The 144,179-nt window shown below is 43.6% G+C and overlaps 1 protein-coding gene across 2 annotated transcripts; it reads left to right on the top strand.

Annotated features, from left to right (window-relative positions):
- Positions 1-50,412: 50,412 nt before the first annotated feature.
- PPP4R1 (protein phosphatase 4 regulatory subunit 1) lies at positions 50,413-128,663 on the top strand. 2 transcript variants are annotated; one of them, XM_075826429.1, is made up of 20 exons: positions 50,413-50,739; positions 54,184-54,228; positions 88,996-89,080; positions 91,031-91,137; positions 91,287-91,429; positions 92,983-93,129; positions 112,356-112,463; positions 113,648-113,713; positions 113,832-113,990; positions 114,684-114,820; positions 115,408-115,937; positions 119,391-119,569; positions 122,635-122,730; positions 122,808-122,993; positions 123,126-123,287; positions 123,997-124,097; positions 125,391-125,511; positions 125,770-125,904; positions 126,439-126,580; positions 127,607-128,663. In XM_075826429.1, the coding sequence occupies exons 1-20, from the start codon at positions 50,733-50,735 to the stop codon at positions 127,768-127,770; spliced, it is 2,820 nt and encodes a 939-aa protein (XP_075682544.1). In that variant the 5' UTR covers positions 50,413-50,732; the 3' UTR covers positions 127,771-128,663. The 2 variants fall into 2 exon arrangements, with proteins under 2 accessions (XP_075682544.1, XP_075682543.1); XM_075826428.1 differs by having other exon boundaries at positions 50,414-50,739; positions 88,945-89,080.
- The last annotated feature ends 15,516 nt before the right edge of the window (positions 128,664-144,179 follow it).

Here is a 144,179-nt window from a genome sequence, read left to right as displayed (position 1 = left end):
TAAAAATTACATGGTATTAAAAGGTGGACATTTACTTTAAGGCACAATGATGTCCATGCACAAGCGGAAATAGCAACTATGATTGACAGCCGCACTCCCGCTGTAACAAGCAAGATTGGGAAAAACAGACAACCCCTGTCATAAAGGAGCTGGTATGGCGGTCTGCCCTCTATGACGTCCATATGCCCTAATTGGTTATATGGGCAGGGGTTGTCTTCATGAGACAACCCATTGAATCCCTTAGATGCTGCATTCTTTTTTATTTTTTTTATTCTGTTTTTATTTATTTATCAAAGCGGAATGACAGAGAAATAGAACATTTCATGACTCTGTGATACATAGTTATGACATAGGAGCACCAATGAAAATTATACAGACATAGAGAGTACAAAAGAAGGAGAGTGAACCGGAAAGGAGAAGGGAAGAGGGGAGGGGAAGAAGGGTATAGAGGGGGAACTTATCCTCAACATCCACCCCATAAGCAGACGTCTCATAGGAGGAATACGTAAATACAGTTACACACTATTGGGACAGCAGACCAATATACTCCGAAGAATTCTCAAAGCTTACCCACGTAGACCATACTCGCATAAACTTATCATGAGTGTCCCGCAAGGAAGCCGTAAACTCCTCCATTCGTTTCACTTCCTGGATCTTCTAAAACCAAAGGCGCACCGAGGGGACCTCTACCTGTTTCCACATAGCCGGAATGCAAGCACGTGCCGTGTTGATCAGATGTCGTACTATTGACTTCTTGTATGTGGAAATCGGGATGTCACACAGATGAAGCAGGAAGAAGCCCGGAGATCTGGGCAACGTGTAGTCAGTGAACCTAGACGCTACATTCCAGACCGTCTCCCAGAAAGTTGTTAAGCGCTGACAATCCCAAAAGGTATGTAAGAGATCACCGACCCCCACCCCACATCTCCAACACAAAGGAAACACCTCTGGATAAAATTTATAAAGTCTGGAAGGGACCCTGTACCATCTCGTCAGAATCTTATAGCCCGCCTCATGAATTCTACTTGATATAGAAGACTGATGAGTAATGGTATATCAGTCGAGTACGCTCATCAGCGTTAATACTTATGTCAAGATCCGTCGCCCACTTAGCCAAGTATGATGGATGTGAATCTGCCGTTGGAGAATTTATGACACTATAGTTTACCGAAAGGGCGTGACTGACCGTGCCCGACATTGTGCATAGCGTTTCAAATGCTGTAAGATCACGTGAAAATTCAGATGCAGGGGCAAGAGATAACAGAAAGTGACGGATTTTGGAGGCCTGCCAAAGCGGAAGGTGGCCCGGATCCGCACTGTCCGTTAATTGAGATGTCGTCCTCCAACTGTCATTACTGATATAATGGTGGGCCTGCGTCTCCCCAGCTAGGCGTTTGCGGGAGAATGTCTAGGTTCACAACCCGGCTGAAAAGAGGGATTGCTTAATACTTGATATAGCAGTGACGGTGACGAGGAGATCCGGAAATGTTTGAACGCAAGCGTCGCTACTCGCAGGGTGGGACCTATAAGAGAGTGCGATCTTGCCGAAGCTGGGATCTGATCCAATAGGCACGGGGTCGCCGAAAGAGGGAGGGATAGGAAGGATTGTGCCAACTTGACCCATGGTTTGAAACCGCCATGCCTACACCAATCCATAATCCAAATGTGCCACCCGGTAATATCGATGAATATCAGGCAAGCCCAAACCACCGTCAAATCTCGGGCGAGTCAGAGTAGTTTGTGCAATGTGTGCAGCTTTGTTCGACCATATAAACTTGAGCATTAGAGAAGAGAGGGAGGTAAAGAAAAGACGCAGTATGTAGATTGGAATTGCCTGAAAGAAGTACAACAGCCGTGGCAACACATTCATCTTGAATATGGCGCAATGACCAAACCAAGTGAAGGTCCGTTTTGACCATCTTTCAAGATCTCCCTGAAGTATTCGTAATATATGGGGATAGTTACATGCATAAAGGTGTGAGGGCCGACTTGGGAGCCGAATGCCTAGATATTTAATGGAACTAGCCACCCACTTAAAGGGGAAGGAATCCGCCAAGGCTGCCACCACCTGGGGTGAGAGGGAGACATTAAGAGCTTCAGATTTTTGGAAGTTGATTTTAAAGTTGGACAGCGCTGCAAATGACCGGAATTCAGCCATCAGGTTCGGAACCGAAATACGGGGCCATGTAAGGAAAAATAGTAAGTCGTCCGCGTATGCTGCGACTTTGTGAGTTGTATTCCCCACCTGGGCACCCGCAACATCTGGGTTAGCTCGGACATGACTTAAGAAGGGTTCCAAACATAGCGTGAAAATCAAAGGAGATAGCGGGCAGCCCTGGCGGGTTCCGTTAGAGATGGGGAAGGAGGAAGAATGGTGAACATTGACCTTCACCGATGCCGAGGGGGAGGAGTACAGACTCAAAATCCAACTGAGCATACCCTGGCCCAGACCTATATAAGATAAAGTCTCCTGGAGAAACGACCAATCAATCCGGTCAAATGCTTTCTCGGCATAAGTGGAGAGCAAAAACGCTGGAACCGAGTAGGCGGTAATGTGCTCAATGAGATTGACAGCTCGAATGGTATTATCCCTGGACTCTCTCGTAGGAAGAAAGCCTGTCTGATCCCCATTAATTATTTTCAATAAAAATAGTGTGATTCGGGTAGCCAAAATCCTTGAGAAAAGTTTTAAGTCTAAATTTAGAAGGGAAATGGGGCGGTAACTACTGCATTGGGAGGGATCTTTATCCTCCTTAGGGATTACTGTGATGTGAGCTCTCAACATGTCTATAGGCAGCGATCTACCTTCTGGAATGGAATTAAAGGCCGCCAAAAAAGGACTAGTGAGGAGGGGAGTACATTTTTTGTAGTAGGCCAGCGATAGACCATCAAGGCCTGGGGCCTTACCGGAGGGGGAGGCTTTGAGAGCTTCAAGAAACTCATCTGCCGTAATCAGGGCGTCTAGTATTGTCACCGCCTCCTGCGGAATCTTACTTAATCCTGAGGATTGGAGATTTGATCTGATGATCTGATGACGTCACGTCTAGAATTGGGGAGAGGAACGCCCTCAGAGTCCCTTAGGTTGTATAACTTTAAATAACAGGAACGAAAGGTTTCTGCAATTTGTCCCGGCGAGTGTACCTTTGTGCCCTCTGGTGTGGTAATGCAAGGGACATACGTGCGCGTCCTCTGCGCTCGCAAAGCCCGTGCTAACGTGCGACTCGGCTTGTTGCCAAATTCATAATATTGTCTACGGCATTTAGTGAGAGAGGCTTTGGCTGCTGAGAGTGTCAAAGTACGTGATTTATCCCATAACTTTATTAGTTCTGCTCCTGAGCCCGGGTCCAATAGCCTTTTGTGAGTGAGTTCCAGGGCGTGTATTTTCCCTAGATGCCGCATTCTAAGGAATGTTAAAAAAAAAGGTGCGGTTAGAAATTTTTTTAGTATCTATCAATGAGATTCAAGGAGTCATTGGAACAAATTGAAGTATTGCGGCCTTTTATTCTCGTTAATGAGGAGACAAAGCAACATTAGATTAAGTCATCTTTCAGCCTCTGTCTGCTGATATCTTGCGTATCATGGTTTTTATACATGGGATAAACTTATTTCTTATTCAGCCAATTACAGACACACGATATATTCCAGATACATCATTATAATTCTTCACACATCAGGTTTGCAGGTGGCCTTATCTCTCTTGGCAAGAATATTCCTGTAAGATGGGGAGGCACTCCCACATGCATCTTTTCCCTCCTCCCATCTCACTCCCGCTGCCTTTTCTGCAAGCTTCGTATGGGAACCAAGGTCAAAGATAACTAACTTTAATAACATGAAAACCTGTCTTAAAGGAACAATGTCTTTCTTATTCATTACAAAAGAAACAATACGGGAACTCCAGACAAGATGGCCACTGCACAAAATTACACACATCATATAAAGAATAGAAAATGGAGACTGCCCATCACCCTCACACTTGATAGCATATTCAACACTTTGGTCTCCATCACATAAGCATAAATTTAAAATAAAACTTTTCTAACAGGTACTGACGATTTTATACTGACAGAACTGTCCTGTCAAAATGCTTGTTAGGGCATTCCTTTGGTACTTGAAACTAAGAAGAAACACAAGTGTACATTCTGTAAACTGTAGTATTTTTTTCTTTACATTAGAGGGCTCTAAATACCACAGTATTAACAACATAGTTTAACTCCTAGACCCACTATTTCCTATGAAAGGACAATTCTTTCAAACATCTGATTGTGGTTAGTGGTAGAGCAATATACTTTTTCAGCAACAAATTTTCAGAAATCCTCTGTAGGTGCAGGCAATATCATTTGTAAAGTAAGTAAAGGACAAAAAAATACAGACTTTTGTATATCTATGTTTTCTGAAGTTGGAAGGAATTGCTAAAGTAACATTTCTTACTAATTCATTTGATGCACAAAGCATTTTCATTGAGTAACAGCAAAATTACGCTAAAGGCTATGTACACCTTTGAAAAAGTTTTTTGTTCTTTTTTTAATAAAAATGTCTATCAGTGTGATTGGTGCAACTTTCAAAATACTTTTTATTAAAAATAATTTTTACTTTTTGAGATACAGCTGCTTTGTATTCTATAAACAGAGCAGTTGTATTGTGCGCTAAGACATGAATCGGTCAGGTCGGCTGGACTAACGGGTTAAGTGTCAGTGGGTCCTGCGTGTTTCTGACATGCAGGATCCACTTGTAAGCGATCATATCTAAGATATGAACTTAGATGTGATTGTAAACATCTCGATCCTGCGTGTCAGAGACACACAGAACCCACTGTCACTGAATCCGTTAGTCCAGCGGACCTGATGGATACAGGATTCAGCGTTAGATACAGCATACAAAGCAGCTGTGAAGCCTGTCAGAAAGCCATTAGTATTGCAGTATATAGTGCAAGTGATCGCGGGTTCAATTGCCCTAGGGGGACTAATGAAAAAAGTAAAAATCTGTTAAATAAAGTGTTTTTCTATGTCCCAAAAAAATATTAAAAGTAAAAAAAAAAACTTTCCCATTTTTCCCCTAAAGTATTGTAAAAAAATAAATTAATTAACAGAATTGGTATCACCGCATCTGTAAAAGTCTGAACTATTACAATATATCATTATTTAACCCGCACGGTGAACCCCGTAAAAATAAACAGTAAAATGCCAGATTCGCTGTTTTTTGGTCACCTCATCTCACAAAAAAATGAAAAAAAAAAGCTATAAAAAATCTCCATGTACCCCAAACCTGTATGATTAAAGACTTTGTCCGGCAAAAAATATGCCCTCTAACCGCTCAATTGGCGGAAAAATAGAAAGAAAGCTGCATTTCATACATTTTATACGAAATGGTATCCATGGCTATAATCTATCTGCGCAGATTAACTAGGATGAAATTATATGATTTCATCCTAACTTTCTGGGCCAAAAACTTTTGCTCTTTTAGGCCTCATTTAGGCCTCATTTACACGAGCGTGTGCGTTTTGCGCGCGCAAAAAAACGCTGCGTTTTGCGTGCGCAAAAGGCAATTGACAGCTCCGTGTGTCATCCGTGTATGATGCGCGGCTGCGTGATTTTCGCGCAGCCGCCATCATAGAGATGAGGCTAGTCGACGCCCGTCACTGTCCAAGGTGCTGAAAGAGCTAACTGATCGGCAGTAACTCTTTCAGCACCCTCGACAGTGAATGCCGATCACAATATACACCAACCTGTGAATAAAAAAAGACGTTCACACTTACCATGAACTGCCTGCTTCCTCCAGTCCGGTCTCCCGGCCGTTGCCTTGGTGACGCGTCCCTCTCTTGTCATCCGGCCCCACCTCCCAGGATGACGCGGCAGGCCATGAGACCGCTGCAGCCTGTGATTGGCTGCAGCCTGTGCTTGGCCTGTGATTGGCTGCAGCTGTCACTTGGCCTGAATTGTCATCCCGGGAGGTCGGACTGGAGGAAGGAGCCTGGACTTATCGGTAAGTCAGAACTTCTGTTTTTTTTTACACGTATATGTATATTGTGATCGAAAGTCACTGTCCATGGTGCTGAAACAGTTTAAGTCTTTCAGCACCGTGGGCAGTGACTGTCTCCTGACGTCGCGTACCCGAACATTTTTTGCCGGGTTCGGTTAAAACGAGTTCGGCCGAACCCGGTGAAGTTCGGTGCGCTCATCTCTAATTTGACACTCCGTTTGGATGTTTGTAACCAGAAAAGCACGTGGTGCTTTTCTGTTTACATTCATCCTTTTGACAGCTCTTGCGTGATTTTCGCGCATGCAACGCAGGACCGTCAGTGTGGCATGCGTTGTTTTCACGCACCCATTGAAGTCAATGGGTGCGTGTTGCGTGAAAAACGCAATAATATAGAACATGTCGTGAGTTTTACGCAACGCACTCACGCAGCGCAAAATTCACGCATCGTCTAAACAGCCCCATAGACTATTATAGGTGCGTACGACACGCGTGAAAAGCACGCGCGTCGCACGCGCGTATAATACGCTCGTGTAAATGAGGCCTTACACGAACGTAATATACGCGCGTGCGACGCGCGTGGTTTGCACGCATGTCGTACGCACCTATATTAGTCAATGGGGCAGTTTAGACGATGCGTGAATTGCGCTCAGCGCGTGTGCGCAGAAAAAAACTCACGACATGTTCTATAATCGTGCGTTTTTCGCGCACTCACGCACCCATTGAAGTCAATGGGTGCGTGAAAACCACGCATGCCGCACGGAAGCACTTCCGTGCGAACTGCGTGATTCGCGCAAGAGCTGTCAAACTCCTGAATGTAAACAGAAAAGCACCACGTGCTTTTCTGGTTACAAACATCCAAACGGAGTGTCAAATTCGAGATGAGCGCACCGAACTTCACCGGGTTCGGCCAAACTCGTTTTGACCGAAACCGGTAAAAAATGTTCGGGTACGCGACGTCAGGAGACAGTCACTGTCCACGGTGCTGAAAGCGTTAAACTGGTTCAGCACCATGGACAGTGACTTCCGCTCCGAAAATCCATGAACCTGTAAAAAAAAAAAGACGTTCTGACTTACCGATAACTCCGGTCCGACCTCCCGGGATGACAGTTTAGTCCAAGTGACAGCTGCAGCCAATCACAGGCCAAGCACAGGCTGCAGCCAATCACAGGCTGCAGCGGTCTCATGGACTGCGGCGTCATCCTGGGAGGTGGGGCCGGATGACAAGAGAGGGACGCGTCACCAAGGCAACGGCCAGGAGCCCGGACTGGGGGAAGCAGGAAGTTCTTGGTAAGTATGAAAGTCTTTTTTTATTCACAGGTTGGTGTATATTGTGATCGGCATTCACTGTCGAGGGTGCTGAAAGAGTTACTGCCGATCAGTTAGCTCTTTCAGCACCTTGGACAGTGACGGGCGTCGACTAGCCTCATCTCTATGATGGCGGCTGCGTGAAAATCACGCAGCCGCGCATCATACACGGATGACACACGGAGCTGCCAAGTGCCTTTTGCGCGCGCAAAACGCAGCGTTTTTTGCGCGCGCAAAACGCACACGCTCGTGTAAATGAGGCCTTAGGCACACAATTAAGAGGTCTGTTTTTTTTCTCTCCCTCTGCTTGGGGGAGGGTGGTTTATATTTATTGACCAAGTGGGATTCCGGTGATGCGATCAAACGCCAGGGAATGCCTCTGCAGTCAGCCCTGGGGACCTACAAAGGACCCCAGGGCTGTCTGTTCCGTTTGCCTGCTGTTCGGGCACACTATGTGCTGCCGGATCAGCAGCCTGTGTCATAGTGACACAGTGTAATGTATGAGCATACAGGAGTATGCTAATACATTACAAGTAAAAAATAAAGTTATAAATAAAGTTATCCCTTGATGGGATTAAAAAAAAAAAGTAACAAAAAAAAAAAAAAAAAGTCCCAAAAAAAGGCATTATTTTGCATAAAATACATTTTATTGCCCCTACACTAAATAAAAACGAAAAACCTACACATATTAGGTATCTACATGACCGAAATAACCTGAAGAATTAATCGAATGGGTTATTTAGCGTGAAACATGAACGGGATAAAAAATAAACAAGAAAAAATATGTCGAGAAACGCTTTCTCCTATATTCACACCGTAAATTGTATTTTTTTTTACCCCCCAATCTGTGGGGAAAAAGTACTATTTCTCTGGCATAAAACAAGGCCTCATACAGCCACGTCAATGAAAAAATAAAAAAGTTATGGCTGCTGAAATACAGAGAGGCAAAAACTGAAATATTTAGCTGGTCATTAAGGTGTTTTCAGGCCCGGTCATTAAGGGGTTAAGGGAGGTGGGTGCTTTGGGTTTACTAATGTTTATATTATGTATTTTATAAATTTGATACTTGGGATTGTTATCATATTTATTGTTATATTGCATTAGAGTAATAAAAATTCTAAAGTAATAAATAAAAAATACCTCTAGGGCATTGACCTGATGCTGGACAGGGTCCAAGAACTGCGAACTATCTAGTTCGATCAGGTGTCCATCAGTAGATTTTAGTAACAGAGAAAATATTTATTGAAGAGTAGAGTTTAACTCTTTCATAAGTACAGTCTCAGAGGATCAGGGAGGCAGGCAGCTCACAGCAGGGCCCTAAGGAGCATGCTCTAGCCTGCCATCTGCAAGCCCCAAATTCCCCTGGCCAGGAAATTGTAAGGGCGGTCTAAGAAGCCTAATAGGCTGCAATGTGTCGGTGTGACCGTCTACATTCAGTCCTGTCTAGAGCCGTATCCAGCCAGATGTGGGGCCTGTAACGAGTGGCAGATATTTAATCTGCAGCGTGTCCATTTATGCTGTGGAATCGTTGCACTTGTGTTGTGGTTTCCCTCATTGAGTTCATTAGGAAGGTAAAAGCTGCAAGAAATAGCAAACGTTGTGATCCCGCTACAAAATTTGCAAACCTAAAAAATAAAAATAAATACTTTTTCCTGCTTAAATTTAATTTAAAAAAAAGTCTATACTTCCCTGGCGTTGCCATAGTGGCAGGTCCTTATCCCCCTGGCTGTTCTCCATGATGCTGGCCTCCTGGGATGATGTTTCATCCCATGTGATTGTTGAATCCAATGACAGGCAGTAGCAGTCACATGGGTTACAGCAACATCAGGCTGGGGTGCACGGAGACTAGAGGTGGGAACAAGAACGCCAGTGAGTTATTGATTTGTTTTGGTCTTTTCCTGCTCTGCTTTCCGCAGCTGCGATTTTGGCTGAAAATCTGCACCAAATCTTGGGGCTGTCTTTCGGCCTGAATTGCTTACCGGATCTAGGTTGGATACGCTGCATACTTTTCTGCAGCACATCCGACCTGTGTGAACATACTACTAGGGTTAGATTGTGTCAGATGACTGACGGATTCGGTTTACAGCGGCGTTATGCAGCTTCTCTGTATAGCGGATACAGATTGGAGAGTGGAATCTATGTGTAGTGGATATTAGAATCTAATTTACATGTTATCTTTAGCCCGCTTCCTCCCTGTTTACATCGCCATTTTTCTTTTTTTTCTGATCCCCCTTCTTCAGAAGTTATTCTCCTCAGTTCTTTTTGCGCTTCATATGTAAATTCACTGTTGTTTTTTTTGTATTAAATTCTTTTATTCTTGAAAATTCACAATTTACAAAAGAAGAAAACCATTAAAAAAAAATAAATTACAAAATCACACAGATAGTACGGTCAAAAAAAGACATATGTCCATCACCCATTCCTTAAAGAGGCTCTGTCACCACATTATAAGTGGCCTATATTGTACATGATGTGATCGGCGCTGTAATGTAGATTACAGCAGTGTTTTTTATCTAGAAAAACGATAATTTTTGACAGAATTATGACCTACGTTAGCTTTATGCTAATGAGTTTCTTAATGAACAAATGGGCGTGTTTTACTTTTTGGCCAAGTGGGCGTTGTGGAGAGAAGTGTATTAGACTGAAATTTAGAAGAGTCCAACAGACTCTCAGGCCAGGCACTTTATCTAGCATCCTAATCAGGATATTTCATACCGATATATATCGAGAGAGGAGAAGAAAACACACAGACGCTGCTGATATGCTCAAAATACTCCTCTGGAGGTTTATTTCCAAACTCAAACTATAATACTATCATTCAGAAGGGGTGTAGGCTTGAGATTAACCAATCAGAGACAATTTGACAATATTTGTTATTCAGCCAATAGCAGACCATACAATACATCCCAGATACATCATTATAATTCTTCACACATCAGGTTTGCGGGTGGCCTTATCTCTCTTGGGCAGAATGTTCCCATAAGATGGGGGAGGCATTCCCACACGCATATTTGCCGCCCTCCCATCTCACTCCCTGTGCCTTCACTGCAAGCTTCGTATGGGAGCCAAGGTCAAAGATAAAACATATGAAATCAACATTACTGGCGTTAAAGGAACAATGTCTTTCTTATTCACTACAGAAGAACCAAGATGGGAACTCCAGACAAGATGGCTGCTGCACGAAACAAAATCATTTAAACATTATTATAATCACTTTCCCATAATACATATCTTAGTAATTTGGCATCCTGCTTGATGATTCATAATGTAATTTCATACAGAGAATATAAGCAAATAAACCATCCTTCACAAACCCCCCTTTTTCTCATATTAAATTACAGAAATTATATATTATGATTATAAAACTCAAACAATATATCAATAGGGCCACAACTAATGTGATGCCATCACCAATGTCCAGTTTGTGTATGGGGTCCCACCAGTGTATTGACAAGTCCTGTGCATCATCATCATCATCCTCTTCTATCTTCTGCTCTTCACTGACTGTCACCCTCAGGGTAACCCACACAATTATGGTGTCAGACTGGTGGTGTCTAGTGGGGGATTTATTATTACCCCCTCCTGGTCACTTACTTATTAAAACACTTGGATGCTGCTAACGGATTCACTCAGTTTTTTTTTTCCTTGCTTTACTTTGAACTTTGCTGATGTCATCAGGACTTGGTTTGGTCCTTCTCATCTGTCAGACACACCGTCTCTTTTAGTATACATCACCGGGCTGTACATAGCACCTCATGCTGTGAGTGTGATGGCAGGAAGGAGGTGAAGGGAAAGTGAGCCCTAATCTACCCACCGCCCCGTCCCTGCCCACCTGCAACGACCCGCCCCAGGCGACGAGGCACAACCGGGCGGCGGTCCCCACGCTGACTAAGTGCACAGGAAAACAAACAGGGAACACGCAAGGGAAGGGGCAGTAGCCACGGAACGCCACGAGGAAACGGAGCGGCGAACGAACAGTCAGGACCAGGACGAAGTGAGTAACCCGAGCGGGCACGGAGACAGAAGCAAGCCAGGGGCAAAGCAAAGCAAAGCAAGTCAAGTCAAGGAGAACTGCAGCAAGGCAGAAGCACGGCAGAAGCAGGCTGGAGCAAGCAGCAGTGGGGCCAGGAATCCAAAAGAATAACAAGCAATGAGGAAGAGAAAACTGCAGGTATAAATGGACAGGGGGCGGAGCTAACTCTGACTGACCAGGCCGCGATAGGCTCTCCCACTCCTGAGCCTGCCACCCTGATTGGTGGGAGCCGGTGTCAGTCTAAGAGGTCTGGCCTCAGGTGTCGACTGATTAACCCTGGGAGTCTCCACAGACGTAGTGCCTGGCAGATCCTTTACAGTACTCCCCCTTTTATGAGGGGCCACCGGACCCTTACTAAGAGGACCCGGTTTAGTGGGGAAGAGAAGGTGGAACCTCCTGACCAATACCCCAGCGTGAACATCTCGAGCAGGTACCCAAGTCCTCTCCTCCGGCCCGTATCCTCTCCAATGGACCAGGTACTGGAGGGAGCCCTGGATCATCCTACTGTCCACAATCTTGGCCACCTCGAATTCCACCCCCTCAGGGGTGAGAACGGGAACAGGAGGTTTCCTAGAGGGGGACCAGGACGGGGAGCAGCGTTTAAGGAGGGAAGCATGAAAGACGTCGTGTATGCGGAAGGATGGGGGCAGCTCCAGACGGAAGGATACAGGGTTGAGGACTTCAATGACCTTATAAGGCCCAATAAATCGGGGAGCAAACTTCCTGGACGGGACCTTAAGGCGCAAGTTCCTGGACGACAACCAGACCAAATCCCCGACGACAAACCGGGGGTTAGCAGAACGTCTACTATCCGCCTGAATCTTTTGTGCGCTCTGGGACGCCTCTAGGTTCTTCTGAACCTGGGCCCAGACAGTGCACAGTTCCCGATGAACCTCCTCTGCCTCAGGATTATTGGAACAACCAGGGGAGACGGAGGAGAACCTTGGGTTAAACCCGAAATTACAGAAAAACGGGGAGACCCCTGACGAGTTACTGACCCGGTTATTCAGGGAAAATTCAGCAAGGGGAAGGAATGAGACCCAATCGAATTGACAGTCAGAGATGAAACACCTTAAATATTGTTCCAGGGATTGGTTGGTCCTTTCCGTTTGGCCGTTAGTTTCGGGATGGAAGGCGGAGGAGAAGGACAGATCAATCTCCAACTTTTTACAAAAGGCTCTCCAAAATAAGGAAACAAATTGTACCCCTCTGTCCGAAACGATATTGACTGGGGCCCCATGGAGACGCAGGATGTGTTTCACAAACAAAGAAGCTAACGTCTTGGCGTTAGGTAGCTTCTTAAGGGGCACAAAGTGGCACATCTTGCTGAAGCGGTCGACTACCACCCACACCACCGACTTGCCCTGAGATGGAGGCAAATCGGTGATAAAATCCATGGAGATATGGGTCCAAGGTCTCTGGGGAATGGGCAAGGGACGTAGTAGGCCCGCAGGTCGGGACCTAGGGGTTTTGGACCTAGCGCAAACCTCACAAGCGGCGACGTAAGCCCTAACATCTTTAGGCAACCCAGGCCACCAATAGTTTCTGGTAATGAGGTGTTTGGTGCCCAAGATGCCAGGATGACCAGATAGAGCGGAGTCATGGTTTTCCCTGAGTACCCTCAGCCGGTATTGCAGGGGAACAAACAGTTTGTCCCCAGGGACGTTCCCGGGAGCTGCACCCTGATCAGCCGCGATATCAGAAGCTAAATCAGAATCCGTGGCAGAGACGATTATACCAGGGGGTAAAATACAAGCGGGATCCTTCTCGGAAGGAGGATTGGCCATGAAACTACGTGACAGAGCATCAGCCTTAATATTCTTGGACCCAGCCCTATAGGTAACCAAGAAATTAAATCTGGTAAAGAATAGTGCCCACCGAGCTTGTCTAGGATTAAGCCTCCGGGCCGATTCTAGGAAAACCAGATTCTTGTGATCCGTAAGGACCGTTACCTGGTGTCTGGCCCCCTCCAGGAAGTGCCGCCACTCCTCAAAAGCCCATTTAATGGCTAGAAGTTCGCGGTTGCCAATATCATAGTTACTCTCCGTGGGCGAAAACTTCCTAGAGAAGTAAGCACAGGGGCGGAGATGGGTGAGGGAGCTGGTACCCTGGGACAAGACGGCCCCCACTCCCACCTCGGAAGCGTCAACCTCCACAATAAATGGCTCCTCTTGGTTGGGCTGAATCAGCACGGGGGCCGAGATAAAGCACTTCTTGAGAGTCTCAAAGGCCTGGACGGCCTCAGGGGGCCAATGGAGGACATCAGCACCCTTGCGGGTAAGGTCCGTAAGAGGCTTAGCGACGACCGAGAAGTTGGCAATAAATCTCCTGTAATAGTTGGCGAACCCTAAAAAACACTGTAACGCCTTAAGGGAGGCAGGTTGGACCCATTCCGCCACAGCTTGAACCTTGGCAGGGTCCATGCGGAATTCATGAGGAGTGAGGATTTGCCCTAAAAATGGTATCTCCTGTACCCCAAAGACACATTTTTCAGTCTTAGCAAACAGATTATTCTCCCGAAGGACCTGGAGCACCTTCCTGACATGCTCCACGTGAGAGGACCAGTCCTTGGAAAACACCAGTATGTCATCAAGGTACACAACAAGAAAATTACCCAGGTACTCTCTCAGGATTTCATTAATAAAATTCTGGAAGACAGCAGGGGCGTTACACAACCCAAAGGGCATGACCAGGTATTCGAAATGACCCTCGGGTGTGTTGAACGCAGTTTTCCACTCATCCCCCTCTTTGATGCGGATAAGGTTATATGCCCCCCGTAGATCGAACTTAGAAAACCATTGGGCTCCCTGAACCTGATTAAAAAGATCCGGAATCAAAGGAAGTGGGTACTGGTTCCTTACAGTGACCTTATTCAGGTTACGATAATCAATGCACGGCCTAAGACCACCATCCTTCTTCCCCACGAAGAAGAAGCCAGCACCTACAGGAGAAGTCGAGGGGCGAATGAAACCCTTGGCCAGGCCTTCCTGGATATACACCCTCATGGCTTCACGTTCAGGACATGAAAGATTAAATATCCTACCTTTAGGAAGCTTGGCACCAGGCACCAAATCGATAGCGCAATCGTAATCTCTATGGGGGGGCAACACCTCGGAGGCCTCCTTAGAAAACACATCGGCGAAGTCCTGAACGAACTCAGGAAGTGTGTTTACCTCCTCCCGGGGAGAAATAGAGTTAACAGAAAGACATGACATAAGACATTCATTACCCCATTTGGTGAGATCCCCAGTATTCCAATCAAACGTGGGATTATGCAACTGCAACCAGGGAAGGCCTAAAACCAGATCAGACGATAATCCCTGCATTACCAGTACAGAGCACTGCTCCAAATGCATGGAGCCAACCAGGAGTTCAAAAACAGGAGTATGCTGAGTAAAATAACCATTAGCAAGGGGAGTAGAGTCGATTCCTACTACAGGGATAGGATAAGGTAAATCAATACAAGGCATCTTTAGAGACATAGCAAATTCCACAGACATGATATTAGCAGATGAGCCAGAATCCACGAAAGCACTGCCCGTGGCAGACCGGCCAGCAAACGAGACCTGAAAGGGAAGCAAAATTTTATTGCGTTTCACATTAACGGGAAATACCTGTGCGCCCAAGTGACCTCCCCGATGATCACTTAGGCGCGGAAGTTTTCCGGCTTCTTATTCTTGCGCCTGGGACAGGTGTTCAGTAGATGCTTGTCGTCCCCACAGTAGAAGCAGAGACCGTTCATTCTGCGAAACTCCCTACGTTGTCGAGGGGACATGGAGGCCCCGAGTTGCATAGGTACCTCCGAGTCCTCCGTGGAGGGGCGAGGAGGCGGGACCTCGGGGGGGATCGCAGAAAAGTCAGAGGGGAGCACACTGAAGCGTTCTAGCTGACGTTCCCTGAGACGTCGGTCAAGTCGTACTGCTAGGGCCATAACCTGGTCAAGAGAGTCAGACGAGGGGTAGCTAACCAGCAGATCCTTCAGGGCGTCAGATAATCCTAACCTAAACTGGCACCTTAGGGCCGGATCGTTCCACTGAGAGGCTACGCACCACTTCCTAAAATCAGAACAGTATTCCTCAACCGGTCTCCTACCCTGACGTAAGGTCACCAACTGACTCTCGGCTAAAGCAGTCCTGTCAGTCTCGTCGTAAATGAGTCCGAGGGCAGAGAAAAAACGATCAACAGAGGAAAGTTCAGGGGCGTCAGGAGCCAAGGAGAAGGCCCACTCTTGGGGCCCTTCCTGGAGTCGGGATATGATGATACCCACCCGCTGGTTCTCGGAACCTGAGGAGTGGGGCTTAAGGCGGAAATATAGTCTGCAACTCTCCCGGAAGGAGAGAAACGTCTTACGGTCCCCTGAAAACCGGTCAGGTAACTTGAGGTCGGGTTCTAGAGGTGAGGTGGTGCGCCCAACCCTTTGGGCCAGGGCCTGGACCTGTAGGGAGAGGCCCTGCATCAGCTGGGTCAGGGTCTCAAGGGGGTCCATGATAGCGACAGCGTAGGAGAAATGGTAGACTAGGTAAGGGCTTGTTATTCTGTGATGGCAGGAAGGAGGTGAAGGGAAAGTGAGCCCTAATCTACCCACCGCCCCGTCCCTGCCCACCTGCAACGACCCGCCCCAGGCGACGAGGCACAACCGGGCGGCGGTCCCCACGCTGACTAAGTGCACAGGAAAACAAACAGGGAACACGCAAGGGAAGGGGCAGTAGCCACGGAACGCCACGAGGAAACGGAGCGGCGAACGAACAGTCAGGACCAGGACGAAGTGAGTAACCCGAGCGGGCACGGAGACAGAAGCAAGCCAGGGGCAAAGCAAAGCAAAGCAAGTCAAGTCAAGGAGAACTGCAGCAAGGCAGAAGCACGGCAGAAGCAGGCTGGAGCAAGCAGCAGTGGGGCCAGGAATCCAAAAGAATAACAAGCAATGAGGAAGAGAAAACTGCAGGTATAAATGGACAGGGGGCGGAGCTAACTCTGACTGACCAGGCCGCGATAGGCTCTCCCACTCCTGAGCCTGCCACCCTGATTGGTGGGAGCCGGTGTCAGTCTAAGAGGTCTGGCCTCAGGTGTCGACTGATTAACCCTGGGAGTCTCCACAGACGTAGTGCCTGGCAGATCCTTTACAGTGAGCCTGGGGTGAGATCCCACGTAGACGGATTAGTGGAGTTTTATTGTGACTACCACAAACCCTCCGTATCTGTCCTTGTCTGGGCGGCTGCTTAGAATTGTGATTCTGCCGTCAGTTCATGACAAACGCGTTGTACTGGCTCCGGCTGCGCCTGCCACATCTGAGTGATGGAGTTCATCATATTAAAAGGCTTTTAGTTTATATTTACTGGCACTTGCTGGGGACCCCCAACCCTTATCAATTGTTAAAATAAATACTAATCTGGTGATATCATCTACGTAATATAAAAGTTGTTCTAAGTACATACAATAACAATGTCAGGCCCTTAAACTAAATCAAACACACCTTTATATAAGAAAAACTTTTCTGTTACAATGGACATGGCACCTAGAAGATGTGTAGTTACTGGGTACATTTTATTTGCACTTGGGGTTACTCTTTTCAGCAGGATTTGTACCTTGATCTGAGCTGATTGCCTGGAACAGCTCCAACCCACAAAAATATACACAGATTCCACATGTTTATCTGACAAATGTCGCAAACCAATTTTTCTTACTCTGATTTGTATTGCCTGGGAAGGCCTCTCAAGGTCTGTTCTCTTCGTGGGAGGCGGGTATGATAAGGTTGGCACGGGTCTGCCAGGACTGTTCTGTAGGCAAATCAAACAGCTCTAACAGAATTTAGCAGCAACAGCTGTAAAGCCTGGGACATACCAATTAGATCTTACCAAATCGATCCTTGCAGTCTTGGGGCATATGTGAGGTCATACACCATCAATGCAAGTGCCATCAAGAGTGCCTTGGGTGCCACCGGTTTACCTTCCTTTATCCGTCCACATTCTGTTAGAATCTGGTTCTCACGCCTTCCGCTCCCAGTTGGAGACTTCCTGTGGAGAACAAGCTTTTTCATTGTATAATCATTAATTGATCTTAATCAAATAATTAATTTGAAGAAAAACATCAACAAATAACATCTTTACATTAAACGTTCACATTGAGGAATAACTAGAAGTGATACATGCAAACTCATTTTTCTTCTTTATATATATATATACATATATATACTGCACAGAATTTTCTGCTCTAAAATTTTCCTTTCACAACAACAACAAAAAATAAATAAATATGTTTTCAAATGGGAATATTTAGCTTCTGTACCTTTTATCTGACGCCTCCAATAGTCCAATGCTGAGGCTGGTCTAGAACTTTACATACAACTTAACCTCAGTATTTAATATTCCCACAACACTTTTTGAACACAGTTATTAAACAAACTAACTTTGGGATAACATCTGGAGAACTGCTGACATCTTATCATTGTACAAACACCAGTTCAATACTTGGGATAAAAACGATTCCCCTGTCCCTACACACAACGTCTGCAGTGGGGAAGATACCGGCTGGGCTTCAGACCACCCTGAGAACAGGTCTACACATACGAGCACCTGTGCATACACTTCTACCTCGGGTAGTTGTATGTTCTGCAGTCGCTGGGACGGGTAATCTGGCCGGGCTGCACTTTTCACAGGTACCTTTGCTGTTTTACCTATATCACGCCGTGCGCATATCATGCAGGCTGCTACAAACCTAGTGGTGGCATTATTGAATCCAGGGACAAGCCAATTTACTGATACCCGGCTGCACATACCCTTGTTGTCAGGTCTGTCTTCTCTTGCTCTCTCAATTGGCTTACCCGATGATCCAATAAAGTTCCTACTACCAATGGGCCCATAATTGTGGGCGATGCCAAAAGCATACCTAGAGTCAGTGTAAATGTCGGCCGTCTTACCTTTTTGCCGGGTTACAAGCCTCAGCGAGCACCTCCAGCCCTGCTCCTTGAGATGAACAAGAAGGTGAGAGTGGTTTCTGGATGATTTACCTTGTGCCTCGTATCCTGCCTTGTACATACTGTATATGATCAAGTATCTCTACATTACAAATTTACATTGGAAACCCATGTCACATATAGATAGAACATTTCAAAAGGATGGAGTTTTATTTTTCCCCATTCATCTGATGGTCCAGGACACTTGTAAATCCCACCCACAAGGTCCTGTAAATACCTGATTAATACAAAAACAAACAAATTATGTTACTGAAATTTGGCATAAAATGAACAATGTTCAGACAATTTTTTTTTGTTGTTGTTTTGCCTTCTCCCCCATCTAAATCTGTAAAGACTCATCTGTGGGTGACGTCACCTCGGCCTCCTGTGTAAATTTGCTGGAGGGGGATGGTCTCTTACACAATATCTCATATTGGGTGGAGACTACAGCACAGCATACCCAGTGCCATATTTACAGTTCTGGAAGGATCTGGAACCATCTATACAGAAATACCTCAAAATGTAGGTTACTGTCATACACATTTAATTTGGATTACTCATTGGGGTCTCATACACATTTTGTAGACCTCCTAGAACCAAATTCATTCATTCAAAACAAAATAAAACACAAAACAAAACTACCTGATCAGTCCCTTCACCATTCCCTCCTATTTTGACTCTGCGAAAGTAATGTAGCAGAGTTCAAACCTACATATCTCTACATAATAAAATCGCGCACTCTATCTGGGGGGCACTAGTTTAACCCCCTGTAATACACAACAGCCTGGAACAAAAATGACTTTCTTCTGACAAAAATACATTTTATCTTTAAAATGACTTGCAACCATTTACCTGTAAAACATCTCACATTGTCCAAAATAACATTTAGCCCGCACTATAGCACGTGCCTCATGTGTGAAAACAAAAACAAAACAAATGTAATTAGTTATTCAATAAAACAGAAAACAATATATCTGGTAATATTAATTACTGCAAACCAATAAACTATATATAAGAATAGGGAACAGTGGGGGCACATACATTTTCAAGACCCCGTGTCTCACAATATCTGTATTTTAATTCATTTGAATTAACATCAAAACATTCCAACATTAAATCTTATCACATCATAACATATAAATCTGCAGCGTAACTTTTATCTTTTTGCAGACAAATCCAGCCGGCTGTAATATTTTCCTCGCTTGGTGTAGTTACGGACAACAGCGCATGAGCAAAGATAAGAAACATTCCTTTATGGAGTGGAACTGATTTTAACCCCATACACAAAACACTAAGAATTGTATTTTTTTAGACATTACTCCTGTTAAAAATAAGAACATACAATATAGATCTGCTTTATTGTGGCCACTAGTTTCAAACTTCACACATGTTACATTACACACATCACACAGATGTCACATCACACCCGTTCACATGACACTCCCCCCATTCTGACCCACGTTAGTCACTGCAATGTACAAGGCTGCTCCGTTTTCTTCACTCTTTCTATGAAAATTTACACCTGTATTCAAATTGTTCTTTCCCACATCAACTTACTTGTAACCACCTGTAATCACTTACCTTGTCCTTTTATCTTTCTCAACTTTCCACAAACCATTCTATTTATCACATGCAAACATCCATCTTACGGCTGCCAGCCTCTTCAACAATTTTTTTTACAGTGTGCTATTTTGCCTTCACATACTTTACAATTAAAGCCCCAGCTCCTTTTGCTCATTCTACTATAATGATGGCCGGGACCCATGCCCCAAAGCATTTTTGTCTCACTTCCTCCTGACCCCATGGTCGGAGAGCAGTAGGGTGATTTCTGGTAAATCCCCCACCTCCAGGCAAACTGGCCACGTTTGCCGGCAGATATCTCAGACCAGTCTATCTCCTATACCTTCTTACCAATACGATATCAAAAGTTGTTCCTCCAGACATTCTAGCAGTAGGATCCCCTTTCCTCTGATACCTCAGTGTATTGAACATCAAGAACAGACAAAATGCTGCCAATCAACAATTGCAAGAGCAAATTCTTCAACACAATCGACATTCATCAACCTCTATTGAATCAAACAGAAGTTGGTCACATTAATTTCAAACATCTACAAACCCCTCACTGCCGGGGTATAGCTTTTGGTTCATACAGGAGGACCCTTACACACAGTATTACAAGCTGGCAGTGTGTGCTAAAAGTGTATCAATGATTATTCAAAACTACATTCAAAGTTTTCCCTGTTGCACTGGATTCTCCATTATCAGGACTTAAAGGGGTTGTCCGAGATCCCAATTTTTTTTCAAAAACTCTGTCATACATTACCCCTTATACAGACAACCTAAATAAAGCATTATTTTAAAAAAAAATTCTACTTAACACATTTCTTCTTTGAATTCAGCACAGTTTGTTTACATGCAGTTCAGCTCTGGTTTGTTGATCTTTCCTTGTGATGAAACTTTTTTCACGTGCACGCTCATTGCAGGCTGCAATGAGCGTGCACGTAGCTTCCAAGAGTTCATGTGAGCTGTCCTTGCTCCTCCCCGCTGACATCCTTCACTGGACTTGTCTCCTTGCTGACATTCTTGAAGGCTGGTGAGCAAATGTTCTCCCCCCATTATGTTTTTCACATTTATGTTTTATTTCTCTTTTCAGGTCTATAAACCTCTTCGTGTCTACCCTAAGGGTATGTTCACACGCACTAATTACGGACATAATTCGGGCGTTTTTGCCCCGAATTACGTCCGAAAATAGCGCCTCAATAGCGTTGACAAACATCTGCCCATTGAAAGCAATGGGCAGACGTTTGTCTGTTCACACGAGGCGTATATTCACGCGCCACTGTCAAATGACGGCACGTAAATAGACGCCCGCGTCAAAGAAGTGACCTGTCACTTCTTTGGGCATAATTGGAGCCGTTACTCATTGACTCCAATGAATAGCAGCGCCAATTACGCCCGTAATGGACGCGGCGTTCAAGCGCCTGCACATGCCGTTACGGCTGAAATTACGGTGATGTATTCAGGCTGAAACATCCCCGTAATTTCAGCCGTTACGGACGCCCTCGTGTGAACATACCCTAACCCTTGTCCGCCCTCCTCTATCTCATGTCTCTCTCCACTAATGCTATGTTCACACAGAGTTTTTTGGCAGGAACAATATCTGCCTCAAAATTCCGTCTTGAAGTTTGCGGCAGATTTACCTCTCCCTGCACGTTGTTTTTTGCGTCGTTTTTCCCGGCATTTTTTGTGCGCTGTTTGCGTTTTTCTTTGCCGATTTTTTCGGGGCGTTTTTCGCTTACTTTATCTTGGCGTTTTTTGCTTGTATGTTTGCGTCTTTTTTTGCGATGTTTTTCGCTGTGTTTTCCGTTTCGTTTATCGTATCCTTTTTTTCGCGTCGTTTATCGTTTCTTTTTTTGCGTCGTTGTTTTCGGAAATTTTTTATGCGTTTTTCGTTGCGTCTTTCGTGTGGTTTTCCCCGTTTTTTTTCGCAGTCTTCTTTGCCTCTTTGTTTGCGGCTTTTTTCGCGTCATTTTCCGCAATGTTTTCCGTGGCGTTTATTATATCCTTTTTTGCTTCGCTTTTCGCGTCTTTTTTTGGGGTTTATTTTTTTTGCTTTTTTTGTTGCGTCTTTCGTTGCGTTTTCCCAGTTATTTTTCGCAGCGTTCTTTGCCTCTGTTTGCGGCTTTTTTCGCGTCATTTTCCGCAATGTTTTCCGTGGTGTTTATCATAGCCTTTTTTTCTTCGCTTTTCGCGTCATTTTTTGGGGTTTTTTTTTCTGCGTTTTTCGTTGCGTCTTTCGTGGCGTTTTCCCAGTTGTTTTTCGCAGCGTTCTTAGCCTCTGTTTGCGGCTTTTTTCGCGTCATTTTCCGCAATGTTTTCCGTGGCGTTTATCATAGCCTTTTTTGCTTCGCTTTTCGCGTCTTTTTTTGTGGGGGTTTTTTTTTTCTGCGTTTTTCGTTGCGTCTTTCGTGGCGTTTTCCCTGTCGTTCCCGGACGATATCTACAAAGGGGGCTGTATGGCGTTATCAAAAGGGGGGGGTTTGTAAAAAAGGCACTATCTGCACCCGGGGGAGGGGGGGCCCCAGTCAAAAGTTTGCTATGGGGCCCAGTCTTTCCTAGTTACACCCCTGCCAGTACCCCTGGTGGCGGAGGGTACCAGGGTCATAGTGATGGTTAGCGTTCGTCCAGCCCCGTCTTATGCCTCATGCACACTTGCGTGTAAGATTGACGCCCGTGAGAAACGCATATGAATCGGGTCAGTTTGTGTGCGTTATGCATCAGTGTGCTTAGCAAGTGGCATGCGTTATTCACGCACTCAGAAAGGCCATTTTTTTGTTACACCAAATTGCAGCATAAATCACGCACCAAACACGCTTGTTTGGTGCATGGTTTTCACGCACCCACTGACTTCAATGTGAGTGTAGGTGCATGATAACGCAACAATAGAGGACATGCAGTATGTTTCACGCAGCGGACTCTCGCTGCGTGAAAACAGGCCAATTTAAAATAATGGGTCGCGTGTGCTGTGCGTGGTTTTCACGATCAGCACACGGGCGAGATTCACCCTGTTGAGAATGGGGCCTTAGGCACGATTTACACAAGCGTGAATCACGTCCGTGTGCTGTGCTTTGAAAAAACGCACAACACACGCGACCCATTTATTTCAATGGGGCCGTTGACACATGCGTGACTTTTCACGCAGCGAGAGTCCGCTGCGTGAAACATACTGCATGTCCTCTATTGGTGCGTTATCATGCACCTACACTCACATTGAAGTCAATGCATGCGTGAAAACCACGCACCGCACACACGTGTTTGGTGCGTGATTTACACAATTTGTTAGAAGAAAAAAATGGGCTGGCTTTGTGAGTGCATGAATAACACATGACAATCGAAAAGCACACTGATTCATAAGGGCGGATTTACACGAGCGTGTGCATTTTGCGCACGCAAATACAGTGGCGTTTTGCGTGCACAAAATGCACTTGACAGCTCCGTGTCATGTTCACATGGATGCGCGGCTGCGTGCTTTTCGCGCAGCCGCCATCATTATGACACTACGTTTGGATGTTTGTAAACAGAAAAGAACGTGGTGCTTTTCTGTTTACATTCATACTTTTTACTGCTGTTGCGCGAATCACGCACGTCCCACGGACATTGACTTCAATGGGTGCGTGATGCTCGAAAAACGCAGAAATATAGAACATGTCGTGAGTTTTACGCAGCGTACTTACGCTGGGCAAAACTCACGGACAGTCTGCATATCCCCATAGACTTGCATAGGTCCTTGCGACCGGCGTGAAAACCACGCGGGTTGCACGGACGTATAGCACGTTCGTGTAAATCCGCCGTAACGCACACACACAGACATGATTGACGCAAGTTTTTCACGCGTGTAAAATACACACGCTCGTGTGCATGAAGCCTTACAAATGGACGCTGTTAGACAGTAATGAACTAGTAATAAATTTTAAAATAAATGAGGACATAGAAAAAAATATTGTAATGAAATAACACACACAACACTGGTTAACGATTTTATTAAAAATAAAAAAGGGTGTCATTGAAGTAGTCCTTGAACTTGATGTAGTACCAAGGACTCAACCTGTAAAAAACACCTAATAACTAAGAAAAAAAAAAGTGATGCTTAGATACACTGCTCATGTGTGATACTGTCTGTTTGACCATGTATCTAAGCCTACCACAAGGTAGCCTTAGATACATTACCCAAGCAGACAGTGTCACACATGGGCCATGTATCTAAGAATACATGTTAGGCTTAGATACAGGGCCCCAAAACACAAATCTTATACAGGAATAAAAAGAATGTCATCTGGGGTCCTGTATCTAAGCATACATTGTGTTAGGCTTAGATACAGGCTCCATGTGTGACAATTTTTTTTAGCCCCTGTATCTAAGCCTAACAATGTAGGCTTAGATACAGGACCCCAGAAGATCTTATACAGTTTAATATTATACGCTCTGCTCCGGTACTCGCCTGACATCGTAGCAGAGCCTATAATAGAGTAGTGCGGCTCCTCCTTGGGCCTGCTCGGTGCTACGGCGCAACGGTGTCCCGCGGGCCGCAGATAACAGCCTCAAGGGCTGCATGCGCCCCGTGTGCTGCATCGTGTTGTCTGATCCCCTATCAAAGCCTATTATGTGTAGGCTTTGATAGGGGAAGAACTAAAAGTACAGAGGTCACTGTACCTCTCTAGTCCGCAGGTGCCGTCCCTCTTCACTTTTTTCACTGTGAACACGCATAGGCGCGCTCACAGTGAAAAAAAGCTGCATAGGCTGGGCGGGCACCCGCAGAAACGACACGTCTCCAGTGACGTGTCGTGTCCCATCCGAGGTCTCGCTGGGGCGAGACCATGTGATCGGGATACGACACGACAGTGGAGGAGGAAAAAAACGTGACGTCAGAAGACAGGTGATCGGAAGAAAAGAGCTGCCAGAACGGAGAACAGAAGCAAGATTGCACAGGTAAGTATATTAGGGAATATTTAATGTGTGTATTGTGTGTTTAACTTTTAAATAAAAATATATCTCGGACAACCCCTTTAACCATTGAAGCCCCTGTGGTACTACAGGATATTACTCACAACTGTCCAACTTTTCTCTCACCTACAGACAGTCAGTACCTCCCAACTATAATCCCAGACAAACGGGTAACAGAACAACTATTAATCCTCAACCATTTGACACAACTAAATAACAAATGACACACTACAACAGAGCAGCAAGCACAAGCTTTTTTTCCTCACTGTCTAGACTACAATCTTTTCATTTTAAAAACTTCACATGTGAGTTACAACTTCTCTGCGCCATGCGCTACGTCACTGCATTCCAAAGGGGGAGGTCTTACACTTCTCACAATTTTTTCTGGTTAACAATGTAATTGCTGGCAAAAATTCTCTCATGTCTTTCATATCAACAGTTTAAGATCACGTACGCACATGCAATCTTTCATCACACTAAAAGTTTCAACATACCTTTTTGGATCCATCTTTCATACTACTGCTGGATAAAGTGCCACGTCCAGAAGATGTGACGTCATGACAGCTAAATTCCAAGGCTAACGCAATATATGTGTGAATGGTGTAAGAATAAGCTCCTTACCTACCGCGTTTTTTTTGTAATTCACAGATGCAAAGCGGCACACCTCTCTAGCGACGAGCAATCTCCCGGGTTTTTCGGCATCATTACTGTCGTGGAAGTCAATGGCTCAAAATATATTAGACTGAAATTTAGAAGAGTCCAACAGACTCTCAGGCCAGGCACTTTATCTAGCATCCTAATCAGGATATTTCATACCGCTATATATCGAGAGAGGAGAAGAAAACACACAGACGCTGCTGATATGCTCAAAATACTCCTCTGGAGGTTTATTTCCAAACTCAAACTATAATACTATCATTCAGGGGTGTAGGCTTGAGATTAACCAATCAGAGACCATGTGACAATATTTGTTATTCAGCCAATAGCAGACCATATGATACATCCGAGATACATCATTATAATTCTTCACACATCAGGTTTGCAGGTGGCATTATCTCTCTTGGGCAGAATGTTCCCGTAAGATGGGGGAGGCATTCCCACACGCATATTTGCCGCCCTCCCATCTCACTCCCTGTGCCTTCACTGCAAGCTTCGTATGGGAGCCAAGGTGAAAGATAAAACATACGAAATCAACATTACTGGCGTTAAAGGAACAATGTCTTTCTTATTCACTACAAAAGAACCAAGATGGGAACTCCAGACAAGATAGCTGCTGCACGAAACTAAATCATTTAAACATTATTATAATCACTTTCACATAATACATAACTTAGTAATTTGGCATCCTGCTTGATAATTCATAATGTAATTTCATACAGAGAATATAAGCAAATAAACCATCCTTCACACCACCACAGATCAGGTGGCATCGGAAACGTTTATTAAAGGCCTTGTAATGGCGCTTAGAGGGTCTCTGCAACAAGATCTTGCAAAAATCACTGCCAAGCTCAATAACTCCATAGAGGATCTGGGTTCCAGAGTGGACCATGTGGAAAACAAGATAGGGGATTTCACTCAGGCGCACAACGATCTTGTTGACGCACATTATGCTTTGGAAGAGGAGATGGAGGCTATGAAGTGCAAAATGGTGGATATGGAGGACAGTAATAGACGAAATAATGTTAAATTTCGGGGTATACCCGAATCAGTCTCACAAGCTGACCTCCAAGGCTATCGCCAAACTCTGATTAAAACACTACTGCCTGGGGGGCGTGGCTTAGGCATGGCAGTGTGAGGACGTGTGTCTCTGCAGCTCTGGACTCACCCAGCCGAAAATCGTACGCCAGGGCTCACTCACCAGTCCCCGACTCAGGATGACCAGGGGGAAACATCGCAGGAACCTTCCAGACACCTCGGGCACCTCGTCAATCGGCCGGTTCCTCCGGTCCACGCTGGACGGCGTTTCTCAGCGGTCCTCTTCTTCTCCTCCTGCTGGCCGCACAGAGACCCCGCCGCCTCGTGGGCACACTCCGCCTTCTTCCTCTGCAGATCGGATGCCAACCGGCAGCTGCTCCCGCGCCCCTGGAGGGGAGATGGCACCTGTGGAGAGAGGTCAGTGTGGGTCAGAATTCCCAGGACCGTCCCCACCGGCCCCAGGGGAGGCTGTTCCCCTTATCCAGCCCCAGACAACACCCGGACATGGGGTGACGACCATGGCACCACCAAGCCGGGTGCATGAGGCGCCATTTTTACTTCCCGCCCAGCGGCAGGCGACAACGCAGGATAGCCAGCAGAGTCAGGGAATGCCGGACATTTTCAGGGGGACCCCCACCCTCACCCCACCGGTACACCTGGGGGAATATCACACCGGCCCGTCCCCGGGTCTCCCACTCTCCATGGAACGGACCCTGGCGGAACTTTGGGAGATGGTCAAAGTACTCCCCACCAAAACCGACTTGGATCTCCGCCTCAACCAGTTGGAGGAGAAACATGACAGGGCCATTGGCGCGGTCACACAAGACGTGCGTGCTCTGGCCACGAGGGTGGAAACCCTGGAGCGCCAGCATTCCATATCCTCCCTCGACATCTCGGTCCTCTCACAGTCCTTGGCTACTCAGGCTACGCAACTACGAGACCTCTCCCTGCATTTGGATGATGTCGAGAATAGGGGGAGGCGTAACAACTTAAAACTACGGGGTTTGCCGGAGTCTGTACCCCCTGATGGACTTTATGATGCGGTGACACACATTTTCAACAAACTCCCTAATCGCCCGCGGGATATGCCCATAGAAATGGACAGAGTTCACAGACTGGCGGGCCCCCGGAACAGAGAAGGTAACCGACCCAGAGATGTTATTTGTAGAGTGCATTTCTACAAACAGAAAGAGGAGATTGCCCGGAGAGCTTGGGAAAAGGGGGCGTTTCCTTTCAGCGGTACCGAGATTACAGTCCTGCCAGACGTCTCAAGGCTGACACTCTCCATGCGCAGGACTGTTCGCCCATTATTGGAAGCGACAAAGGCGGCAGGAGCAACCTACAGGTGGAGACACCCCTTCCACATCATCCTTCGCAGACAGGGAATGTCATTTGCGGTCCGTTCTCCAGATGACCTAGAGGAGGCCTTCCGGTTCCTAGAGATCCCACCGTTTGCTCTCAGAGGAGGACCGTACCCAGACTCAGTGTCTCATCTTCCGTCTCGCCCAAGAGCTGAGCCGACTGAACCCCGACCTCCAGAACGGCGATCCCCGCACAGAGACCGTGGAAGCGGGCCCGTTGACTCTCGCCCTCCAGGACGGCGTTCTCCGCGGAGGGACTGACTGATCTTTGGCGTTCTTATGTGGACACTTATTTGTCACTCACTCCACCTTTTTCTTCCACAGGGCTCTTGGAGGGCAGCGAAGACAGAGTCGTTGTTGGTGTTGCTTTTAGGCCATTTGTATTGCTGTGGACCTGTGGGGAGGGGTGGTCTTTTCCGGTTGGGGATGTTTTAATTGTTTCACCTGTTTCACCAAGGAGGGGATGGTGGGCTCCGGTAATAGTTGATTTGGTGAGTTCGGGGCTGGGATGCAATTTATTTGAGATATCTGTAGCGTCCATGGCCGCGGGTCGTCGGGTTCACTCACCTCCCGACGCCCGCAGCCATGGATCCGTGAGCGCTGGTCCCCGTCTCCCTCCTAGGAGACACCAGCGCTCACTTCCGCTTCGTTCGGCTGTGTCCCTTAGGGTTGCGCGCGCACGCTCGTGCCCGGCCTTAAAGGGCCAGCGCACGCAAATGGGAAATCGTCATCATCATCAACTTTCCTGGTCTATAAGAAGGCCCCTGGCCTTCTAATCCTTGTCTGAGCGTTGTTAGTTTTCCAAGTCTGTCTTGCAAATGGTCCCTTAGTATTTCCCGTTCCAATTGTTACCCGTGCCTTGTTATCCGTTCCTGTTTCCCGTGTTGTGCCTTAGTATCGAATCCGCCACGTCCTGTGTCATCTGCCACATCCGGAGGAATCCGCCACGTCCTGTGTCATCTGCCACGTCCGGAGGAATCCGCCACGACTTGTGTCATCTCCCACGTCCGGAGGAATCCGCCACGTCCTGTGTCATCTGCCACGTCCGGAGGAATCCGCCACGTCTGCCGCCACGTCTGCTCCTGTGTCATCCGCCACGTTTGGCGCCATCTGCTGCACCCATCTCATCTGTGCCAGAGCTGCGGCCACCATCTGGACTATTCAGGTACCCTTGTGCGGGACATTGCATTTCTGGGGTGTCCTGTTGTTTGGCCAGCTGCCTCCCCGCTGCGGCGGTACGGCCTAGTGGGTCCACTAACCCGCTTCGTGACAGTACGCTCAGGCCATGGACCCCGCTGGTCAACCTGAGTCTTTGACGACACAAGCCATGCTGGCCAAGATGGAGGATCTCCAGTCACGACAAGACCAGCTCCTCCTGTCAGTGAACGCCATAGCCCATCGGCTGCTTGCTCCGTCCACAGTCATCACCGCACCCGTTCCTGCGGTTCCGCCTGCTACACCTCCTGTCTGCACCGGTACCAACCCCCTGTGTCTCTTTCCGCTACCTCCACGCTATGACGGAGATCCGAGGTCCTGCAGGGGATTTTTGAATCAGTGCCTGATCTATTTCAGACTACATGCCAGGTCCTTCTGCTCGGATGACGTCCGGATCGCCTTTATCATCTCTCTCCTTACCGGCAAAGCCCTGGCATGGGCCAATCCTCTGTGGGAACATCAGGGACCTGAGACCCGGGACTTGCAGTGCTTATTACGGACCTTCCGCTCGATCTTTGAGGAACCCGGAAGAGTTTCTTCGGCTGCTGCATCCCTGCTAACCCTACACCAGGGAGACCTGGCTGCTGAATTGACCTGGAACAACGAGGCTTTGGTGGCTACATTCTGGCAGGGACTGTCTTCAGGGATCAAGGACGAGCTGGCTGCTAGGGATCTGCCATCTACCCTGGACGATCTTATCTTACTCGCCTCCCGAGTTGACATGAGGATCCAGGAACGTTCCCAAGAGGTTCTCCGGGAGAGAGAACTTCCCAGGCTGGATTCTGCTGTTCCGCAATCCCCCTCAGTCATTCCACCAGAGGATTCGATGCAGAGGAATTATGTCAATTTATCTACCCAGGAGAGTCAACGCAGACGCACTTCTGGACTTTGTCTGTATTGCGGCCATGGAGGCCATATTGTGCATCTGTGTCCCCAGAGGCCAGAGAGACCACCTTGCCTAGGATTGGTTGGAGAGACAACCCTAGGTGGAACGGAACCTAACAGAGCATTCGGTTCCAAATTGACTATTCCTGTGACCCTAGTATCCAGCGACAGGACGCATCAAGTCTCTGCCTATCTTGACTCTGGCTCTGCTGCAAATTTCATCCAGAAAGAGCTTGTGGATCATCTTCAGCTGCCCACAGTTCCCCTGGAGACATCTTTGGCTGTTGCCTCAGTTAATGGACTGCCTCTGCCTGATCCCATCATTTCTAAGACCAAGCCGTTGAAGCTCCAGGTTGGAGTCCTTCATTCTGAACTGATTTCTTTCCTTGTTTTGCCCAAGGCCATCAACCCTGTTCTGCTGGGCCTGCCTTGGCTTCGACTACATGCCCCAGTCCTGGACTGGAATTCTGGAGAGGTTCTCCAATGGGGCTCCAAGTGCCATGGTCGTTGTCTGTTGCAGATCCATCCTGTCAAGCCTTCTCTGCCTCAATCGTTGGCGGGACTGCCTCCCCAATTTGCTCAGTATGCAGATGTTTTCAGCAAAAGGGAGGCTGAGACGCTGCCTCCACATCGGACTTATGACTGCCCCATTGAACTGGTTCCTAATGCCTCTCTCCCCCGTGGACGGGTATATCCTCTCTCCTTTCCAGAGTCTCTATCCATGTCGGCCTATATCAAGGAGAATCTGGAGAGGGGTTTCATACGAAAGTCTTCTTCCCCGGCCGGGGCTGGATTCTTCTTCGTTAAAAAGAAGGATGGATCCCTCCGTCCCTGCATTGACTACCGGGGCTTCAACTTGATCACAGTCAAGAACAAATACCCGTTGCCACTCATTTCTGAGCTGTTTGATCGCATACGAGGAGCCAAAAAATTTTCTAAGCTAGACCTGCGGGGGGCTTACAATCTAGTCCGGATTCGCCGGGGTGATGAATGGAAGACGGCTTTTAACACCCGGGACGGGCACTACGAATACCTGGTGATGCCCTTCGGACTGTGTAACGCTCCCGCAGTGTTTCAGGAGTTCGTTAACGATATCTTCCGAGATCTACTCTATGTCTGTGTTGTTGTTTATCTTGATGATATTTTGATTTTCTCCCCAGATCAGACGACTCATCGGAGGCATGTCCGTCAGGTTCCACTACGATTAAGGGAGAATCATTTATACGCCAAGCTGGAGAAGTGCGTCTTTGAGAAGAATTCTCTGCCCTTCCTGGGCTACATCATCTCGGATCAAGGCCTCAAGATGGATCCTGAGAAAGTGAAAGCTGTCCTGGAGTGGCCACGTCCTCAAGGCTTAAGGGCCATACAGCGGTTCCTGGGATCCGCCAATTTCTACCGGCAGTTTATTCCTAACTTCTCTTCTCTGACGACCCCTATCTCGTCCCTTACCAAGAAGGGTGTGAACGCCAAAGTGTGGAATCCAGAAGCAGAGTCCGCATTTATTAGCCTCAAGAGAGCCTTCACTTCAGCCTCGATCCTCCATCATCCTGACGTATCTCGGCAGTTCTCTCTGGAAGTGGACGCTTCCTCTGTTGGTGCAGGTGCACTTCTGTTCCAGAGGAGCTCCAAAGGAAAGGCAGTGGTATGTGGCTACTACTCAAGACTGTTTTCTTCTGCTGAGCGCAATTACTCCATTGGAGATCGGGAGCTACTGGCCATCAAATTGGCCCTGGAGGAGTGGAGACATCTTCTAGAAGGCGCTGCTCACCCCATCCTGATCTTCACCGACCACAAGAACCTCACCTACCTTCAGTCTGCACAACGACTTAATCCCCGTCAAGCCAGGTGGTCGCTGTTCTTCACCCGTTTCCAATTTCTGCTCCACTACCGTCCCGCGGACAAGAATGTGAGGGCCGATGCCCTGTCCAGATCGTTTGAGACGGAAGACACGGTGGAGTCACTTCAGACTATCATAGACCCGTCCTGCGTTGTCACCGCTTATCCTCTGCAGATTAGAGACATCCCTCCTGGGAGGACGTTTGTTCGGTTGGCAGACAGGAGAAGAATTCTCCGCTGGGGACACAGTTCTAGACTGGCTGGGCACGCTGGTGTCCGTAAAACCCGAGACCTGATTGCTCGTCACTTCTGGTGGCCCACGCTACCTAAAAATGTTCTGGACTTTGTCTCTGCTTGCACGGTGTGTGCCTCTAACAAAGTGACTCACTCCAAGCCTGCCGGCCTGCTTCAACCTCTGCCTGTACCCAGTGCCCCCTGGCAGCACATCGCAATGGACTTCGTCTCCTCGTCTGGTGAGTCTCTTCATTCAACACATCTTTCGCTTGTATGGCCTGCCTCTTCACATCGTGTCAGATAGGGGTGTTCAGTTTACGTCAAAGTTCTGGAGAGCCCTCTGTAAACTCCTGGATGTGAGTTTGGACTTTTCCTCAGCCTATCACCCCCAGTCCAATGGGCAAGTTGAAAGAATCAACCAGATCGTGGAGAATTATCTCTGCCACTTCATCTCTTCACAGCACGATAACTGGGTACAGCTTCTTCCATGGGCCGAGTTTTCATACAACAACCACACAAGTGAGTCCACCACCTCCACTCCGTTTCACATCGTGTACAGTCAACATCCCAGAGTCCCTCTTCCTGTGTCGACTTCATCTCAGGTACCCGCTGCTGACTCTGCATATGGGGACTTCCTGCAAATCTGGCAACAGACCCGGTACTCTATTTTGCTGGCGGTAGATCGTATGAAGCGAAAGGCGGATACTAGGAGAAGAGAGCCGCCTCAGTATCTTCCGGGAACTAAAGTGTTAGGGATCTGCCAGGTACTTCATCTAGCTATACTCCTGGGATTAATCAATCCACACCTGAGGCCAGACCTGTTCGACTGACACCATCTCCCACCAACCAGGGTGGCAGGCTCAGGAGTGGGAGAGCCTATCGCGGCCTGGTCTCTCGGAGTTAGCTCCGCCCCCTGCCCTTTATTACCTGCCCTGTGCTCTCCCTCAGTGCTTGTAATTCTTTTGGATTCCTGGCCACTGCTGCTTGCTCCAGCCTGCTTCTGCCGTGCTTCTGCCTTGCTGCAGTTCTGCTTGACCTGCTTTGCTTGCCCTGGCTTGCTTCTGTCTCCGTGCCCGCTCGGTTGTACTCCTTCGTCCTGGTCCTGACTGTTCGTTCGCCGCCCCGTTTCCTCGTGGCGTTCCGTGGCTACTGCCCCTTCCCTTGCGTGTTCCCTGTTTGTCTTCCTGTGCACTTAGCCAGCGTAGGGACCGCCGCCCAGTTGTACCTCGTCGCCTAGGACGGGTCGTTGCAAGTAGGCAGGGACAGGGCGGTGGGTAGATTAGGGCTCACTTTCCCTTCACCTCCTTCCTGCCATTACATAATTACAAGCCTTTACCTAGTCTACCATTTCTCCTACGCTGACGCTATCATGGACCCCCTTGAGACCCTGACCCAGCAGATGCAGGGCCTCTCCCTACAGGTCCAGGCCCTGGCCCAAAGGGTCAATCAGGGTGACGCTGCTTTAGTAGTACCCCTCACCTCACCTCTAGAACCCGACCTCAAGTTACCTGACCGGTTTTCAGGGGACCGTAAGACGTTTCTCTCCTTCCGGGAGAGTTGCAGACTGTATTTCCGCCTAAAGCCCCACTCCTCAGGTTCCGAGAACCAGCGGGTGGGTATCATCATATCCCGACTCCAGGAAGGGCCCCAAGAGTGGGCCTTCTCCTTGGCTCCTGACGCCCCTGAACTTTCCTCTGTTGATCGTTTTTTCTCTGCCCTCGGACTCATTTACGACGAGACTGACAGGACTGCTTTAGCCGAGAGTCAGCTGGTGACCTTACGTCAGGGTAGGAGACCGGTTGAGGAATACTGTTCTGATTTTAGGAAGTGGTGCGTAGCTTCCCAGTGGAACGATCCGGCCCTAAGGTGCCAGTTTAGGTTAGGATTATCTGACGCCCTGAAGGATCTGCTGGTTAGCTACCCCTCGCCTGACTCCCTTGACCAGGTTATGGCCCTAGCAGTACGACTTGACCGACGTCTCAGGGAACGTCAGCTAGAACGCTTCAGTGTGCTCCCCTCTGACTTTTCTGCGATTCCCCCCGAGGTCCCGTCTCCTCGCCCCTCCACGGAGGACTCGGAGGTACCTATGCAACTCGGGGCCTCCATGTCCCTTCGACAACGTAGGGAGTTTCGCAGAATGAATGGTCTCTGCTTCTACTGTGGGGACGACAAGCATCTACTGAACACCTGTCCCAGGCGCAAGAATAAGAAGCCGGAAAACTTCCGCGCCTAAGTGATCATCGGGGAGGTCACTTGGGCGCACAGGTATTTCCCGTTAATGTGAAACGCAATAAAATTTTGCTTCCCTTTCAGGTCTCGTTTGCTGGCCGGTCTGCCACGGGCAGTGCTTTCGTGGATTCTGGCTCATCTGCTAATATCATGTCTGTGGAATTTGCTATGTCTCTAAAGATGCCTTGTATTGATTTACCTTATCCTATCCCTGTAGTAGGAATCGACTCAACCCCCCTTGCTAATGGTTATTTTACTCAGCATACTCCTGTTTTTGAACTCCTGGTTGGCTCCATGCATTTGGAGCAGTGCTCTGTACTGGTGATGCAGGGATTATCGTCTGATCTGGTTTTAGGCCTTCCCTGGTTGCAGTTGCATAATCCCACGTTTGATTGGAATACTGGGGATCTCACCAAATGGGGTAATGAATGTCTTATGTCATGTCTTTCTGTTAACTCTATTTCTCCCCGGGAGGAGGTAAACACGCTTCCGGAGTTTGTTCAGGACTTCGCCGATGTGTTTTCCAAGGAGGCCTCCGAGGTGTTGCCCCCCCATAGAGATTACGATTGCGCTATCGATTTGGTGCCTGGTGCCAAGCTTCCTAAGGGTAGGATATTTAATCTTTCATGTCCTGAACGTGAAGCTATGAGGGTGTATATCCAAGAATGCCTGGCCAAGGGTTTCATTCGCCCCTCGACTTCTCCTGTAGGTGCTGGCTTCTTCTTCGTGGGGAAGAAGGATGGTGGTCTTAGGCCGTGCATTGATTATCGTAACCTGAATAAGGTCACCGTAAGGAACCAGTACCCACTTCCTTTGATTCCGGATCTTTTTAATCAGGTTCAGGGAGCCCAATGGTTTTCTAAGTTCGATCTACGGGGGGCATATAACCTTATCCGCATCAAAGAGGGGGATGAGTGGAAAACTGCGTTCAACACACCCGAGGGTCATTTCGAATACCTGGTCATGCCCTTTGGGTTGTGTAATGCCCCTGCTGTCTTCCAGAATTTTATTAATGAAATCCTGAGAGAGTACCTGGGTAATTTTCTTGTTGTGTACCTTGATGACATACTGGTGTTTTCCAAGGACTGGTCCTCCCACGTGGAGCATGTCAGGAAGGTGCTCCAGGTCCTTCGGGAGAATAATCTGTTTGCTAAGACTGAAAAATGTGTCTTTGGGGTACAGGAGATACCATTTTTAGGGCAAATCCTCACTCCTCATGAATTCCGCATGGACCCTGCCAAGGTTCAAGCTGTGGCGGAATGGGTCCAACCTGCCTCCCTTAAGGCGTTACAGTGTTTTTTAGGGTTCGCCAACTATTACAGGAGATTTATTGCCAACTTCTCGGTCGTCGCTAAGCCTCTTACGGACCTTACCCGCAAGGGTGCCGATGTCCTCCATTGGCCCCCTGAGGCCGTCCAGGCCTTTGAGACTCTCAAGAAGTGCTTTATCTCGGCCCCCGTGCTGATTCAGCCCAACCAAGAGGAGCCATTTATTGTGGAGGTTGACGCTTCCGAGGTGGGAGTGGGGGCCGTCTTGTCCCAGGGTACCAGCTCCCTCACCCATCTCCGCCCCTGTGCTTACTTCTCTAGGAAGTTTTCGCCCACGGAGAGTAACTATGATATTGGCAACCGCGAACTTCTAGCCATTAAATGGGCTTTTGAGGAGTGGCGGCACTTCCTGGAGGGGGCCAGACACCAGGTAACGGTCCTTACGGATCACAAGAATCTGGTTTTCCTAGAATCGGCCCGGAGGCTTAATCCTAGACAAGCTCGGTGGGCACTATTCTTTACCAGATTTAATTTCTTGGTTACCTATAGGGCTGGGTCCAAGAATATTAAGGCTGACGCTCTGTCACGTAGTTTCATGGCCAATCCTCCTTCCGAGAAGGATCCCGCTTGTATTTTACCCCCTGGTATAATCGTCTCTGCCACGGATTCTGATTTAGCTTCTGATATCGCGGCTGATCAGGGTGCAGCTCCCGGGAACGTCCCTGGGGACAAACTGTTTGTTCCCCTGCAATACCGGCTGAGGGTACTCAGGGAAAACCATGACTCCGCTCTATCTGGTCATCCTGGCATCTTGGGCACCAAACACCTCATTACCAGAAACTATTGGTGGCCTGGGTTGCCTAAAGATGTTAGGGCTTACGTCGCCGCTTGTGAGGTTTGCGCTAGGTCCAAAACCCCTAGGTCCCGACCTGCGGGCCTACTACGTTCCTTGCCCATTCCCCAGAGACCTTGGACCCATATCTCCATGGATTTTATCACCGATTTGCCTCCATCTCAGGGCAAGTCGGTGGTGTGGGTGGTAGTCGACCGCTTCAGCAAGATGTGCCACTTTGTGCCCCTTAAGAAGCTACCTAACGCCAAGACGTTAGCTTCTTTGTTTGTGAAACACATCCTGCGTCTCCATGGGGCCCCAGTCAATATCGTTTCTGACAGAGGGGTACAATTTGTTTCCTTATTTTGGAGAGCTTTTTGTAAAAAGTTGGAGATTGATCTGTCCTTCTCCTCCGCCTTCCATCCCGAAACTAATGGCCAAACGGAAAGGACCAACCAATCCCTGGAACAATATTTAAGGTGTTTCATCTCTGACTGTCAATTCGATTGGGTCTCATTCCTTCCCCTTGCTGAATTTTCCCTGAATAACCGGGTCAGTAACTCGTCAGGGGTCTCCCCGTTTTTCTGTAATTTCGGGTTTAACCCAAGGTTCTCCTCCGTCTCCACTGGTTGTTCCAATAATCCTGAGGTAGAGGAGGTTCATCGGGAACTGTGCACTGTCTGGGCCCAGGTTCAGAAGAACCTAGAGGCGTCCCAGAGCGCACAAAAGATTCAGGCGGATAGTAGACGTTCTGCTAACCCCCGGTTTGTCGTCGGGGATTTGGTCTGGTTGTCGTCCAGGAACTTGCGCCTTAAGGTCCCGTCCAGGAAGTTTGCTCCCCGATTTATTGGACCTTATAAGATCATTGAAGTCCTCAACCCTGTATCCTTCCGTCTGGAGCTCCCCCCATCCTTTCGCATACATGACGTCTTCCATGCCTCCCTCCTTAAACGCTGCTCCCCGTCCTGGTCCCCCTCGAGGATACCTCCTGTTCCCGTTCTCACCCCTGAGGGGGTGGAATTCGAGGTGGCCAAGATTATGGACAGTAGGATGGTCCAGGGCTCCCTCCAGTACCTGGTCCATTGGAGAGGATACGGGCCGGAGGAGAGGACTTGGGTACCTGCCCGTGATGTTCACGCTGGGGTATTGATCAGGAGGTTCCACCTCCTCTTCCCCACTAAACCGGGTCCCCTTAGTAAGGGTCCGGTGGCCCCTCATAAAAGGGGGAGTACTGTTAGGGATCTGCCAGGTACTTCATCTAGCTATACTCCTGGGATTAATCAATCCACACCTGAGGCCAGACCTGTTCGACTGACACCATCTCCCACCAACCAGGGTGGCAGGCTCAGGAGTGGGAGAGCCTATCGCGGCCTGGTCTCTCGGAGTTAGCTCCGCCCCCTGCCCTTTATTACCTGCCCTGTGCTCTCCCTCAGTGCTTGTAATTCTTTTGGATTCCTGGCCACTGCTGCTTGCTCCAGCCTGCTTCTGCCGTGCTTCTGCCTTGCTGCAGTTCTGCTTGACCTGCTTTGCTTGCCCTGGCTTGCTTCTGTCTCCGTGCCCGCTCGGTTGTACTCCTTCGTCCTGGTCCTGACTGTTCGTTCGCCGCCCCGTTTCCTCGTGGCGTTCCGTGGCTACTGCCCCTTCCCTTGCGTGTTCCCTGTTTGTCTTCCTGCGCACTTAGCCAGCGTAGGGACCGCCGCCCAGTTGTACCTCGTCGCCTAGGACGGGTCGTTGCAAGTAGGCAGGGACAGGGCGGTGGGTAGATTAGGGCTCACTTTCCCTTCACCTCCTTCCTGCCATTACATAAAGTTTGGCTGTCCTCTCGGAACATTCGCTTGAGGGTGCCTTCATACAAGTTTGCTCCCAGGTTCCTTGGTCCTTTCGAGATCCTGCAACAGATCAACCCTGTCTCCTATAAGCTGCAGCTGCCTCCTACCCTCAGAATCCCTAACTCCTTCCATGTGTTCCTCCTGAAACCAGTGGTCCTAGGGATCCGTGTAGCTGTGTCATGCTCAGAGGTCTTCTGTGTACTGCTTCTCCCGTACAGGAGCTTTCCTTTTTCTTCTTCTCATTCTTTTTCTCTCTCCCCTTCCCCTCTGTCCATTCCTAAGTCCGCTATCATGTCTGACATTATGGTTGTCTCCCTGAATACGCAGGGTCTGAATATTCCTGAAAAGAGGTCCTCCATTCTCCGACTTCTGTGGAAAAGAAAAGCACACGTGGCCTTTCTGCAGGAAACCCACTTTCGGGCGGACTGCATACCGAAGCTCACGGACTCCAACTATCCTGATGGATATCATAGTGTGTCCCCTGACTCCAAGTCCAAGGGGGTCTCCATCCTGATCTCACGTTCTCTCCATTGGGAACATGTGGAGACCTGCACGGATGGAGCGGGCCGGTACCTTTTCGTGAAGGGTAAGTTGGATAACACATTGTACACACTGGCCTCATACTATCTCCCTAACACTGGTCAAGTGGCCTTCTTGGATAGAGTTTTAGGGGCACTGGATGGCTTTCTGGAAGGCACCTTAATACTGGGGGGATTTAAATGTCACATTGGATCCCGTATTAGACACCTCGCGAGGGCACTCCTCTCTACCCAGGGCAGCTCACCGTCGTATACAACGATTGCTGCATGAGCACCAGCTGGTAGATGCGTGGCGGGTCCTGCATCCCTCAACCAAAGACTACACGTTTTATTCGGCACCTCACAACTACTACTCCAGATTAGATTACTTTTTCTTGCGTCACGCACACCTCTCTAGCCTCACATCGTCCTCAATCGATGACATAACGCTATTGGACCATGCCCTTATTACCCTCACTTTAGCTCGCCCGACGGCCCACCCTCGCTCCTGGCAGTGGCGACTGAATGAATCGCTCCTACAGGATCCGACGGTAGTCTCGGATGTTCGCAAGGAGCTGGTGGAGTACTTCCACACAAATAACACGCCGGAGATGGACTCTTTTTATATTTGGGAGGCGCATAAATGTGTGGTACGTGGTTCCTTTATACGAATTGGGGCCAAACTTAAGAGAGAACGGACGGCCCACCTCCGGGACCTACTGGCCCAAATACATAGACTGGAGCAGTCTCATAAGGTGTCTCAGGATAGGGTGATAGGGGCAGAATTGAGGCAGTTGAGGGAGAAAGTACGCTCACTTTGTCTTGCAAAGGCAAGGGCCTCATTAGTTATAGACGGCACTTTTAGGAATATAGTAACAAGCCCAGTAGGACATTGGCCCGAGCTCTTCGGAAAACCCGCTCACGCACCTAGGCTCACATAATAAACGTCTGCAGCTCCCGCACGACATCTCGGAGGCCTTCTGTGCCTACTACCACTCTCTAAACAACCTCCCGAGGGCGCACTCTTCTCCGGAGGGCAGTAGTCATCTGGAGAAGATTGAGCAATATCTTCGGTCCTCGGGGATGAAATGTATCCCACTAGAGACTATAGCGGCCTTGGAGGCTCCCATTTCTCCAGAGGAGTTGTTGTGGGCATTGGAGGACTCACCCACGGGGAAGGCACCGGGCCCGGATGGCTTGTCCCTACCATACTATAAGACCTACTCAGACTTGCTTTCGCCCCACTTCCTCCGGGCCTTCAATTCACTCACTAAGGGGCTCCATCCCTAGAGACACTTTGAGAGCCCACATCACGGTCATACCCAAGGAGGGGAAAGATCCATCCCTGTGTCAGAATTATTGTCCTATTTCCCTACTGGATGTAGATCTGAAACTATTTGCGAAGATTCTGGCACATAGGATGACCCCGCTCCTACATAACGTGATACATACCGACCAGGTAGGTTTTATGCCCTTGCGGGAAGTGTGAGATAACACTACACGGGCGATTAATTTGATGTACCAGGCGGCAGTTTCGTCCCTTCCCACTTGCTTTTTGTCGACGGACGCAGAGAAGGCCTTTGATAGGGTCAGCTGGGATTTTATGCTAGCTACTTTGAGGCTTGGAGGCATGGGGACTCATATGATGTCATGGATGACGGGTCTCTACTCCTCCCCATCAGCTCAGGTTAAGGTCAACGGGCACTTTTCATCTTCATTTACAATCACTAATGGTACGAGGCAAGGTTGTCCCTTGTCCCCATTGATCTTCATTTTATGCTTGGAGCCCTTTTTGTGCCATATCCGCTCCAACCCGGACATTACGGGTGTGGACCTGGGAGGCAGGCCTCATAAGGTCGCCGCCTACGCGGATGACTTGCTCTACTTCCTCACGGCCCCGAGGATTTCCTTGCCCAACCTGATGGCGGAGTTGAGTAGATACTCGAGCTTATCCAACTTCAAATTCAACTATCAGAAGTCAGAGGCCCTCAACATCTCGTTGCCGTAGACTCTGGTTGCTGACCTGTCTTAGTCCTTCTCCTTTAAGTGGGCTAGGGACTCACTTAAATACCTGGGGGTCCACCTTCCTAGTGATCTGTCTCGCCTTTATGCGGCGAACTTTCCCTCACTTCTTCAATGGGTAAAGGCTGACCTGGATTCTTGGTCGTCGGGCACCTTTACATGGTTTGGTAGGTGCGCGATATTTAAAATGAATATTTTACAGCGGATTCTATATCTTTTTCAGGCCCTACCGATACATATCCCACGCCCGTTCTTTCAATCCCTGCTGTCTCTTCTGCACAAATTTATCTGGGCAAGGAAACCTGCGCATATTGCCCGATCCATGCTTTTTCGTGTAAAGTGTGAGGGGGGCATTGGTCTCCCGGACTTTGTCTCATATCATCAAGCCTCTCACTTGACACGAATTTTGGATTGGTTCCGACATAGCGGGATTAAAGAATGGGTGTCCATGGAACAGGCCTTCATGACTGTCCCTATACAGGCCCTACCTTAGTTGTGTAGACATGTTCCCCTGGTAGTAAGAACGCACCCGACAATTGGACCCACCTTGGCAGTTGCGGCACTAATTTTTCCGCGGGCAGAGATTTTCGCTGTCCCCCTCTCCGCTGCTCCCGATCTTGGGCAATCCAGCCTTTCCACCGGGACTGGATTGTGGCCCTTTCCAGCATTGGTTGAGGGTGGGTAAGGGGCAGGCCATACACTTTCTGCAGGATGAGATGTGGATGAATAACGCCCAGCTACAGTCTTTGTCGGACCCAGTCTCTTTCACGGCGTGGCAGGTTACCCAGTTGCGCCATTTTCTGATGTCATTAGAACATCCAGCGGCACACTCACGGGGTAGTTCCCCGTTTGAACTCCTATGTACAGGCACGGGCACGATTCGGCATTCGTTGTCCAGACTTTATACTCTCTTGATCTCACCCTCCAATCTACCGCCACCACCTTACCTGCTTAGTTGGGAAAGAGACTTGGGCTTGACTTTAACACCTGAACAAAAGGATCGCCTGTTCACCATGACGCATAAGTCTTCTATGGCCAGTAGGTTCCAGGAGGCTGGGTTCAAGATTCTGTCTCGTTGGTATAGGGTGCCTTCCAGATTGCACGCAATGATCCCGGCGGCCTCGCCATTATGCTGGAGATGTGGGGACCATGTAGGTACAATCATGCATGTTTTTTGGGATTGTCCTCTCCTGACTGATTTCTGGTCAGAGGTGTGGCGCATTTCCTCGAAATGTACAGATTTTCCCCTCCCATGATCACCGTGCCTTTTCCTGCTCCATCTGTGTGAGGTACCCCTGTCTACGTATAGACGCTCGGTGGTTCGCCATTTGGTGAACGCGGCTAGGGCGTGTGTCCCTGCACTTTGGAGACAAACCTGTCCCCCGTCGGTGGGCATGTGGTTCGGTAAGATTCAGGTTATGAGAATGGAGGACCTCACGGCATCAATGAAAGGGTCCCATGCTTCCTTCATCAGAACATGGCGTGAATGGATCAGATTTCAAACCACTGCGGAATATAAGGCCATCAAGGCCTCTTGACTTATCTCCTAGACCTAGTGTGTCAGGTTAGTTTCTTTCCTTCCCTCTCTTCCCTTAATGTCTCTGCTTTTCTTCCCTTCTTTTACTGTTTTTCTGTTCGCCCACGGAATATTATGCACGGCTGCGGGTTCAGGGTGCATATCGGAGAATCTTTCATTCCTGAACTGTGCGATGTACTATTGTTCTTGTGATTCTATGTACTTATGTAATATAGGTAGTTGACCTGTTGACTGTATTGCACTGGCTTACCCCAATTTTGTTGTGTATACCTTGTGTTACAAAAATGAAAATAAAAGAATTTATAAAAAAAAAACACTACTGCCTGATTCTCAACCTCAAGACTGGATTATTGACCGGGCTCATTGTCTACCTAAACCAAAGGTTTTGCCGGCAGACGTTCCACGCGATGTAATATCCCGCATTCATTTCTTCCATGTGAAAGAATCATTGATGTTTGCTGCTACGAAAGCTCAGAAATTGCCTCATCCATATGGAGGAATCCATCTTTACGTGGATCTTTCACAAGCTACGCTGCAGGCTAGAAGAAACTTCCTCCCTGTTACCTTATCGCTTCGCAATAACAAGGTCCCATATAAGTGGGGTTTCCCTACAAAGCTTCTGATTTGTAAGGATGACCATACGCATGTTCTTCTCAAGCCTACTGATGAAATCAAGTTACAGACGGAGTGAGGCTTCCACTTGTCTGATCCATTGCTAAAACCCTTTCCCAAAGGACTAACTAGACTTTCTCCAGACTGGTCGAAGAAGGCTGATTCTCGTTGAGGTACTCTGTTTCTTTTGTGGTACATTAGGTCGAGTCTCATTTGGTAGAACTTTCGTCCCCAGAGAATTTTACAGGATCGCTGAGTTCTATTGGATCCTGCTGGAACTATCCCTGCCTTCGGCCGGATTCACACAAGCGTGTGCATTTTTCGCGCGCAAAAAGTACTTAACAGCTCCGTGTGTCAGCCGCGTATGATGCGTGGCTGCGTGATTTTCGCGCAGCCGCCATCATTATGACACTCTGTTTGTATGTTTGTAAACAGAAAAGCACATGGTGCTTTTCTGTTTTCATTCATACTTTTTACTGCTGTTGCGCAAATCACGCGCGTCCCACGGATTGGTCAGCGTCATACACTCCTCTGTACAACGCTCACTTGGTCTAAAGTAAAAACACGCCCACTTGGGCATTAAGAAACGAGTAGCTAAAATCGCTCATAAAAATAGATTGTTTTTCTAAATAAAAAGAACTGCTGTCACCTACATTACAGCGCCCATCTCCTTATGTAGAAAATAGGGCACTTATAATCTGGTGAGAGTCTCGTTAACCCCTTCCCTCTTTGGCCACTTTTGACCTTCCTGACAGTCTCATTTTTCAAATCTGACATGTGTCACTTTATGTGGTAATAACTTCGGAATGCTTTTACCTATCCAAGCGATTCTGAGATTGTTTTCCCATGACACATTGGACTTTATGTTACTGGCAAAATTTCCTCGATATGTTTAGCATTTAATTGTGAAAAACACCAAAATTTAGTGAAAAATTGCAAAAATGTGCATTTTTCTCAACTTAAATGTATCTGCTTGTAAGACAGGCAGTTATAACACACAAAATTGTTGCTAACTAACATCCCCAATATGACTACTTTAGGTTGGCATTGTTTTTTGAACATCCTTTTATTTTTCTAGGACGTTACAAGGCTTTGAACTTTAGCAGCAATTTCTCACATTTTCAAGAAAATTTCAAAAGGCTATTTTTACAGGGGCCAGTTCAGTTGTGAAGTGGCTTTGAGGGCCTTATATATAAGAAACCCAAAAAAAGTCACCCCATTTTAAAAACTTCACCCCTCAACGTATTCAAAACAGCATTTAAAAAATATCTTAACCCTTTAAACTTTTCACAGGAATTAAAGCAAAGTAGGGTTGAAATTTACAAATTTCAAATTTTTTTTTGCAGAAATTAATTTTTAATCCAATTTTCTTTATAACACAGAAAGTTTTACCAGAGAAATGCAACTCAATATTTATTTTGCCCAGGTTCTGCAGTTTTAGGAAATATCCCACATGTGGCCGTAGCATGCTAATGGACTGAAGCACCGGCTTCAGAAGCAAAGGAGCACCTAGTTTTGGGGCCTTATTTTTATTCGAATATATTTTAGGCACCATGTCAGGTTTGAAGGGCTCTTGCGGTGCCAAAACAGTGGAAATCCCCCAAAAGTGATCCCATTTGGGAAACTACACACCTCAAGGAAATTATCTAGGGGTATAGTGAGCATTTTGACCGCACAGGTTTTTTACAGAAATTATTGGAAGTAGGCCCTGAAAATAAAAAGATACATTTTTTTAAGGAAAATGTAGGTTTAGCTTACTTTTTCTCATTTCCACAAGGACTGAAGGAGAAAAAGCACATCAAAATTTGTAAAGCAATTTCTCCCGAGTAAAACAATACCCCACATGTGGTAATAAACGGCTGTTTGGACACACGGCAGGGCTTAGAAGCGATGGAGCACCATTTGGCTTTTGAAGTTCACATTTAGAAGGAATGTTTTGCAGAGGCCATGTCACATTTACAAAGCCCCTGAGGGGACAAAACAGTGGAAACCCCCCACAAGTGACCCCATTTTGGAAACTACACACCTCAAGGAAATTATCTAGGGGTATGTTGAGCGTTTTGACCACACAGGTTTTTTGCAGAAATTATTGGAAGTAGGCCCTGAAAATGACAATCTAAATTTTTTCAAAGAAAATGTAGGTTTAGCTATTTTTTTTCTCATTTCCACAAAGACTGAAGGAGAAAAAATTTGTAACGCAATTTCTCCAGAGTAAAACAGTACCCCACATGTGGTAATAAACTACTGTTTGGACACACGGCAGAGCTTAGAATGGAAAGAGCGCTATTTGGCTTTTGGAGATCACATTTAGCAGGAATGGTTTGGGGAGGCAATGTCGCATTTGCAAAGCCCCTGAGGGGACAAAACAATGAAAACGCCCAAAAAGTGACTCCAATTAGGAAACTACACCCCTTGAGGAATTCATCTAGGAGTGTAGTAAGCATTTAGACCCCATAGATGTTTCATATAATTTATTAGAATTGGGCAGTGAAAAAAAAAACAATCCTTTTTCTTCAATAAGACGTAGCTTTAGCGCAAAATTTTTCGTTTTCTCAACAAATAAATGGAAAAAAGAACCCAACATTTGTAAAGCTATTTCTCCCAAGTATGGCTATACCCCATATGTGGTCATAAACTGCTGTTTGGGCACACGGCAGGGCTCAGAAGGGAAGTAGCGCTATTTGGAGAGCAGATTTTGCTGGATTGGTTTCTGGGTGCCTGTAGGACCAAAACAGTGGAAACCCCCTAGAAGTGACCCCATTTTGGAAACTACACACCTCAATGCATTTACCTAGTGGTGTATTGAGCATGTTAACCCTGCAGGTGTTTTGTAGAAATTAGTGTGCACTCGATGTTGCAGAGGGAAAATGGGATTTTTTCCATAGATATGCCAATATGTGGTGCCCAGCTTGTGCCACCATAACAAGACAGCTCTCTAATTATTATGTTGTGTTTCCCGGTTTTAGAAACACCCTACATGTGGCCCTAATCTTTTTGCCTGGACATTCGACCAGGCTCAGGAGTGAAAGCGTACCATGCGAAATTGAGGCCTTATTTGGCGATTTAAAAAGTATTGGTTCACAATTGCAGAGCTCAGATGTGAAATAATAAAAAGAAACCCCTCAGAAGTGACCCCATTTGGAAACTGCACCCCTCAAGGCATTTATTAAGGGGTGTAGTGAGCATTTTCACCCCACAGGTCTTTTCCATAAATGAATGCACTGCGGATGGTGCAAATTAAAAAAAATTATTTTTCCCTAGATATGCCATTTCAGTGGCAAATATGTCATGCCCAGCTTATGCCACTGGAGACACACACCCCAAAAATTGTTAAAAGGGTTCTCCCGGGTATGACTATGCCATATATGTGGAAGGAAACTGCTATTTGGGCACACTGTAGGGCTCAGATGGGAGAGAGCGCCATTTGGCTTTTGGAGAGCGGATTTTGCTTGGTATTAGATTTGTTTGAGTATTACTGGTGTTTCCATTTATAATGTGGGGGTACATGTAAGCTGGGCAGAGTACATCAGGGGCATAGTCAGGTGGCATAATAATGGGGTAAAAAAAACAATAAAATAATCCATAGATGTGTGTTACGCTGTGAAGCAATCCTTTCTGCACAGGCCGGTGTCGCACTGATATATGGCATCCTTTCTTATGCCCCTTTTGGTCCACACTCCGCACCTTTTCAGTTTGGGGAATTTTGCTGGGAAAGTGTTGTCCTGGTATAATACGGGCGCCCACGCTTCCAGCAGATATGTTTGGGCCCTCCCCTTCCTGGTTCCCTAATTTTAGGTCCTTGATAAATCGCCTCTTGAAACAGAAGAAATGTTCCCCTCGGGCACAACTGCATATTTTTTATTTCCTGACTTATTAATTTTATTTTTTCATAGACGTAGTGGTATGAGGGCTGTTTTTTTTTGCGGGAAGAGCTGTAGCGATTATTGGTACCATTTTGGGGTACATGTGACTTTTTGATCACCTTTTATCCTATTTTTTGGGAGGCCAGGTAAACAAAAAACCGCAATTCTGGCACAGCTTTTTTAGTTTTTTTTTATACAGCGTTCACCATGCGTTATAAATGACATGTTAACTTTATTCTGCGGGTCAGTCCGATTCCGGCGATACCTAATTTATAGCACTTTTTTATGTTTTACAACTTTTTGCACAATAAAATTACTTTTGTAAAAAGAATTATTTTTTCTGTCGCCAAGTTGTGAGAACCATAACTTTTAAATTTTTTTGTCGACGGCGCTATATGAGGGCTTGCCTTTTGCGAGACAAGCTATCGTTTTTATAGGTACCATTTTTAGATACATGCGACTTTTTGATCACTTTTTATTCCAATATTTGTAGGGCAAAGTGACCAAAAAACAGAAACTCTGGTATAGTTTTTTACGTTTTTTTTTTACGCTGTTCACCGCGTTGAATAAATAATATAATATTCTGATACCTCAGGTCGTTACGGTCGCGGCGATACCAAATACGTATGGTTTATTTTTTTTTTTCAATAATAAAAGACTTGATAAGAGTAAAAGGGGGATTGTGTTTTATTTTATTACTTGAAACTTTTATTGTTTTCAAACTTTTATTTTTTTCACTTTTTTTCCAAGTCCCACTAGGGGACTTGAAGTTCCAACTGTCTGATGTGTTTTTTCTAATACATTGCACTACCTACGTAGTGCAATGTATTAGATCTGTCAATTATTCACTGACAGCAAGCAGATTAGGCTTCGCCTCCCTGCGGGGCCTAATCGGCTTCCGTAATGGCAGAGCAGGAGGCCATTATGTCTCCTGCTGCCATAGCAGCAGTCGCCAGTCCTGATTGCCTGTCAGGGCTGGCGATGTGCTATCAACCGCTACGATGCAGCAATCGCTTTCGATTGCTGCATGGACGGGGTTAATGGCAGGGATCGGAGCGAGCTCCGGTTCCTGCCATTACAGGTGGATGTCAGCTGTAACATACAGCTGACTTCCACCGCTGATGACGCCGGATCAGCTCCTGAGCCGGCGCCTACGGAAGCCGATCAGGCTCCGCCACCGGGCGGATCTTGACCGGCTTCCGTGCTAGGCAGACCGGGAGGCCAGTATTAGGGCTCCGGTTGCCATTGCAGCCACCGGAATTTCATTGCTGGGGTTCCGATGAGCTGCAAACACCTTAAGTGCAGCACTCGCGTTTGAGCGCTGCACTTAAGGGGTTAATGGCGGGGATCTAAGCTAATTTCGGTCCCCGCCATTACAGCCGGATGTCAGCTGTAAGATACAGCTGAGATCCGGCGATGATGGCACCGGTTCAGCTTCTGAGCCGGTGCCAAACATTTGGCGTATGGATACGGCAATTTGCGGGAAGTCATAGCTTTCCTTGGCGTACCCATACAACAAATGTCGGGAAGGGGTTAAGCGTGTGAACATACCCTCAGGGTATGTTCACACAACTTATTTTCGGCCGTTTTTCAGCCCGTAAACAGCCGAAAAATCGGAAGCAGAACACCACCAAACGCCTGCCCATTGATTTCAATCAGCGAAAAAGAAGTGCATGTCACTTATTGAGTCGTCTTTGAAGCAGTTTTTCATGGACTCCAAAAACGGCCGTAAAAAACGCCGCAAAAAACGTGAGTTGCTTTAAAAACGTCTGAAAATCAGGAGCTGTTTTCCCTTGACTTTTTTGCTAAGGGTATGTTCACACGGCAGCGTCCGTTACGGCTGAAATGACGGGGCTGTTTTCAGGAGAAAACAGCTCCGTAATTTCAACCATCATGGCATGTTGAGGCGCTTTTTCGCTGCGTCAATTACGGATGTAAATCGAGCTCAATGGAAAACGGCTCCATTTAAAGAGGCTCTGTCACCAGATTTTGCAGCCCCTATCTGCTATTGCAGCAGATAGGCGCTGCAATGTAGATTACAGTAAGGTTTTTATATTTAAAAAACGAGCTACTTACCTGCAAACGCTGATGCTGCTGCAGAATCAACTGTAGCCTCTGGTGCCGTTGTGTCCTCGCTCGTCTGACACGATGCAGGACCTGGGGAAGTGACGTCACAGCGTGATCTGCCAGAAGCTGGGCGTTCTGAAGAGAAGTGGATGATACTTCTCATCAGAACGCCCAGCTAGTAAAAGTATTAAAAATGCCCCGATGTACGCACATAATACACGCCCAGTTGTACTTTTACTTTTCAACACGCCCAGTTGTACTTTTGCAAGCCTCATTTGCATAAATACAAAAATGGTCATAACTTGGCCAAAAATGCTCGTTTTTTAAAAATAAAAACGTTACTGTAATCTACATTGCAGCGCCGATCTGCTGCAATAGCAGATAGGGGTTGCAAAATCTGGTGACAGAGCCTCTTTAACGTCTGAAGAAGTGGCAGGCACTTCTTTGATGCGCCTTTTGACAGCGGGGCGTAAAAAAAATGACCGTTGGAACAGAACATCGTAAGACCCATTCGAATGAATGGGCAGATGTTTGCCAACGCTATCAAGCCGCATTTTCGGACGTAAATCGAGGCGGAAAACGCCCAAATTACGTCCGTAAATAAGCCGTGTGAACATACCCTAAGCGTGTGAACATACCCTTGGATTCAACAGTTGTGGGTAAAAAAACATAGCAAAAAAAGTGAGGGGGAGGGGAGGCGTCTAAACAGCACTGGCAATTCAAAATCTGCCTCACAATTCCTAACGAAATTTTGCGGCAGGTTTTTTTTTGCCTGCAAATAGAAAGACCTAAGGGTATGTTCACACCGCCTATTTACGGACGTAATTCGGGCGTTTTTGCCCCGAATTACGTCTGAAAATAGCGCCTCAATAGCGCTGACAAACATCTGCCCATTGAAAGCAATGGGCAGACGTTTGTCTGTTCACACGAGGCGTATATTTACGCGCCGCTGTCAAATGACGGCGCGTAAATAGACGCCCGCGTCAAAGTGACCTGTCACTTCTTTGGCCGTAATTGGAGCCGTTATTCATTGACTCCAATGAATAGCAGCGCTAATTACGGCCGTAATGGACGCGGCGTTCAAGCGCCTGCACATGCCGTTACGGCTGAAATTACGGTAATGTTTTGAGGCTGAAACATCCCCGTAATTTCAGCCGTAACGGACGCCCACGTGTGAACATACCCTAAGGGTATGTGCACACACACTAATTACGTCCGTAATTGACGGACGTATTTCGGCCGCAAGTCCCGGACAGAACACACTGCAGGGAGCCGGGCTCCTAGCATCATACTTATGTACGATGCTAGGAGTCCCTGCCTCGCTGCAGGACCACTGTCACGTACTGAAAACATGATTACAGTACGGGACAGTTGTCCTGCAGCGAGGCAGAGACTCCTAGCATCGTACGTAAGTATGATGCTAGGAGCCCGGCTCCCTGCACTGTGTTCGGTCCGGGATTTGCGGCCGAAATACGTCCGTCAATTACGGACGTAATTAGTGTGTGTGCACATACCCTAAGCAAAAGCTCCATAGGCGCGTTCCTTATTCCAAATGAGCGGCGCACAGGCGCCAACTGCTGCATAACGCGGCCCCAGCCACACGCGACTTCTCAGAGCAGGGGCACCGGCGTGTGGCACAAGGGACCAGGAGGCGTGTTATGAGGCGTGTTCTCACAGGAAGAGGAGGCGCGGAGTGTGTGCTGACAGGAAGAAGTGGCGCGGAGTGTGCGCTGACAGGAAGAGGTGGAGCGGAGTGTGTGCTCACAGGAAGAGGGTGCGCGTTATGTCCGGATGAGTTGGGTGATGTGTGTGTGATCCGGAGACCCGCCAAAGAGCCGGAACGTAGTGCGGACAGCCCCTGATCAATCACACACTCCCTGGTACGGGCACTGCACACACACCCGGATGTCAGACGGAGACTGTTCGAGAGCAGACTCCATGTAGCGGCGCAGCCTGGGGCACAAGATGGCGGGTGAGAGGCACGGCGCTGTGTGCGTGTCGCAAAGTGTATAATTAGCTTTACAAGTGTGCCCGGGTGCAGAGTACGGACGTGTGGCACATTAGGGCATGTGTGAGGGCAGTGCCGGTGTTTGCACGTCGCTGAGCTGAGTCCTGAGCTACTCTGTATTATATGGTCCATGCTTTCTGTAGTATATGGCTGCTCGCCGCTGTATACATGTAGGAGGATGTGTGAGGAAGCATGAGGACTGCTCAATATGGAGAGACCGTGACATGTCATTTATTGCTGTATATTTTTCATGTAAGGGGTGAAAGGTCATATCCGGTTTTGGCAAAGCCGGGTGACAAGCTACATGGGTACTCTGAAAGTTGCCTCATGACGATGCCCCCTTTTTAAAAAAAAAAAAAAGATGGCATGGTGTTCAGCTTCTCTTTCCCTCTCTGATACTCAGCCACACATAATGTCTTTAGCGTCCGCCAAGAATGGCCATCCTTGTAATGCATAGACGTTCTGGGTCCGCTAGACTGGGAGCCTGCCCTGTCACATAGAGTGGGTGCCCCTTTTATCATCTCCATGTTTCCTATTAGGGCATCCGGACAAGTGTTGTCGTGTTGGTAGACCTGCACGCCAGATTATTTTAATAGGGAGACGGTGATAAACTGCTGCCAAAACACCTGCCAGCTCTTATCTCCAGCGATTCCCGCCCCAGGTGAGAGGCTGCCCATACACAGTAGATTTTGGTAATGTGTATGGGCAGGCTTTTTGTTCCCGCAGGTATTGTTGCTGGACTCTCTATCTGTATAGATACTTGCCATTATGAATGAGATCTATTTCTGCATAACTGTTCACATCTGCCCGGTAGGCATGTTAGAAAGCTGGGTGACTACTTCTGTGTGCGCAGTCATGACAGTCTCTTATTTGTTTCCCACTTTCTCATAGTGATATTAGAAGTGGGCTGCAGAAGTAGTGTCAATAACTGAAGAACACGTGTCGTTTGTTTTTAAAGGTGATGTACACCTTTTGGCTTTTTTTAAAATATTGTGCATTAGTGTGATTGGTGCCACCTCCTAAATACAATTTGCTGTTTGCGATAAAGCTGCTTTGTGTTCTGTAAACAGAGCAGCTGTGTCTTGCACTGAATCCTGTATCTGTCAGGTCTGCAGGACTGACGGGTTCAGTGTCAGTGGGTCCTGTGACTTGACACGCAGGATCGAGCTGTTACCGATCACATCTAGGTTCATAACTTAGATGTGATCGTTCACGGATCCTGCGTGTCAGACACTCTGGACCCGCTGTCACTGAATCTGTCAGGTCCGCGCTGACAGATACAGGATTCAGTGCAAGATACAGCTGCTCCGTATACAGAATACAAAGCAGCTGTATCTCAAAAAGTAAGAATAATTTTTAATAAAATATATTTAAGAAGTTACACCAATCACAATGATGCACAATTTTATATATATATATATATGTGTCAATGGTGTACATAGCCTTAAATTTTGGCGGAAAATGTTCTCCAGAATTCTGTTTAATTGACTGACCACGTTGTTCCCCTATGAATTTATGATCCCATGTTACATGTAAACTCCCCGCAGAGTTATACCATGAGCACTCTGGTTTCTATTGACGCTAGATTAATAGAATGTTCCTTGCGTAATTCTGTTTTGTCATTTTTACAGGAAACATAAACATTTTCAGAGACTCTACTTGTTGTCATATTCACTGACAACAAGCAGAAATCTAGAAAACTTAGGAATTGAAGCACAATATATGTTAGGAAGTTACAGAATTTTTCTACAATTTGTTGACCCTGAGACCCTGATTGTTGACCCTGATCAGTTGGTATCAGTGATGTTAAATTCCTTCAGATTTCTGTTGCTTTTGGCAGGCAGGTTAGCATTGTCTGCTGTAGTATTCTACAGCAAAAAGTCTGGATCTATGAAAGTATTTGGGATCCATTAAAGGGGTTGTACCAGAATTGACAATTTATCAACTATCCATAGGTGGGGCACACAGCGTTCAGTCAATTGTTACTTCTCCTGCGAATAGGTGATAATAGTCGATTCTAGGAATACCCCTTTAAGCTTCAGACTTGATCCTTAAAAAAGATCCATCAAAGGGAATTGCTTCAGTCTCAAACAGATACTGTATATTTTTATTAATGACTATAACCTGACAAAGTAAAGTTGCTTGCAACCATGGTTCAGCCCAAGCCCAAAGGGTGGTTTAGATCGCTTTCTTGGAGGATTTTTCCTTTAGTACCGGGAGCTGCTGCAAAGAGTGGCCCTTCAGGACAATCCTTTGGTTCCTTTGCCAGTAACAGCTAATTTTGGGGAGGGTCCCTTCTTACACAGAGACAAACCAGTGCAGTACATACTGCACAAACCAGGCAACCCCTTAATGACCTAATACGCCTGTTCACGACAGTCACAAAGGGGCCTTATTGTGATGTGTAAGCCTTTTTATGGCGTATCAGAATAAGCCCTGTACGGGTATCCCGTGCCGGGAGGTGCTGATGCTTGGCTGTCTGAAAGCCGACTCCTAACGGCAGTGATCAGAGTTTCCTCCGATGACTGACAACCCCTTAGATGCCACGGTCAATAGCGACCGCATCATTCTAGTGGTTTACAAGGGGAGGAAGCTTCCTCTGTCACCGGTCGGCCTGCGAATGCAAGTTGCCGATGGGTTGCCATGGCAGCTGTAGGCCTAACAAAGGCCCCCAGGCCTGCCATAGCTGTATGCCTTTTAGTCCGTGCCAAAAGCATGGCCTAAGAGACTGCCTGTCAGTTTTACGAAGTATACCAAAGCATTATATAAGCAATCAAAGCATCACAAAGTGAAGTCCCCTAGTGGGCCTAAAAAAATAATGACTAATAAAGCTAATTAAATTTAAAAAAAAAATGTAATCAATAAGTCCTATGTACCCCAAATTGGTACTAAATAAAAAATACTACTAGTCTCGCAAAAAACAACCCCTTTATAAAGCTGTGTTGAGGGAAAAATTAAAAAGCTATGACTCTGAGTGCAACAATCAGAAAACAGAAAAAATGCTTGGTCATTCAGATCCAAAATAGGCCGTCATTAAATGGTTGGTAAAACTTGTGTAAATAAAGAGCTGGTTTCTAGGCTTGGGTTACATATTTGTAACGTTTGTCATCAGCTTTACAAGACTGTGTTGTTGGCGGTCATCGTGTAGGCATATGATGAATACGTCTTATGTGCAAATGCCAGGATGTTCAATCGGGTCAAGAAAACAAATTCATTTTCCTTTTCCCCACAGCACTAAAGTTCTGTCATGATGTGGAACGCTACAATTGAGTTTCTCCTTTTTTCTTTTTCCTCGTTTTCAGTAATTAATGACGACCTGCACATTCAGATGTTTGCAGTTCACTTTTCTATATGTTGCTCCTGGAATAAGTATGAGTGTATTACAGTAAATATGTTTATTTCTTGTAGATCTGTCGCTGCTGCAGGATGATGTACAGGAAGAGATAGATGGATGTAAGTTTAATTTTCGTATGTTTACTGTAAGCTTACATAGTTACATAATCGATAAGGTCGAAAATACACAGGTCCATCAAGTCCAACCTGTAGTCCTATCGTGTTGATACAGAGGAAAGCAAAAACCCTCGTGAGACTAATGCCAATTGCTTCATTTGTGGAAAGTTCCTCCGTGATGCCAAATGTGTCATTCAGAATAAATCCCTGGATGAACGACCCATCTACAGAATCTAGTAGCCGTAACTTGTAATACTATATATTTTTTTGAAAGGCATCAAGGCACTTCTTGAACTTGCTCAATGACCCAACCATCACAACATCCAGTAGCAGAGCGTTTTATAGTCTCACTGCTCTTGCAGTATGGAATCCCTGTCTGAATCTTTCCGCTAGACACAGAGGATGCCCCCTAGTCATGGTTTCAGGCCTCGGTGTTGCAAGATCATTAGAAAGATCTCTGTACTGTCCATTCATGTGTATGTGCATTGTAAGGGCTCATTCAGACGAACATGAATAACGTCCGTGTGCTGAGAATGGAAATCACGCGCAGCTCACGGACCCATTGGTTTCACTGAGGCTGTTCACACATGCAGGAGTTTTCACGCAGCGAGAGTCCATTCCGTGAAACTCACTGCATGTCCTATATTTGTGCATTTTCACACACCTTTGTGCCCATTGAAGTCAATGGGTGCGTGAAAACTTCACTGTGCACGGATGCGGTGCGTGATTTGCGCATCAGCAATTCAATTGAAAATTATAAAAAAAAATTGCTTTGCGAATAACGCATACCACTCTCAAAGCACACTGATGCATAAAGCAACACACACGGACCAGATTCATGCGCGTGAATCTGATATGCTCGTGTGAATTTAGCCTAAATAGATTACCCCTGGGCCGTCTTATTTTTTAAACTGAAGTTTGATAACCTGTCTTGGCACTGCAATCTACCTAATTACATTGGTCGTCCTCCTTTGCACCCGCTTTTAGTTTAGCTATGTCCTGCTTATACACAGGTTCCCAAAATTGTACACCATCGATATTCCATGTGTGATCTGACTAGTTGTTTGTATAGAGGCAAAAATCATACTCTTGTCATGAGCATCTATGCCTCTTTTGATAAATCCAATGAGTTTATTTGTCTTAGCAGCAGCTGCCTGGCACTACTGTCCAACAATATCCCCAAGATTTTCTTTTTTTTTTTTTTCTCAGTGGCAGGTTTACTCAGTGTTTTACCATTTAATACATCATTATATAATTTGTTTCCTTGACCCAAGTGCATAACCTTACACTTATCCACGTTAACCCCTTAGCAGTCACATATTACAATTGCAAAAACCGTTGCAACAATGTCACTTTTTTCGGTACATTAAGAAATGATGTATTAAGTAAACACAGTTGGCACATTGCTCAGGCTCAGTGCAACTTAACCCCTTAGTGTCGCAACAAATTTTACTCCACACTGTTTCAATAGCCATAATTTTTATTTAATTTTTTTCCAATGAGACCTTTAATTTCTGGGACAAGTTAGTGTTTAATGGAACCATTTTGGGGTATATATATAATGTATTGAAGTACTTTTATGGAGTGGGGAATGAAATTTCGTCATTGTCTTTTTGGGTTTATTTTTGAGGTGTTCACCGTGCTGTATAAATAACTATAGCTAATTGTATTTATAACACCAAATTTATATTGTTTTTACCTTTTGCTACTTTTGCACAATGTAAAACTTCATTTATTTTTCCAAATTTTTTTTTTGTCTCATACCATATTTCTTTTTTTGATGGAGCTGTATGGGGTCTTGTTTTTTGCAGGGCAACTAGTAGTTTCTAATTGGTGCCCATTTTGGTACATATGACTTGAGATCGACAAAAAACAGCTATTCTGGCATTTATTTTTTAAATTTCCCTATATTCCGCTTACCGTACAGTATAAATAGCATTCATTTTATAGTACGTGTTACAAATGCAGCAATACCTACATGTGTATCTTTTTTTTTTTTTTTTTAATTACTACAGTGGTCTGCATTGAATGCTGCATCTGAGGGGTTAAACGGCTGGGTATTGCAGTTTAAAAAAGAAAAATAAGACCCCACTCCTCCTCCTTCCCATATACATGTGTAATAATCAGAGAGCAAGTATGCTTCCTGATTAATAAGAGGGTTGATGTTGTTTTATGTAACATTGTATTTTAACTGTACGTTTGATTTACACATTTGCCATATATGTGTTAACCCCTTTAGGACACAGCCTGTTTTGGCCTTGTGGACACAGATGATTTTTTTCAAATCTAACATGTCACTTTACGTGGTAATAACTCCGGAACTCTTTTTTACCTATTCAAGCGATTCTGACATTGTTTTCTCGTTGACATATTGTACTTTATGTTGGTGAAATTTGGTCGATAAATTCAATATTTATTTGTGAAAAACGTAAAATTTTAGCGAAAATTTGCAAAAATTAAGATTTTTCTAAATTTTAAATGTATTTGCTTGTAAAACAGATAGTAATACCACCCAAAATAGTTACTAGTTAACATCCCCCGTATGTCTACTTTGTTTGCATCATTTTTTTTTTTCACGTACTTTTATTTTTCTAGGACATTACAAGGCTTAGAACTTTAGCAGCAATTTCTCATATTTTCAAGAAAATTTCAATAGGCCATTTTTTCAGGGACCAGGTCAGCTCTGAAGTGGCTTTGAGGGCCTTCTATATTAGAAAGTCCCCATAAATCACCCAATTTTGAAAATTGCACCCCTCAAGGTATTCAAAACCACATTCAGAAAGTATTTTAACCCTTTAGGCGTTTAACAGGAATTAAGGCAAAGTAGAGGTGAAATTTACAAACGTAATTTTTTTTGCCGAAATTCATTTTGTAATAAAAAAACAATCTGGAACACAGAAGGTTTTACCAGTGAAACGCAACTCAATATTTATTGCCAAGATTCTGCAGATTTTAGAAATATCCAACATGTGGCCCTAGTGTCCTAATGGACTGAAGCACCTGCCTCAGAAGCAAAGGAGCACCCAGTGGATTTTGGGGCCTCCTTTTTTTAGGAATATATTTTAGGCACCATGTCAGGTTTGAAGAGGTCTTGTATTACCTAAACAGTCGAAACCCCCAAAAGTGACCCCATTTTGCAAACTACACCCATCAAGGCATTTTTATAGGGGTATAGTTAGCATTTTGACCCCACAGTTTTTTTGCAGAATTTAGTGGAATTAGTCTGTGAAGATGAAAATCACCTATTTTTCTGTGGAAACATAGAATTTTTTCATTTTTACAAGGAGTAAAGGAGAAAAAGCATGCCAACATTCGTAAAGCAATTTCTCCCGATTACGGCAATACCCCATATGTGGTCGTAAACTGATGTTTGGACCCACAGCAGGGCTCAGGAGGGAAGGAGCGCCTTTTGGAGTGCAGATTTTGCTGGATTGGTTTTCAGTGGCATGTTGAGTTTGCAACGCCCCGGAGGGACCAAAGCAGTGGAAACCCCCCAAAAGGGATCCTATTTTGGAGACTACACCCCTCAAGGAATTTTTCTAGGGGTATAGTGAGCATTTTGACCCCACAGGATCTTTTTTTAGAGCTAAGGTGACCAAAAAACAGCGATTTTGGTTCTTTAAATTCTTTATTTCTTACAGCGTTCACCGTGCGCAATAAATTACATTTTACTTTATTCTGCGGGTCGGTACGATTATGCCGATACCATATGTGTATAGTTTTGCAGCGTTTGCACAATAAAATGACGTTTCTATAAAATAATCTATTTTCTGAGACGCGCTATTCTGAGCCGTAACTTTTTTTTTTATTTGTCAAAAAAGCTTTGGGAGGTCTTGTTTTTTGCGGGACGGGTTGTAGTTTTTATTGGTACAATTTTGGGGTAAATGCGACTTTTTGATCACTTTTTATTCTATATATCTTGGGAGGGGTGGTGACCAAAAAATAGCGATGCTGACATAGTTTTCCGTTTATTTTGTTTGCGGCGTTCACCGTGCGGGAAAATTAACATTATAGTTTCATAGTTTGGGTCGTTACGAACACGGTGATACCAAATATGTGTACTTTTTTTACGGTTTCATTTTTTCCCTATAATAAATGACTTATTATAGGAAAACAAAAACTTATTTTTACACTTTTATAAAACATTTGTATTAACTTTTTTTTTAACTTTTTACACTTTTTTTGACCTGCAGCTTTGATCGCTGCTAGAATACATTACACTACCTAAGAAGTAGTGTAACGTATTCCAACTGTCAGTGTGACGGCACAGTCACGGGTTAATTGCCGAAATCAGCGGCGATAAGCCGCTGATCGGCAACACTGGAGTGTCAGCTGTCGGGGACAGCTGATCTCCAAGTTCCCGATGCACACCTTGTCGCCGACAGTGTGCATCGGGAACGACACTGAGGCTTCCTGTCAGTGACAGGAAGTCAATCGGGACCAGCCGAAGGTTGCCATTGTTTGGCTTCCGTTTGCCATACTAACTATCGGCAAACCCCACGATTTCGGACCGGGGTCTGCCGATATGTTAGAAACCCCCAAAATTAGGCGATTGCAACCGATCGCCGAATTTTGGGGGTTTTGCATACAAAACGGAATGGGAACTCCATGAGGTAACATTAACCCCTTAGTGACCAGCCCATTTTAGGCCCTAATGACCAAGCTATTTTATTAGTTTTTCTATAGTCGCATTCAAAGAGCTATAACTTTTTTCGTCTACATAGCTGTATGAGGACTTGTTTTTTGCGGGATTAGTTGTACCTTTTAATAGCACCATTTTTGGGTACATATAATTTTTTTATTAACTTTTTTTGGGGGGATTATAAAAAAAAAACTGAAATTCCGCCATTGTTCTATGCGTTTTTAAGTTGACGCCGTTCACTGTGCGACCTAAATAACATGTTACCTTTATTCTATGGGTTAGTACGATTACGGCGATACCAAATATGTAGAGGTTTTTTATGTTTTAGTTCAAAAGTGTTTTTATTGTGCAAAAGTCGTAAAATTATTTGTTTTTTCATCGTTGCATTCCAAGAGCCGTAACTTTTTTATTTTTCCATCAATGTAGTGATTTTTTGGGCTTGTTTTCTGCAGGACGAGATGTAGTTTTGATTGGTACTGTTTTGAGGTGCATGGCTCTTATTGATTCATTTTTATTATGCCTTTTTGGGGGGGGCAATGGGAAAAAATGGCTATTTCGCCATTTATTTTTATTTTTTTTTTACGGTGTTCACCTTGTTGTTTAAATTGCATATTAACTTTATTAATGGAGTCATTACGGTCGTGGCGATACCACTTCTTTTTTTTTTTTTTACACTTTTGCTAAATAAAACCACTTTTTATGGAAAAAAATGGTTTTATTTATTTTTTTACTGTAATTTTTTTTATTTTTTTATTTCACATTTATTATTTATTTCGCTAGTCCCACTAGGGGACTTCACTGTGCGATCTTCAGATCGCTGCTATAATGCTTTGGTATACTTCGTATACCAGAGCATTATTGCCTGTCAGTGTAAATCTGACAGGCAATCTGTTAGGAAGTGCCTCCGGCGCTTCCTAACAGGCATATGTCCAGGGCAGACCTGGGGGCTTTTATCAAGCCCCGGCTGCCATGACACCCCATTGGAGACCCGCGATTGCGTTTGCGGGCCGCAGTTGGGTGACAGAGGGAGCGCACTCCCTCTGTAAACAATGTTAAATGCCCCGGTCGCTATTGACGGCGGCATTTAACGGGTTAAACGGCCGCAATCTAAGTAAACTTTGATCGCGGGCGTTGGAGCAGGAGCTCAGCTGTCATCAGACAGCTGAGCCCCGGCTCCAGCCTGCACGGTAGAACCGTGCAGGACTAAGACTAGGCTCACGTGAAAAGGCGTATTGGTGGTCACTAAGGGGTTAAGGTTGTATTACAACACTATACTAAACAGAACTGTAACAGTCATCTGCAGGAGCCCTTGTGAAAAGAAGAACCCTTCCGTGTTACTTAAAATAAGTTGGTGGACTGTAATGATTTCAACAGTAACTGCAAGTCTCATAGGATAGCAAGAGCTAGGAAGCAGAACTTGAGCTATTCAAATTTATGCAGCTTTGATTCGTTGACTTTGAGCCTTGTTTATATTCTTTGAAGACTTCCATAGTAAGGCCTCAGTCACGCGGCAGTATTTTGGTTTAGTAGTTATAAGGATATGTGCACACGATAAGTGCATTTACGTCTGAAATTACGGAGCTGTTTTCAGGAGAAAACAGCTCCTGAATTTCAGACGTAAATGCATGTACTGGCGTTACTCGCCGCATCTTTTACGGACGTAATTTGGAGCTGTTCATTAAAGTCGATGAAAAACTGCTCCAATTACGTCCCAAGAAGTGTCCTGCACTTCTTTGATGAGGCTGTTATTTTACACGCCGTCTTTTGACAGCGACGCGTAAAATGACAGGTCGTCAGCACAGAACATGGTAAGACCCATTGAAAGTAATGGACAGATGTTTGCTGACGTATTGGAGGCGTTTTTTCAGACTTAAAACTCCTCCAATACGTCTGAAAATAAGTCGTGTGAACCCAGCCTTAGCCAACACTAGGAGTGGGTCCAAAACACGGAAGAGGTACAAATCGACATAATTTCTCTGTGTAAGTTCCACTCCTGGTTTTGGCTACCAAATAATGAAGCAAAATGCTGCTGTGTGAAAGAGACCTTCTTCTTTTTTTTTTTATATATATCTTCAGTTCTGTTTCTTTTAAAAAAAAAGTATGTATGTATGTATATATATATATATATTTTCTCACAAGTCTATTGTAAGGCAACACCGTTTGCCATCAAGCCGTGTCCTCAATATTTTTCAGGGATTTTGTCATGCTGTCCTATTTGCTCATGTCACAGAGCATGCGTAGAACACTCTCCCGAAGAAGGCAATGAACATCTCCAGTCTACAGGTTCCTATGGTCCCTGTGTCTGCTGTAAAGCATATCTCTAAATCTTAGAAGTTGATGGCCTGTCCTCAGGTTAGGCGATCAATATTAGATTGGTGGGGGTCCAACTCTCGGCATCGCCACTGATCAGCTGTTTTGAAGGACCCACGGCGCTCATACGATTTAAGTGAATGGGACAGTGGTGCAAGACCCTACGCAGCCGCTACGAATGTAACAGAGCGTGCAAGTACGAACGAAAAGGGAAACCATGTAAACAATGAAAAGGCTGCAGCGTTCTTTAGAGTGCTGCGCCCTTTTCAAACGGGTGCCGAGAGTTTGACCCACACCAATCTAATATTTATGGCCTATCCTAAAGATAGGCCATCAATTTTAAAAACATCAACAAGCTTGCTGCCACATAATCATGTACAGAAAATAGAAGGGGAAAAAAAATCTACACTCGAAAAATAAAAATAGCCTATTTTTTTTTTTTTTTTTTCACATAGGCAAAACAAAATGTAAATTATTCATTCCCTTTAATTTTTAAGGGCACATTCACACTACAGAGTGCAAACACGGACGTAAAAAAAAACTACGGTACATTAAAACACCGGCCTTATGAACAGCCCAATTGAAATACATGCGTCCGTGTGACGGATGTTACAACGCATGGACGTATGCAATGTTCGTGTGAATAAGCCCTAACAGAAAAGTGAATTTACCATTGCAGTTATTCTGTTAGCTTTTTAACAGGTTTTTCCATAATCGTTATTTATCGCCTATCCACAGGATAAATCTGATTGGGGGCCCGACTTCTGGGACCCCTACCGATCCTTAGCGGGTGTCCCCGGGTGCCCTATGTGAATGGAGCGATACTACTGCTCATGCTCGGCCACCACTCCGTTGACTTTTTATGGGGCTGTGTAGATAGATGACATCACCTATCCTGTGGACGGGTGATAAATGGTAATTATGTGAAAACCCCTTTAAGAATGTTCACATCCTTGTCGCAATTTAATTTCTAGGTAATACTTCAGACTTAAGTTGGATGCCAAATAAGTTAGATAGTTCAGTTAAGAAAAAGCTACTTCTGTCATTCTTGTTTACGCTGTTGCTTAGCCACACAATGCTTCCAGCAGGTGACGCTAATGTATAGTCAAGCTCCTGTGGAGATCCATAGGTGTTTGCTGGAGAAGAGCTTGTGCCACATATTGATACACCCTATTAGCACTTCCAGACCCTTGCGGCAGAGATAGGAAGGGTGAGCAGAGAGAATCCATAAAGAGATTCCTTTCTTTATTCTTTTTAAATCAAAAATTATAGTCATAATTCTTTGTAAAAATTTTGTTAGGAAATTTTCTTCCAGAAGCTTCTCTTCCCTTAATATTTCAAGGAAACTGTCATTGGACGTTCGGCCACTAAACCACCACCATGTCGTTCTACTGCTGGGGAATAACTTTCTAAACATGCCCCTGGCAATGTCCGTTTTAGCGTTCTGTATAAAAAGAAATTCTAATACAGCATGCGCTGGATGTAAGTTACTCGAGAAGAGTCATGTAAGCGTTCCTGTACTCCTGAGGCATCATGTAGTCCTGACTTGGTTGATGTCCCACAGTCCAGGATACGTCATTACAAGGGTGATCCGTCACATGAGCAGTGAGGTGTATTGGCTTTGGCTTCTGCGCACCACCAGAGCTGACTTGTAATGACGTATCCAATGTGCAGGGAATAACATTGAAGGGGATATAGTGCTTATTCAGTGCTTTGGCACCTCCTTTTTCCAGATCGGTGGGGCTACCAGAGGTCAAACCCCCATCGATCATAAAATAATGGTATATCCTAGCAATATGACATCATTTTATAAGATAGGGATACCTGTTTACCAAACGTCTTTTTTTTTTTTTCTCAGTTAATTGTAGAATGCTCCTGCCAAAATGATCCACAATCTTGAATTTCCTTAAATTTAATAACTTGCGGCAGATGTCTCATCCAGCAAACACTCAAGTGTTTGCTCTTCGTGTGCAAAAAAATATTTGCCAATCTTTTGATCTGCTGATTGCTCAGTATCTAAATACAGGTTTTTTTTTCTGTGTTCTTCTTTTCTATTTTTTTTTTTTAAACTCCTCAAGCTACCTACCAACAATCCCTTACAATTTTTTGATGAAAAATTGGGAGCGGATCTCCCAAATGATGTGTAAAGTCAGTAAAAAAACAAACAAACACGAAGTAAAAAGATGCTTCCAAGGCAACACTTTCTATTAGGAGTTTGTCTTAAATTAAAGTAGTTCTGTCATTTAAACACGGTGGTTGCTGATGTTTAGAGGATGAACTAAGAGTCATGAGAATGCAACACTTGACTTGGAACAGTACCAGTTCTTTGTGGATATAGAGCTGGACACGGATTATGTAAATGTGGCACTCAGCAGGATTGACAGGGTCAGAGTACAATTTGGCTCCGTTCATAAGTGACCTGTTTGAATGAAGCTCCAAGTTTCATGTGCTTGGACCGAGACTCTGATCTATCCTGGCATCCACCTGGCTTTCTAGTAAAGTCCGAAGATGACCACACAGTAAAGTACAGCTCATTTTGTGTGCCCAGAAGTGTCTGCAGTGTTGATCTCTTATAGCGTGAAGTGGATCTGTTAGGTCTCCTATGCTACTCTTTCAGAGAGCAACATAGGATTGAGGGCAGATGAGCTCGGGCAGATAGTGTTTTGTATTATTTGGTTCATTATTCTGGTGTAAGAACCTGAGTAAATGCTGCCTGGAAACTGGCATAGCCCATTAGACTGGAATCGCACATGCAGTATTTTGGGCCAAACACAGGATCCAAAAAAAGAGGACACTTATCAGTATTTCCTTTTAAACTTTTTTTCATTTTTCTTCAATCCAATCTCCTGTTTGCCCAAAAAAAGAATCTGCTACAAAAACTGCTCACTCAGGAGCCTCTGGTAGACAAAAGCCTAGGATGGGCCGAAACGTCTGCAAAAGTAGCAAAAAAACATAAAAAAAGGCAATATATTTTGGAGTACATGACTTAAGGTATGCATAAAAGAATGCGTTTTGAAAAATCAGAAGTTTATTCACATTCATTCTGGAGTGGTGGGTTTCTTCGCTATTAATATTGTGGGGATTTTAACCCGAACCTTGATGACGCGAACACTCGATCTCAGGAGTACAGCCCATCTTATTACTGCAAAAACTGCTTGTGGCATGTCTTGTCATTCTGCACATCCATTTTCCGCTGAAGTTTTGTAGCCCTATAAAGAAGCCTATGAAAAGAACAAAACGCCCATGCCCAGATTATGCTACATTTTTAAATAGACGCCATTGACCCCAAAAAGCAAAATGTTGTGTATGTAGATTTTACCATAAGTAACATCTAGCAGGAGTGTTTTTTAAACACCCCCCTCCCCATCGCAAAAAAAAGTGCAAACAAAAAAAAATGCCACCGAAAATGCAAGTAGGGTCTGGCTTCCTTTGCCCTCACACACAGACCGCGTTCCATGTATCAACATGTTTACAGGGTGTGCTGTCAATGACACAGTTTTTACTCTAAAATACTGAATTAAATAGCATAAATACAGTACTTGTAAAAAGACATTCTTTTATTTCCCTCTTGATGTGCATCATATAGATGCCCTAAAATAAAGAGCTCTGTCGGGTGACAAATTCCTTTTTTAGAGTTTGCATTGCGTTAAAATTTTTTTGGTGTAATTGTATCTAATAAGCAGGCCCATTCTTATCATTAAAATGTATGGCATCCCGGGGGTGTGGTTGCCAGCGCATGGAGTCGGACATGTGTTCTTACTGCTCCGTAGCTCCTGGGCTAATTACCAGCTCACAACGTCTTAAAATACAGCCAGTTTGACTCATCCTGACACATGCCCTCTCCGGAAGCTCTGCTGACTCTCCTCAGACATGGGACGAATTCAGAAGAAACCGGCTGCCGCTAAACTTAGAGTTTTTTTTCTAGCGACGAGGCCTCAAAATGGAGCCGCCACGTCATCGATGGAACAACAGCGACATTCCGGTGCCTTCCGAAGGATTTCAGATGTCTCTCTGGCATCTGCTACAGCGGCTTCACCAACTTACCTACATCCGACCTCGGGTGTTTCGACGCTGCAACCTGCCTCTCCTCCCTCTGGGACTTTTTCTTCCAGGCCTCCATCTTCTCCCCCTGTGAGTAACGTTCGCTCTCCTGTAGAGCATGCTTTACAAGTCACTCCTATTCTGCTGCACACCGCTGGTTCTGAAAAGCCTGTGACTGAAGCTGCACTTAAACTTATGTTTCATGAACTTCATACATCTATTCAATGTGCATTTTCATGATCTGCAGAAAGATTTTAATGCTTTGGGTGATAGAATCTCACATATTGAAAATAAGCTGGAGGAGTTTTCCGAGGCACATAATGCTCTTGTGGATACTAATAAGAGTTTGGAGGAGCAGGCGGAGGTGCTACACCACAAGATTGCAGATATTGAAGATAGGTCACGCCGTAATTATATACGGGTTTGTGGTATGTCTGAGGCAGTAAAAAAAAGACTGATCAATTGGTGGAATTTTTGACAGACCTTTTCATGGCTATCATGCCGGATACGCCACAAATGGAACTGATAATCGTCAGGGCTCAGCGTAACCCTAAACCGAAATCCCTTGCTACTTCAACACCGATCGCATGTATACATTTTTACCAATTTAAGGATAAACTCCTGTTTGCAGCAAGAAATGTGACTACTCTCTCAGATTCCAAGATGTAAAATTGTTTGCGGATCCTTCTGCTGCCACATTACTTCGACGAAGAGAATTTATCTCTGCAACACGAATTCTACGTTATAATCAAATATCCTACAAATGGGGATTCCCAGTCAAGCTGATCATTTCCTACAAGGGTTCTAAACATGTGGTGGATGCTAAGGCTTTTTCCCTCCTTAAAGAATGGAATCTGGGTTCTGTTACACCTTTACAGTCATCTACTTCTTTATCAAAGCGAGATGCCTCTCCACCTAAGAGATCTCTTCCTTTGGACATGGAATGGCAGGGAATTCCGCAACGCCGAACTTCTGTATCCTGAATACTTATCAGACTTTAAAGAGGCTCTGTCACCACATTATAAGTGACCTCTCTTGTACATAATGTGATTGGCGCTGTAATGTAGATTATAGCAGTTTTTTTTATTTAGAAAAACGATCATTTTTGACGGAGTTATGACCTATATTCGCTTTATGCTAATGAGTTTCTCAATGGACAACTGGGTGTGTTTTTTACTATATGACCAAGTGGGCGTTGTGGAGAGAAGTGTATGACGCTGACCAATCGGTGATCAATCAGCGTCATACACTCCTCTCCATTCATTTACACTGCAAATAGCGATATAGCTATATCGCTATGTGCAGCCACATAAACACACTAACACTACTCATGTACACTCATGTACACTACTCATGTACATGTTACACTGCAAATAGCGATATAGCTATATCGCTATGTGCAGCCACATAAACACACTAACACCACTTCTGTAGCGTCTGTGATTTACAGCACCGCGAGCTCTCGCTGTGAATGACAGCTTACAGCGTAATCTCGCGAGACTATGCCTGCTATGCTGTAACTCACAGAGACGCTACAGAAGTGGTCAGGAGAATGAATACACATCACGTCCTGGCTGGAGGTAATGTATATTCATTGTCATGACACATGAGTAGCGTTAGTGTGTTTATGTGACTGCACATAGCGATATAGCTATATTGCTATGTGCAGTATAAATGAATGGGGAGAAGTGTATGGTGCTGATTGGTCAGCGTCATACACTCCTCTGTACAACGCCCACTTGGTCATATAGTAAAACACACCCAGTTGTCCATTGAGAAACTCATTAGCCTAAAGCGAATATAGGTCATAACTCAGTGAAAAATGATCGTTTTTCTAAATAAAAAAAACACTGCTGTAATCTACATTACAGCGCCAATCACATCATGTACAATATAGGCCATTTATAATGTGGTGACAGCCTCTTTTAGGGCCTGTTCACCTCAGTGTTCGCTTTCCGTTCCGGGGTTCTGTAGGAGGTTTCAGTCGGGTGAACCCCGCAACGGAAACTAAAACCACAGCTTCCGTTTCAGTCACCATAGAAATCAATGGTGACGGAAACATTGCTTATGGTTTCCGTTCGTCACCATTCCGACAGGTTTCAGTTTTAACACCGGAATCAATAGCGGAGTCGACTGCGCTATTGATTCCGTCTGAAAAACGGAAACCTGCCGGAATGGTGCCGAACGGAAAACATTAACTATGTTTCCGTCACCATTGATATCAATGGTGACTGAAATGAAAGCTGTGGTTTCAGTTTCATTTTCCTTTTCGGGGTTCACCCGACAGAAACCTCCGACGGTACCCCGGAACGGAAAGCGAACGCTGATGTGAACAGGCCCTAAGTTTGTTAAAAAAATATAAGCAAGGACACCTTTTTGTTAGTGGGTGATTATAACAAAGTAATGTGGCCTCTTGATTCTACAGCTTTTTGGGCAACACACTCTCCTTCGGAATTGTTTCATACTATGTTTAGAGAGGGTTTGATGGATGTCTGGCGCTTACAGAATTAAAAAATGAAAAGGATTTTAACTTTTTTTTTTTTTCTTTTTCCTCCCACCCTCATGGTACTTACTTGAGAATTTATGTTTTTTTGTTGACCTTCTCTGTTTGTGTCACTTCTTCTCAAATAGGAATAATTACTTGGTCGGACCACGCTCCCATAGTATCAGATGGTTTCAATAGACCCCACACTTTCCCTTGAAGGATTAATCCTTTTATTTTCCATTCTCCTAAATACCAGAAGTCTCATATTACAACTCTGGAAGAGTTTTTTGAATTTAATGTAACTCCCGATGTAACTTCCACAATGGTATGGTGTGCCCACAAGGCTTTTAATGAGAGGTCATTTTATTAGTTTACCAGCAACGGATAAGAAAATTAGAGAAACCAAACGCCTTCAGTTATCACGTGAAGTTCTTAGTCTCAACCACTTATGAGACATAGATGTTATATGAAACATAGATGTTCTGATAGATCCAAATAGGATTAGTCCCCTTTAGAACCAACTTGACTTATGTCCACGGTCGTATGCATGGGCCCATAGAAATGAATTCTCCTCTGTACAACGCCCACTTGGTCTAAAGTAAAAACACGCCCACTTGGGCATTAAGAAAGTAATTAGCATAAAGCTAAAATCTCTCCTAACGTGGTAAGAATAGATAGTTTTTCTAAATAAAAAAGCACTGCTGCCACCTACATTATAGCGCCCATCTCCTTATGTAGGAGATAGGGCACTTCTAATGTGGTGACAGAGCCTCTTTAAGTCCACTCTCGTATCACAGCTTCTTCAATTGTTTAACCATATACCCTCTACCGGCCAAATTCCCCATGAAATGCTTCACGCTACAGTGGTCACGTTACCCAAACCAGGAAAAGCTGCTGATAGGCTGCAGAACTTTAGGCCTATAAGTCTGCTTAATACGGCCTTAAAATGATACGCTAAAATATTAGCTCTCCGATTTATCTTCCGCACTTGATCCATCAAGATCAGGTCGTGTTCATTAAAAATAGGTTCTCAGTAGATGGGACAAGACACTTTATTGATATTATAGATTTGTCGGGCGCTGTTTGATGCCCTCTCTGCTCCTATCTTTGGATGCGGAGAAGGCATTTGACCGCATACATTGGGGTTATCTGGAAGCTGTACTTGCTAAATTCGGTCTTGTGGGGAAAGCACGAGACATTATTTTGGAGTTGTATACTACTCCATCTGCCACAGTATTCGCTTCAGGGTACCAGTCCACTCCATTTACAATATCTAATGGCACCCGCCAAGGCTGTCTTCTCTCTCTCCATTAATTTTTATTCTTGTGATGGAACCCTTGGCGGAGGCCATTAGATCTTCACCACTGATATGGGGAACTAATGTCGGCAAAGATGTACACAAAATAGGGCTATTTGCCGATGATGTGCTTATGGTGTTATCTGATCCATGTACTTCTCTTTCTCACATTATGACAATTTTAAGGAGTTTTAGTGCTGTCTCTTATTATAAAGTGAATGAAAGTAAGTCTCAGATTATGAATATGGGGTTTCCTCCTGATGTTGTACAGAATTTGCAAAATAAATACTCCTTCAGTTGGATTTCCTAATGCCTTCCCTGTTTAGGGATTAAATTGGCATAACCCGCATCACTGTTGTATGCTCTTAATTATCCCCCATTACTTACTCAATTGGAAGGGCAGCTTGACGACTACCTTCGGTTTGAAATCTCTTGGGTAGGACGTATTGCAGCCATTAAAATGTTAATCTTACCCAAGATTCTATATGCGTTTAGGAATCTTCCGATCTCAATCCCTGTCTCGTATTTAAATAAGCTTCAGAATATATTGGTTAAATATGTATGGAGGAAACGGAGAGCTAGAATTGCTACTCACATTTTATACCTTCCTCTCCTTCCTATAGCAAAAGGCTGGTTGGGATTTCCTCATATTGTGTATCATGCTTCTATTTTAGATCAACTTAGACAATGGTTGGACCTCACACATCCAAAACATTGGGTCACTATAGAAAAAATTTGTGTTCACTTTTGATTCACTCAACACCTATTTATGGGCTTCTTCCCTTCACCTGCAGATTCCGTCCCCACTTCTCAACAATGAAAGCTTCTTTGTTTTCTTGGAAATCAATGGTGGTCAAAAAGGCTCTCTTCCCAATGCGTGTTTGACATGACTAGTAAAACCCTTATGCACTTAATCCCTGATTTTTGGATCTATCCAATTGGGAAATAAATGGTATTAAAACCCTTAATGACGTTTGGAGTGGAGGTTTTTTGTTCACCTTTGCAGAGATATCTGATAAGTGTTCTATACCTAAAACTGACTTCTATAAATACTTGCGAATTCGTCACTTTTTGTTTAACATCAATACCAGACCCAACCCTCCTAAATCACGTTATGAATTATAATTTTTTTCTTTATGATCTAAAAACTGCAAAGGGTGTTTCTAAGGGTATGTTCACACGAGATCATTACGTCCGTAATTGACGGCCGTATTTCGGCCGCACGTACCGGACCGAACACAGTTCAGGGAGCCGGGCTCCTAGCATCATAGTTATGTACGACGCTAGGAGTCCCTGCCTTGCTGCCGGACAACTGTCCCGTATTGTAATCCTGTTTTCAGTACGGGACAGTTGTCCGGCAGCGAGGCAGGGACTCCTAGCGTCGTACATAACTATGATTCTAGGAGCCCGGCTCCCTGCACTGTGTTCGGTCCGGTACTTGCGGCCGAAATACGTCCGTCAATTACGGACGTAATGACCTCGTGTGAACATACCCTAAGGCATATTTGGCTATATCAGATGTTTTACAGCAGAAAACATTAGTGTCTTTTGCATTGGGAATCTGATCTATCCGTGACACAAAATAGTATTGATTGGGAGTCTACTTTTTTGCTGGCCACTAGGTTGTCTAAATCTACCCAACATTTAGAAGCTAGGAGCGATTTTATATTGATGGTATTTGACACCTCATCGCTAATCCTAGATATATCCAAATTCTTCCAATGTATGTTGAAGTCGTACATCTGTGGGAACTCTCAAACGTGTTTTTGGGACTGTTCAGTCATTAAAGCTTTTTGGGGTAAAATAGACAAGTTGTTAACAAGCGTTCTACAACACCCGATAGTATGTACCCCTGAATTGGCTTTGCTTAATATAGATGTAGCTTACTTCCACTCCGATGATTGGACAATTGTCTTTAATTATACGGACCTCTGCAAAAAAAAATTAATAGCTAAACATTGGAAAAAGTAATTCAATATGTTAATAATAATTGCATTATGGAAAGAACGATCTCCTCTGTGCAAGGACTTCGGTTATTACAATGTCTTATTTGGGATAAATGGATTACCTCCGCTACTATGTGGATTCCCTTCACACACAATCTTATGATTTAGTGTGCTTCTGTTCTGTTCGGGTTTGTTTCTATAAATGTTTGATTTTATTTTCTTAACGATAACTACAATATTACTTTACATTGTACACATTTTTATATCTCACGAGCCTACAATTGTAAACCATAAATTACATCTGTACATTTGGACTGTGTTTTGTAAGAGATTGTACTCTGCAATTGTTATCAGATGCTATGTGCATCATAACTTCTTCCTGTATATGGTAATGTCCCAAATTGGGTTTTCTATGCAAAAATGTGTAATTTACTACTTTTTTTTTTTTTTTTTTTTTTTCAATAAATCTTTGTTTTCAAAACATGTATGGTATCCTGTTGTGATTATTAAATCTCTGGGTTGTGAAAATTCTCGTATAAATAAACTGGGTGTTACCAATCCCCTTGTCAATAAAGCATGACCCCATCCAGTCTGACACTGTCAAAATATGGCTAACTGTGTCAGACTACATAACCGGAAGGAGGGTCTCTTTCCTGCATTCCAACGTACATGTACGTGATGGAGATCGCGATCGTGGTCACCGCAGGAGCCCGGCTGTGACTGACAGAATTCAGATCCCGGCTGTTTAAACCCATTAATGTCAATAGTGACTGCGGCTTTTAAAGAGAATCTTTCACCTGCCCATACAGGTGCAGCATGTAATAGGCAGGGCCGTACAAACCCTGTCTCACTATAACATTTTTCACGTCGTCCTCCGTTGTTTAGATATCGGTTCCGCTATATTTGGCGCCTGATGTTTAAATAACCCCCTGAACTATAAATGGGGCGTGTAATTGGCAAGGGGCGTGTAATCTGCTACGGTCTGTGTCACAGCAAGAGCTGGAGAGAGAAGAGCGCGTGCGCGCACACACACGCTCTCCTCTCTCCAGCTTTTGCTGTGACACTGTCCGTAGCTGATTGGACAGTATCACAGCGATAGTAACACGCCCCCTTGCCGATTACATGCCCCATTGACGGTTCAGGGGGTTATTTAAATATCGGGTGCAAAATCTAACGGCACCGATATCTAAATAACGGAGGAGGATAGGAAAACTTTTTAAGGTGCCCCAGGGTTTGTGCAGCCCTGCCTATTACATGCTGCACATTTATGGGCAAGTAAAAGGATCTCTCTAAGTGGCTTGAAAGAGGGAGGGGGCCCTCTCTGTCATCCATTGGTGGCCTTCACTTGTCCGCTGATGATGGGTTGTCATAGCAGCCGGGGTCCTAACATAGACCCCTAAGCCTGCCATGGCTTCTGGCATAGCATGATAGTTTGCCTGGCAGTCGGTAATGTTTTAGTATACAGAGTATACCAAAGCATTATATCAGCAGATCGGAAAATCGCTTTGTGAATTCCCCTAGTGGGATTACGAAAATTAAGTACAGTAAAAGAGGCTCTGTCACCAGTTTATAACTGCCCTATCTCCTACGAAAAATCGAATACACGCTTTAACTCCTTCCTGACCGCCCACTGTCTTTTGACGCAGGCGGCGCAGGTCCCGAGCCTACGACGTCTTTTGGCGTCGCTGTAGGAGAGGCTGATGAGCGCTTGTGTGAGCGCTCATCCTCTAAGCAGGAGCTGTAACTTACAGCTCCTGATCTTAGAGCAGCCTCCTGAACACAGCTGCGGTCGGAAAACATTCGGACGCCAGCTGCTTAACCCTTTGATTACCGCGGTCCGTGACCGCGGTATGATCAAAGGGAATTCCCCTCTTTGATCGCATCACCGGCATTCCAGTGATGAGATCAAACAGCGGGGAATCCCTCTGCAGTCAGCCCTGGGGACCTACAAAGGACCCCAGGGCTTGTCTGTTCGCCTGCTGTTCGGGCACACTATGTGCTGCCTGATCAGCAGCCTGTGTCATAGTGACACAGTGTAATGTATTAGCGTACAGGAGTATGCTAATGCATTACAAGTTAAAAAAAAAAAAAAAAAAAGTTACAAATAAAGTTATCCCCTGATGGGATTAAAAAAAAAAAGTAACTAAATAAATAAAGTCCCAAAAAGAGTCTTTATTTTGCATAAAATACATTTTATTGCCCCTACACTAAATAAAAACAAAAAACCTACACATATTAGGTATCTACACGACCGTAATAACCTGAAGAATTAATCAAATGGGTTATTTAGCGTGAAACGTGAACGGGATAAAAAATAAACAAGAAAAACTATGCCGAGAATAGCTTTTTCCTCTATTCACGCCGTAAAAAACTGTGGGGAAACAAAATACTATTTCTCTCACATAAAACAAGGCCTCATACAGCCACGTCAATGAAAAATTAAAAAAGTTATGGCTGCTGAAAGGCAGAGAGGCAAAAACAGAAAAATTGAGCTGGTCTTTTCAGGCCCGGTCATTAAGGGGTTAATGTAGATAACTACTGTTTTTTGTTGACGCGGACCAATCAGTCATTAACTTCTCTTCATTCCAGCCCAGCTTGATCCACATCACAGCGTGATCTCGCGAGATCTCACTATGACATCACTTCATCAAGCAAGTCCTTCATTGGAGCGGTGGAAGACTGAACAGACATCGACTCCAGCCGCTGCAGATTCGGATAAACATCCTGGCACGGCTGGAGGCTACGTCTGTTCACTGTATAAGGACTTTCTTTCTGCGGGATTAGTTGTATTTTTTTAATGGCACCATTTTGGGGTACATATTTTTTTGATTACGTTTTATTAACTTTTTTGGGGGGATAGAAAAAAAGCAATTCCACCATTGTTCAATGTGTTTTAAATTTACGCCATTTACCATGTGGCGTAAGTAACAAGTTACCTTTATTCTATGGGCCGGTACGATTACGGCAATACCGTGGGGTCCTATCGGCGACTCGTGTCACTGTGATGTACGTGGCAGTCTGACCTCAGATATGTCAGGAAATCCTCCTGATGTATAAATGTATACCTACGACGGAAGGCTTAAATGTGAACAGAGCCTTACTCTCTCACATCTGACCCCTCTTCTTACTGACCAATAGGCAGTCGAAGAGGGACAAATTGAAGGAAGTAACACAGAATGCAGGATTAGACTACATGGTTGATGTTTCTTTAGTCTATAACCATGGAGACGCATAGGTATGCTTTTAACCCCTTCCCGCTGCAGCAACTTTTGACCTTCCTGACGGGGCCTTTTTTTTTTTTTTTCAAATCTGAGGTGCCTTTTATGTGGTAGTAACTTTGGAATGCTTTTACCTATCCAAGCGATTCTGAGATTGTTTTCTCGTAACACATTGTGCTTTAAGGTAGTGATATCATTTGGTTAATACATTTAGTATTTAATTGTGAAAAACGCCAAAATGTAGCGAAAAATTGCAATAATTATTTTTTTTAATGTATAGTCTTGTAAAACAGAGAGGAATATCGCACAAAATACTTGCTAATTAACATCCCCCATATGTCTACTTTAGATTGGCATAGTTTTTTGAACATCCTTTTATTTTTCTAGGACATTATAAGGCTTAGAACAAAAGAAAGAGAGGCTATTTTTGCAGGGACCTGTTCAGTTGTGAATTGGCTTTGAGGGGCCTATACAATATAAACCCCCATAAGTCATACCTTTTTAAAAACTGCACCCCCAAAGTATTCAAAACAGAATTTAGAACGTTTCTTAACCCTTTAGGCGTTTCACAATAATTAAAGCAAAGTAGAGGTGACATTTACAATTTTTTTTATTTTTTGCAGAAATTCATATTTCATCCATTTTTTTCTTTAACACCGGTTTTATCAGAGAAACGCAGCTTAATATTTATACGATTTTGCCGTTTTTAGAAATATCCCACATGTGGATCCAGTGCGCTAATGGTCTGAAACAGACCTCCGAAACAATGGAGCACCTAGAGGATTTTGGGGCCTTCGTTTTATTAGAATATGTTTTAGGCAACATGCCAAAAAGGCTCTGTCACCACATTATAAGTGCCCTATCTCCTACATAAGGAGATCGGCGCTATAATGTAGGTGACAGTAATACTTTTTATTTAATAAAACGATCTGTTTTCACCACCTTATCGATTTTAGATTTATGCTAATGAGTTGCTTAATGCCCAAGTGGTCGTATTTTTACTTTGGTCAGCGTCATACACTCCCCTGTACAATGCCCACGTGGTCTAATCAGCCTCATGCACTCCTCTCCATTCATTTACTCAGCGCATAGGGATCCTGCTAGATCCTTATGTGCTGTCTTATACTAACACATTAACAATACTGAAGTGTTTAGACAGTGAATAGACATTCCACGGGATGTCTAGTCACAATTTCTGCACTTCGTTACTCTGTGGTAGTTACAGAGCACTGCTGTCACCTACATTACAGCGCCGATCTCCTTTTATAGGAGATAGGGCACTTATAATGTGGTGACAGAGCCTCTTTAAAGAGGCTCTGTCACCAGATTTTGCAACCCCTATCTGCTATTGCAGCAGATCGGCGCTGCAATGTAGATTACAGTAACGTTATTATTTTTAAAAAACGAGCATTTTTGGCCAAGTTATGACCATTTTCGTATTTATGCAAATGAGGCTTGCAAAAGTACAACTGGGCGTGTTGAAAAGTAAAAGTACAACTGGGCGTGTATTATGTGCGTACATCGGGGCGTGTTTACTACTTTTACTAGCTGGGCGTTGTGTATAGAAGTATCATCCACTTCTCTTCAGAACGCCCAGCTTCTGGCAGTGCAGACACAGCCGTGTTCTCCAGAGATCACGCTGTGTCGTCACTCACAGGTCCTGCATCGTGTCAGACGAGCGAGGACACATCGGCACCAGAGGCTACAGATGATTCTGCAGCAGCATCGACGTTTGCAGGTAAGTCGATGTAGCTACTTACCTGCAAATGCTGATGCTGCTGCAGAATCAACTGTAGCCTCTGGTGCCGACACGATGCAGGACCTGTGAGTGACGTCACAGATCTGCACTGCCAGAAGCTGGGCGTTGTGAAGAGAAGTGGATGATACTTCTCATCAGAACGCCCAGCTAGTAAAAGTAGTAAACACGCCCCGATGTACGCACATAATACACGCCCAGTTGTACTTTTACTTTTCAACACGCCCAGTTGTACTTTTGCAAGCCTCATTTGCATAAATACGAAAATGGTCATAACTTGGCCAAAAATGCTTGTTTTTTTTAAATAAAAACGTTACTGTAATCTACATTGCAGCGCCGATCTGCTGCAATAGCAGATAGGGGTTGCAAAATCTGGTGACAGAGCCTCTTTAAGCTTGAAGAGGTCTTGTGATGCCAAAACTAAGGAAAGACCCCATTTCAGCAACTACACCCCACAAGGAATTCATCTTGGGGCGTTGTGAGCATTTTGACCCCACAGGTGTTTCATAGATTTTATTTGAATTGGACAGTGACAATAAAAAAAAATTCCTTTTTCTTCAATAAGATGCAGCTTTAGCTCAAAACTTTTCATTTTCTCAACAAATAAAGGAATAAAAGAACCACAACATTTGTAAAGCAATTTCTCCTGAGTACGGCAATACGCCATATGTGGTCATAAACTGCTGTTTGGGCACAGGCTAGGGCTCAGAAGGGAAGGAGTGCCATTTGGTTTTTGGAGTACAGTATCGGGAGAATTAAAAGACATCGCCTCCTGACTGGAGGCGATGTCTGGTTATTCTCCCGTAGCTCCAGTAAAGTTAATGTGGGAGTAAGTGACCGCACAGAGTGATCTCGCGAGATCACGCTGTGAGTACAGCTGAACATGAATGAAGAGAAGTGTATGACGCTGATTGGTCAGCGTCATAAACTTCTCCTTTAAAAACGCCCACTTGGTCAAAAGTAAAAAAAAATTAGCACAAAACGAAAAATAGGCAGAACTCCGTGGAAAAAAAAAAAACACATCTACATTACAGCAACTATCAGATTAGGTAGGAGATAGGGCATTTATAAACTGGTGACAGAGCCTCTTTAACCCCTTAAGGACGCAGCCTAGCTTGAGCCTTAAAGAGGCTCTGTCACCAGATTATAAATGCCTTATCTCCTACATAATCGGATCGGCGCTGTAATGAAGATAAGTGGTTTATATTTTGAAAAACTATAATTTTTGACCAAGTTATAAACCATTTTAGATTTATGCTAATTAGTTTCTTAATAGACAACTGGACGTGTTTTTACTTTTTACCAACTGGGTGTTGTGAAGAGAAGTGTATGACGCTGACCAATCGGCGTCGTACACTTCTCATTGTTCCAGCCCTGCTTCTTTCACTGCACAATCACGCTGTGCACTTATAATCTGGTGACAGAGGCTCTGTCACCAGATTCTCAAATCCCTATCTCCTATTGCATGTGATCGGCGCTGCAATGTAGATAACAGTAAAGTTTTTTGTTATTTTTTTGTTTTTTTTTTTAAAACGTTCATTTTTGGCCAAGTTATGAGCTATTTTATATATATATATATATATATGCAAATGAGCTTCGAAATGGACAACTGGGCGTGTTTTTTTTTTTTTTTTCGTATGTCCAACTGGGCGTGTATTGACACTTCTGAATCTTTTCTGTGAGATTCCAGCAAGCCACGCATAATCTCGTGAGATTACGAGGTAAACGAGATTTTGTTTCCCTTGCTGGACATCTCACAGAAAAGATTCAGAAGTGTCAGGATTCTGAATACACATGACGTCCAGGCTGGAAGTAATATATATTCATTATCAGGACACTAGATTAACGTTAATGTCTGTTTATGTGGCTGCACATCGTTCTAGTAAGAATGTGATGCTGTGTAAATGAATGGAGAGGAGTGCATGATGCTGATTGGTCAGCATCATACACTTCTATTCACAACGCCCAGTTAGTAAAACAAGTAAACACGCCCAGTTAAAAACACAATACACGCCCAGTTGGACATATGAAAAAAAACACGCCCAGTTGTCCATTTCAAAGCTCATTTGCATATATATAAAATAGCTCATAACTTGGCCAAAAATGAACATTTAAAAAAACAAAAAAAAAACACGTTACTGTTATCTACATTGCAGCGCCGATCACATGCAATAGGCGATAGGGATTTGAGAATCTGGTGACAGCCTCTTTAAAGAGAATGTGTCGCTAGAAATTTTTTTTTAATTTTTTTTAGTTAAACAGTTGGTGTATACATGATTAGACATTGTTATAATTTTTTGCACAAGTCAGGAAATATTATAAATTAGATTCTAATTATAACATTTCCCTGTGCTGGTCACTAGAGGGAGCAATTCCCCAAATTGCAGCATTGGCATGTGGTAAAGCAACCACATTGCTTTATGCTGCAAATTTGGTGTAAACACACACACGCTCTAGTGAGCTCACAGAATCCCCCCTCCCTTATCCTGTCTAGTGACAGGAGAAAGGAGGGGATTGAATGTTCAAACTTCCTACACTGTGTGCCGCCATTTTTTGAGCGAATACACCGTGTAGTAGGCTTACATACAGTGGTAATCACACACTAAAACACGAACATACACAGACATAACTTACCTGCTCCTGCCGCCGCCGCTCCCTCCGGTCCGTCCGCTCCGTCTGCTCCCTCCGGTCCGTCCGCTCCGTCTGCTCCCTCCGCTCCTAGTGCTTGCTTCAGAACACATGTCCGGAAGCCGCGACCGGAAGTAGTCATCTTACTGTCCGGCCGCGGCTTCCGGTCCACAAGAAAATGGCGCCGGATGTCGCTCAGCCGAAGACCTTCCACTTGGACTGTGTGGGCGCGGCGCATGCGCCGTTCCCACACAGACTGCGTACACCATAGTGAATGCGAACGGCTCCCGTTCCCATTCTCTATGGGGATGTATGTGCCGTATTCCATCTCTGTATGTGTCGTTAATCGACACATACAGAGATGAAAAAAAAAATGGCAGCCCCCATAGTGAAGAAAAAGTTAGGGACAAAAAAAACGTCAAACACACAAATAAATAAAAATTTTTTAAATAAAACACTAAAAGCAAATTGATCTAAAAATTTATTTTTTCGCGACACCCTTCCTTTTAAGGCTCCGAGCCCATTTTTCAAATCTGACATATTTCATTTTATGTGGTAATAACTACGGAATGCTTAAACCTATCCAAGTGATTCTGAGAATGTTTTCTCGTGAGACATTGGGCTTTATGTTAGTGGTAAAATGTGGTCGATATATTCAGTGTTTATTTGTGAAAAATAGCAAAATTTAGAGAATTTAAAAAAAAAAATAGCATTTTTCTGAATATAAATGCATCCGCTTGTAAGACAGAGGGTTATACCACCCAAAATAGTTACTAGTTCACATTTCCCATATGTCTACTATATGTTGGCATCATTTCTTGAACGTTCTTCTTTTTTTTTTTTCTAGGACGTTACATGGCTTAGAACGTAAACAGCAATTTCTCATATTTTGAAAAAAAATTCAAAAGCCTTTTTGTAGGTACCAGTTCAGTTCTGAAGTGGCTTTGAGGGGCTCATATATTAGAAACCCCCCATTAGAAGCCCCCCATTTAGAAAGTTTATTAACCCTTTAGGTGTTTGACAGGAATTTAAAGCAAAGTAGAGGTAAAATAACAAATTTCATTTAATTTTTTTGGGTCAGAAAATCCTTTTTATTCAAATTTTTTTTTTTTCTGTAAAAGAGAAGGTTTTACCAGAGAAATGCAACTCCATACTTATTTCCCAGATTCTTCCGGTTTGAGAAATATCCCACATGTGGCCCTAGTGTGGTAAAGGACTGAAGCACAGGCCTCCGAAACAAAGGAGCACCTAGTGGATTTTGAGACGTCCTTTTTATTAGGCACCATGTCCGGTTTGAAGAGGTCTTGTGGTGCCAAAACAGTGGAAATCCCCCAAAAGTGACCCTATTTAGCAAACTACACCTCTCCAGGAACTTATCGAGGGGTCTAGTGGGTATTTAGATCCCACAGCTTTTTGGCTGCATTTTGTGGAATTAGACTGGGCAATTGAAAATCTAATTTTTCCGATTAAAAGGTACGAATTTTTAATTTTGACATGGAATAAAGGAGAAAAAGCATCCCAACATTTGTAAAGCAATTGCTCCCAATTATGGCAATATCCCATATGTGGTCATAAACTGCTGGTTGGACAAACGGCAGGGCTCAAAGGCAGGAGCGCTATTTGGCATGTAGATTTTGCTGGACTTGTTTCTGAGCGCCATGTCGCATTTTCAGAGCTTCTGAAGTACGAGTACAGGGGAAACCCCTTAAGGCCTTATTCAGACGAACGGGAAATACGTCCGTGGCGCGGACCTATGTGCGTCATTTTTACTCAGCGTGAGTCCGCGGAAAAAAAGTCACGACATGTCCGTTCTTTGGGCGTTTTTCGCGCATCACGCACCCATTGATTCGCACTTCCGTGCGAACAGCGTGATTCGCGCAACAGCTGTCAAAAGGATGAATGAAAACCGAAAAGCACCAGGTGCTTTTGTGTTTACAAACATCCAAACGGAGTGTCCTAATGATGGCGGCTGCGCGAAAAGCGCATCATATGCTGAGGCCACACGGATCTGTTAAGTGCCTTTTGCGCAGGCAAAACGCCACGTTTTTGCGTGCGCAAAAACTCCACGCTCGTGTGAATCCAGCCTAAAAGTGACCCCATTTTGGAAATAAGAGCCCTTAAGGAATTCATTTTAGTTTTCATGAGGTGCATGCGACTTTTTGATCAGTTTTAATTCTATTTTTAAGAGGCGTGGTGACTAACACAGCAATTCTATTATGTTTTTATTATTTTTTTTTACAGCGTTCACCGTGCTCTATAAATGACATATTCACTTTATTTTGCGGGGCAATACCATGTTTATAGTTTGTGGCGTTTGCACGATAAAATACTTTTTTTTTTATAAAAAATAATAATTTACTTTTTGTGTTGTCTTATTCTAAGAGCCATAACTTTTTTTTATTTTTCCATCAAGAAAGCTGGGTTGTGAAGTGCCCAAAAAATTGTGATTCTGGTATGGTTTTATTTTCTTTTATGGCGTTCACTGCGAAAGATGGATAACTAAATACTTTTGTAGTTCAGGCCACTACGGACGTGGAGATACCAATTATGTATAGTTTATTTTTATTAATAATTAAGGACTGATTAGGGGATTTTTACTTTTTAAAAAATTTTTTTTTTTACACGACTTTTTTTTGAACTTTTCCACTTTGTCCCACTAGGGGACTTGAAGGCAGGAGGCCTTGATCGCAATTCTAATAAAGCGTATTAGAACGGTCAGCTACTCGCTGACAGCAAGCATAGTGGGTCCTGACTTTGTCAGGACCCACTAGGCTTCCGTAGATGGCTTAGCAGGAGGCCATTGTTAGGCCTCCAGTTGCCATAGCAATAATCGCCGTCGGCTATCATGTAGCGGGCCGTCGATGGTGGTTTAACCCCTTAGAAGCAGAGATAGCTATTGAACGCGGCTTCTAAGGGGTTAATCAGCGGGCACACCGTGATCAATCCCCGCTGAAGGAGCTGCGAAACTGCTGTACAAGAAAGCAGTTGTCACAGCTCCTGTATCTGTTGGGGGGGACAGCCGAAGTGGCTGTTCCTCCCGCAATGTACTATTCTGTCATGGAGCGCGAGCGATGTGCTTACCATGACGCAATCCAGGAGCGGGAAGGGGTTAAGCAATCCTTTCTGCACAGGCCAGTGTCGCACTGATAAAATGTCCTTTCTTATCCCCCTTTTGTTACACTTTGCCCTTTGGGAAATTTTGCTGGGGAAGTGTTGTCCTGGTATAATACGGGCACCCTCGCGTCCAGCAGATATGTTTGAGCCCTTCCTAGTTCCCTAATTTTAGGGCCTTGATAAAAATCGTCCTTTTGAAACAGAAGAAATGTTCCCTTCGGGCTTGCACAATTACATAGTTTTTCTTTCCGGTCTTATTGGAGCCTTAACATATTTTATTTATTCATAGACTTAGTGGTATGAGGGCTGTTTTTTTGCAGGACGAGCTGTAGTTATTATTGGTACCATTTTGGTGTACATGCGACTTTTTGATCCTATTTTTTTTGGGAGGCTAGGTGACCAAATAACCAATTTTGGTGTAGTTTTTATTCTTTTTATACATAGTTCACCATGCGTTATAAATTACATGTTTTACAACTTTTTGCGCAATAAAATTTACTTTTGTAAAATGTTTTTTCTGTCGCCATGTTGTTAGAACCATAACTTTAATTTTTTCGTCGATGGGCTAGTTTTTTGCGAGACAAGCTGTAGTTTTCATAGGTACCATCTTTGGATACATACGGCTTTTTCGATCACTTTTTATTCCATTTTTGTAGGGCTAAGTGACAACGATAAACTGAAATTCTATCATTTGTGTTTTACTTTTTTGTTTACGCCATTCAACGTGTGCAATAAATTACATAATCTTTTTATAGTTCAAGCCATTACGGTCGCGGTGATACCAAATATGTATGATTTATTTTGTTAAAAAAATAAAATAAAGGACTTGATGAGGAAAAAAGGCCGATTGTGTTTAATTTATTACTTTAAACTTTTATTAATTTAAAAAAAAATATATATATATTTTTTTTTACACCATTTTAGTCCCACTAGGGGACTTGAAGGTCCAACTGTCAGATTTATTTTGTAATACGTTGCACTACCATTGCTGGGGTAGCGATGAGCTGCAAATGTCTTAAATGCAGCGATTTTCTTTTGACCGCTGAATTTAAAGAGACTCTGTCACCACATTATAAGTGCACTGTCTCATACATAAGGAGATGGGCGCTATAATGTAGGTGACAGTAATGCTTTTTATTTAAAAAAAACTATATTTTCACAACGTTAGGCGCGATTTTGGTTTATGCTAATGAGCTTTCTTAATGCCCAAGTGGGCGTATTTTTACTTTCGACCAAGTGGGCGTTGTACAGAGGAGTGCATGACGCTGACCAATCAGCATCATGCACTCCTCTCCATTCATTTAGACAGCAGAATCGCGTTCTTACTAGAACATGATCTGCAGCCACATACACAGCGATTCTGCTTGATTAACATTAATCCAGTGTCCTGATAATGAATAGACATGACCATCCAGCCTGGACGTCGTGTACTCAGAATCCTGACACTTCTGAATCTTTTCTCCGAGATTCCAGCAACGGAAACGATATCTTGTTTACCTCCGTAATCTCGCGAGATTTCGGTGGGTGTCCACCATTTGTCGTATGGATACGGCAAGTTGCGGGTAGCACTGGCTTTCCATGACCTATTTATACGACAAAATAATGTCATATTAGTCAAGATGATTTACAAAGTTGCTTCTTTTTCGTGTTGAATAAATTGGAGTAATAAAAAAAAAAATGATGCAAAGTTCACATTTCCAACACCAAGCAAATGCACATAAGACTGGGACCCCTATGTGCATTAACTTAACCCGTTAGTGAACGCCAATACGCCTTTTAACGGCGGCCACTAACGGGCTTTATTCTGATGCATATGCCTTTTTACGGCACTGCATCAGGATAAAGTAAACAGAGCAGGGAGCCGTCAAATCTCCCTGCTCTCAGCTGCCTGAGGGCTGGGGGCGTCCCTGCTCTGCCGTGTGAGATCGATATTAGTATAGATCTCACCCGTTTAACCCCTCAGATGCGGTGCACAATAGCGTGCACCGCATCTGAGTGGTTTTGGAGAGAGGGAGGGAGCTCCCTCTCTCTCCCACCGACACCCTGCGATAAGATCGCCGAGTGTCTGTGTCTCCAATGGCAGCCGGGGGCCTAATAAAGGCCCCCAGGTCTGCCTGTAGCGAATGCCTGCTAGATCATGCCGGAGGCATGACCTAGCAGATGCCTGTCCGTTTTAAACTAAAGTATTGCAGTGTATTATAATAGCGATCGGAGAATCGCATATTAAAGTCCCCTAGTGGGACTAGTAAAAAAGTTAAAAAAAAAGTTTAATGACGTTAATTAAAAAAACAAACGTGAAAAAAAAAATCCCGCCTTTTCCCCTTACAAAATGCTTTACTATTAAAAAAGTTACACATATTTGGTATCGCCGCGTCCGTAACGACCCCGACTATAAATCTATTACATTATTTTACCCACACGGTGAACGCCGTAAAAAATTTCATAAAAAACTATGGAAAAATTGCTGTTTTCTGTGAATCATGACTTTAAAAAAATGTGATAAAAAGTGATCAAAAAGTCGCTTCTACTCCAAAATGGTAATTGTAATTCACTGAAGTGAAATATGAGTAAAACTTATACATTTTATTTCATAACTCTCTAAAAGCAGGGGTATAGTCACCACTGTGAAAAGCCCCACCGTGTGCATTAAAAACGTATTAAACACATACACCAAGTCCTGGTTCGTTTGTGAACCCTCTCTGACTGGGTGTACTTGAAAGATACAAAATATGGGATCAACGTTTCAACATTGGTGTAACAGTGGATTAGACCCTAAAACACACCAGAGCCTGCAGTTACCGCTCCTAAATCTCCTGGTGTTAAGGTGCACAACAGTGCCACTGTCCTCTACGCTATGATCCCTCACTAACCTGACCCTACGCGTTTCTATACATATCATCAGGGGTCTGTAACTTGGTCATACTGGCTAGGATGCCAGCGATATTGATTCATTAGCAGATATTCTGCTGTACAACACGGAAGCGTGCACGCATAGATGTCAGCTGCACGCTTCACTCGGGACTCAGAGTTGATATAACTAATACTCCTCCCCCCGGGCCTCGGCAGTGCACTTCGAAACAGCCAATCACAATAGCCCACCTCATTCGTGACGCCTGACCATGTGACTCCCGGCCGTCAGCTGACGTACCCGGAAGTAACATCGACAACATCAAACGAACGCGCAGGCGCAGTGTGAGGCTGTAAGCGCATCTCCTTACTGCACATAAGCCCATTCTCATCGAGGATGGAGTATAATAATAACAAATAGGGTAGATATTGCGTATCAGCTCAAAACCGCAACTCGGCTGCCATAGATAAAGCACCTTCTCTGTAAATACACTTAGGCCTCATGCACACGACCGTAAAAACGCCCGTTATTACGGGTCGTAATCACGACCCGTAATAACGGGCTCATAGACTTCTATTGGCGACGGGTGCCTTCCCGTTTTCTCACGGGAAGGTGCCCGTGCCGTTGAAAAAGATAGAACATGTCCTATTTCAGGCCGTAATAACGGCACGGACAGTCCATAGAAGTCTATGGAGCTCTCGTAATAACGGGTGGCTACATGTGTGCACCCGTCATTACGGCAGCGTTGCTAAGCGACGTCAGTAAATAGTCACTGTCCAGGGAGCTGAAAGAGTTAACTGATCGGCAGTAACTCTTTCAGCACCCTGGACAGTGACTACCGATCAGTATAAACCTGTAAAAAATAAAAATAAAAGACGTTCATACTTACCGACAACTTCCTGCTTCCTCCAGTCCGGTCTCCCGCCCGTTGCCTTGGTGACGCGTCCCTCTCGACATCCGGCCTGAAGTCCTGGATGACGTTTCAGGCCATGTGACCGCTGCAGCCAATCACAGGTCAATCACAGGCTGCAGCGGTCACATGGACTGCCGCGTCATCCAGGGATGTCGGGCTGGATGTGAAGAGAGGGACGCGTCACCAAGACAACGGCCGGTAAGTATGAATTTCTTTAACTTTTATTACAGAAAAGGCTGTCCCTTCTCTCTATCCTGCACTGATAGAGAGAAGGGGCTGCCGATTAGTGCAGTGCTATTTTGCCGCCAAAAACGTGCCCGTAAATACGGGTGGAATACGTGTGACACCGGACCCATATTTACGGGCACGGGTTCGTAAATACTGGTGCAAAACGGGTGGAATACGTGTGACACCGGACCCGTATTTACGCCAGTATTTACGGGTGGGAAAAAATACGGTCGTGTGCATGAGGCCTTAGTATGGATAAATAAGCGAAATTTATATTTGCCACATTTTAGAATCTGAAACACTTCTTTTGAAAGGAAAGACTATACCTGTTAACAAATATATCGTAGAATACAGTGAATTACTCCAAAATGGTACAAATAAAAACTACGTCTTCCCGCAAAAAAAAGCCCTCATACAACTGCATCGGCGGAACAATAAAAAAAGTTATGGCTCTTCAAATATGGAGACACAAAAACAAATAATTTTGAAAAAAAAGCGTTTTTACTGTGTAAAAGTAGTAAAACATATAGAAACTATACACATTCGGTATCGTTGCAATCGTAACAACCCGCTGAATAAAGTTATTGTGTTATTTATATCACACGGTAAACGGCATAGATTTAAGACTCAAAAAAGAGTGGCGAAATGTCAGGTTTTTTTTCTATTCCCCCCCCCCCCCCAAAAAAAGTTAATAAAAGTTAATCAATAAATAATATGTACCTCAAAATGGTGCTATTAAAAAATACAACTTGTCCCGCAAAAAACAAGACCTTATACAGCTATGTCGACGCAAAAATAAAAGTTATAGCTCTTGGAATGCGACGATGGAAAAACGTAAAAAATGGCTTGGTCATTAAGGTTTAAAATAGGCTGGTCATTAAAGAGACTCTGTCACCACATTATAAGTGCCCTATCTCCTACATAAGGAGATCGGCGCTATAATGTAGGTGACCGTTTTTTTTAAATAAAAAGTATTACGATCTTTTTTCACAAAGTTAGGAGCGATTTTAAGTTTATGCTAATGAGCTTTCTTAATGCCCAAGTGGGCGTACTTTTCCTTTCGACCAAGTGGGCGTTGTACAGAGGAGTGCATGACGCTGACCAATCGGCATCATGCACTCCTCTCCATTCATTTACACTGCACTAGCGATATAGATATATCACTATGTGCAGCCACATACACAAGCCCTAACATTACTACAGTGTCCTGATAATGAATACACATGAAATCCAGCCTGGACGTCATGTGTACTCAGAATCCTGACACTTCTGACTCTTTTTTGTGAGATTCCAGCAACGGATACGAAATCTCACGAGATCACGGAGCTAAACGAGATTTGGTTTCACTTGCCGGAATCTCACAGAAAATGAGTCAGAAGTGTCAGGATTCTGAGTACACATGACGTCCAGGCTGGAGGTCATGTGTATTCATTATCAGGACACTGTAGTAATGTTAGGGCTTGTGTATGTGGCTGCACATAGTGATATATCTATATCGCTAGTGCAGTGTAAATGAATGGAGAGGGGTGCATGATGCTGATTGGTCAGCGTCATGCACTCCTCTGTACAACGCCCACTTGGTCGAAAGGAAAAGTACGCCCACTTGGGCATTAAGAAAGCTCATTAGCATAAACTTAAATTGCTCCTAACTTTGTGAAAAAAGATCGTTTTTTTAAATAAAAAGCATTAATGTCACCTACATTACAGCGCCGATCTCCTTATGTAGGAGACAGGGCACTTATAATGTGGTGACAGAGTCTCTTTAAGGGGTTAAACTAATGTGGTGCAAACTGCCTATTAGGGATGTCACAATACCAGAATTTGGACTTTCATACCGATACTTCGTGTAGTATTTCTGAACTCGATACCAAAACGCTACTTTTGGCAATAATAATAATAATTAAAAAAAAGTTCTTCCGTTTTCTGATGTGAGCCGCGTGGTGTGATGAATTTTGAACCTACACTTGCCACACATAATGGACAACATTGGGTTAATGTGTGAGGTACATGATGGGGTTGATTACTATTAATGTGAGGTACATGGAGGTTCAAAATTCATTTTACCTCATGCATCACATTAATAAGTGAAAGAAAGCATTTTTGTATTTTATAACAGAACAGTGTAAACATGAATGACGTACCGAATGTGTATATTTTATGTATCGAGACTTATTTAAATTTTTGTGTGTTCATTAAATTGTTTTTACTTTTTATTTTTAAACTTTAATGTACTGGCACATATCTATATATGGATAGTACACAGGCATATATATATATATATATATATATATATATATATATATATATATATATATATATATATATATATATACTTATAGTACACAGGCAGTTGTTAGGACATACCGAAGTATGCCCTAGCAGGAAGTATGGTCAGACAGCCCTGGGGTCCTTCAATGAACCTTGGGCTGTCTGCCCATACATGGTATGGCCCCCTCTCGCGTCACAGGAATTCTCTGTGACACTATCCAAAGTGGCATCCTCCTTCTAATTTACCAATGAATGCTGTGGTCAGCTTTCAGGAGAATAGCGGCGGAGATGAGAGGTTTCTCTGATCTCCGCTGTTAGAGCCGGGCTGCGGCTGTGTAATACAGCCATTGCCCCGCTCCTAACAAGTGCGCGCGCGCTTTTAGAATGAGGTGATGTGGCCGGTGCTTCACTAATGAGCGGAGGGGGCAGCAACGAAGACAGAACGTGGGGGGTGTTATGCAGTGCGCCCGCCATGTTCTGTCTTCAGTGCCGGCAATCATTAGTGCAGCGCCGGCCGCATCACATCATGCTGACCGCGCGCACACATGTAAGGACTCAGGAGCGGGGCAATGGCTGTATCACACAGCCGCAGCCCTGGTCTCATACACTCATATATTACTATACTAAGATGTGCAACCGCACAGCTTTGTATCGAAATACATGAAATAACGGTATCGAACCGTTTGAGGGTGCACCGTATGGAAACCGTATCGAAGTTTCAATGCATCGTGCATCCCTACTGCCTATGGTAAAACTATAATTTTATGGGGCACAATATAGTTTTAATAACTCGAATTGCCTTCTCTCTTACGACAGCTGGACCAAAATTAAACTCTCAATGTTTTATAGCCAGTCCCATTTACGTGTTACTAATATTTCAGATCATGGTGGCACAGGTGGTCTAGATCTTTATGGAGAACAGACCTCACCGTTTTGTTTTTTGTTTTTTTTAACATAATTACAACGCCAGTGTTTTGTTAGTTTTATCTTGATTTTTCAAGTCATGTCTCTGATGTTTCTGATAGTTGGTGTGGATGACTACAGCTCAGAGTCTGATGTGATTATTATACCTTCAGCCTTGGACTTTGTGTCTCAAGATGAAATGTTGACCCCTCTTGGCAGACTGGACAAGTATGCTGCAAGTGAAAACCTATTTAACAGGTATGTAGACAAAACCTTGCCGCTTTCATCTTGATTTGATAAAGGGGTTTTCCCATAATCTATATTAATCACTGGATAAGTGTTAAATATCTGAAATGCGGGGGTCCAACTCGATCTCGAGGATGGAATTACTTTGCCGTCCCTGTTCTCCCCATATGAATGGAGCAAATTGCGTGTTTGGCCACTGCTTCATTCATTTTGTATGGGGCTGCCGAACATAGCCGAGTAGCAGCCCTATAGAAAGTGAATGGACTGGACCCCCACCGATCAGATATTTGTTAACTATCCTGTGGTCCTTGGCATGCAGCGTATTTTACTTTTCTATTGATTGCAGGTTTTTTTTATCTGGGTTTTACCCATTGCAATGGGGGAAATCCACTTCTTAATTAAATCTGTGTCAAAATCAGCATGTAACACTAGTATTTCGTCAGTTTGGTGTGGATTTTCAGGCTGGGTCAATGGCATATGTTTTACTTTGTCTAATCCCAGCCTAACCGTAAATAATGCTGTGTATTTATGGCAATAACTGGGCAAAACGTTTAAATTGGAGTTTCAATTTCTTTCAGTAATTTGTGCTTAGTCTAAAATTATTGTGGCATTTACTCTCAAACCTTGACTGAATATTCTTGCCAGTGGAAAGCATGCAAGTGGAAGGGTTTATAGCAGACATTAAGGTGTTTTCTTCCACATTAAAGAGACTCTGTCACCACATTATAAGTGCCCTGTCTCCTACATAAGGAGATGGGCGCTGTAATGTAGGTGACAGTAATGCTTTTTATTTAAAAAAAACTATCTTTTTTCACCAAGTTAGGAGCGATTTAAGTTTATGCTAATGAGCTTTCTTAATGCCCAAGTGGGCGTACTTTTACTTTCGACCAAGTGGGCGTTGTACAGAGGAGTGTATGACGCTGACCAATCAGCATCATGCACTCCTCTCCATTCATTTACACTGCACTAGCGATATAGTTATATCACTATGTGCAGCGTCATACACAAGCCCTAACATTACTACAGTGTCCTGATAATAAATACACATGACCTCCAGCCTGGACGTCATGTGTACTCAGAATCCTGACACTTCTGACTCATTTTCTGTGAGATTCCGGCAAGTGAAACCAAATCTCGTTTAGCTCCGAGATCTCGCGAGATTTCGTATCCGTTGCTGGAATCTCGCAAAAAAGAGTCAGAAGTGTCAGGATTCTGAGTACACATGACGTCCAGGCTGGATGGTCATGTGTATTCATTATCAGGACACTGTAGTAATGTTAGGGCTTGTGTATGAGGCTGCACATAGTGATATATCGATATCGCTAGTGCAATGTAAATGAATGGAGAGGAGTGCATGATGCCGATTGGTCAGCGTCATACACTCCTCTGTACAACGCCCACTTGGTCGAAAGTAAAAGTACGCCCACTTGGGCATTAAGAAAGCTCATTAGCATAAACTTAAATCGCTCCTAACTTTGTGAAAAAAGATCGTTTTTTTTAAATAAAAAGCATTACTGTCACCTACATTACAGCGCCCATCTCCTTATATAGGAGACAGGGCACTTACCGTATAATGTGGTGACCGAGTCTCTTTAAGAAGCTTGTTCGTTGCTATTAAAGTCCAAAGCAAACTTGGAGCTGTTAGAATGTGAAACAGCTTATATAGCTGAAAAGGAAAATGTCCTTCTCTAACCTGCTGATTCCTGCTCTTGTGCCAAGAAAACCGGCATCCTATTCCTTTTCTCTGTATGATCATCCTTTCGGACGTGCACTGAATATTAATGTAAAGCTGAGTCTGTTGGTGGGAAGGCTTGTAGTGGCACACAATGTACGTTCTGTTCATAGTTCCATATTTGTGCAGATTTGATCACGCTTTTTTTTATTATTGTTATAAGATGTAGCTATTGTGTTCATATTTTGACTGAACAAATGTCACTTTTAAATTTTATGTGTTATTGATAGACAAATGGTTGCACGAAGTTTACTGGACACGCTAAAAGAAGTCAGTGATGATGAAAAGGATTGTATTGCTGTGCTAGAAAGGGTTACAAAACTTTCAGAAGATTCAGGTATGTGCCAATTTATAACAGGAACTTACGTTACAACGTTCATGCAATACGCATGGTGCTTGAATTTTGCATTTCATTTGCGATCTATCCATTTATTTCCTGACACAGCTTGAAGTAATACTTTACATAACTATTCTGTTTCTGTGCAGAACCCACAGTACGTGCTGAACTCATGGAACAAGTGCCTCACCTTGCTATGTTCTGCCAAGAAAACAGGCCGTCTATTCCCCATGCTTTCTCCAAATATCTTTTACCCATTGTAGTGCGGTATCTCGCTGACCAGAATAACCAGGTTTGAGTTTTATTCGTATGTGTGTGTATATAATAATCTGAAGGATATGTACTCTCGTGTTGTAGGCTTATGCTTTAAAATTGTGGGTTGAGAAAGAAGCTCCAGAATTTACACTATTCCTAAGGCATCATGCACACGACCGTATTTTTTCCCACCCGTAAATACTGGCGTAAATACGGGTCCGGTGTCACACGTATTCGACCCGTTTTGCACCAGTATTTACGGACCCGTGCCCGTAAATATGGGTCCGGTGTCACCCGTATTCCACCCGTATTTACGGGCACGTTTTTGGCGGCAAAATTGCACTGCACTAATCGGCAGCCCCTTCTCTCTATCAGTGCAGGATAGAGAGAAGGGACAGCCCTTTCTGTAATAAAAGTTAAAGAAATTCATACTTACCCGGCCGTTGTCTTGGTGACGCGTCCCTCTCTTCACATCCAGCCCGACATCCCTGGATGACGCGGCAGTCCATGTGACCGCTGCAGCCTGTGATTGACCTGTGATTGGCTGCAACGGTCACATGGGCTGAAACGTCATCCAGGGACGGCCAGGACGTCGGACCGGATGTCGAGAGGGACGCGTCACCAAGGCAACGGCCGGGAGACCGGACTGGAGGAAGCAGGAAGTTCTCGGTAAGTATGAACGTCTTTTATTTTTATTTTTTACAGGTTGCTCTTTATTCTGATCGGTAGTCACTGTCCAGGGTGCTGAAAGAGTTACTGCCGATCAGTTAACTCTTTCAGCTCCCTGGACAGTGAATATTTACTGACGTCGCTTAGCAACACTGCCGTAATGACGGGTGCACACATGTAGCCACCAGTCATTACGGGAGCTCCATAGACTTCTATGGACTGTCCGTGCCGTTATTACGGCCTGAAATAGGACATGTTCTATCTTTTTCAACGGCACGGGCACCTTCCCGTAAGAAAACGGGAAGGTACCCGTGGCCAATAGAAGTCTATGAGCCCGTTATTACGGGTCGTAATTACGACCCGTAATAACGGGAGTTTTTACGGTCGTGTGCATGAGGCCTAAGGCATGGCTAGACAAAACCTGGTGGTTACTAGAAAGCTGTATTGTCATTTCTACTTTTGGCAGCCAGTTTCTTTAACCCATTGCCAAATGCACGGATCAGGATGCAGTTATCGATTGTTGTTACTACTGGGGTGGGGGCCATACCTTGCTTCGACTACTAGGATTGGTGGGCTGGAGAGAAATCTCACTGTAATCAGAGGATAGAACTAGCGGACCTCTGCTAAACCGCACGCAAATACATGTGTTTTTGTTCTTCTGCCACAAATGCCATAAAATTGTGGCAAGATAACATGTATTTCGAGTACGGTATAAAGCCAGGCTTGCACATCTCTGGGTCGCCCTACAGCGCATTATTACCTTTTCCTTATTTTAGAGTTGTCTCCTAGACCTGGCAAAGATATGTCTAGGCCTGTACTAAGGGGTTTTATTATTGCACTGGTTGTTGTTGGTTTCTTTTTTTTCTTTTTATTTTAAGTATAGACTAGCAGGACAATATTTTTGAAATGTAACTGTTTCAGGTTAGGAAGACAAGTCAAGCAGCATTGCTGGTGTTACTTGAACAGGAACTGATAGAAAGGTCAGATGTGGAGAGTAAAGTATGCCCAGTGCTCATTGATCTCACTGCCCCAGACAGCAATGATGACGTCAAGACTGAAGCTGTGGCGGTGAGTTCTAAACTTGATTTTCTTTTATGTTTGTATTATATTTTTAAGTTGTCATTGTCCAGCACTATTCTCTGCTACAGATATCTCAGTGACTTCCTTCTTAATAGCAGCAAATGTAAACTGATATTTTATGTATTTGGTAGTTGTTTTTTTTAATACCTATAAATTACTTGGTTGTAACTTTCAAAGCTATATGCACGTTGCAGGAGTTTAATAGTGAAAGCTTAGATAAAGGGACGTGGTTTTGCCAAGGCATAGCCCCTGGTAAAGCAGTACATTTTTGTGTGATCCCAGTCTTAATTATTTATATACTTCACTCTGTTTGAATGTTAATTTGTCAAGTATTAGGTAATCAATTGTTTTTGGACCAGACTGCTTTGAACATTCTTCAGTGTCTATTTACCTGTGTAGTCTATAGTATATATTTAAGTGATGAGTTTAGGGCACAAATAGAGCTGGGCGATTAATTGAAAAACAACCGAAACCGAAATTGTGCAATTAACCAACATCATCTTGTGCATTTCGGTTTCTCCATTTTTTTTTTTTTCCAGTTTCATCTGTATCTCCGTCCTCAGGACGCAGATACAGTTGAATCCAATGGTAGAGCAGGGAGCCGTAAGGTCCCTGCTTAACCATTCACTATGTATCACCGCACGTACATGGCTCAGCGCCGACAGGCGCTAGGCAGTGATGTCATCGCGCCTAACTGCGCCGAGCCACACAGACCGGAGGAGCAGAGGGATCTCCTCGACTCGTCGTTGGAACGGGGTTAGGCAAGTATGTATTTTATTAGGCACTATTGGGGCTGTGTGGGGCATTATACTGTGCTGTAGGGTGTTATATAGCATGGGGCAGCTTTGGGGGACTTTATACTGTGTGGCGGGCAGCTGTGGGGCATTATACTGTGTGGGGCAGTGTCAGGGTATATTATATACAGTTATATGGTATACAGCAGACTTGGGATAAATATTAATTCAATGGCGTAACATACAAATGGGCGTGGTATTCATAATGGGTATGGCCTAAATTGTCCATTAATTGTAATCGAGGTTACATGTTCAATTAATCGTGACTTTGACTTAGGCCATAATCGCCCAGTCCTAGGCACAAATGCCATATTTATGAAGCCCCTATCTGGCTCTTCAAATTTATTAACATCTTTTCTGCAGCCACTTAGGGCCTCAAGGCAGTGGCAGCATGGTTGGATGGCTAACTGAACAGCTGTGCAGTATCTGAGCTTCTGGGGACCGATTTTTTTATTTTATTTTTTTATATATCCCTGCCATCTTGCTCTTTAAAACTCCAACTACCTTACTTCCTCCTAGGTGCTACTATGTGAGCTTGCTGAGTCTTTGTAGGCTCCTCCAATCTTCTACCTGCCGGACTGTATTGGGGCCTGGTACACCTGCGACCAATGCCATCTTTGCCTGTCCTGGCTGTGCTGCCAGCTTTCCCACAGCTGCTCACTTTTAAGACTGTTCAGCCCCACTGGGCGTCTCTAGCTGCTCCTACTAACCATCACCGCACAGAGACTGGTCTAATTCTTTAGTTCTGCGGATGCTGAGAGAGAAGCCTCTGCTTAACCCTTTATTTGAATGCTCCCAGAGTCCATTGCTGCCTCACTCTTCTTGAGAATCAAAGTTAGGGTATGTGCACACACACTATTTACGTCCGTAATTGACGGACGTATTTCGGCCGCAAGTCCCGGATCGAACACACTGCAGGGAGCCGGGCTCCAAGCATCATACTTATGTACGATGCTAGGAGTCCCTGCCTCGCTGCAGGACAACTCTCCCGTACTGTAATCATGTTTTCAGTAAGGGACAGTAGTTCCACGGAGAGGCAGGGACTCCTAGCGTCGTACATAAGTATGATGCTTGGAGCCCGGCTCCCTGCAGTGTGTTCGGTCCGGGACTTGCGGCCGAAATACGTCCGTCAATTACGGACGTAAATAGTGTGTGTGCACATACCCTTACTCTGAAAGTCTAGCTTCCAAACTATGCTATTGGCCAAGGGTGACTACCTTAAACAGGATTTTCCGATCCTCAAACATAATTTCCAGAAGTTGTGTTTAAATGAGCTACAGAATCTGAATATAGAATATCTGAAATTGAGGAGGCTGAGACCTATTCCAGAGAAAATATCCATGCTTTAGTTAAAGAATTTACTGGTTAACTTCATCTTTTCTCCCTTCTTTACCATTAAAAGGGCACATAGAGTTCATACACTTCTGGGCCCTCGACATGCACGCCCCCTTCTTGCTCGCTTGCTGCACTGAAATACAGGGATGCCCACAAAGGCAAAATCCTCTACAAAATAGTACTAGTATCTTTCAATCCGGACCTTTTGCGTTGCCATTCGAAAACAACGTACCTACTTTAACCCCTTAATGACCGGGCCATTTTGCACGTTAATGACCAAGGATTATTTTTTGTTTTTTCATGGTCGCGTTCCAAGAGTCGTAACTTTTTTTTTATTCCGTCGACATAGCCGTATAAGGGCTTGTTTTTTGCGGGACGAGTTGTATTTTGTAATTGCACCATTTTTAGATTCTTATAATATATTGATTAACTTTTATTAACTTTATTTTAGTAGAGAATTGAAAATAAGCAGCTATTCCAGCATTAATTTTCACGTTATAAATTTACGCCGTTTACTATGCAGCGTAAATAACATGTTAACTTTATTCTATGGGTTGGCACGATTACGGGGATACCAAATATGTAAAGGTTTTATATGTTTTCCTACGTTTGCACAATAAAAACCCTTTTAGAAAAAAATTACTTGTTTTTGCATCGCCGCGTTCCAAGAGCGGTCATTTTTTTATTTTTCCGTCGATGTGGCCGTATGTGGGCTTGATTTTTGCGGGACAATGTGTAGTTTTCATTAGTACTATTTTGGGGTACATAGGACTTATAGATTAACTTTTATTTTATTTTTTATGGGGGGAATGGGAGAAAAGAGAATTTTGCCGTTGTTTTTTGCGTTTTTTTTTTACTCCGTTCATCCGGCGGTTTAATTAATGTGTTCATTTTATTGGTCAAGTTGTTACGATCGCGGGGATACCATATATGTGTATGTGTTATTTGTTTTGACACTTTTACTGAATAAAACCACGTTTTATTTGATTTTGACTGTAATTATTTTTTTTTTTCAACAAACTTTATTTAACTGATTGACATTTTTTCACCAGGGGACTTCACTATGCGATGTGCCGATCGCATATATAATGCTTTGGTATACTTAGTATACCAAAGCATTATTGCCTGTCAGTGTAAAACTGACAGGCGATCTATTAGGTCAGGCCTCCGACATCGCCTAACAGGCAGATGCTGAAGGCAGACCTGGGGGTCTTTGTTAGACCCCCGGCTGTCATGGAAACCCGACGGCGACCCGCGATTTGTTTGCGGGGGCGCCGATCGGGTGACAGAGGGAGCTCCCTCCCTCTGTCAAACACATTAGATGCCGCTGTCACTATTGACAGCGGCATTTAATGGGTTAAACTGCCGGAATCGGCGCGCGCTTCGATTCCGGCAGTTGCAGCAGGAGCCAGGCTGTGTATAACAGCCGTGCTCCTGCCTCTGATCGCGTGGGAACACTGGCAGTACCCGCGCCATCACAGGACGGATATATCCGTCCTCCTGCACGAACTAGCAGCTGCAGAGGACGGATATATCCGTCCTTCGGCGTTAAGGAGTTAATGACGTTTACAGTGAGCTTATGGAGAAGGAATATCGCTATGCTATGCTCTACCCTGCTAATTTGAGAGTGAGTGATTGGATGCACGACAAGAATCTTTACCTCTCCGATCTCGAGAGGTCCTCGTGCTTCTGCGCCTACCCTATTGGACACGGGAAGTTGACGTTTTCAGCTCTCACATTGACTTTAGTTTTCACTTTGCTGACTCTTAATCCTGCAAAGTATGCTATTTTTTTTTTCTTCCGTACATGGATATTATTATACATAGTATTACCTCTTGCAATTTTTCATCTGGAAATGGGTCCCCATGACAGACCCGATGCACAATGACATACCTCTGCTTATGTTTAAGGACATACTGGTTGTTTTGATAACGTTGTGACCGGTTGACAGTAAGAATGCTTTGTATGACTCTTCTCGGTTGGTCTCTTATGTGGTCGGCTACTCTGGATATTTCCCTCTATTTATTTATTTTAAATTCGGTCAATATGGCTGTAGCTTGCTTTGCTAGGTACCTACCAAGGTTCTCTTGCAACCAAATGTTTTGCCCAGCTTTTTCTTAAGATAATCAGGTTTCTTGTATAGATATAGTGGCTGCTATAGGTATCTACTTAGCCCTCAGGAAATGCGTGCTGATTATACCGTATTAGTTTAAGTGTCAATTATAGACCGACATAAAATTTGGTTCGTGTCCGAAGATGTTTAGAGGGTGTGTTATCTGCAGCGCATGAGGCACTCAGCTTACTGTTACCTCCCTCGTCCCCTCCCTCTTGCTGGTTCATTATACTAAACAACTGACTGCGACGTGGGGTATGGGGAGTTTCACATGAAGGATGCTGCAACTCTATAGGTTGTTCATAAGCGGTCATGGCTATTAGCACAGGATTTAGGTTAACCTACCTCGGGCTATTAGAAGCTGAGAGATGCACGTCGGTTCTATCAATGTTTGTGCCTCTGTCGCCTCCCCCTGTGTAGGCGATGGATGAAATGGTTTACTGTTTGATTATGTTTGCGGTCCGGGGCTTCTCCCCCCCCCCCCCCCCTTGTTTTCCAGGTCCCCACAAATTTAACAACCTTCCTTTACAGGTTTATGTACCTTCTAGGAGTCGGACTTCGGGCCTCTTTCTTGTGTATCGTCTCATTCTCTTTCCTTCTTATCCTTACCTGTCCTCTTTTTGTCCCTTCCTTCACCTTCCCGTCCCCCTCCATCGCATCCTGGGGCAGATATGACGCAACACACACAAACGGACCTGATAATAGGCTCACTGAATGTCAAGGGGTTACACAACCCTGGAAAACGATCCATACTTTTCAATTTGCTGAAAGGCAAACATATACAGGTGGCGTTCCTCCAAGAGACGCACCTATGCCAGCAAAAACCTTTCAAACTCTCTAACGCATGGTTCCCCAATGCATACCATAGTTTTTCTCCTGACACGAAATCCAGAGGGACAAGCATTTTGATCTCCAGATCTCTCCCTTGGGAATTCAAGGGGTCTCGCGGTGATGAATTGGGACGGATGCTCTTGATCAAAGGACTCTCAAGTATACACCTTTGCCTCATTTTATCTACCCAACTCCGGTCAAAGCACAGCCCTTGTTGGCTTTCTGAATGTTCTGGAGGAGTTTGGGGAGGGTACCATTGTTCTGGGAGAGGACTTCAATGTAGCGCTAGATCCCACACTAGACACTTCCGTAGGTTCTTCACCATTCTCGAGGGCACATCTGCGCCGCATTATGAAATCATTTCACGAACACCAATTAGTGGACACGTGGCATCTCCTACACCCAGCAGATAGGGACTTTTCCTTTTACTCCGCAGTACATGACAAATACTCCAGAATTGATCTTTTTTTCGTCAAACATTACTCGCTACACTCTATACGCTCAGCCGATATTGACTCGATTTCCTTTTCAGACCATGCTCTAGTCACCTTGACCCTCTCTCTCTACATTCCCCTCTATACCGCCAATCTCAGTGGAAACTGAACCCAACGCTTCTTTCGGATTCAGTTGTTACTGCAGATATTCAATGCAATATAGCTGACTACTTCGCAACTAATGCCACTGAGACCATCAATCCCCGCATTATCTGGGAGGCTCATAAATGCGTGATCAGGGGTATATTTATCAAACATGGCGCCCGCCTGAAGAGAGAACGGGCGGTGGCCACGGTCCGTTTGCTGTCCGAAATTGAGATCCTTGAGATCTCACACAAACGTTCCCATGACCCAGAATGTAGGATCACCCTCCTCCGCAAAAGAGAGGAATTGCGTACCTTACTGATGGCCCGAGCCAAGGCTACGCTTTCTAAATGTAAACGCCACTATTACGAATATGGCAACAAAAGTAGTAGGTCTCTGGCTAGAGCCTTGCGGACTCAACAAACCCAGAATTATATACCCTCTCTAGTATCCCCCTCACAAACACGGCTTCGTTTGCCGTTGGACATAGCCTCCGCATTCCGGGATTTCTACGCTGCCCTGTATAATACGGACTCTACTAATCCGTCTGTGGCATCCCGTGAATTCAGGTCTAATATCTCTAAATATATCGCAGATTCTGGTCTACCCGCCCTATCGGAAGACAACATTACTAGCCTGGAAGAACCACTTACTACACAAGAACTCTCATACGCTTTAAAACATTCCCGAACAGGCAAGGCACCTGGCCCAGATGGATTCACAATCCAATATTATAAAAAGTTTCTGACGGCCCTAGGACCACATTTCCTAGCCTCCTTTAATTCCTACTCTGCCTCCTCCCCCATCCCTCCCGATGCCCTTAGGGCTCATATCGCGGTGATCCCCAAGCCTGGGAAAGACCCTACGCAATGTGCCAGCTACAGACCTATATCCCTCCTCAATACGGATATCAAATTATTTGCCAAGATTCTGGCGGATCGTCTTGCACCATTGATTGGAGGAGTTGTGCATACAGACCAGGCAGGGTTCATGGCAGGTAGAGAGGCACGTGACAATACAACTAGAGCCATCAATCTTATCCACAAGGCCAAAATCTCCAATATACCCCTTATGCTTTTATCTACGGACGCGGAAAAAGCGTTTGATAGAGTCAACTGGACCTTTATGGAAGAAACCCTCCCATATGATGGGCTGGATAATGTCACTGTACTCATGCCCATCTGCCCGAGTTCGAGTAAATGGACTTCTCTCAGAGGAATTTGCTATACACAACGGCACCAGACAGGGCTGCCCCCTCTCACCCTTGATCTTTGTACTGACACTAGAGCCCTTTTTACGCCATATACGTGCGAACCCGGATGTGAATGGACTAGTAACGAATACCTCAGCTAACAAGGTGGCTGCTTATGCAGACGATCTGCTTTTTTTTTCTGACCAATCCAACTGTCTCCCTTCCTAATCTCATGCGGGAATTCCAACGCTTTTCAAGTTTATCCGATTTTAAAATTAATTTCTCTAAGTCCGAAGCCCTGAACATTTCTCTCTGACCCCATCTTTCCGCGGCCCTGAAACAATCTTTCAGTTTTAAATGTACTCGGACAGCTCTGAAATATCTCGGGGTTCGCCTATCAGCAGACCTGAGAGATCTCTTCCAATTACATTTTCCCCCACTCCTTGCTGAACTTAAGGCAGATTGCGCCAGATGGTCCAAAGGCACCTTTGCATGGATGGGCCGCTGTACCATCTTCAAACTGAATGCACTTCCCAGGCTACTATATCTATTTCAGACCCTTCCCATAGCCATCCCAACACAGTTCTTTAAAATGGTAAACTCTCTTCAGATTGCGTTTGTTTGGAATGGTAAAACTCCGCGACTTTCCCGCACGCTATTGTGTCGATCTAGGGTATCGGGAGGGCTAGCTCTTCCTGACGCCCGCACCTACTACATTGCATCTCATCTTGCTCGGGTAGTTGGTTGGTGCAGACACGTGACCTTTAAGTCTTGGGTGTCTCTGGAGCAGAGTTTCTACTCTATTCCATTATCGGCTCTTCCGTGGCTACACCGTAGCCAACTCAGACATCTCCACCACCACCCTACTATAGGCCCAACACTAGTGTGCTGCTCTCTCCCCTCGGTAAGGTCATCTTGCTTGCCACTCCCTTCCTCAATGTTTCCGATACTGGGCAATCCATCCTTTCCCATTAGCTTGACGGACCCAATTTTCCGTATATGGCAATCCTCGGGATGGTATCGTGCAGATCGGTTCTTGACAGACAGGGAATGGCTTTCTGTTGCGGACCTGGCCCAGATTCCTGATCTTCCTCCGTTGGGACCCTGGCGTTCTCTGCAACTACGACACTTTTTAACCTCTATCTCAGCTCCTATGTCCTACCAAGTGGTAAAGACCCCACTAGAGACCCTCTGTACAAGCTCTGACTTGGTTAGACATACATTGTCCGCAATCTACAAAATTCTCATGGACCCCCCAGATATGCCCACCCCTACATACATTTCAAAATGGGAAGCGGATCTGGAGATATCCTTCTCTCCCGCACAAGGGCAGCGTTTACTCCTTATGGCTCAAAAAACTTCCATCTGTTCAAGATACCAAGAGGCAAGCTTCAAACTACTCTCGCGCTGGTATAGGACCCCAGCCCGCCTACATAACATCTTCCCCACAGCGTCCCCTATGTGTTGATGTGGGCAAGACATTGGTACCCTCCTTCACACCTTCTGGTCATGTCCCCTCCTTACCCCATTTTGGGAAGGCATAAAACGGGTGATAATTGAAGTCACAGATACAAGTGTAACTTTGGATGCGGCCTTCTTTCTTCTTCATCACTGCGACATTCCAGCGAACAAGTATAAGAGTTCTCTCCTTCACTTTCTAGTGATGGCAGCACGTCATTGCATCCCACTACGTTGGAAGGATCCATCTCCCCACGCTATCCCTCTGGGTTTCACAGGTTAACGACATCATGCACATGGAGGACTTGACATCCGTTATTCACGACTCAAGCTCCAGGTTTTGCCAAACTTGGACCCAATGGATAGTTTTTCAGGATTCGGACTCCTATAAAGACATCATATGAGAGACGCATTTCTTTAGTCAGCCGGAATAGCACCTTTGCCTATGGAATGCTGTGGAGGGTCCCCCCCCCCCCCTTCTCCTTTCCGCTTTCACCTTCTTTCTTCATTCCCTAGATTGGGAACTTAGCTCCAGCCTCACTTTGGAGATACGTGATCCCCTTTCATTATCCCCTCTTTCTCAATCAATACACTGATGTATAACAATGTATATATGCTTTTTGTACATTTGCTGTTGGATTATGTATTCTAAATGTACGTCACCTTGTTTTATGTACCCTTTATGTTACAAAATTTGACCTCTTGGGTCAACAAAATAAAGAATTTAAAAAAAAATATGGCTGTAGCTTATCTTGCTTGGAATGTGCGATGCTTAACCCTTTCCCGACACTTGACGTATCCATTCGTCATTGCCGGCTACCGTAGGGGAAAGTATGGAACGGGCTCACAGAGTGAACCCACTCCATACGATGCGGGTGTCCGCTATAGGTTACAGTCGACACTTCACAGTAACGAGCAGTATCGCGATTCCGCTCTTTTAACCAGTTAACTTCCGCGGTCAATAGCAACCGTGGCATTTAAATCCTTAGAAAGACGGAGTCCCCCTCTAGCAGCTCATCGCGCCCCCCGCAATGAAATCGCGGGGTGACGATGGTTGCTATGGCTGCATAGGGGCCTAATGAAGGCCCCTATGTCCGCCGTCTTTGTGCTCCTAATAAGCCCAGACTCTGGCCTGTCAGAAAGACGATATACTGCAATATATATATTGCAGTATATATCGTGCAAGTGATCCAACGATCGCTGGTTGAAGTCCCCTTGGGGGGACTGAAAAAAAGTAAAAATTTGTATAATAAAGTCGTTTCTTTATGTAAAAAAAAAAAATTAATTAAGAGTTTAAAAAAAAACCTATTTCCCATTTTCTCCCTAGAGCATAGTAAAAAAATTAAATATAAACATAATTGGTATCGCCATATCCGTAAAAGTCTGAACTATTGCAATATATCATTATTTAACCCGCACGTTAGAATCGCTATTTTTTGGTCACCTCATCTCCAACAAAAAATGGAATAAAAAGTGATCCAAATGTCTCATGTACCCCAAAATGGTATCATTAAGACAGCTTATCCTGCAAATAATAAGCCCTCATACCAATTTTTTACACTGCTTTTTACTTGTAAAAGTAGTAAAATATAGAAAAAACTATATATATATATTTGGTATCTCCGTAATCCTATTGACCTGCAGAATAAAGGTAACAAATACCTAAAGATCGGAGTCTGACACACCAAAGATCAATTAAAAAGATATATCTTGATTCAATAAATTTATAAATTAACATAATAAACACATTAAAAGCATAGAGATGATTGCCACAGTGTGTATAGACAACCAGACAAAGTACAAAAGATGGCACTGTATAGACAATGAGAAACAAGACTGTATAATGTATGACACAATGCACTGAATTTGCATAAATAAGGGCCACATAGACCAAAGAAGCCTCCTCCCCTGATGTCAATTAGAACTATACATAGAAAGATAATCACAGCAGCCAAATGTATATGTATATGGACATGGTATGGTACAATAATAGATGTAACAGTGCATACACCGATATACTACCTCTGCACGATATGCTAGAGCCCCTTACCCATGTCAGGAACCACACTGTCTGGCGTCAACCCCGACGCGCGTTTCGTCTGGAGTCTTCTCCTGTTGTTCCGCCTCACATAAGCCCCTATCACTAATCTATTTAGCACTATTACCCTCTGACCTATTGACGGTGATCTCTTATGTTAAATATCCCACCCAGGGGCATATTTTTTTTTTTTTTTTTTTTTAATTTGTTTATTCAAAATATCTCGCACAGTATTTCAGCAATTGGATAATACCTGACAGTATCAGCAATGACATTGCATATACAGCTTAAGATATCAACATTGACACATATTCACATGTAGTATGATAACAGAACTTCCAATTGCCGACCAGGTAAGGAAATGCAGGGGCGTTATTAATTTATTTTGTATGTAGTAAACGGAAAACGTTAAACAGATAGAACAAAACAACAAGTCGCCTATGTCGCATCATAACATCGCAGACATTATCAATATCTCATATCTTGGGGGAATGGAAGTTGATTTATCTCCCCATGATATGAGGGCTGACAGCCCTGACATCCAACCACTCACCCCACACTCCCTGAAATTTGTCTGGACAGCCCCTGTGGGAATATACCAGTTGTTCATAAGTAACCGTATCAACCAGCGATTTCCACGAGGCTATTGATGGAGCTGTGTCTGCCATCCAATGTATAGCTATTTTCTTCCTAGCTAGAAATAAAATGTATTTTATAAAAATACCAGTGTGATGTGTCCAGTGTTCATCTAGGAGTCCCAATAAAGCTATTTTCGGGGAGAACAATAGAGGGCTAGGCAATAATGGAGTAATAACGTCATAAACCTTTGTCCAAAATATCGATATGAATGAACATTCCCACATGAGGTGCCAAAAATCTGCTTCTAGTTGCCCACATCTATGAGATGCTGAAGTGGGTAGTCTGCCCATATGATGTAATCTAACCTGGGTGAGATAAGCTTCGTGTATGATGTATAACTGAATAAGTTTATTATTTATAGCTGGGGATACTGTTAAGTGTGAGTGTAAGATGTTAGTCAGATCTTCCGAAGAAAGGTCTGGTATCTGCGATTTCCATTTAGTTAGAACCGGAAGTGGAGCAGAATTGATTTTGGCTAGAATCAGATGGGTATATAGAGCCGAAATAAGACCCTTAGGACCTGTGGGAATTGAGTATGTATAGCATGCCGTAACTGCAGATATTTAAACCATTGTAAGTCTGGAGCTTGATGTGTTTCTTTGACCTGTAGGAATGTAAGTATCAAACCATTATCATACATATCTCCCAAACGAGCAATGCCCATATCTTGCCACCTCTGTGTATCATTCAATAATTGGATATGTGGTAATGTAGGATTATGCCACAGAGGAATCTCTGGAACCGTATCAGTGTAGGTAAGTAATTTTTTGGATGCACGCCAAACTGCCAGTGTCAGATCATGCATAGGAAGTAGTTCAGCATGGGGAGTAAACTTAGGGTATTCCAAAAAACTGATCAGGCTACGCCCCGTAACCAGGGAGGCTAAGTAATAATCTGTGTCAGACAGAGGTGTATCCCCCTACCCAGTCCCGGATATTGCGAAGTTGACCCGCCAGGTAGTACAAGAAAAAATCCGTCAAGGCCATTCCCCCTTCAATTTTTGGTCGTTGCAATGTGGCCAAATTGAGTTTAGACCTGGAGGATCCCCATATAAATTGTATTATTAAGGTGTTAAGGGATTTAAAGAACGCTATACGGACTACAAAAGGCATATGTTGCAATGTATAATTACATTGAGGCTGAATCACCATCTTGACTAAATTAATACGACCCGCCACAGATACTGGTAATTTAGACCATTTCTTAAATTTTCCTCCAACCTTATTTAACGATGGGGTTAATGACGTATCTCGGGTCTGGTTATGATCCTGTACTATAGTTATGCCCAAATATTTAAATCTAGATACGGTTTCAAGGCCATATTGTGACATAGACGGGTCTGGGGTCGGGTGTCTAGCTGTATATAAAATGGACGATTTCTGCCAGTTAACCTTCAGTCCTGAATACTGTGAAAATGTGTCAAGTAGCCTTGCTGCCACATGGAATGAGGAGTTAGGGTTATCCAAAAAAAGGACCATGTCGTCTGCGTATAGGCCTACCACAGAAGTTCTACCCCTCCAGCTTATACCAGTAAGGTCCAGGGAGGCTCGAAGCCTAATCGCCAGTGCCTCTATGGCAATGGCAAACAGAGCGGGTGATAGGGGGCATCCCTGTCGGGTACCTCTAAAAAGAGGGAAAGGGAGAGAAGGGACGTTATTAACCACCACATTAGCCCTAGGGGATTTATATATTACTTGACCCATTGACGAAATTGAGGACCGAAGCCAAAGCGTTCCAGACAGGCCCATAAAAACGGCCATTCTACCGAGTCAAAAGCCTTCATGGTATCTAAAGAGGCAATTGCCCATTGCATGTCATGTGCCCTACCCAATTGTGTAATGGCCTGTACCTTCCTAATATTGATACTAGTAGATTTCCCTGGCATAAATCCAGTTTGATCTGCGTGTATGATGGAAAGGAGAACACCATTCAGTCTTTTAGCTAATCATTTTGTCAGTATTTTATAGTCTACATTGACTAACGATATAGGTCGATATGAACCACAATCAAGAGGTTCTTTACCTGGTTTTAAAAGAACTATAATAGTAGTGTCATAGAACGTAGGAGGGAGAGCATGTAGTTGGGACGCCTGACTAAGGGTTTCTAGTAAAAATTGGGCTATGTTATCCATGTATCTATTGTAGATTTCAATTGGAAGGCCATCCGGTCCAGGGGATTTGTTGATGGCCATATCACTGATGGCCTCTTGTATTTCCTCGAGTGTAAAGGGGGCATCTAACATAGATTTCTGTTCAGGTGACAGAGTTGGGAATGTGATATCATTTAGGTATTCTAAACTATCAGCCATAGAGTGAGAAGTGGAGGAACTACAACTCAGTATAGAATTCTTTAAATCGAGATGTAATACGCTCAGCTTCCGTAATAACCGATCCGCCAGAGTCTCGAATTCCCAACACTGAGTTAGTCCCATTAGCTTGTTTAACAAGATGGGCCAGTAATTGACTAGATTGGTTCCCCATTTCGAAATAATATTGTTTAGTAAAAAATAGTTTTGCGTTTTAGATTTAAGAAGAAGCTGACTCTTATATAGTTGAGTCAGACTCAACCAGGCCATTTTGTGAGTATCAGTGGGGTCCGCAACATATTGTGTTTCAGCTGCCAAGACCCGTTCCTCCAACTCCCTCTCCACCCGAGCCGAGGTTTTCTTAATATAGGATATGGACGATCTCAAACAACCTCTGAGGTATGCCTTGAACGAGTCCCCAGCGTAATGTATGTGTTAGTGACGAATCATTGATTTGTAGAAATTGATCAATCTGATCTGGTATGCGATCCGACGAATCAATGAGTTTTAACCAGAAGGGATGGAACTTCCAGTTGGTCAGTATACATCTGTCTGGAAATGTTAAATGGAGTAATATTGGGCTATGGTCCGATATACCCCTAATATCATGTGTAATCTGAGAGACGTAAATAGATACATTAGGGGAACCAAAAAATAATCTATCCTAGATAGTGTGTCGTGTCCTGTCGAATGACAAGTGTATTCCACCCCTCCCTGGTGGTGAATTCTCCAGAGGTCGATCCACCCCACACTATCCATCAGCCGACATAAAGGAGTAGGATTAGGGGTGGGCAAGGATGGGGAAGCTCCAAATCTATCTAGAGATAAGTGCATAACCTGGTTGAAATCTCCCATACATAGTATAAAGGAGGTCGGGAATTGATGTGCAAAGGTAATAGCCACTTGAATTACGTACAGATTCGCCTTTGGTGGGTTGTAAAGACATATAAGCACATAAGGTTCGGTATCTATCTCCGCATATACAAAAACAAATCTACCCTCAGGGTCTTTACGGGTCTGAATGGGGTTCCATCGTATAGATCTATGTATAAGAATTGATACCCCACTGGAGTAAGAGGTATGGTATGAGTGGCAGGACCATTGAATCCAGGGTTTCCGTAAATAATCCGATTTTTCGGAGGTGAGGTGGGTCTCTTGTAAACCAATGACATGGGGGTTGGATCGCCTCAAGTGGGAGAACACTGATGCACGTTTATGGGGAGTTCCCAGACCACGTACATTCCACGATATACATTTTAAGGTTTGAGCCATGAAAACCAATAGAAACAGTAAGTGTGTATATATAAAGGACATTAAAATGACCATAAGACACATTAAGTTGACTTGCGACATAGGCTAATCACGTTAGAACATAATACCATATCCGGGTATTACTGAGGAACAAAAACATAAGAACCCTAAGAAGGTGTTGCATCAGGGTTGAATTTAAAGTAAGTGGGGAATGTCTGACCATGATATTTTCAGACATGTGACAGAGCATATTCGGTGAGAGTAACCGTGAGACCTTAATATAAAAGTAATGAATGTCGGCCTAAGTGTTCTGTAGCTCGTGATGTGTGTTATACAGAAGGGCTTTAATGTGTCACTGTATTTTGAGGTAGATGACTCTCGGCCATCTATATAAAAATATTTCCCCTGTATTCTTATTCTCCTAGTAAGGAGGAGATTCAATTGTAAAATGAATATTAATACATCCCGCAATACCCTCATATATGCAGTACATCACCCAGCGTCCTTATCAAGGTTGAGGCGGATGCATCTGGGGCCATTCAGTTGCTTCTCTTGGAGTATGCAGGAAGATCACCTTTCCGTCAGCCACAATTCGGAGACGAGCTGGATAAGACATCGAGTAAGGAATACCACGATCACGAAATTTCCTCTTTGCTTCAATAAAGGTGGCACGTTGCTTCTGCAACTCAGCGGAAAAATCAGGAAATATAGAAACGGTTGAGTTGTTGTGCTTTAACGGTCCCTTCTGACGAGCAAGGCAGAGAGCCGTATCCCGGTCCCTGTAATTCAGCAGTCTAGCCAAAAATGGTCGAGGACTTGCGCCCGGAGGAGGAGGTTTGGCTGGGACTCTGTGTGCTCTTTCCACAATAAAGCATGATGAGAAGGACGTGTCTCCCAAGGTGGTTTTAAGCCATGTTTCAACGAAGGATTCCGGGGTTTGCCCCTCTGTTTTCTCAGAAAGACCTATAATGCGCAGGTTGTTGCGACGCATTCTATTTTCTAGATCGTCCATTTTGGAGTGCTCCGCTTCCAATTTCCGAGTGGCGGAGGAGAGTGTAGCTATCATTGGACGAATCTTAGCCTCCGTCCGGGAGACTCTGTCTTCTATTTCTCCAATGCGACCCCGCAGGTTTTGCATATCTTGTCGTAATAAGGTGACGTCGCTCTTTATTTCATCAATTTTACCTGTCAATGAGGTCTTACAGGTATTTGTGGCCGCCAGCAATTGAGCAGATACTTGACGTAAAGTAGGTTCAGGATCCGTCTCAGGTTCAGTGTTATCCCGTGAGTGGGAGTCGCCATCTCGCGTCTTGCCCTGTGCAGAACTTGTTGCACGAGGAGTGGAGGTAGTGTCGTCGTTGTCTGTATGAGCATATTCTTTCAGCTTATCCATAGCGGGTTGAAGTTTAGATCTGTGCATGTCGTTTATTGAAGAAGTAAGCAACTAGCGATAAATTATCACGGTGATCTTGTAGAATAGCAGGGTAACGATTGAAGCTCCAAAGTGCAAAGGATCTGCGCAGCTGAGGATGAGACAGGCAAGGTAGGCCTATCGTACACTCCTTGCTAGTTTAGGAAGGGCCAAATGACAATGGTGTTAGGACTTAATATAATTTCCTGGTTATTCCTCCTGTGACTATTACTGAGGATCACTGGGTCGAAGTAGGCCAGTGTTGGACAAGATTATTCAGGATCTAGGCCTCGTCTTTCACCTCTTTGCGCCCCACCTCCGTCCGCAAGGTCCCGTCGCGATGTGCTATGCCACGCACTTAATAATGGGTAAGTCCCTGAAGGGTTGGTGTCCGGTACCTGTTGCAGCGACAGCTCCTGCTGTGATGTCTCTGTTCAAGGCTTCCGTCGCTACACGCGGGCAGGATGTGAGCAATGTGTTGCAGGGTTTCCCTGTTAGAGGTAGCGCTCAGTGGGGACAGCTAGGCCGCAGCTTCATGCGGCCTGTACTTCACTCGGTGAGTGCTCAGTGCTGGAAGCGGGTAGACGCTTCAAAGTCGGCCCGGGGATAGTCAGGGGTATAGTGGTCCGGTTCCGGTCACTCAATTTCACCAGAGCATGCCGTCAGCTCAGGATTACAGCAGGATATGCAGCGGTCCCCTGGAGAGCAGCTCAGATGCGTCCGGCCATCTTGCCCGCTAGCCACCACCCAGGGGCATATTTGACCATTCTGCAATATTACTTAAACCCTTAAAATAGGCAATGGCAGCAGAAGTTGTGGCATCTCCACCCGGCTTGGTTTCAATCTTCGCCGGTTTCAGATAAATTTAAATCTACGTGCTCTGAATATTTGGTCTATAATTCTTCCTGATAATTGCCCTGTGTAAACAGGACAACGATCAGCCAATGAAGGAGCAAACGCTCGTTGATCGGATTGTTTTTATATACTGAAAATATTATCGTTGTCGGCAGCACATTTTCCTGTGTAAACGGAGATGTGCTGTCAACATGATGACGATGTATGGGGAAGAGCAATCTGAGTAATGAGCGCTCGTCCCCATACATAGCTCCTTGTGAAAGGAGCAAACACGTGCCGATCAACGTGCTGTCTCGCTGATCGGCGCTCGTTGTACCTGCCAAAATTGGCCAGTGTAAAAGTACCTTTAATCATAGGGAATTAAACATGACACACAGTGGAGTCTGCTCAACAGTCATTCATTATTAATCCATCTAATTTTATTAGACCTCGTTAGGCTCACACACAAAGATCCGTTAATCCTAGGCAAAGAAAGATCTGAAAGGCCACTGTTACACGAGATGCTGCTATCTTTGAAATGGGAGAAAAAAATGTGATGCTACCAGCATATTTGGCTCACTGAGCGATCGTGTGCCTGGGTTTGACAGATGACATTTTATGCAGAATTGACTTTTATTCCTCTGCATTTCACTTTTTCATTCTGCTCTGCAGACTGTGGAGAAAACAAATGTTTAATAGATTAGCTTTTTCCTCACCAACCTCCACAATTTCTCACTCATTACTTTTTAAAGGGCCACACTTTGAGTTTGAACCTTTTTTATTTATATAAATTGAACATTTTAGGGTTAGTTTGAGTCTTTGGGCAATGAGTCTCTGTCTCCAGCTTTCCTGTCTTTGTTGTTTTTTACAGAATTTATTTTGTTCCCTATAGCTTTTTAGCCCTTCTTTTTGCCTTCCTATTTTAGTAGTTTAAATATTGTCATTTCAGAATTTAGTTCCCCCTTTACATTTTTATTTGTCCACATTGGTTTTCTCCTGTTCCTAACCCTTTTATTGCCATGTATGTACCTCTTACAATAAAAATGTAAGATGCTTTTAAAAATATCCCATTTAGTATGTGTTTTTGAGGACAGTCCATTAGGTTAAAGGCAATGTGTTGCCAGAAAAACATGTTTGGGTCCTGCACAGTAGGGAAAGGTAATCCCCCTTAGTGATGGTCAAACTTGTTTCCTTTTATAAGATTTACAGGTTTCATATAGTGGGTAGTGGAAGTCACCCATAATAACCTCCTCATTATGATTTACCGCCTCATGTATTTGCGTTACCAAAATATTTTCTGTGGATTGTTATTTAGTGGCCTTTAGCAAAACCCCTTATAGCGTTTTGTTATGGTTTTTCTGTCCATGCATTTGTGACCATAAACTCCACATAATAATTTCCCTTACATATAATGTCCCATAGTTTGAGCTTTAGACTGGACTCCCTTTCCGTGTTTTTTTTTTTGTTTGTTTTTTTTTGCAATCCTTTGTGAACAGACTGTAAACCTTCGTAAGTTAGCCGTCGCATCATGGCTAATTCCAGTTCAAAGATTTTGTAAGGCTTCTAGCATTGGTTAGCGTACAGTTTAGCGAATTTAGGTAAGTTTTTATTTAGACTTTAACTTTTCTTTCCTATCCCTCTGTCCCACCCCCAGTTTCATTAATAAGTCACAGTTCTCTGTCTACACTATCTTGCCCTTTACATGTGTAACTGCCCTCCACCAGTCCGTAGTTTAAACATTCCGCCAACTTCGTAGCCGTCTTTTTCCCAAGCACAGCTGCACCATCCCCATTCAGGTGCAGTTCATCCCTTCCAACAAAGTCAGCCCAGTTCTCAAAGAACCCAAGCCCCTCCTTCCTACACCAGCTCTTGAGCCACTTATTTACCTTCCTAATCTCCAGCTTCCTCTCTGGTGTGGTACAGGTAGTATATCAGAAAATACCACTTCTGAGGCTGTCAATTTTTTTCATGAATTCGCATTTCAGCCATCTATACATATGGGGCTGCTTGCAGGGGAACTGAGGCATGGAGAGAGAGGGGGAAAAAAAGGCTAGTTGATCATGAGGAAGGCCGTAATAAAGGTATGGTGGCGATTGATCTTTTAACGGTTAGGTCCCCAAAAAAAAAAGCTTAGAGACCAACTTTGTTGGTCCCCAATTAGTGCCCTGTTAGCAACCGCTTGGGCATCGGGAATGCATAGTGCTACAATCTTCTTCTGAAGATGGCGACGCATCAGAAGTTGTCCCCTGATCGGCCGCTGTAAAAACAGTGTTCGGCGGTTAGGAAGTAAATAAATTTTAATGTAACTCAATGTATTTAATGATGTTTTGAATGCTGGTCTCACAATCGGTTTCACAGTTCTGTAATAGAATACTACATGTATATGTGTTTGGTTTGTTTGTAATTTGCATTTTGTTTTATGATCTCCTCCGTAGATAATGTGCAAAATGGCCTCAATGGTGGGTAAAGATATAACAGAGAGGCTGATCCTTCCCCGGTTTTGTGAGATGTGTTGTGACTGCAGAATGTTTCATGTCCGTAAGGTATGTGCTTGCTTCGCTTTCACTATTGATCATTTTTACATGTTCAATTATGTATTCGTTGTAAAGTATGTGGCATAAGTACAAGTCGTTCTTGTCCAGGCCAGTCCAGTCTTGCATAAGACAGCCATACATATGGAGATATCTTGCCAACACCTGTATGAAATACCCATTAAAGGGGTTATCTGGGTTCTGAAAGTTTTTGAGGTAATGGCAACAAATGAGAGAAATAACAAAACAAGCAGTACCCGCCTATCTTTTCTCTTGGTGATCCAGCACTGACTCTCCAGTGATTGTTTACATGCACATATCATGTGACCACTGTAGCCAATCAGCGCTGAAGAATCGTATTTCTTTCATAATGCCAGAAATACAACACACGACAGCTGAGCCTTCTGGCTACAGCAGTCACATGATATGTGCATGTAAACGATCACTGGGCATGCCGCAGAACATCTGCGCTGGATCCCAGGAGAAGGGATAGGTGAGCACTGCTTCTTTTGTTTCTCATTTGCAGCCATTATCAAAAAATGTTCAGAACCTGGAAACCCCTTGAACTTCCTAAACAATGTTTTTCAGGCTAAGCATGCCCCATTTAGCAGGACTGGATACTTGTAGTGGATTTTTGGCCCTGTGAAAATTTCCTATTTTTCTCAATTTATGGATAGAGGATAGACTTGTTTGTTCAAGAAATGGTGTAATAGAGGGTTGGAATAACAAGAAACCTTGCTGTAAGGGTATATTCACACGCAGCAGATTTGTTACAGAAATTTCTCAGACCGAAAATTTGTTCCATTCGTTTGAATGGGATTGTTTCTGCAGTATTTTCATGGATTTTTGCCGCCCCTATTCAAATGAATGGGATAGTCCGATATTTCTACAACAAATCTGCCACGTTTGAATATACCCTAATGCTCCTACTGAAATTAATTCTGTACAGCAATGCTGCCCATACTAAATTCCACAGCCTTGGAGGCAGGTTAGTGGCGTTTGGAGCACTTCCCTGCTCTATTGGACTCTGAGGTCTGGCTGCAATAGCTTGACGGAGAAGCAGTATTCTGATGTATTATATTGAAGGATAAAACATGTTTGGCCAAAAAGTGTAATTAGGCTTCACATACGAACACTTAAGTTGTTGTAGATGGCAAACAAAATGTGTTTTTGAACGTAAACTTTTTATTTTTAAGGTTTGTGCAGCCAATTTTGGTGATATCTCCAGTGTTGTTGGCCAAGAATCAACAGAGAAGATGCTGGTGAGTGCCATATATCTGTATAGAAAAGTAGCACTGTGTCTATGTGTATTCCAGGTTTAAAGGGATACATAACAAGCAAAAAATAACCGCAGCACTAAAGTTTGTATCTCTATTTCAGTTGCCTCGCTTTTTCCAGCTGTGTTCAGACAATGTGTGGGGTGTGCGGAAAGCCTGTGCTGAGTGTTTCATGGCTGTGTCATGTGCAACTTCACAAGAGTTACGTCGGACTAGGCTTTCTACCCTTTTCATTAACTTAATAAGTGACCCATCTAGATGGGTAAGTTTTTAATGGTCACATTATTTTTTTTCTTCTTTTCTTTGTTTTTTTTGTTACAAATTACGTTCTGCCAAAAAAAATAAAAATAAATATATATATATATATATATATATATATATATATATATATAAAATACCTGAAAATGTTACCTAGTCACCCGTTTACAGACAGGTCAAACACACATGCAATTTTTATAGCTTTGCCCCTTTAATATTAAATTTGATTATTTTCATCACATAAAATTAGCCCTTCTTAAGAGATGACTGTAGATTACCTATAGCCACTACTATGGCTTGTATAATTTTTCGTTTTTACAGCCATACTGAGGTTCTTCTGGAATTTAGAAATGCATACATTTTGGGTTCAAAATTGAGAAATTGCAAACCTTGCAATATACTTTGCTGATTCTACTCTGGTATCCCGCTGTCAGTCTCCTGTGTCCCCCAGTTTGCCATGAGCGTTGACGTAACATTCTTAGCCACAACAATTCAGGTGACAGCAGGAATTCATTGCTGGCTGCGGTGGTGGTGTTTTTTGGCGACCAGCGATTAACTAGCGCATAATCCGTAAAGTAGATATTTTTCAAAGTTTGATTCAAGTTTGAGCCCATGTTTATGGATATTTAAATCCTGGAAAACACCTTTTTAAGTAAGAAGCTATTACTACACCTAAGACTGCGTTATTTTGCCATAGGTACGCCAAGCTGCCTTTCAATCTCTTGGGCCTTTTATATCTACTTTTGCAAATCCATCAAGTTCTGGTCAATACTTTAAAGAAGAAGAAGAAGGTCAAACCAGTGAGAATGTAAAACTGAATGAAGTCACTGAGAGGTTTGTGTTTTCTGTTTTTGATTACAAGATGGTGCAGATGGAATTTCAGAAGGTTCCTGTAAACTACGAAGGTTGAATTTAAGTACGTTTATGTATAGACTTCTGGCTGGATCTGTCTTTTTTATTTTTTCTTTCTTTGCAAATCAGATGATGGTTTTTGGTTTAGTCACTACAACTTACAACCACAAACCTAAGATCCGTGTATTAGAATCTATTTCTTTATTTGTATTGTATAGTCCCAGCACATTAAACAGTGCTGTACAGAAGTTGTCATCACTCCCTGTCCACAATGGGGCTCACAATCCCTATTTGTATGTATTTTGGAGATATAAATTAATCTTGTTCTTACAGCATTATGCGTTTCTTAAAAAAAAAAAATAGTGAATTGTCTTGTCCCTGCATCAACCAGCCAGAAAGCACGGACTTCAGTTACAGTATTTTTCAAGCCAGTAGAGTAACAGTGTGACTACTATGGTCTCCACCTAGCAATACTGGCTGTGGGCTGTATCATGTTTTCCCATGTCACAGAACACTTATTTTTCTTTGTTTTGAAATGCTACTATTCCTAAATTGTACATTTCTTTTAGCAGTCCATTGAATGAGCACCTGATTGAAGACACAGAACGTTCTACAAGAGAAGATGCAGTCACCTCAGAAAAGTATCGAACAGACCGCAGCCCTGTTACCTTCACTGGGATGCTAGAAACCAACTTGGATGATGATCCAGCTTCAGATGAACTTTTTAGTGTCGGCAAGAACTCTGACTTTCTTTCACGTTGCACTTTGCCTTTGGGGATTTCAGTTGACTCTGTCGAACCAGAAGAGGGTTCTCCTGATGCCGAAGCATTTAACGTTTTAGAATTGCAATCTCGGGAAGGCCCTGTTACTGAGCAAGAACTATTCAATTCGTTCCATTACTGGAGGACTCCAATTCCTGAAATAGACCTAGATCTGGAACTTCGGCATACACAACCTGACGCACATAGCCTGGACAGTAGGCTTGTAGTTCAGAAGGAATCATCCCCTGGCTCCCCTAATATAGCAATGGCAACGAGAAAAGAGCTAGCGGAGATGATTGAAAACCTGGAGCCACACATAGATGATCCTGATGTTAAAGGTAATCCGTTTAGAATTTTCTGTCTATGAATGTGGTTTAACCCCTTAAGGACTGAGCCGTTCTAAGAGCCATAACTTTTTTTTTTTTTTACGTCAATAGAGCGGTCTGAGGGCTTATTTCTTGTGGGAGTACTTATATAATGTACTGGGAAACTGAAAAAAAAATCTGCGCAGGGCTGAAATTGGAAAAAACTGTGATTCCTACATTGCTTTTTTGGTATTCATTTTTACGGCTTTCACCGTGCGGTAAAAACGACAACTTAACTTCTGCAGCTCAATACGATTGCGGTGATACCAAATTTATATAGGTTTTGTTTTATATATTATTACTTAAAAAAAAAAAAAGGATTGTTTTGTTTCAGCACATTCTTAGAGCCATAACTTTTTTTATTTTTCTGTGGATCAAGCGTTGTGAGGGCTTTTTTTTTGCGGGACGAGCTGTAGTTTTTATTGGTACATTTTTTTTTAGTACGTACAACTTTTTATTCACTTTGTATTAAAAACAAATTTGCAGGCTAAGGTGACCAAAAAACAGCCATTTTGGCGGTTTAAATTTTTGGGTTTTTACTGCGTTCACTGTGCGAGTTAAATAATGGTACATTGTATTAGTTCATGCTTTTACAAACGCAGCGATACCAATTTTTTATTTTTTTTTCTACATTCCTTTTAGAGGAAAAATGGGAATTTTTTTTATTTTTTTTTAACTAATATTTTTTGTTTTTTTTTCACTAATAAACGTTATTAAACTTTTTTTTTTATTTTTTTACACCATTTATTATTCCCCCATAGGGGACTTGAACCAGCGATCGTTATCTCGCTGGTAAAATATACTGCAATACTAATGTATTGCAGTATATCGTCCTTTTCACAGGCTTCCGTTAAGTCGTGCCTTGGACATGGCTTAACAGAGGCAGACCTGGAGGCCTTTATTAGGCCCCTGAGCTGTCATGACAACCACTGGCGCCCCTGATTGTGGTGTGGGGGCGCCGATGAGCTGTCAGAAAGGGCCACCCCACTCTTTTCAACGCTTCAGATGCTGCAGTCATGATTGACCGCAGCATTTGAGGGGTTAAACAGCCAGGAACAGCACGATTGCTGTTCTCGGCTGTTTGTCTGGGCTATCGGCTGTAAAACAGAGCTGACACCCGCAGGGTATGGAGGGCGCCCAGCCCGAGAGAGTCCTCCATACTTCCCTATGACGCTTATCACATACATGTACGTGATAATGCGTCAAGTGGTTAAAGTTTTTTGTTTTTTTTACTAAATAAAAGTGTCTGGGGGTGTGCAATAAAATAAAAAAGCATTACTCACCCGATAGATCCCCGGTGTTCCAGCGCCTCCAGTTTTTCCCGCCACTGTTTATTAACATGGCTGCAGCGATGGCATGCCGGTTGATCACTGCAGCCAATCACTGACCTCAACGGTCCTGTGCCGTATACCGACTGAGACCAGTGATTTGGCTGCAGTGGGTGTATGGGAACGTCATCGCTCTATCCATGTACACAAACGGCGGCGCGGACGACCAGAGCGCTGCTGGAACAGAGGATCTGTGCGGTGAGGAATGCTGCAGTTTTTTTCTTGCATCCCTTCTTCCTTGGCCACTTTTTTTTTTTTTCAGTAAGTCGGAAAACCGCTTTAAGTTATCCAGTTAGTGCTTCCTTTTGATAGATGTATTGTGTTTTCACATTTGGAATTGTTAGTACTTCATTGCCTTGAAATGTTACATTTGTGAGTTGTATATTCTATAATTGAGCAGGCAGCATATAAAGCTGTGATATTAATGTTCTACTTTGTAACAAAAATGTGTATGTAAACTATTGTTGGGAATGAAATGACCTTTTCCCCTGCTTGGATCCCCGCCACCATGTGAGAATGGGGTTTTGTAAAATCTCATTTACTAGCACATTGTTCTGTACTTGGGAATTTTTGGTGCGATTGAATTACCTTGATCAAGGACTTGTGCATTGGTGCGCAATATGATTCCTGGCACCAGTATATTCTGATACTATGGTAAGGATAAACTTGTTCTTGCTATGGCCACAGTGCTGTGTCACCCTTCATTCCCAGGATCTTTGGGGATCCCAAGGGTCGGACACCCAACCCGTCAGAAAATGATGGCATATCCTACAAATATGCCATCACTTTCTGTGATTTTAAAATAATGTAGGCTACAGGAATCTAAAAAAATGTTTGACTAACAATTTAGACACCAGCAAGTATTTTAGAGTTTTTTTTAAATTCATTATTCAGTTTTAAAATGATTCATTGCATCTGCTTTAAAACATAAATGGATATTTGATGGGAATCTCCAAGTAAAATAAAATATGAAAGGGAATCCGTCACTAGAGCAGACCCTCTTCAACTTAAAGGGAATGTGTTACCAGCAAAACATGTTTTGTTTTTTTTTAGTTAAACAATTAGTGTGTAGGTGATTAAACATTGTTCTAATTTATTTTTATTTTTTTCACGAGTCAGGAAATATTATGAATTGGATTCAATTTATAATATTTCCCAGCACTGGTCACTAGATGGAGCAATTCCCAAAATTGCAGCATTGCATGTGGTAAAGCAACCACATTGCTTTATGCTGCAAAATTGGGAAAAAATCCCTCGCTCTAGTGAGCTCTCAGAATCCCCCCCTCCTTTATCCTGGCTAGTGCCGGGAGAAACGAGGAGTTTGAACGGTCTAACCTCCTACACTGTGTGTCGCCAGTTTTTGAGCTAACACACAGTGTAGAAGGTTTACATACACTAGTAAAACGCACTGAAACACGAACATACATAGAAATCCCTTACCTGCTCCAGTCGCCGCCGCTCCGTCTGCTGCCGCTGCTCCATGTGCACAAGTCCGGAAGCCGCGACCGGAAGTAGTAATCTTACTGTCCGGCCGCGACTTCCGGTCCACAGGAAAATGGCGCCGGACGGCGCGCATTTCAAATTGGACTGTGTGGGAGCGGCGCATGCGCCGTTCCCACACACATGGCGTACATCATAGTGGATGGAACGGGCCCCGTTCGCAGTCCCTATGGGACTGGAGCTGCCGTATTCCATGTCTGTATGTGTCGTTAATCGACACATACAGAAATGGAAAAAAAAATGGCAGCCCCCATAGGGAAGAAAAAGTGTAAAAATAGAAAAAAGTAACACACAAACACACAAATAAATATAAACGTTTTTAATAAAACCCTAACATAAAACTGATATAAAAAATTTTTTTTTGGGTGACACTGTTCCTTTAAGGCATTTAACTGAAAGCAGGAAAAACAAGCCTGCATCTGTTAAGGGGGTCTGCCCTGGTAAGATTGTAGTAAAGGCTGGCAATCAGTGGTTTGTTTGTTTGTTTGTTTGTTGTTTTTTTTTGTTTTTTTTAAGAGAAGGCATTTTTTTTCAATATTCCTGGAAGTGCTTCTGTGAGATCTGCATCACAGTAAATTGATAATGGCTTTTCTTTTAGCACAAGTTGATGTCCTCACTGCTGCCCTTAAAGCCTCCAGCTTAGAAACTCAGGAAGATAAAAAATCCTCTCGCTTGAATCAGGAGATCATCTACCGCAATGACACCATTGGGACAGGGAGGATAAACCGCAAAATCTCATTGGATGACTCCATCCCTCTAATCAGTGATTCTATAGAGGTAAGGCAATCTGTTTCAGCAGATTTCATTATTTAGTCTGGTGAAAAGTTCCCCTTTACAGTAGTTCTTAATGTGAGGTGCCCCATGTTTGTGGGTGAGGTGCATCAAATGCACAGGTCTTTCTCGGGCTGCACAGAATGTGGGTTCTTGACATAATTGTGCCCATTGGTGCTTATTTTATACAGGGTTTAAGAGACAAATAGTTAACTTGAACAATATTTTACATTTTGGCATTGACTGGTGAGGCACCAGTAGAAACATTTTGAGAAGCCCTGCTCTACAACATTCTGAGGCTTTACTACATTTATTTTTGACGTGCAATTCCTAGTCGCTTGACATTGGTGCAAATTGGTCAAGTCTTTTTGGTTTCAGTGCTTAGTGCCCATAAGTTGCTCGAGTTGCATGACAAAATTGTTCTTATCCCCCGTTGAAATGATTGGGAACGCAAGAAGAAAGTTACTTCATTTATGCGAGGAGTTTTGAAGGGGTTGTCCAGGAAAAAAAAAAAGTGTCCCCCAGTTTGCCTTCCCTAATACTCCTTATTATACTTCTAACCAGTTTCTGTTTGATCTCCATTGTCACTGCTGCTCTTTCTGTTTTGTTTACAACTCTTGCTTCTGGTCCTGGCTGTTTCCTGTTTCCTGTCTTGTAACCCACCATACCCATGATCCCCGGCTGCATCTGAGGAGACAGTTTGCATCCCCCCCTTCCTCCAAAGCATCTCAGCTATTTGCATACTGCCGCGCCCCTCTATGTTCACAGGTCCTTCCCTGCTCTAATTCCAGGCAGCTCCCTCCCTGCACACTGTCTGACACACTAATAATCCTCATTATCCTTTGTGCCTCCATCTATCTCTGATCTAAGTACAGGCACCCATCTCCCTCCCCCACCCCTTTCACTGACTGATAAATGTAAGTCTGCCCACTCCACCTATGTCAGACATCTTGGTACACACAATCCAGTCAGCTCATTTTCCTCACCTTCTGCTGGATCGGTCCCAAGAGATCCTGTATTAAGGCCCTATTCACACAGAGTTTTTTTGCTGGCAGAAAATTCTGCCTCAAAATTCTGTCTTGAATTTTGAGGCAGATTTTGACCAGCCTGCACGCCGCTTGCCGCGTTTTTTGTCCGCAGCCATTGAGCGCCGCAGGCAAAAACGTTTTCTCTGCCTCCCATTGATGTCAATGGGAGGTCAGAGATGTAAACACCCGAAGATGGGGCATGTCGCTTCTTTTTCCCCCGAACCGGTTTTACCGCTCGCAGGAAAAAAAACGCCTCCGCCTCCAATTGAAATCATTAGGAGGCGTTTTCGGTCATTTTTTGGCGCGTTTTCCGATGCCGTTTCCGGGTCAAACGGCCGAAAATGCCTCCCATTGATTTCAATGGGAGGCGGAGGCGTTTTTTCCAGCGAGCGGTGAAATCGGTTCGCGGGAAAAAGAAGCGACATGCCCTATCTTCGGGCATTTACTCCTCTGACCTTCCATTGACATCAATGGGAGGCAGAGAAAGCGTTTTGAAAAAAACGCTGTGAAAAACGTGGCAAACGGCATGTAGGCAGATCAAAATCTGCCTCAAAATTCCAGACGAAATTTTGAGGCAGGGTCTTACAGTGAAGCAATGCCGCACGGCCCCCTGTAGGTAATGCCGCACGGCCCCCCTGTAGGTAATGCCGCACGGCCCCCCTGTAGGTAATGCCGCACGGCCCCCCTGTAGGTAATGCCGCACGGCCCCCCTGTAGGTAATGCCGCACGGGCCCCCTGTAGGTAATGCCGCACGGGCCCCCCTGTAGGTAATGCCGCACGGCCAGAAGTCCCTCACTTCACTGTCCATATATGGACAGTGAAGTTAGGGACTTCTCCTGGAGCGGAATCCCCGGCCACAGCTTCGGCAACGCTGTGGCCGGGGATTAGGGATTCCGCTCCTCCTTCTCACATGCACTTCAGTGCTAGAGCTCCAAGAGTGAAGGAGGAGGCGTGGAACCACTTCGTGGAGGCGTGGAACCACAGCACTTCCTGCTGTGTAAAGACACGGTGCGTCATCAACTAGGTCTACAGGCGGCTGGAACCAGAGGAGGCGGCGCTCTGAAGAGCTCATGAAACATCCGCCCGGCCCACTGCCTGTAAATGTAGTTGATGACGCGCCGTGCCTTTCTCAGCCGGAAGTGCTGGTTGAGCAAAGACACGGTTCGTCACAGGAAATAAAAGATTTACCCTGGGTGCGCTCACGTGACTGCAGATTAGAACAGGGTAACGCTGGCACAGGTAAGTAGACAATATATTAGAAATGTTATTAAATATGTCTAAGTTAAAATTGAAATAAAATGTATTCCTGGACAACCCCTTTAAGTTGGCTGTGTAAACTATATGAGTGTATTTTCCGAATGAGGGTATGGTACCTTGAGTTCCATGTTTCCAATTAAACTAGACTCCATTTATAAATAGGCAGTAGGTTAGCCCGTGAAGTCATGGCATTTTAGCCTGGAGATAGCAAATACTTTGTTTTCCGTCACCTTTTCATGTTCCTTATGAACTTAGATGTGATCAATAACAGCGGGATCCTGTGTGTCCGAGACATGCAGGACTCACTGTCACTGAAGCCAACCGTTCCACTGACCTGACGGATTCATAGAAACTGTATCTAAATAAGTCCCAAAAATATTTTAATAAAAATAAATGACAAAGTTAACACCATAAAATATACTTTTTTATTATTATTATTTTTTTTATAGAAAAAACAAAGGCTTCAAAGGTGTACATATCCTTTAAGTAATATTTGTAGTATTAAAAAGCTTTTTGATTTGGTGGTTATATTGGCTATGCAAGGCGGTAATATTCCTTGTAGTGCATCCATCACCAGGCAGCTCCTTGGCATTGCATCTTGTAGATAACCTGAAACAAAGGAAAAAACAGTGGGTACCCACTAACCCCTTCCACCCATGTTTAGAGGATACTGCTTTGGGGGGGGTTGTTTTTTTCCAAAGTTTTTCCAAAAATCCTGTTATGAGGAAAATTAACTTTGTATCCTGTCCCTTCTTCTAAAATGGATTTGATGGTGACCCTCTACAGTGCATGCAGTCCACCCTGCGCTACATCCACAATGATTCCGACTTGAGCACTAGTAGCGGCTATAGCCCTGAAAAGGAGAAGAAGTCCAAAGTGCAGGTGTGTGGAGAGGCTTTATCGTGCATTCTTAATATCTAAAGTGTAAATATTATATCATGTTTCTATTGTTTTCCCAGGATGTTGTACCTCAAGCCTTATTGGATCAGTATTTATCAATGACTGACCCATCCCGTGCCCAGACTGTTGACACAGAGATCGCCAAGCATTGTGCCTATAGCATTCCAGGAGTGGCCCTCACACTGGGTAGACAGAACTGGCACTGCCTCCGGGACACTTATGAGACACTAGCAGCAGACATGCAGGTATATAAGCAACATTGTCTTTTAAATCCTATTCCTATTTGCTGCTAAGCGTTGCAAGCACGAAGAGTAATTTTACTTTTGTGATGGTCTTGGTTTTTATGTTTTTTGTTGTTTTTGTTTTTCTCTGATCAGTGGAAGGTACGACGAACATTGGCCTTTTCAATTCATGAACTGGCATTAATACTCGGTGATTCCCTTACTGCTGCAGAGTTGCTGCCAATCTTTAATGGTTTTCTAAAGGACCTTGATGAAGTCCGGATAGGCGTCCTAAAACATCTCTATGACTTTTTAAAAGTGAGTGTGTACACTTAATGTCTACTTTTGCTTTTATAGAAATCACCTGCCATAAATATATTAAGGACGAAATGTATTTATTTGCTTAACCCCTCATCAACCATTTGCTGCTTTACGACGGACTTCAATGAACTTTATTCCGCAGGGCTGTAAAAACACGGCTTTAGAATAGTGGCTGCGTAGAGAATTGCAGATCAGAGAGCCAGTCACCCGGCAGAAACTAGGCCATGTTGTAGATTAAAATAAACGGTAGACCATGGCAGAAACTAATATACATTTTACAGTGTGTGTGTGTATATGTATATGTGTGTGTATATGTGTGTGTATATATAATTTTTTTTTTTTTTTCACGCGCTAAAAGCCTAATATTGCTGAAAAAGCAAATACCTTGTGTATATGGTAAAAATGAAAACCCCATCTGTCATGAAAAGACACAAAAATCACTAATAACCTAAAAGAAGAATTTTAAAAAAACCATGTTCTAGCTCTATAACCAGCATGTGCAGAGAAAATCACTAGTCGGAGTCTGGCTGTTAACCTACTAATGATCTAATAGGGTAAATGGAAAGTTGACAAACCATTTACAGAAAATACTGGCTCGTGTCTGATTAGCTCCAATTAATCTATAATTCGTTAAAGTGGAAAGTTGAGTTCCAATTAGTATTTTATAAATGAAATTTATAAATACTTTTTTTTTTTCCCCCCCCAGCTTCTTCAGCCTGACAAAAGACGGGAATACCTTTATCAACTGCAAGAATTCCTGGTGACTGATAACTGTAGGAACTGGCGTTTCAGAGCAGAGTTAGCAGAGTATGTGCGGAACTAGACTTTATATAAGTATTCACTCAAGGACTTTCAAAGGGAATCTCTCGCCTATATATATTTTTATTTTTTTTACTAATTAATACCAGACACAAGTTGTTGGTTTTTTTTCATTTTTAACTGGGTTTTTTTGGACTTGATTCTGGGGCAGCCACCTTTCATTGAGCTGCTGTTAATAGCATTTAGAGATCTGCTTTTCAGCAGCCACAAAGACCATAGGAGACAATAGTTTATTGACTTCTATGGGTTCGTTTTCTAGGCATGCTCTGTGACCTGTGCACAGGTCATTGTGCAGGAAGTGATGGGAGGGGAGCTTTGTCAATCACCTTGTGTCAATGGTGGATCCAGTTATTTATATACAGGTGTTACCTTCCATTGTAATCATCTACACAAAGTGACAGCCTATTGTGAGGCTCAGTGGCCAGAGAGATTTTAGTATTTCTAATATACCTGTTCCTACCCTAGAATTATAATTACTTTGCAGCCGCTGTCTGCTTCCCCATCGCACACTTTGTTTACATCGTGGGGCTGCAGCTTCAGCAGACACCGATGTAAGGCTTGTTTTGTAGAGTACAGCGGGGACAGCGCATGCGTGTTCCCTGCAGCTGAATTGACCAGCCCCTGTATGTCATGTCACTAGTGACGTCTCGTATACTGGTGAAAGACTAGCCGGCCCCTTCGCCATAGAATAGGTATACGGGATGTCCCTAGAGCAAGAACCTTAGATTACGTTACCTGACGCGCGGCCGCATCTAGAAACGGCACTATTCTAAAAGTAAATTACAAAGTTGATCTTGCATCCAAGCTAAACTCTATCAGCAAGAAATTTTATCTTGGAAACCCCTTTAACACTAAACATATTTTTTTCACAGTTTGTGTCACATTATGTCTATTCTACACATTGTGTAGTTGCGCAGCCCTTGACACATCTAGAATGCCATCGGTAGCTTGCTGTTGTACGCAGCAGGCTACTAGAAGGTCGTTTAAATGTCTTTACAATATTGAAATCTGTAAGTTCCATTACATGACCTGTAAGTCATAAAATATTTGAAAACTGTTTTATTAGTGCACATTATGCTTTTTTTCTCACCGCTTTTGATACAGTTGTCTCCATGTGTGGGGGAACTTTCCCCAGAGTGGACCAGCCATAGGTTGTAGACTACTGCTGTAGTAGATGACTTGTATTTTACCCAGGGTCTGCATGGCCTTGCTAGTATAATCATTGCATGATTCCGTTGAATAAAATAACTGTACATGTCATGTATTTTTTGTTTTTCCTAGGCAAATGATTCTTCTACTTGAACTGTACAGTGCCAGGGATATTTATGACTATTTACTACCAATTGCTTTAACTCTGTGTGAGGACAAAGTATCATCTGTCCGCTGGATATCCTATAAATTGGTGAGTGCCCCTTCTGCCCAGCCATCCTCCAATATTTGCCATTGAGGATGTTTCTATGAAACCGGTAAAGGTAGGTGTATGGGAGGAAAAAATGCAAACACTTAGAAAATGCTGGTACTCTGTTGAAGCTAGTACCGCCTCTTACCCCCACCCATCATATATTTACATTATGCCTTTCTCTGAAGAGGAAATGTAGCTATGCTTTCTAGTGTAACAACAGGTTTTTTTGTTTTTTTTCTCAAATGCTACGCCTTGCAGGTTGGCGAGATGGTAAAGAAGTTGTTCTTGGTTCCTACTCCAACTTTGGCCCTTGACCTTATGAATAAGCTTGTGGAAAAGTTCTGCAGGAGCCCAAAATGGTCAGGACGACAAAGTTTTGTGTTCATTTGTCAGGTTAGTTCTCCATATATTCAGATACCATTGCATATGATATGACAGAACTTGCATAATACAAGGCTCCGTTTTCTCCTTTGCATACAGTAGCACAGTTTGAAACTTTTTATGTACCTGTCACACAGTGTTTTGCCAGTCATTGAACTGTAGAGCGGCTTCGGAATTTGATTTTCCAGTGTCTGCTTTAAATCTTCAAATTTTGGTTTGAACATCTCAAATGACAAGATATTGGAGAATTGTAGATATTAATATCTTTTTAATATTAGATTTGATACGTTTTAAAGGGAACCTTTCACTAGCCCATACATGTGCAGCTGAGTGCACCATGTAATAGGCAGGGCTGCACAAGCCTTGTCACTATAAACTTTGTTTCTAACCTCCTCCGTTGTTTAGATATAGGTGCCAATATATTTGCCGTCCGATATGTACATTAACCCCCTGAACTGTCAATAGGGCGTTATCCATGTAAACCTCAGTTTTTTTTCTTATATTCATATAACATGTAATATAATTGTCCTATGTTTACCTTAACAGGCTCTCCTTGAAGATGACTGTCTTCCTATGGACCAATTTGCTATGCATTTAATGCCGCCTCTACTGCAGCTTGCCTCTGATAGAGTAGCAAATGTCAGAGTCCTCCTTGCAAAGACTTTGAAGCAAACCCTGTTAGAGAAAGGTGAGATTAAGACATTAATGTGTATAATTAGTGTGAATAGTAGCCTATCTGTTTTACCTACAGTGTAGCCATTTTAGTGGTGCTCTCCTGAGCTGTTTGCAAGTACTCCATATAGTGTCACTTTAATTGTGTACCATTCACTTGAAGTGAATTTCTGAATTGGTGTTAATATTTGTAGTGTTCTGGAGAAAACCTAGATTATATAAACAACCCAGCAGTTATTGTGCAGAAGTGCTGCAATATCAGAAATAAAAGCTTTCAGTGGGAGTACACTATATGATTTAAGGCCCACACCACTAAACAAGGCCTAATGACTGTCTCTCTGCAGCATTGCAGCCCTGTATACAGCCCCGGTACCATATTGAATCTAGCCCTTATGGCTATGACTGCCCCCTGGCTATGATTCACGTATCTTATTCTCTTGACTTTAGTCATTCGTGCCTTGGTATTTTATTTTATTTTTTGAATTCAGTCTCTAGTTAGAAACTGGTGGTTCATGGGCAAGTCCGTAAACGTCTTTATATAAAACTTTTATTCAATGTGGCTGCACTGGACTCTGAAGCCTAAGGCATGTGCGTTTAGTGAGCTGCCGCTGCAAGCAGAAGTTATATATATTTGATGTAAGCTGTCTCCTCCCTCAGCCTGCCCTATCGCTAAGATTCTTTTGTTGCTAAACAAAAAAAAAATTGCGATTAAACTTGAATGACTATAGTCATAAGCTTGAAAAAAAAAAAAGATTTTATTTTTAGGTCATATTGTTCAGTCCTAATTTGGGTATATATACGTTTCTTGCTACTATTATTGTATTCCAATTTACAGTTTATATAAGATAGTTGTTTTTTTTATTAAATTCAAATTTTTGTAGTGGTTGTTGTTTTAAAATTGGATTAGGATTTTTATAGGTTGCCCACCATGCTGTATTTTATATACGCTTTTAGTCTTGACATATTCCTAGTGAACTGTTGTCCAGTTTGTATTCTTATTTTTGTACAGTAATGCCTACATATATTTTTTTTCTATCCCCAGAGTACTTTTTAACCTCTGCCAGTTCTCACCAAGAAGCTGTGGAGCAGACAATTGTGGCTTTACAGATGGACTATGATAATGATGTCAAGTATTTTGCCAGTATACACCCTGCTAGCACCAAACTTGCGGATGATGCAATGAGCACTGCTTCTTCCACCTACTAATAAGCATTCATTTCCAGGAAAGGTCAGCTTGAAATCGAACCCAAGATTATGTCATTGGTGTCTTGTTATTCCTATTCTACTTTAGAAGGGAAGTGTAACTATGAACTCTCAGAGGATTGCCACCAAAGCCTTAAATCTTCTGTCTTCCTGAGATGTCCAGGAACTTGAACTGGCTGATGAGTAACTTTATCTGTGATTCAGAAGGTTCACTTCCTAAGTCTTTCACTGCTGGAGCTGGTACTGAACTGCTTGCACGTATGTACTGTGCCATAAAATGCTGTTCGATGGAGGAGCCTACATTATGAATGGGTACTAATGTGGTTTGTCATAAGCCTCTATGGGCCATAACCTGCAGTGACTTCTATTAATCAATCTGTTCCAAATCCTTGTAGAGAATTTCCAGTATTAGGGGCAAATTAGGTTTTTATTAAGTGTATTCCCCATCACTTTCTTAACGTTTGAATAGTTTCCTAATTGGGATTCGTGTTAACTGAGAAATAAAGGGGGTGGCGTATACCCCCTTCTTTTTTTTTTTTCTTAAGGGCTCAGTGCTAACACTACATTAGATACTGATTTTAATCCTTAAATGCAGCATATTGCTGTACTTCTAGGCAGGCAACGTTGCTGTTAAATACCTTTTTGTTCTCATATTTTTTTCATGCTGGTCATGACCTGAAGGATATGTGTTGATTCATGTGCTTCAAGTCCAAGTTTTCTTTTTTGTTTTTTAAACTTGATCATGATCAGCTATGAGGTGCATCACTATTGGTCTTCATATATTTGTACATATCTGCTGTGCTCCCTGGAGTGCTGCAGTCTTTAATCATTCTGTTTAAAGCTCAGTTGTAATACAAGTTTATCTGCTTGTCTGAATAAAATTTATTAAGTTTCAATACAGCCTTTCTCTCTTTTGTTTACTTCTGCATTGCCCTGTGCTTTTTTTTTTTTTTTTTAAACCCCTTAATGACCAGCCTATTTTAAACCTTAATGACCAAGCCATTTTTTACGTTTTTCCATCGTCGCATTCCAAGAGCTATAACCTTTTTATTTTTGCGTCTACATAGCTGTATAAGGTCTTGTTTTTTGCGGGACAAGTTGTATTTTTTAATAGCACCATTTTGAGGTACATATTATTTATTGATTAACTTTTTTGGGGGGGGGGGGGGAATAGAAAAAAACCTGAAATTTCGCCACTTTTTCGTGTCTTAAATCTACACCGTTTACCGTGTGATATATATAACACAATAACTTTATTCAGTGGGTTGTTACGATTGCAACGATACCAAATTTGTATAGATTTTGTATGTTTTACTACTTTTACACAGTAAAAACGCTTTTTTTTCAAAATTATTTGTTTTTGTGTCTCCATATTTGAAGAGCCATAACTTTTTTTTTATTGTTCTGCCGATGCAGTTGTATGAGGGCTTTTTTTTTGCGGGACGACGTGTAGTTTTTATTGGTACCATTTTGGAGTAGATGCGACTTTTTGATCACTTTTTGATCACTTTTGATCACTTTTTATTAAGTCCGGATTCACAGAAAACAGCAATTTTTCCATATTTTTTCTTATTAAATTTTTTACGGCGTTCACCGTGCCGGTTAAATAATGTTATAGATTTATAGTCGGGGTCGTTACGGACACGGCGATACCAAATATGTGTAACTTTATTTTGGTTTTTTAATAGTAAAGCATTTTGTAAGGGGGAAAAGGTGGGGTTTTTAATTTTTTTCTTTACTTTATGAAACTTTTTTTTTTACTAGCTCCACTAGGGGACTTTAATATGCGATTCTCCGATCGCTATTATAGTACACTGCAATACTTTTGTATTGCAGTGTATTACTGCCTGTCCGTTTATTACTCCGGCATGATCTAGCAGGCATTCACCACAGGCAGACCTGGGGGCCTTTATTACCCCGGCTGCCATTGCAGACACTCGGCGATCGTATCGCCGGGTGTCGGTGGGAGAGAGGGAGCTCCCTCCCTCCCTCTCTCCAAAACCACTCAGATGCGGTGCACGCTATTGTGCACCGCATCTGAGGGGTTAAACGGGTGAGATCGATACTTGCATCGATCTCACACATTTGAGCAGGGACGCCCCCAGCCCTCAGCTGCCTCTGGCAGCTGAGAGCAGGGAGATTTGACGGCTCCCTGCTCTGTTTACTTTATCCTGATGCAGTGCCGTAAAAAGGCATATGCATCAGAATAAAGCCAATTAGTGGCCGCCGTGAAAAGGCGTATTGCCGGTCACTAACAGGTTAAGCAAGAAAATGTCAGACTGCACATCAAATATAAATGGAATATTTTTATTACATTGTACAAAATTATACCGATTTTTAAAAATGCACAACCATGTGCCGGACCCAAGTACTAGCCCCAAATAAGGCTCAAGGAAAAATCACTCCTAGAGAAAGGAGCACAAAGCTATAGGTCATGAACCATAAAGGAGAGCAAGTATAAAACAACGTATCCTGAAACAAATGTATATCGAGGGCCTCTTAACCTCATGGCGCTAGAGTCTTGAACAGGCTCCCCTAATTTCTTTTTTTAAAAGGCTTTATTTTCAGAATTTTGATGTCCAAAACATGTACAAATATACAAACAGTACAAAATAAAGACATTCAGAGAGGCTGTAGCATCACATATAAATGTCAAGTCGGATTATATTAATTTAACAACCGTAACACATCGTACATCTGCATAACCTCCGAAAGCCTAACCGAATCGAAACACTCGCACACAAACATCCTTGTGCTCTGAATTTCCCCCCACACACACACACACACCTCTCGGTCATTTTCAAGCGACCATTAAACCGCAGTGTCAATAGTCTCTATCCACTTGGACCAAATTTTCCCAAATTTATCTGGACATTTCCTGCTAAGATACAACTTTTTATACATAGGTATATATTTATTCACTAGTTGTTGTCAGTGCAGTATACTCGGACTATGTGTATTCGTCCAAGCCATAATTATAATCTTCCGGGCACAAAAAATAATGCCCAAGAGGCACATCTGGGGGGTAAGAAGTCGCGGCAACTCATAATGGGTATGAAGAAACTCCACCACCTCCAACCAAAAGGGGCAATTCTAGGACACATCCACACACAATGCAGAAAGTTACCAACCTCCGATTGACATCTAAAACAACTCTCCGAAGCCAATGCCCCCATCCACTTAAGCCTAACTGGAGTGTAATAAATCCTATGCAGGAACCGAGACTGTATGAGGAAGTCCCTTGCACTTACCACCGAATCAAAAAAGGAGGATTCTACCTCCCGCCAGTCCTACTCTGTCAAGGTGGGAACATCACCCCGACATTGCAGATCCGCCTTATCAAATGGCCTAGCACCCAGGGATGTCATGAAGGTGTATAATTGGGTAAGGACCTTTGAGAGATCCGGAGCCCCAAGAAGCTCCTCTAGCCTGGTGGGCTTGCTAAACAAGTGATTTGTATATCAAGTGGAGTTACAAAAACCGGAGTTAAAAAGAGGAGTTAAATCCCAAGTAAGTACTCTTCTTTTCTTTTTGCATTAACAACTGTTAAAGAATAATTTTAACGAACTAAGCTACAAGCTGAAGGGAATTACCTCCAAGGTTGTATTCTCAGGAATACTGCCTGTGCCATGCGCATCACAGGAAAGACAGCGGGAGCTCAGGGAGTTAAATGCATGGCTTAAAGGTAATGTGTCACTAGAAAAACATTTTTTATTTTTTTTTAGTTAAACAGTTAGTGTATAGGAGATTAGATATTGTTCTGAGTCAGGAAATATTATAAATTAGATTCTAATTTATAATATTTCCCAGCACTGGTCACTAGATGGAGCAATTCCCAAAATTGCAGCATTGCATGTGGTAAAGCAACCACATTGCTTTATGCTGCAAAATTTGAGAAAACTCACTCGCTCTAGTGAGCTCTCAGAACCCCCCCCTCCTTTATCCTGTCTAGTGCCGGGAGAAACGAGGGGATTGAATGGTCAAACCTCCTACACTGTGTGTCGCCATTTTTTGAGCTAACACACAGTGTAGTAGGTTAACATACAGTAGTAAACACACACTAAAACCCGAACATACATAGAAATAACTTACCTGCTCCTGCCGCCGCCGCTCCCTCCGGTCCGTCTGCTACCGCCGCTCCAAGTGCACAAGACCGGAAGTAGTAATCTTACTGTCCGGCCGCGACTTCCGGTCCACAGGAAAATGGCGCCGGACGTCGCACAGTTCAACTTGGACTGTGTGGGAGCGGCGCATGCGCCGTTCCCACACAGACGGCATACAGCATAGTGGATGGAACGGGCCCCATTCGCATTCACTATGGGATTGTATGTGCCGTATTCCATATCTGTATGTGTCGTTAATCGACACATACAGAAATGGAAAAAAAAATGGCAGCCCCCATAGGGAAGAAAAAGTGAAAAAATAAAAAAAAGTAAAACACAAACACACAAATAAAAAAATGTTTAATAACACACTAAAGTCAAATTGATCTAAAAAATTTTTTTTTCGTGACACTGGTTCTTTAAGTCTTGGTGTAGAGGAGAAAGCTTTGGGTTCCTAGAGCACTGGGCTGACTTTTCATTGGGGTACAAACTGTATTCTGCAGATGATTTGCACCTAAATGGAAGGGGGTCCGCTGTGCTAGGGGAGACAATTCTAGCTGGGGTGGTGGAGTATTTAAACTAGGGCTGAGGAGGGAGGTCAATGTAGAAAAAAAAAAGGTAGCCAGGTTAGAGAGGGGTCAGACTATATTGGTGGGGGGAGAAACAGAATGTGGGGAGAGGACTAGACAACAGGATAAGGAGATCCTTTTGTTACAAAACAGCAGTGTAAATAAAAATGCCCAAATAATGTCAAATCACATTTCTGATAAAAGTGAAAAATTGAAAGGCAAGTTAATGTGTATGTTCACAAATGCAAGAAGTCTAGCAAGCAAAATGGGGGAGCTGGAGGCCTTGGTACTGGAAGAAAATATAGATATAGTTGGTGTTACTGAAACATGGCTGGACTCTTCACATGACTGTGCTGTAAATCTACAGGGTTTTACACTGTTTCGGAAAGACAGGACAAATAGGAAAGGTGGTGGTGTATGTCTGTATGTGAGAAGTGATATGAAGGCGAGTGTGAAAGAGACAATAGTGGGTGAATACTGTGAGGAGGTTGAAACCTGGTGGGTGGAACTAGGAAGGGAGGTAAACACTGAAAAAATTACTTTTGGAGTAATCTATAGACCCCCCAATATAACTGAGGAGATGGAAGGTCAGCTATACAAAAACAGATGGAGCGGGCTGCACAGGCGGGTACTGTAGTGATAATGGGAGATTTTAATTTCCGGGATATTAATTGGTGTCATGGTTCGGCTTCAACTGCAAAGGGGAGACATTTCCTCAACCTGTTGCAGAAAATTTTTATGGGCCAGTTTGTGGAAGACCCGACTAGAGGTGAAGAGCTCTGTTGGATCTGGTCATTTCTAATAATGCAGATCTTGTTGGGAATGTCAATGTTCGTGAAAACCTCGGTAACAGTGATCACAATATAATTACATTTTACCTATACTGTAAAAAACAAACACAGGCTGGGAGGGCAAAAACATTTAATTTTAAGAAAGCCAATTTCCCCAGGATGAGGGCTGTAATTCAGGATATAGACTGGGAAGAACTAATGTCAAATGGGACAAATGATAAATGGGAGATTTTCAAATCTACTTTGGGTAATTATAGTGCAAAATTTATTCCTATAGGTAACAAGTATAAACGACTAAAATTAAACCCCACATGGCTTACACCTTCTGTGAAAGGGGCAATGCATGACAAAAAAAGGGCATTTAAAAAATACAAATCTGAGGGAACATCTGCAGCCTTTGTAAAATATAAAGAGCTTAATAAAATCTGTAAAAATGTAATAAAATTAGCAAAAATACAAAATGAAAGGCAGGTGGCCAAGGATAGTGCAAAAAATCCCCAAAAATTCTTCAAGTATATAAATGCTAAAAAGCCAAGGTCTGAACATGTAGGACCCTAGATAGTGGTAATGGGGAGTTGGTCACAGGGGATCAAGAGAAGGCAAAGTTACTAAATGGGTTCTTTAGCTCTGTATATACAACTGAAGAAAGAGCAGCTGATGTAGCCGATGCCAGTGCTGTTAATATATCAGTTGATATACTGAATTGGATGAATGTAGATATGGTCCAAGCTAAATGAAATAAAATAAATGTGCACAAGGCCCCGGTACCAGATGGGTTACACCCTAGAATTCTTAAAGAGCTTAGTTCAGTTATTTCTGTCCCCCTTTTCATAATATTCAGAGAATCTCTAGTGACTGGAATAGTGCCAAGGGACTGGCGCAGGGCAAATGTGGTGCCTATTTTCAAAAAGGGCTCTAGGTCTTCCCCGGGTAATTATAGACCAGTAAGCTTAACATCCATCGTGGGGAAAATGTTTGAGGGACTATATACAGGATTATGTGACACAAAATAGTATTATAAGTGACAGCCAGCACGGTTTTACCAAGGACAGAAGTTGTCAAACTAACCTAATCTGTTTTTATGAAGAGGTAAGCAGAAGCCTAGACAGAGGGGCCGCTGTGGATATAGGGTTTTTGGACTTTGCAAAGGCATTTGACACTGTCCCCCATAGACGCCTAATGGGTAAATTAAGGACTATAGGTTTAGAAAATATAGTTTGTAATTGGATTGAGAATTGGCTCAAGGACCGTATCCAGAGTGTTGTGGTCAATGATTCCTACTCTGAATGGTCCCCGGTAGTAAGTGGTGTACCCCAGGGTTCAGTGCTGCGACCGCTATTATTCAACTACTTTATTATTGATATAGAGGATGGGATTAATATCACTATTTCTATTTTTGCAGATGACACCAAGCTATGTAATATAGTTCAGTCTATGGAAGAAGTTTGTTTAAATCTGCTTGCAATTCACAAACAAAGTGTTTGGGCATCCAGTTGGCAAATGAAGTTTAATGTAGATAAATGTAAAGTTATGCATCTGGGTACCAACAACCTGCATGCATCAGATGTCCTAGGGGGAGCTACACTGGCGGATTCACTTGTTGAGAAGAATCTGGGTGTACTTGTAAATCATAAACTAAATAACAGCATGCAATGTCAATCAGCTGCTTCAAAGGCCAGCAGGATATTGTCGTGTATTTAAAGAGGCATGGACTCGCGGGACAGGCATGTAATATTGCCACTTTACAAAGCATTAGTGAGGCCTCATCTAGAATATGCAGTTCAGTTCTGGGCTCCAGTTCATAGAAAGGATGCCCTGGAGTTGGAAAAAATACAAAGAAGAGCAACGAAGCTAATTAGGGGCATGGAGAATCTAAGTTATGAGGAAAGATTAAAAGAATTAAACCTATTTAGCCTTGAAAAAAGACGACTAAGGGGGGACATGATTAATTTATATAAATCTATTAATGGCACATACCAAAAATATGGTAAAACCCTGTTCCATGTAAAACCCCCTCAAAAAACAAGGGGACACTCCCTCCGTCTGGAGAAAAAAAGGTTCAACCTGCAGAGGAGACAAGCCTTCTTTACTGTAACAACTGTGAATCTATGGAATAGCCTACCGCAGGAGCTGGTCACAGCAGGGACAGTATATGGCTTTAAAAAAGGGTTAGATAATTTCCTAGAACAAAAAAGTATTCGCTCCTATGTGTAGAAATTTTTCCCTTCCCTTTTCCCGTCCCTTGGTTAAACTTGATGTACATGTGTCTTTTTTCAGCCGTACAAACTATGTAACCCCACCTGAGGTGACACAGAGCCAAATTGGGCACACCAGGCAAGCTGCAACTGCAGGTAATGAAAAAATACTTTCTGAAATGTTAAATCTATCCTTCAGTTTGGAAAGGATACAAAACCAGCGTAAACACCTGACCCAAAAATTTGACCCCTGCCCCCGATCACATCCCGCTCCCTGGAGCGATTCAAAATGAGGCAACCAAGGATTATTCCACAGTGGAATCCAAGGTGAGTATGAAGGGCCGTATTAACGTGCAGTAGAGCATGCACAGTCTTCCAAGCAACAGCCACCGTCCAAAGTGGCAGGGGTACGCAACCCGGAGACTTATATCTATATAAGAAGTTAGTCAGACTCTCGAAGTCATAAGTGCACCTGCCAGTGCAGTGGCTGCATTACTCAGATCTTGATCTATGCACCAACGTGCAATCGCTTGTTGAGAAGCTAAATAGTAGAATTTAAGATTTGGTGCCGCCATTCCACCCTGGTGCTTAGGGGCCTGCAAAAGACTTAAGGCTGAACCGAGGAGTACCACCCTGCCAGTAAAATGATCGCAGTATACTATCAAGCTGTTAAAATAATTTCTTCTGCAGCACCACAGGACAGGCACGAAATAGATACAAAAATTTAGGTAAGTATACCATCTTAACCCCTTCCCGCTCCTTGACGTACTATTACGGCATGGCAGCTGTATCGTTCGCGCTCCATGCCGTAATAGTACGTCTCGGGAGTAACGGCCGTTTCGGCCGTCCTCCCGACACATACAGGAGCTGTGACGCTGCTGTCTTGTTCAGCAGCTGTCACAGCTCCTACAGCGGGGACCGATCGCTGTGTCCCCGCTGATTAACCCCTTAAAAGCCGCGTTCTATAGAGATCGCGGCTTTTTAGGGGTTAAGCTGCCATCGCCGGCCTGCTACACGATAGCGGCCGGCGATGGTGACTATGGCAACCGGACACCAAACAATGGCGTCCGGCTATGCCATAGACGGAAGCCTAGTGGGTCCTGACAACGTCAGGACCCACTATGCTTGCTGTCAGTGAGTAGCTGACAGTTCTAATACACTGCACTACGCATGTAGTGCAGTGTATTAGAATAGCGATCAGAGCCTCCTGCCCTCAAGTCCCCTAGTGGGACAAAGTAATAAAGTAAAAAAAAAAGTTAAAAAAAGATGTGTAAAAATAAGAAAATAAAAGATTTAAAAGTATTAAAAGTAAAAATACCCCTTTTTCCCTTATCAGTCCTTTATTATTAATAAAAATATATAAACAAATAAACTATACATAATTGGTATCGCCGCGTCCGTAACGGCCTGAACTACAAAATTATTTCATTATTTATCCCGCACGGTGAACGCCGTAAAATAAAATAATAATAATAAACCGTACCACAATCACAATTCTTTGGTCACTTCACCTCCCAAAGAATGGAATAAAAAGAGATCAAAAAGTCGCATGTACCGAAAAATGGTCCTGATGGAAACTACAGTTCGTTACGCAAAAAATAAGTCCTTGCACGGCGTTATTGATTGAAAAATAAAAAAGTTCTGGCTCTTAGAATAAGGTAACACCAAAAGTGAATGATTGTTTAAAAAACGTATTTTATTGTGCAAACGCCATAAGACATAAAAAAAAAACTATAAACATCTGGTATCGCCGTAATCGTATCGCCCCGCAGAATAAAGTGAATATGTCATTTATAGCGCACGGTGAACGCTGTAGAAAAAAAAGAATAAAAAAACAATAGTAGAATTGCTGTTTTTTAGTCACCACGACACCTAAAAATAGAATAAAAACTGATCAAAAAGTCGCATGCACCCCAAGAAAACTACAATGGATTCCTCAAGGGGTCTAGTTTCCAAATTGGGGTCACTTTTGGGGGGTTCCCAATGTTTTGGCACCACCAGACCTCTTCAATCCGGACATGGTGCCTAATAAAAAAGAGGCCTCAAAATCCACTAGGTGCTCCTTTGCTTCGGAGGCCGGTGCTTCAGTCCATTACCGCCCGAGGGCCACATGTGGGATATTTCTCAAAACTGCAGAATCTGGGCAATACGTATTAAGTTGCGTTTCTCTGATAAATCCTTTTGTGTTATAAAAAACATGCTATAAAGAGGATTTTCTGACAAAAAAAAATGTCAATTTCACCTCTACTTTGCTCTAAATTCCTGTGAAACACCTAAAGGGTTCATAAACTTTCTAAATGCTGTTGTGAATACTTTGAGGGGTCTAATTTCTAAAATGGGGTGTTTGATAGGGGTTTCTAATATATGGACCCCTCAAAGCAACTTCAGAACTGAACTGGAACCTAAAAAAATAAATAAATGAGGCAATACTTGGCTTCTTACATTATACTGATAATGAGCCGTGCCCACCCCGAGATGACCCCAGTTTTGACCGTTTGTATAAACGGAGACCCCTATTAGACCGTTTCAGTGCTCGGTTTTCCCAGCATTCACCCCCGAGAAGTGTATTTCTATTGATGAGTCCCTGGTACATTTTAAAGGGAGGGTTCAATTCCGAGAGTACCTGCCGGGTAAGAGGGCAAGGTATGGCGTGAAGATGTATAAGCTGTGCGAGAGTGCATCAGGGTATACCTACAGGTTTAGGATATATGAAGGAAAGGCCACCCCCAAAACAAACTGCATCCTGGACTACAATAGATACATGGGAGGGATGGACTTGTCAGATCAAATCCTGAAGCCCTACAGCGCCATGCGGTGTGGTATAAGAAGCTGGCCGGGCACATCATACAGATGGCATTGTACAATGCGTACGTGCTACGTCGATGTGCAGGCCAGACGGGAACTTTCCTGGAATTTCAAGAGGTGATTATCAATAACCTAATCTTTAGGGACCAAGAAGGGGGGGCACCCAGTACTTCTGGAAGCGGGGCCACACGCATCATACCAGGGCGGCAACACTTTCCAGGAGAAGTTCCCCAAACTGGCAAGAAGGGAAATAGTCAATAGAGGTGCAAAGTCTGCTATAAGAGGGCGATAAGGGATGACACAATATATCAATGTGACACGTGTCCCGAATAACCAGAGCTCTGTATGAAAGAGTGTTTTAAAATTTATCATACATCCCTTGGTTTATAATTTACCCCAATTTTACTTACCCTGATGCACTCCGCACAGCTTATACCCCCTCGTGTTTTCCCCTCTGAGCCCTGCTGTGTGCCCAGGCAGCTGATAGCCACATGTAGGGTACTGCCATACCCGGGAGAACCCACATTACAGTTTATGGGGTGTAGGTCTCCGGTCAAAATGCTCACTATACACCTCTAGATGAATGCCTTAAGGGTGTAGTTTTTAAAACGGGGTCACTTCTTGCGGGTTTCAATTGTATTGGTACCTCAGGTGCTTCTGCATACATGACTTCGCACTAGAAAATCCCCAGTAGGCCAAATGGTGGTCCTTTCCTTCTGAGCCCTCCCATGGGCCCAAACGGCAGTTTATCACCACAAATGGGGTATTGCCGCACTCAGGACAAATTGGGCAACAAAATGGAGTATTTTATTTCTTGTGAAAATAAGAATTTTTGAGCTAAAATGACATATTATTGGAAAAAATATATTTTTTTTTAATTCCCAGCCCAATTCAAATAAGTTCTGTGAAGAAACTATGGGGTCTAAATGGTCACATTACCCATAAATGATTTCCTTGAGGGGTGTAGTTTCCAAAATGGGGTAACTTCTGGTGGGTTTCCATTGCTTTGATACCTCTGGGGCTCTGCAAATGCGACATGACACCCGAAAACCAAACCAGCAAAATCTGTACTCCAAAGAACACACAGCGCTCCTTCCCTTCTGAGGCCTCCCATGGGCCCAAACGGCAGTTTATTGCCACAAATGGGGTATTGCTGCACTCAGGAGAAATTGGGCAACAAAATTGAGCATTTTGTTCCCTGTGAAAATAAGAAATTTTGATAAAATTTTTTCCAATAAGATGTAATTTTTTATTTTTTTAATGTCACAGCCCAATTGAAATAGGTGCTGTGAAAAAACGGTGTGCTCAAAATGCTAACAACCATAAATGAATTCCTTGAGGGGTGTAGTTTCCAAAATGGGGTCACTTTTGGTGGGTTTCCATTGCTTTGATACCCCTGAGGCTCTGCAAATGCGACATGGCACCCGAAAACCAATCCAGCAAAATCTGGACTCCAACAAACATATAGCGCTCCTTTCCTTCTGAGCCCTCCCATGGGCCCAAACGGCAGTTTATCACCACAAATGGGGTATTGCCACACTAAGGACAAATTGGGCAACCAAATGGGGTATTTTGTTCCCTGTGAAAATAAGAAATTTTGATCACAAATTACATTTTATTGGAAAAATGAATTTTTTTTCATTTCACAGCCCAATTCAAATACGTGCTGTGAAAAAACTGTGCGGTCAAAATGGTAACAACAACCATAAATGAATTCCTCGAGGGGTTTAGTTTCCAAAATGGGGTCACTATTGGGGGATTCCTACTGTTTTGGCACCTCAACACCTCTTCAAACCTGGCATGCTGCCTAAAATGTATTGTAATAAAAAAGAGGACTCAAAATGCACTAGCTGCTTCTTTGCTTCTAGGGCTTGTGTTTTAGTCCACGAGCGCAGTAGAGCCACATGTGGGACATTTCTAAAAACTGCAGAATCTGGACAATACATATTTAGTAGTGTTTCTCTGGTAAAACCTTCTGTGTTACAGAAAAAAAAATGAATAAAATTGAAATTCAGCAAGAAAAATGAAATGTAAAATACTTTTGTGTCAAAAAAGACAAAAGTATAATAGGTATGATACCTTTATTGGCTAACCATAAAAGTTCTATATGCAAGCTTTCAGAGCACAGAGGCCCCTTCTTCAGGCAGTTTACAACAGTTTGTAAACTGCCTGAAGAAGGGGCCTCTGTGCTCTGAAAGCTTGCATATAGAACTTTTATGGTTAGCCAATAAAGGTATCATACCTATTATACTTTTGTCTTTTTTGACACAAAAGTATTTTACATTTCATATTGTCTCTGGCTAACACGGTACTACACTATTTTTTACTGTACTTAGCAAGAAAAATGAAATTTGCAAATTTCACCTCCACTTTGCTTTAATTCCTGTGAAATGCCTGAAGGGTTAAAAAACTTTCTAAATGCTGTTTTGAATACTTTGAGGGGTCTAGTTTTTAAAATGGGGTGTTTTATCAGGATTTCTAATACATAGGCCCCACAAAGCCACTTCAGAACTCAAGAGGTACCTTAAAAAAAAGGCATTTGAAATTTTCTTAAAAATATGAGAAATTGCTGTTTATGTTCTAAGCCGTGTATTGTCCAAGAAAAATAAAAGAATGTTCAAAAAACGATGCCAATCTAAAGTAGACATATGGGAAATGTGAAGTAGTAACTATTTTGGGTGGTATAACCGTCTGTTTTACAAGCAGATGCATTTAAATTCAGAAAAATGCAATTTTTTCAAAATTTTCTCTACATTTTGCAATTTTTCACCAATAAACACTGAATATATCGACCAAATTTTACCACGAACATGAAGCCCAATGTGTCACGAGAAAACAATCTCAGAATCGCTTGGATAGGTTTAAGCATTCCGACGTTATTACCACATAAAGTGAAATATGTCAGATTTGAAAATGGGCTCTGAGCCTTAACCGGTTAAGGACTAGGCTGTTTTACAGCTAAATGACCAGAGCAAATTTCACAATTTTGCTATGCGCTTCTTTAGATGACTATAACTCAGCAGGTGAATAAAGTTCATCTTTGAATTTTACACTCTTTTTAAAGGACAGATAGGGCTTTGTTTTAGTGGCATTTGTCAGTATATATAATTTTTTTTTTTTTCTCTAAAGTGGGCAAAATTGGAAAAAAATGCAAGAATTTAACAATTGCGTCGGTTTATGCTAGCATTTTTCACACACGGTATGAACCACGGCCAAAATTAATCTCCTTTCACATTCTTCCACTTCTCCCGTGCATGGGGATACCAAATATGTGAGCCTTATTCACTGTGCGGGCATGTGCCAGGGCTTGGCATAAAAGGAGGCTTTTTGGCCTTTTCGGTCCAGGAATTTTGCATTTGATTTTATAGCCGTATACTGTTTTCTGGGGGGCCTAATGCTGCTGAAACATTAGAAACACCCCATAAATGACTTCATTCACACAAGTAGACCCCACAAGGTTTCCTTCAAGGGGTTTATCATATTTTTAGCAAGTCCAGTTTTCTTCTGAAAGTTTCTTGAATAAGATGGAACAAAATAAAATCAGCACTTTTTTAGCAAATGCGTCAGTTTAGGCTAGTATTTTTCACACACGGTATAGACCACGGCCAAAATTCATCTCCTTTCACGTTCTTCCACTTCTCCCGTGCATGGGGATACCAAATATGTGTGCCTTATTCACTGTGCGGGCATGTGCCTGGGCTTGGCATAAAAGGAGGCTTTTTGGCCTTTTCGGTCCAGGAATTTTGCATTTGATTTTAGAGCCGCATACTGTTTTCTGGGGGGCCTAATGCTGCTGAAAGATTAGAATCACCCCATAAATGACTTCATTCACACAAGTAGACCCCACAGGGTTTCCTTCAAGGGGTTTATCATATTTTTAGCAAGTCCAGTTTTCTTCTGAAAGTTTCTTGAATAAGATGGAACAAAATAAAATCAGCACTTTTTTAGCAAATGCGTCAGTTTAGGCTAGTATTTTTCACACACGGTATAGACCACGGCCAAAATTCATCTCCTTTCACGTTCTTCCACTTCTCCCGTGCATGGGGATACCAAATATGTGTGCCTTATTCACTGTGCGGGCATGTGCCAGGGCTTGGCATAAAAGGAGGCTTTTTGGCCTTTTCGGTCCAGGAATTTTGCATTTGATTTTAGAGCCGCATACTGTTTTCTGGGGGGCCTAATGCTGCTGAAAGATTAGAATCACCCCATAAATGACTTCATTCACACAAGTAGACCCCACAAGGTTTCCTTCAAGGGGTTTATCATATTTTTAGCAAGTCCAGTTTTCTTCTGAAAGTTTCTTGAATAAGATGGAACAAAATAAAATCAGGACTTTTTTAGCAAATGCGTCAGTTTAGGCTAGTATTTTTCACACACGGTATAGTCCACGGACAAAATTAATCTCCTTTCACATTCTTCCACTTCTCCCGTGCATGGGGATACCAAATATGTGTGCCTTATTCGCTGTGCGGGCATGTGCCAGGGCTTGGCATAAAAGGAGGCTTTTTGGCCTTTTCGGTCCAGGAATTTTGCATTTGATTTTAGAGCCGCATACTGTTTTCTGGGGGGCCTAATGCTGCTGAAACATTAGAAACACCCCATAAATGACTTCATTCACACAAGTAGACCCCACAAGGTTTCCTTCAAGGGGTTTATCATATTTTTAGCAAGTCCAGTTTTCTTCTGAAAGTTTCTTGAATAAGATGGAACAAAATAAAATCAGCACTTTTTTAGCAAATGCGTCAGTTTAGGCTAGCATTTTTCACACACGGTATAGACCACGGTCAAAATTCATCTCCTTTCACATTCTTCCACTTCTCCCGTGCATGGGGATACCAAATATGTGTGCCTTATTCACTGTGCGGGCATGTGCCAGGGCTTGGCATAAAAGGAGGCTTTTTGGTCCAGGAATTCTGCATTTGATTTTATAGCAGTGTACTGTTTTCTGGGGGGCCTAATGCTGCTGAAACATTAGAAACACCCTATAAATGACTTCATTCACACAAGTAGACCCCACAAGGTTTCCTTCAAGGGGTTTATCATATTTTTAGACAGTCCAGTTTTCTTCTGAAAGTTTCTTGAATAAGATGGAACAAAATAAAATTAGCTTTTTTTTTTAACAAATGCGTCAGTTTGTGCTAGCTTTTTCACACACAAAATGGACCACGGACAAAATTCATCGCATTTCACATTCTTCCTCTTCTCCCGTGCATGGGGATACCAAATATGTGTGCTTTATTCATGGGCATGTGCCAGGGCTTGGCATAAAAAGAGGCTTTTTGGCCTTTTCGGTCCAGGAATTCTGCACTTGATTTTATAGCCGCATACTGTTTTCTGGGGGGCCTAATGCTGCTGAAAGATTAGAATCACCCCATAAATGACTTCATTCACGCAAGCAGACCCCACAAGGTTTTCTTCAAGGGGTTTATCATATTTTTAGACAGTCCAGTTTTCTTCTGAAAGTTTCTTGAATAAGATGGAACAAAATAAAATTAGCAATTTTTTAGCAAATGCGTCAGTTTATACCAGCATTTTTCACACACGGTATAGACCACGGTCAAAATTAATCTCCGTTCACATTCTTCCACTTCTCCTGAGCATGGGGATACCAAATATGTGGCCTTATTTATCACATAGAGATGTAGGAGGGCGGAGGATAGAAGATTATTTCACATATCGCTTTTTTTCAAAGCTGGTTTTACAAAACTCAACAGAGTTTCTATAACACTTCCAAAATATCTGCTCGTCCACACTTACATTCTGCTCAGGGGTGTAGAGTTGCAGAAATAAATTATTCAGGGAATTTATTAGCGGTCTTATTTTGAACAACCGATCCCGGTTTGCATCGGTACTTGGGGGGGCCTGTGCGTTGTCATTGAAGTGGAGGAACCTCATTATTGTCTCATAACGAGACCTGGGCATTACTGCAGAATATACTGGGGTGGCTTG

Source organism: Rhinoderma darwinii, chromosome 5, assembly GCF_050947455.1.
Source record: "Rhinoderma darwinii isolate aRhiDar2 chromosome 5, aRhiDar2.hap1, whole genome shotgun sequence".
Lineage (NCBI taxonomy): Eukaryota > Metazoa > Chordata > Amphibia > Anura > Rhinodermatidae > Rhinoderma > Rhinoderma darwinii.
Note: the sequence above shows the minus strand (reverse complement) of the source record. Positions and strands in the feature narration are given on the sequence as shown.

Bases quoted from the DNA above. Each gene is read 5' to 3' on its own strand.
- PPP4R1 (XM_075826428.1), top strand. The intron at 54,229-88,944 runs GTAAGTTTAATT...TGTTTCTGATAG, and splicing joins ACAGGAAGAGATAGATGGAT to TTGGTGTGGATGACTACAGC. The intron at 126,581-127,606 runs GTGAGATTAAGA...TTCTATCCCCAG, and splicing joins GCAAACCCTGTTAGAGAAAG to AGTACTTTTTAACCTCTGCC.